The following is a 144,179-nucleotide window of genomic DNA, read 5'->3' on the forward strand; positions in this document are numbered from 1 at the left end:
CAGAAGGTCCTCAGCTCTCACAAGCTCTCCTGCAAATTCAGCGGCACTGAGGAGCTCCTCAGGTCATGACGGCCCTCCAGTCTTGTCTCCAGTTTCAGGACACTGAGCTGTCTACAGAGCTCTACTACTCCCCTGTGTCCGGCCTTCGTTGGGTGCACCCACTGAAGTATCCCCATAATCGTTAATAAGTCAAGACATTATCAATGGATGGTCGAAGGCCCATGCAGCAGTTGTCCTGTGCTGTCCTACTCCTCATTTCAACATTTTTGACTGTCTGAATGTTTTCTACTACGGAGGAGTTTAGGGCTCTGGTGAACATGATCCATTTTTATTGTTATTTTTTAGTAGCGTTAGGTTAATTGGTAACCTTGAATGTTTTGCTGACTGTGCTCTTGATGACATTTAGTTCATATCCAAATTTGCTTGAGGGGATTCCAAACTTAAGTGTAGTTTTCTGCAGTCAAACATCTGTTCCAGTCACGAACCAAAGGCAGAAGTTTAAAGAAACTTGAGGGGCCCCCTGTAAAGTACCTGAATGGGAGCCCCAACTCCTAGACGCAGTCAGGGGCCTGCTGTCCGTGCACCAAGCTGAGTGAGCCCCTGGAACTCGGTACCCCTCACCCCCAACACACCATTCTCCCCATGCCCCCGCGTGCACAGCGGAGGCTGCAGATGCCTTTGTTACGCCACTGATGAAAAGAGTGATGACGCAGAAAAAGAGGGTCCTACGTATATTCATGTGTGTTGTATAATCAAACCATATAATGAAGAGTGATGTTAGTGAAAGAAATAATGTACGAGGGAAAATGTGCCCTTGTGGTAGTTCGCCATCATTGTAAACAAGCTTTATTAATCATGAAGTATTGAAAATGTAGTAATCCGTCATAATTGCAAATGTATGCCATGATTTCGTGTTTAAAATTGGCTTGCTTAGCTTAAATTTAGTAGAGGCTTTGGCCTAGTTGCCTGGTTTTAATTTCTAACTGCGTGGCTTTTCCTTGAACTAATAAAACATATATTCTTGCTTGAAGTTGTATTTTTCCAGTGGAGACGAGTAATGCACTTACCTTCAAGGTTTCGTACTAGGCCGGTTTCATCCCCTTTGATACAAGGTCAGTCTCTGCAGGTGCGGACAATGAAGGTACAGATGGTAAAAATAATTGGCAAACCATGTTTCAACTTGTGTTCCGAGGCTCCAAGGACAGTGTATGCATAAATGAGCGCTAGTAAAAGACAATTTCCATTGGTCATTTTGAAGCCAACCTATGAACCCTCCAATGGAAGAACCTGCAGAATTTGGAATGTTTCTTACTTAAACCTACTGAACAAAGAGAAGTCAGCCATTTTCCTCGATGCCAATTTGAAGCCAGATGCAAGACTCCATTTTGGACGACACTCTGATGCCCTCTTCTCTATCTGAGAGAAAGAGACTTTGAGAATTCTCACCCTAGATACTTTAACTTTGATTTGCCCCGTCTTGCCCATGCAGTAACTTTGCCCCATTCTCCTTGCTGCTGCAAGGAAACTTGCCCTTAGTTTTGCCCCTTTTAACCTGCCCATGCTGATCGAACCGGTACCTGAGGGACGAAGACATTCTTGAATGCTGTTTGTATTTGGTAAATATGAAAGGATAAATGTATTATGCATAGTGTTTTTCCTTTTAGGTACCAACTGCTATTTTGATAGGGCCCAAGCTAGGAGTTTTCCAAATTTGTGTTGACTAAATTCGTTTTGCATGAAGCCCCACATGCCAATGCTAATTAGAGGTTAGTTGAGGTATTCATTCGATGCACCATGTCAATTTGAGATCTTGTTATGCTGACCAACGTATGAAATCAGTCAAATACAATTAGTCCTATTAGTGATTTGCATTGCCATAACTGAATGTATTATTGTTCAGATTTTGCGTAGATTGCGTTTCTTTCGCCGTTATGGACAGCTAGTAATGTTCATATACATGTATCATTTGGTTTTGAGACAAATATATATCGTGCTAGCTTTGTTAATATAGAAAATAAATTCACAAACTTTTAATAAACTGGTGTGGTTATTCATGACTGAAAGGTCATGGTGCGCCGAAATACCAACTGTTATTGATTTCTGATGTACTACATTGATCTAATATTGAGTATTGATTACTGATTACGATAGTTATTGATTATTGATTTGAGTGACTCGACTATTCTAGGATGGGGAGAGCCCGACTCGGTTAAAAGATTCACCGACCTCCAACGTGTCCAGGTACAGGTAATTTATAAGGGCTGGACGCGTTATCAAGAGAAAAGGCATAAAACCGGTTTGTTGAGATGCTGTCTCTGTAACGATGCAGCCCGTGACGGGGATTGTTTGGAAACATCCTTGGCTGGTGTTACGTCTGCCTTTGCCAGCGTCATCCTTCCGCCTCTTCGCCCTGTGTTGTGCTATAAATCCTAGTCAGGAGAGCAGCAGAAATTCACATTTTGCTGCCCAGCCATGATGAAGACTTCAGTCACCATCTTGCTCCTTGCCGCCCTCCTTGGGCTCTGCGAGACGCTTCCAGTGGAGGGAGGGGGCTCTCCTGCAGGTGAGTGCACAGGGTTCAGGCCCTCAGTATCTCACTGCTCAATGTGTCTGAGGGGTTGAGTTTCTGTCTCCTTGTGCAGAAATAAGTGAATTTGCCTCTATTTTGTAAGAGACACACTATGAAGTCAGTAAAGTCTGCATAAAGTTGGTCAGGGTCTTTTATTTTTTAATGGTGGGAGGTGTTTTTGTTGGGAGAGTGGGTGTCAACTGCATCCATTAATGTGTTTTGTGCCATCGATGTTAAGTAGGTCCCTGGAATCCTTGAGATACAGGGGAGAAGGCTTTCACCTAAGGTCTTTGTATGTCAGTAATTTGCCAGGTCTCAGAGGGTCCTCATTCCATTTTGCAGTAGGCGAAGAGGGGCCACTGCTTTCCATTGTGCCACTGATGTGTGTATTGCTACTTAAAACACTGCAATGCTGCCTTGCATAAGTCTACGTCTGGCAGGCGTTAGTTAGTTGGAGCAAGGGTGTTCCCCTGCATCCACCCATGGTTTTTGAGTTCAGGTTTTTGATTTCAGTCCAGATTTACTAACACCTGTAAACTTGAGTTTGTACCCACACTTGCTGGACACCTGACAATTTCTTCCTGGAGTTCCTAGCAGTGTGTGGTGCAACTCTGTAGGGTCAAATACATTTTTTCAACCCAACCTCGCTGGGATATGTTAAGTGTCGATGTGTTTCAGCCCCTTCAGTCTGGGCCTCATCAGGACGACACGCCTTTTATTTAAGTAGATTTTGAACTGGCGTTAGCTACGCTCGTGACGCCGATTTACTCAGAAGGAACTCTGCCATATGAAGGGGGTGCACGCCGAACGCGGATTCCCAACGCAGATCGGCTCATGGTCCATTTGTGGACTTCCTCTGTTAAATCAAGACTTTGGTAGCACGTGGATTTCTCAGACTCAGACCTAAGTACATACCTATTAAGAGGCAGTTTTGTCCCTCAATAGTCCTGATGAGCCCAGACTGAAGGGGCCGAAATGTGTCGACACTTAACATGTCCTGGCGAGGTTGGGTTGAAAAATGTATTCGACTCTACAGAGGTGTCCAGCAAGTGTGGGTGCAAGAACCTACAACCATAGCATTTAAGTCGATTACAACTAGAAACGTTCCCCGTAACCACTACCTCTCTCAGAGGAGATTAAGTTGGGGACAACCCACAGTTGACAGATTGCTTGCTCTCAAGTCTTCATTATGTATTTTAAATTTTATTATGTTGTGTAACACGTAGTTGTTGTATTTTTTGTGATCTGTGTTTATATAATTGAGACATTTTGTCACAAATTGAATCATTTATGAGTCATTCTTCGCCCTGCTGAATCCGATCCAAATAAATACTGTAAAGAAATTAGACTACGAAGAAAGTATTGATCACTCTTTCTTCTGAATTTAGAGAAATTATCCTGGCCTTTTGACCAACTTTGTTCCACACTTCAGTACTTTTAGGCATGTAAAAACCCAAGTTTACCTACTGTTACATGGCCATTCACTGTCTCCTCCGTCTCTCACTCCTGGGTGTGGAGGAAGGTGTTGCAGAGTCCAGCTTTGTCAATGTCTGACGTTTGAGACCTATGTAGGAAAGCATTCTGGCATATGGGGTTTGTTAGCACACACCAAAGACCCTGGCAGCTGTTCTGCGGCAGCGCATACAGGGGACAATGTAGAAATATCTTTCCTGTCCTGGGCAAACTGGAACCCCCTGAACGTAAAAGGAAGGATATTTTTTAGGGGTGCAGAGCTAGAAACGAGGGACAAAGAAGGGATCTGAGCAGACAAAAGCGAAGGCATCATGCAAGGTTTGAGCCAGGAAAAAGAAACAAAATGAAGGTAAACCTTTACAGTGTTACAAAATTCTAATAGAAACGTCAGGACTATTTGAACCCTGTAGTGTGCCAAGATGAAACTAGTCTAAAGGTCTCCAAAGTTAAAAAAAAGAGGGCAAGTGTGCAAAACCTGGGTAAAGAAAGCTAAAATAAATCCAGCAAATAATCTAAAGCATGACAGAATATTACTGTGGATGGAATTGAGGACATTTAAAAATAATTTCAGAATTTGAAGAAAACTAATTGAACTGTGGATGAAGTATAAAAAAAAAGTTCCAAAAAGTATTGGCTTTTGATAAATCATGTCCACAAACAGACAGAGCTATACCTAGAAGAATCTAGTGTAACTGAGTAAAAGAATTGAGGGCCAGATGTACTACAAACACCAAACTGAGATTTTACAGTATCATAATTTGGGTTTGCGATTCGGTACCTGTAAGAGGTGTGCTTAAGGCATCCCTTCCAAGTACTGAATCACAGTTGTATGTAGTAATATTTTGAGACTGAATTCCAGTTGCAAAACATTAATATCTTACAACCTCTTCAAAGGAGGTAGTAACTCATTCACAAATAGGACCCTTTCCCTTTTGAGAATGTTAAAAAACAAAAGAGCAGTCATTGCCCACATACTTAGAGAGTTTACAGCTGTTTCCAAACTAGGTCAACTGTCTAAAGCATTGAATATTTCCGCTATTTCCCAACATCACGCCAGCACAAATTGATATACATGACAATTGCCTTAAAGGGGTAAACAGTCTCTTTTCCCTACTCAGGCATCCATGTATCCCACTTTAAAAAAGACCTGCTACATAGGAAGCTCACAAAGACAATTACTTACCTCTAAGTACAAATATCTTTTTGAAAAGCAGTCTCACTCTTGTTTTTTGTGCATGTCGCCCTGTTGAAAAAGGTGATGCAATCTAGACTCCTTTATTATTTCACTAGTAAAACCAGTTATGCTCCCCCAAAAATCCTTTTGAGACACAATATTTAAGGAGCTTATCTGGTGTAATAGATGCTATAGGGAAGTACTAGACAAGCTATGAATCCCAAAGGAGCGGGGTAGGTGAGGGGCCCCAAACTTTGACTACTGACTTCTAGCTACAAAGCTCTAGTGGCTCGCTCATTGGCTGGAATGCCTCTCTCTAGAGGAGACTCTAGCATACTGCTATACCAAGAAAGTCTCCATAGACTTTTTCTCCCAACTGTTAGACTCTGGTGGGGGTCACTCTTATTTAGTACCTACTGCATTCAGATGCTGCATTCTGCACCTATCTGTCACCAAACACATTGTCCTCTTTGCCCCAGCTTTCCCTCTATTTGACCTTCTCAGATGAGGTAGGTGATATTCTGCAGAAGATCTCCAAATCTAGGAAGTTGCAGGTGGCACAACCTTACATGCTGGCCATTTTTTGCCCTTTGCTTCCCTAATAGAAAATGTTAACATCCATAGGTGAGAGTTTGTGATATGCCGAGCTCTGGTTCACATTTTATGGATAACAGGGAATATCAATGAGGTAGACCCACACACACTCCCTAATTCAAATGATAGATAGGTATATATGTCAGGATTCTGACATCCTGCCACTAGATGTCATTCACAAGGAACCTTTGAGAATCAGGCTTCACATCAGTATAGAACAGCATATATACCAACACTTTCCACACTTAGGGCCTCATTATGAGTTTGGCGGAGGGGATTACTCTGTCACAAACATGACAGATATCCTATCCGCCGTATTACAAGTTTCATACGATATAATGGAACTTGGAATACGGCGGGCGTGATATCTGTCACATTTGTGGTGAAGTAATCCCCTCCTCTATACTCGTAATGAGGCCCTTAGTTTGGTTTCCAGGTTTCTGATGCACTGTGTTCCTTGTAGTTTACTCTGTCCTAGATCACATCCTAGTAGTGGTTTCCTGTTCACTAGATTTGTTCTTAAATCATAGGTTTTTCTGACCCTTTTATGTTTGAATTCTGGACCCCTTTATACTAGCATTCTAGATCCTTCTCTTTATTTGTTCCAATCGATACTCTGTTCCAGGTTTTCCTATTCACTGTCTTGTGTCTCCAAGCTCCTCTGGTCTTATTTTCTCCATTGCCTTTCCCAACCTGCGTCAATCCTCATCTTTTCTCCTCCTTCCCTTCCAGGCTGCAAGTACTCTCTTGTTTATATTACACATCAGTCATCCAGTCTTATCCCAGTCTCACCCCAGCTAGTTCCCTAATGGATCATCTGCTAATTCCCTGACAATATAGTGCTTTCCAATATCACACAGATATATCCCTACAGCCTCTTTGTGACTTATGAGAGTCTGAAATAGGACAGGTAGTCCATGACAAGGAATGGCATAATATAGTTGCATACCCTCATGCTTTCTCATGAAACGCTGAAATCATCTTATTTGATTCCACATCTTCCAGAGGGATACACCAATTCCTGCAAAAATGTACAAAATGTATCCTCGTGCTAATGTCTCCTGTGAATACTATGTCGTAGTATCAGCCAACCTCCGCCACATGCTCTGGAGAAGCCAGAAATGAATGGTCCAAAACTCTGAGTATACTGACAGACATTACCAGGCTGGCGAAGACAGCATCCAGGGTAGCCTGATCTTAGGGTTCATGTAAGAAGTCAAAAAACATAGAGTCGTTGCCTGCTTACTAGAACTTGCCCATTTCACGGTTTCATAAATGCTCTCTTACAGAAGCTTGTAGAGCAATTAAAGCCCACCCTCTGAATGGATCCTCTCATGAGGTTAAGACTCCTGTAAATCCCTCAGCAATATCCTATCCGATAAACTCAACATTATGCTAAATTGTTAAATATGCTGTTTGTCTGAATATCATAATGCCAATAAAGTTGTCGAAAACAGCAAAATGTAAGAGTTAGACAGTTACTCGAAGATACTAGGAACTTTTACATGATTTTAAACATCGTAATGACCGTGTATTAGAAAAAAGAAAACAATGACAAACCGAATCCAAAGGAGGAAACCAAGTATAGTTAATGAGAGCCATATATAGTTCCATGGACAAATAAAATAGTTACTTTTGAACCAAAATATCAGCTTGCGTGCTCTTGATAGTTCTGTTGCAGTAGAGGAAGATGAGTCAGTAAATGTGTCATCAACGTTGACAAAATAACCAGAATCAGTTTGTACAAAAACTGGACCTGTGTTTTGAAGAGGAGAACTTGCATAAAGCCCCGTTGGTGGCTCATAGTAGACTATGAAATCCGTTTGTGTAGAATTTGAAAAAAAGTGCTCATTATCACCAGTAATTATTGTAGAAATAGTTGTTAGTGGAACCAACAAAAGCTCATTTTCCAACCTCCCCGAGCTCGGAGAGGTGTCATCATTGTCATTGAAGACTTATAGGGGAACATCCTGGTCTGTAGTGGGACGGATTCAGGTACTGCCCAGAAGTCCCCTAGGTCGGCTGTGCAGGATCAGCCATATGGTGTAGCTTGACATTGTCGATGGAGACAAAGCAATTTTCTTTAGAACCAGGCAGCAGTGGTAGAATGATAGTGTTGGTACAGTGTATTCCCAGGACTGGAACCTCTGCACAATAAGCAGGACCAAACTAATTTTTCACATCAATCTTTTCACGCACTAGATCCCCAAGTTTCGGAATCCAGCCGGTAGATGTTACTGGTACATCCCGAATTCCAGAGGAGGAAGCGCTGGCAGATTTATTATCATCATGGAATTGTTGTAAAACCTGCAAGACAGTGACACGTTCATTTATGTCAAAGGATGTATATGCCCCATCCATGCCAGGACCATCAAGATCTGGAACATACATGCGGGTTCCAAACAGGCATTCGTATGAAGTACTCCCCCCAGGGACCTTCTGGACAGATTGTTAAGTGCTCTCTGAACTCCATTCAGGTGTGTAAGCCACTTACGACTTGTGCCTAATACTCTGGTGGTTAAGGATTGCTTTAAATCTCCATTTCATCGCTCCACAACACTATTTACCCCGGGATGAAATGGAGACGAGTCATGCAGTTTGACCTCTAACGAAGCCATGGCGTCCCTGACAGCCCTTGAGGCAAAAACAGGGCCCTGGTCCGAGTGGAAAGCCGCAATAGCATATGTGCCAATAAAGACTTGCAAATCTTTAATAACAGTTCGAGTGTCAGCCGAGCGTTGTGGCCAATCCCATAGAAATCTGGAGCATGAGTGAACAGCGACTAGGATGTATTTGTATGCACTGTCTGGTGTCAGGGGACCACAATTCTCCAAGTACACACATTGTAATGGTTTGTTGGAAATTAAGAGGGCTGTTTGTGGTAGGCGTTTGACTGTGGATACTTTAAGTTGCTGTCAGATGTCACAACAAAGGACATACTGTTTGGTCTGCTTGTAGACCTGGCCACCAATAACATGTTTATGAGAGTGAAATTGTAACCACCGCAATAGCATGGGCAGAAGAAACTCCCTCATGCGCTGCTTTTATTAACTCAGGTCTTAGGTCTTTATTGGGAATCACACAATATCCCACACCTGGTATTGTAAGTTGTGCTGCAAAAATGTCTGCCATACGACAGGAATATTTAGCAGGATATGCTTCCAGTAAGGGTGTGCCGTCACCCGAAGCTTTCATAGCTGCCATTATTTCATCATCCACTTTCAATTTAGAACGAGTTACTGCAGCAACAGAAGCCAGAGCTGATTTGGCTGCTTCATCAGCCAAAGTGTTGCCTTCAACGTGTATTCCAACACGCTAATGTCCTAGTGTCTACAACATGGACATTAGGTAGTGTTTCTTTCAGATCCGCTACTTTCCCCTACAGAAGTCTGTGTTTAGTGGTGTTGCCTTTAGAATCTCTGAACCCATTTTGGCGCCAGTAATGGAGATATTCATTGAAGGACTGGACACAATAGTACCAATCACAACAATCAACGTCATCTTCTCAGGATCCGTATGTTCCAGTGCAATCACCAGAGCCTTGAACGCTACAAGTTGTGCAGTGCAGTCCCCTAGAGTCTGCGTGTAAGTATTTTGAAGATGAAACTTGCCATTCTTCATGTATCCACTCACGACTGCGCAAGCGGCGGAGTATTGATGTTTGGTGCCTAATGCTGGTTGGGCTGAACCATCAGTGTACAAGGTTGTCCGATATTGTTCAATAGGCAATGTATTTGCTGGAACTGGATACTCAAGTTCATATTTTAGGAATTCTTTGGTCTGTAATTTGGATTCAAAAACATAATCAACATCATTGGCCATCAGAGACGTTGCCCATTGAATCCAACGTGAATGTAATGCTTTAGGGTTTGGAACACTCGCTTTGGTAGCAGCTTCAAGCGCTAGAATGGGGGACACAACAAAAATGCTCTTCCCCTGGGCCAGAGGTCTCTCTTTTTTAAGGACCGGCATCTGGACAGCAGTGAGAATCTTCTCAGTGGGAGCAATGCGTTGTTCAGCTATGGAGTATAAGTGTGATTTATATGCAATCGGGACAGTCTCACCCTCATTGAATGTCACATAGGTGAAATCAATGCCACAAGCAATTACTCTGATGAACACATGTTTTTTATGTCCCTTGTATGTAAGTGTTTTGCTTCAAGCATTTCTTTTTGCACTGCTCCAAGGAGGCGTGTATATTCGCCTGTCTATTATTTGCTGGTAAAGTCAGGACATATTAAGTCATATAATGGTTTAATGTGTTGTGCATAATCTGGCATATATATTCTGCCAAAATGTAAAAAGCCCAATACTGACTGTAGCTTTTTTATTTCGTTCAGTGGTTGTAATTGTGAGCATTTTTCAAAAAATTGGGGTGCAAGGCTCTTGCCTTCATCCAACAGTTCGTATCCCAGAAACAGGACACTAAGGAAGGCTATTTTCATTTTTTTAAAGTTGAATTTGTATCCAATTTTGGCAAATCCTACAATAATGCCGGCTACCCGTCTTAAATTTTGCATGAGGTCATCATCTGTGAGATAGATGTCATCCACAAATGACAACGCTTCAGGGTCTATGTTGTGTAAAATAGATGTTACACTAGCTGAGAACAGTTCTAGACTGTTCTAGTAGCCTTGTGGGAGTTGGCAGAATTTGTTTTAGCATCTAGAGTGCTAAAACATGTTAAGTCCCTACTTTCAGGCGCTATGCTTTGGCAGAAAAACCCATTGGAACCAGGGTCGTCTTATATTTTTTGTGCCCTACGTTGATCATGAGTTCTGTGCTGTGTGCATTTTGTATTGAAAATGAGCGTGTGTGACTGTTTGAAGGTCTGTAGTCCAAGACTATGCTATATGAGTGGTGACCAGAAATATTGGATTATTCATTGATAAATTTGAGGGTTCAAGCACGCCCTGCTACTCTAATTGGTTGAGGATTTCCCTCATAGGTGCTTTTGCATCATATTTTATTGGATATTGAGGTTGAGGTTGGGGTCGGATTTTTATTGGTACTAAGTGATGGGGGAATTTTTCTCCCAACCTACATGACTGAGATATAACGCAGGTGCTTGGTCCACTGCCAAATCAATGGTGTACATTTCAACAAGCTTTCTGGGAACAAGGGGCAAGAAGGACTTTTAAATAACGTCCACTCCATAAGGGAGATCGCGGACAAATTCTGGCAGCCAATATTTTCCAGCAAGTAAAATATCATAATTAGAAACAAGGCGGTCCCAAAAGATAGCGCCTATCATACGTTCAATGTCTCCCTCTAGCTGGATAGTTACTTTATACACCCTGTCCGGTGTGAAGACACTCATGTCTGCCGTCTCAACTTGCAAGAAGTCATCAGTTGCTTTCATCTCCAGATGTTCTTGAAGATCCTGGTGAACTATTGTGACCTCTACCACACTGTCTAACAGTGCTAGTCCCCTATCCTGTTCTTTAGTAAAGCACTCTTCTTGAGTGGCATGTCAGATTGTAACTGCTGCCACCTTGTTCTTTTTAAATTGCGGTTTTTGTTCTTAACTCAAACTTCAGACATGCATTGTGAGTCCTTTCTCGGTTTCACATACTCAGTTCGCTGCTCTGACCGGTAACATCTCTCACTGCGTTTTTCCAGTGAGACCTGAAAGGAACAAGATAGGCAAGATAGGCGTGCATCAGTATATTGATATCTGTCATGCGTTTTTATGTTATCTCTAGTCCTAAGATTATATCTGTTTGGTGGGATCTCCGCACGCTGAGATTCTCCTCTTTCTTTTTTAGAGGTTTGTTGTTTTTCATCCCAGCGTTTTTGGAACCTTCAGGCACTTGCTTGGTAGTGTCTTTATTAGATCCACCTTGAAATTGTGGTGTGGTTGGTCTGGCCCCCAGACTATCTCGACTACTACTAGAGTAGGTCTCAGTGATAATCTTGGGCAGCTCATGTTCTTGAGCCTGTACAAGAACATACCAGAGCTGCATGCACACTGCTAGTGCAACTGCTTCCCCTTAAAGGTTACCTGATATAATTGAAGATACAGTGGCAAAATTGGCATTTTTTGCATCCCAGAATCCAGGCATCTTGAATTTGTTTTAATACCTCTAGTAGATTGGCAAGTGTTGGTGAACCGTATGCGGTGGTATAGAGCATGGCAAATACCATGCTCCATGTATTGGAGTTATCAACTGTGGGAACCATCCTAAATGGCAAGCACATACTGAGAAATCTATATTTATCCCGAGGTCCCGTATGTGGAAAAACTGATTCAAGCGCATTTATTTTTTGTGCTAGCCAAAACGGAATTTCGTCCCACATGGTGGGTTCCTTACCCATGATCAAATGTACAGTAGCAGGGTTGATGCCTTGCGTAACTGCATGTGGTTGCGCTGGGGCAGCACCTTCTGGGTTAGTATTTAATGTTTGCATAACAACCTGTACTAACAGTCTGTATATTGTCGTGAGCTCTATATATAAAGGCAGCGGACCTCAGCCTCCACTAAGGTTGCTGAATCAGGGTGTGGTGTATATGTGGCTAATAAAGACCATTTCAGGCTATCACTATAATTGCTCACAGGACATAACCTAATGTGTAATATTGTATGTGGTAGGGCATCATCAAGCCAATTATTATGGTCTTGATAAGATAAAGGTATTTCTAAATATGCATAAGCTCTGTATTGTGCAGGAGCATTTGCACGTGTGCAGTGATTAAATGTATTTGTGTTCCCATCGGCTGCTGGAAAGGTGGCTCAAGAATAAAATAATTCTGTTCTGTAGGCTGGATGAGCCTCGGTAACAAATGTGACTGGATACCCCTGGGCCGTCAGGCCATTTGCCAATAAATATGCAGTAAGGGGAGGTTGCATATTTACTGCAATTGTCACACGTTGTGGGTTAGCCATATTAATGGTAGTTGTATGTTCAGAGATAAGGACACCAACTAGGGATTGGTTTTTTTAAGGCTCAAGCTTGAACAACGTACAGCTCAAGATAGGTACTACCTATTTAGCTGAGGAGGAAATCCTCATTACCATGGACGTCTCCATATATAGTTTTGAGGTGTCTTTAGCCTTTAGTGAGACAGAGATACTTAGGAGGATCCAAATATTAGTGCCTGAGCAAATGTTGGTGTCGCCATGTCACGTAGGTTCTCATTATGCTAAAGAGGCTACTGGATTTGAGAGGCAAACATGGATTGTGGGTACTGAGTACGATTCCACACCATATGACACCTGCCGGCCTAATCTGGGTTCCCCGGCTAACTAGTAGCACCTCATCTATGGGTGAGATGATTGTGCAACCAGGCTCATGACCAGAAAGACTCCCCAGGGGAATCGTGGTCAATCCGATCTCATCCCTTTCTCTCAGTTACAGAAGTCTCATATAGGCATGGTTCTGGTGAAAAGTGTACAAGTGATACAAATTGCACCATCTGAATATGAGTTACCAAGAGACTGAATACCATTGTCACCTCTGTATTTTTAGACACCTTAAAATTCCAAACAAGCACAAGTGTAGTCTCTGAGGTTCACCCAGTAGTAATTGTTGTACATCCATTCACTGTCTCCTCTGACTCAGTACTAGGTGTAGAGGAATATGCTATATCAGAGGTTTGTACTGTAGTTATTGTTCCATTTCCATTCACAGCCTTCTCTGATGCACTGCCAGGTGTGTAGGAAGGTGATGAAGCATCCAGCTTTGCCCACACCTGTCGTTTGATACCTATGCAGGAAACAACTCCGGCATAGTGCGTTAACACACTGCCAAAGACACTCTCTGCTATTCTGAGGCAAGGGATGAAGTCAAAATTAAGGTTAATCTTACTTAATGTTTCAAAATTCTAATAGAGAAATGTAAGTCATTTAAACCCTGCGGAGACCAGCAAGAAGCTAGTCTATGGGCCCCCAAAGGAGACAAAAGAGTACATGTGAGAATAACTAAGGTGAATAAGATCAGAAAGTACTATGTAAGTCCAGCAACTATTCTAAATCCTGAACGAATGCTACTGAGGATGGAACTGAGGACACATCAGATAGACTGTAACATCATTTCAAAATACAAAGAAATAAATAGCACTTTACAGGAAGTACAAAAACAAAAAAAGGTCTTAAAGGAAAGGGTAACGGATAGCATGTAAATTGGGAACAAAACCTGGAATCTGGTGCAATATTGTGAAGTAACCATGTGTAACAAGAGTCAGCCTAGAACACTTCCTACTGTGTTCAATGCCATGCCATGCCTACACTGGACACTATAGTTACACTGACCAATGTTCTTACACACACTAGGATACTTTGTTTTGACAGCAGAATATTATTGTGCTTATCAGAGTTAAATCTCTTAACCAGACACCCATGTTAAAGACCCCTGTGCTCACCAGCATAGCCTTAAGAACCTGGTGCCATGACATCACCTCATGATGTGCACCTTTGGATCGCCATACCTACCCTGGGCACAATTGTACCTCTACCAGCTGTGCCCACCTCTATTGCCACACTCCACCACAGCTCAGTGCTGATGCTGCCCCCTGTGTGTGCCAGTACTGCCATTCCTAAGGAGGGCACTGCAATACACAGTGCTGTTTGCATGCTAGTAAGGTTTAACTTAACCCAGGTACCATTGCGTATTGCTATTGGTAGTTGGGGCCCGCTGTCCTCTCTGCTCATATGTAATGCCACGTGTGACCTTGTGCAGTATCATCATCTTGCTGATGTGATCTCCAGAACTCATATCAAGACAGAGACTGAAATCCAGTGGCTCTCCAGGAGGAGTTTCTGCCCAATCTGTGTTCAGTAGCATAGCTTGGATGACTCCTGGTGCCCCCTGAAATGGAGATAAAATCTCACACCTCACAGCAGTGTCTGATTCCTGATATACTTCTTACGATTGAAGGTGACTATTAGTGCACTGGCGTTGTGATGAGTCTTTTGTTCTTATGGTTTTATTAAAGAATCTAATAGGTTCAAATTTTTTTTTACAGTCAATCCAAAGCCAGGAAGGTGTCAAAATATCACTCCAGTACTGTGTTTTGCTCCAGACTTGAATAACTGTGAGAGTGATGGGGACTGCCCCAGGGATCAGAAGTGCTGCAACTTGCCGTGTGGATACGGGTGCACAGATCCACAGACAGGTACTTGTGTGAGGATGGTGAGCTGTATGATGTTGATATAAATCATAACTTCAAGTCACACAAGCTCTATTCGGTCGAATTAAACCATCAAAGCAATAACTTACAACAGTAAAACCATGGTCTATACATAATAAATATATAATAACAAAGTTTAAAAGTAAATAATGAGGATAAAATGCGGATTAAATGAGAGATCTGCGAGTATACAAAAAAATGTTGATATAAATCTTCACATGTCTCCCATCCTATATATGAGGGGGAAACGTCAAAGTTTCTTTTTATTAGCTGCCTTTAATTCCCGCATCAATAATTTTGTAAAAAATTCATTGAGTTAAGGCTATCGTATAAACAGTAATTGAATTAAATAAATTTAAAATCAGGGTTTAATTAATAACAAATCACTGTGATTTTTTAAGAAATCATAACTTGTATTTCAAGCTGAGTCTGACCCGGAGGAGGCAGTATCATCCTACATGTGTGAGAAAGTGCTACTTGTAATGTTCAGGACACCGTCCTGTCTCTTCTAACAGGAACATGGAATCGACTGAACAGAATGTACATCTGCCAAGAAGCTCCTACATTTGTACTATATTCGTATTATACAAGTGGCCACAGGAACAATCCCAGATTTAGGAGTTATGTTAAACTCCACTTCCACGTAGCGTGGTCACTGAGATTGGTGAGGGGGGTGCGCTTCAGATTTTCTGACGATCACAATGGCATATATGGTAATCATTATAGGAGCAAAAGAGCATGAGGAGGGCTTAAGTGCCAGTGGAAAGGGAAATATGCGTGGATTGTGAGGGGCACTTATAACACAGAATTTTGTAAACTAACCATTTTTTAAGACCTTCAACACAAAGATGAAAGAGAGAGAGTGTGTGTGTTTTTGTGTGTTTGTTTTTGTGTGTGTGTGCTTGTGTGTGTATTTTAAAATCTCAGTTGATATCCGACAGATAGCTTATCATGCCAGACAGAAAGCTCCTATACTCAACTGTCTGTAGAATAATTTATACATTAGCTAGGTATAACACCCCAAACATCCCCCCTGAACCTACGCCTCTGTTGGTCCTGTTTGCAGATACATTTCTGTGCAATATTGTGACTTATCCTGGAGTGTTCCCTGGCATTGGGAACAGCTCCCTGAATCCCATCAGACAGGTGCAGGTGGCTCAGTGAGAAGCTCTCGAGGACACCTGATTGACTATTTTGTTCCTCAAGCATCCACACAGATGGTCCAGATAACTCTTGCACTATTTTATTTCAACCCCTTTGACACCATCTACTTTGCCAGTTACCTGCACGTCCCTTTCCTAGAAGGGTTCATAAGATGTCTGGTGTGTGATGGTGGATAGCAATAATTATTGACTCTACCCCTAGAGCAGATGTATTAATTACGTGTTTAATGTTATTTTTTTATGTTTAAGGTAACATTAGCAGGCTGCTAAGCAGAACTGCCAGGCCTTTCGCGCTTTTCAGTGAGAGCCGCTGACAACATGTTTCACTACAGGGCCTTCTTTTTTTACAAAACAGCCAAAATGGGATCTCTTTTGGAGTGCTGTGCTGAAACTAAATGTAATTATTTGTAGCATCCTATGCGGCTGTTCCCAGGATCCCTTCAGGATCACCCCAATTTAATCTCCTAACCTGGAGGTTGTCAGGGATGTAGCTAGATCATGTTCCACTGTCTCAGCTCTGCAAACCATGTGTGTGGGTTGTGCAGTTGCAGAAGCATTAGCACTTAGATCTTGTGTACTTAAAATTTCATAACCGTGCATGGAAAATGTATCTGCTATCAGCTGATGAGAAGAGATCAGCACATGATGCCTGAGCATGGATCCTGATGGGCATTAGCCAGCGTCAGAATTCCACTGCTGTGCAGACTGTTCATTCCAACAACTGATCCTTGCCCTGTCTGCACCGCGCTTTCTATTGGAACTGTTTGCCAGGGTTCTCGTTCGGTTCATCTTCCCACGGTTAGATGGGCTTTGATTTGGGCCTGAATGGTCGGTGCGTACAAGTGCAGAGACCCTGAAATGACCTTTAGCCTTTAAAGCTATCCTCAACCCTGTTGACAGTGACCTCCTGTGAGTGAAACAGACTGATACCGCCACTGTGAGGCCCACCTAAAATTATAAGTGCAATAACACATTAAGAAATGAACAAGTGGTTAGAATGGAGCTGGCATAGTCCGGTTTTGATTTGATGAGTACTGTTTACTGCTGTGTGTAATGAAATAATTTTCTTCCTACTAAAAGTAAAGCAAAGGCTACCCAGTGACTTAAAAAAAGGGTGTTTGGATCCCTACTGGGTCATAAGTGTTTCACCCTCATTAGCTTCCCAAGGAAGCATTGGGCTGCTCCTGATCACTCTCTTGAGGGTCATTGTGAGAAACTGGGGCTGATTGCAGAGGCCCCCTAACTTTTTGCCCCCATTTTCCACTTTATGCTGGTGTTTTCCTGACTCTGATGGTGCCCTGGGTACTGCTAACCAGTCCCAGGGCCTGTGCTCTGTGTAAAATGGATATGCAAATTAGGCTAATTATAATTGGCTAAGTTAACCTACCTATAAGTCCCTAGTATATGGTAGGGCATGTAGGTTTAGGGACCACAGCATAGATGGTGCACACCTAGGTGCATTGCTGAGGTGCCCAGTGTCATTTTAAAAGCAAGCCTGCCTTGCTGGCTGCTTTTAAATTAAAGTTATATGCAAATTCGACTTTGGAATTAAAGGTACTTCCAAAGTCTTAAATTACCTTATTTTTACATATAAGTCACCCCTAAGGTGTGCCCTATGTGCCCCTAGGGCTGGGTGCCATGTAACTATAAGCAGGGACTTTATAAAAATAGATTTATAAGCCCTGGTGAGGTAAAAACAGCCAAATTCGTTTTTCCCTCATTGAAGTAAATGGCCTTCATAGGCTAGAATGGGCAGACTTTATTTTAAATTTTAAAGTCTCCTTAAATGTTACATACCAAGAATTTGGTATCAAATTGATTGTTATAATAAATCCCACAACTTCCAGTTGTTGGATTTAATATAACTAGTGCAGGTAAAAAGTTTAGACTTTACCTAAAAAGTTGCCAATTTCAGCTCTGCATTGTTTTTGCTGCTGTGCTCTGATTGGCCAGCCTGCAGCAGCTTCTGCCAGGCTACTTTGATGAGGTGTGAAGTGGCCTGACTTCACACAAAGGAATGTGCTTGGGGGAGAGAATCTCCCCTCAGCAGATGGTGAGGCAGGAAGGGGGAGGGCTGCCAAACTGGTCTTCAAAGGCAGAGAAGGACATCTGGAGCACCCAGCAACACCCCCACATCCTGCAACCCCAGACAGCTAGGTGCCCCCTTGATTAGATTAGGAGAGGGCAGGAGAGGGGTGTGTTTATGATTTTTAGCCACACCAGTGGGTGGGCTCAGCCAGATCTCTCCTCTAAAAATCAGATTCATCCATTTTGGATTTTTAGAGACTGTTGCCTTCTGGGATGGATTTTTGCCACACTTCCCAGGAAGTGGTCATCACAGGGGGACGACCCTGTCCCTGATTGGAGAACCAGGGCCCCCCTGCTTTTCACCCAGGAGCAAGGATAAAACTGGCAGACCTGCACCCACGCCTCAGATCCCCACCAAATTTCAAGAAGAAAGATCTACAAGGAGAAGAAGGACTGCCCTGCTGGACCCCTGGCCTGCACCTGGACCCTGCACTCAGAAAGACTGCACCAGCTGCACACTTGGGCTTCACCACAAGAAGGACTTTGCCTGGCTTCCACTGGTTCAAGGAGGGACTCCCTGTTTGCTACAGGTGAAAAATTGCTAACCAGAGTCCCCTGCACCAACTCCTGAAAAAGTGACCAGCTGACCACTGTCCAGTGGCCAAAAAGGAGTTTGCGCCAGGTGCATTCTGAGAGTTGAAGTCCGTACTTCCCAAGGACCATCACAGAACTTCTGGACCCTTGGGGTGAGCTGTGGACCCCAAAAGAACCTTAAAAGAACATCTGGGTGAAGCCCCAGAAGTTTGGAAAAGATTGGAGAAATTTTGGAAAAAAGCTCCATAAAGTGACCGACCCGACGCGGAAATTCTAGCCGGCTTGCCTCAACCGCGACCCGGCCTGACTTCGTGGTTCGTCCCGGTAAAGAAAAACATCCAAAAAAGAGACTAAGTCCGAACGTAAAAAGTTGACCGGGACCTCCCAGCCATCGTATCCGAGAAGGGCTCCATGGACGTCGGATCAAGATCCAGGTTTACCCCGGTCGAAGGATTTTCATCTCGAAAAAACGACTAAGTCCGAAGGTAAAAATCACCACCGAGGAAACCGACTTCGCGTATCCGGACAAGGGCTCCAGGAGGTCGGATTCAACTGGCAGGTTCGTCCCGGTGAAGAAAAACTTCAAAATAAAGACTAAGTCAGAAGGTAACTTTTTAACCGAGGCCTCCCGCGACTTGTAGCCGAGCAGGGCTCCATCGCGGTCGGCCTGAAAGTTTGACTTTGCCCCGGTCCTGGTGCAACCAGATGACCCGATTGGCGCTTTTTGTTTCTAAGCGCTAGAAAATAATAATACTTTAAAAATTCATATCTCCGGTTCCCCTGAACCGATTTTAATCGTTTTTGTGTCATTTTAAAGATAAAAATATAAGCTATTTTTATAAATTGGTTTTGGATTTTTAAACTGTTTCCTGTGTTTTATTTAATTACTGTTTTGTGATATTTGAATGCTTTACACTTTGTCTCCTAAGTTAAGCCTTGACGCTCGATGCCAAGCTACCAAGGGTAGAGCTGGGATTAATTTACTGAGACCTAACTGTACTTACGTGGAGGTTTGTGGCTTGTTGCTAGGTGTAGGTACCTACCTGCCCTACCAATAACCCATTTTCCAACATAATTGGAAGCAGCGACGGGATCCTGTACTTGTGTTCAATATCACGTTACAGTTTTAGATAAAACAAATTAAAAATCCTTTAAATTGTCCTAGTGCAAAAATTGTTTTTAATTTTTAATTTTAATTTTTTTTTTTTAATTAATTTGGATTAATTTCAATTATTGAATTTTTGTAATTTTTCTAAATTCTTGTTACCAATTTTTGCAAAAAGTTTTTGTTGACACAAAACTAGGGAACCATGGAGCTTGATCTGGCTAGCCTACCCACACTGACAGTAGTCCAGCTTAGGGGGTTGTGTATTGAGAGGGGGTTGCCTGCAACCCCTGATCTCAGGAAGCAAATCCTGATTAAATCCCTGACAGCATGGGCTGAGGCACAAGAGGTAGAGACAGAGGAAGCTCCAGAGGAGGAAGAAAAAGAGGAAGATGCTAACTCTAACCACTCAGGGGAGGGAAGGCATCAGACCCCAAGTGAGGAAGAGGAGGAACGGACCTCAATGGATACAGTCACTAGGGGCAGACCCAAAGCTAGTGGTAGGAAGAGGGTCCTTTCAGGAGGAGAGAACCCATCCATCAGGGAAAGAGAGCTGGAAGCCCAGCTAGCCTACATAGCTTTGGAAGCAGAGAAGCTGGCCCTAGAGAAGAAAAAGTGGGCATACAAAGAAAAAAGAGATGGAAGCAGCGATAAAGAAGCTGAGGTGTCCATGGGTGGGGGAGTTTTCCCCAGATTACCCAAGGGGGTGGTCCCTGCTTATGTAGAGGGGGATGACATAGATAAGTGGCTGGAGGCCTTTGAGAGGGCACTCCAAATGAGAAGGGTTAGGCCTCAATACTGGGGTTCCCTTTTGTGGGAGTTGGTCCCCAACTCAGGGAGGGATAGGCTTCTGACCTTAAGGGGGGAGGAGGCAGATTCATACCCTAGTATGAAAAGGTGCTTAGCCAAGAAGTTTGGTCTGACCCCAGAGCAATATAGAATGAAGTTCAGGGACACCCAGAAGGTCAGTACCCAGTCTTGGGTTGACTTTGTAGACACCTCACTAAAAGCACTGGAGGGCTGGATTATTGGCAACAAAGTAAATACTTATGAGGGGTTATACAATCTGATCATGAGAGAGCACATCTTGACCAATTGTATCCAAGAAAGGTTACGCCAGCATCTAGTGGACTCTAAGCTGATCAACCCTAGAGAGCTAGGGGAGGCAGCTGATGAGTGGTTGAGAACCAGGGTGGTTGTCAAGTCCCAGGGGGGAGACTCCAAGAAGGGGGGGACAGGTCCCCAAAAACCTAAGGAGGGAGGTGGTAAGCCCACCACAGAGACTCCCTCTGTACCCCAGAACCCTAAGAAGGAGGAAAGTAAATCCCACTCCCACTCTGACATGCAGAGACAGGGAGATCCAGGGTTAAAAAAGCTCTTGGACAGTAGGGCTTGCTTTGACTGTCAGCAGACAGGTCACTTCAGAGGAGATGCAGCCTGTCCAAAGAAAGTGGTTAGCACTGGGCTGTCCAGTGTAGCCATAGAGGAGGATTCCTCAGATGATGAAGTCCTCCTAGCATTGTGCTGGGAGACAGGACCAGATGGTAAGCTGGTGATCCCTGAGGGTGGGAGTAGGCACTTCCACCACATTCAAGTGAATGGGATCCCTACCACTGGCCTGAGAGACACCTGTGCCAGTCACACTGTAGTGAGTGACCGGTTAGTGACCCCAGACATGTATGTCCCAGGAAAGACAAAGAAAGTCAGGATAGCCACAGGGGAGGTCACCTCCAAACCTGTAGCCATAGTGCCCCTAGAGAGGGAGGGTATCCTTGACTGGATTAGGGTGGTAGTCAGTGCTGACCTTCCCCTAGATTTTATCCTGGGCAATGACCTCCCAGAGGTGAGTCTGGTCACAGATAGGGTGGTCGCCCAGGGCGCCCCCCCCAACCCAAAGTCCTGGGGAGTCAGTCCCTACAGTTAGGAGACAGGGGTCCCCAAGAAAAGGAAAGAAGAAAAGGAAGGGTAGGCCACTCTTAAAGAGAGTTCCAAGGAGCCAAAGGCCTTCTGCCCCAGTAGGGGGGGAGCCCAGAGTTGGCACTGGTGAGGCCTCACCTGACCCCAAGGAAGTCCTGAGTAGTCAGGCAGCTGTCCAGATGCAAGGTGTTGCCCCTGCACTGACAGAAGGGAGAGTGGAAGGAGGGTGTCTGCCACAGGAGGTGGTAGCCCCCCACTCTAGACAGCAAGAGGGGTGCCAGGACCCCAAAGATGCCCCTAAAGCAGCTCAGCCACCTGTCAGTGGAGAGCTTAGGGTGTGGTTCTGGGTACTGACAGCTGTCAGTAGCCTCTGCTGGGTGCTAGCCTTCCTGGCAGCACTGTACTTGGCCTGGGAGGCAGACCCCAAGGCCAATAGCAAAGTAGGCCCCCTGACCCTGTTGGTCATGGTGGGGTTGCTCAAGTGTTGGGTGACCTCTTTGGGTAAACTAGGTCTTGCCCTAGCAAAGTTAGGAGTAGGGGAGGTGGGCACCTCACTACCCAAGTTGGCAGAGAGAGAGGAGGAAGACCCCCCTAGAGGGAAGTTTCAGTTTGGGTTGGGTCCTTTTACTGTTGGGATGGCTTCACTACCCAGAGGGAGTGACCCTGACAGGAGGATATAAGGCAGAGTAGGCCCTGCAAAGGGACAGCCAGTTTTCTTCACTGTCTTCCTCGCCTAACAAGCCAGGAAGACTCTCCCAGGATTGGGCTGAGTCTCCTGGGCGTGTGGGCTGGGGGGGGGTTGTGTGAGAAACTGGGGCTGATTGCAGAGGCCCCCTAACTTTTTGCCCCCATTTTCCACTTTATGCTGGTGTTTTCCTGACTCTGATGGTGCCCTGGGTACTGCTAACCAGTCCCAGGGCCTGTGCTCTGTGTAAAATGCATATGCAAATTAGGCTAATTATAATTGGCTAAGTTAACCTACCTATAAGTCCCTAGTATATGGTAGGGCATGTAGGTTTAGGGACCACAGCATAGGTGGTGCACACCTAGGTGCATTGCTGAGGTGCCCAGTGTCATTTTAAAAGCAAGCCTGCCTTGCTGGCTGCTTTTAAATTAAAGTTATATGCAAATTCGACTTTGGAATTAAAGGTACTTCCAAAGTCTTAAATTACCTTATTTTTACATATAAGTCACCCCTAAGGTGTGCCCTATGTGCCCCTAGGGCTGGGTGCCATGTAACTATAAGCAGGGACTTTATAAAAATAGATTTATAAGCCCTGGTGAGGTAAAAACAGCCAAATTCGTTTTTCCCTCATTGAAGTAAATGGCCTTCATAGGCTAGAATGGGCAGACTTTATTTTAAATTTTAAAGTCTCCTTAAATGTTACATACCAAGAATTTGGTATCAAATTGATTGTTATAATAAATCCCACAACTTCCAGTTGTTGGATTTAATATAACTAGTGCAGGTAAAAAGTTTAGACTTTACCTAAAAAGTTGCCAATTTCAGCTCTGCATTGTTTTTGCTGCTGTGCTCTGATTGGCCAGCCTGCAGCAGCTTCTGCCAGGCTACTTTGATGAGGTGTGAAGTGGCCTGACTTCACACAAAGGAATGTGCTTGGGGGAGAGAATCTCCCCTCAGCAGATGGTGAGGCAGGAAGGGGGAGGGCTGACAAACTGGTCTTCAAAGGCAGAGAAGGACATCTGGAGCACCCAGCAACACCCCCACATCCTGCAACCCCAGACAGCTAGGTGCCCCCTTGATTAGATTAGGAGAGGGCAGGAGAGGGGTGTGTTTATGATTTTTAGCCACACCAGTGGGTGGGCTCAGCCAGATCTCTCCTCTAAAAATCAGATTCATCCATTTTGGATTTTTAGAGACTGTTGCCTTCTGGGATGGATTTTTGCCACACTTCCCAGGAAGTGGTCATCACAGGGGGACGACCCTGTCCCTGATTGGAGAACCAGGGCCCCCCTGCTTTTCACCCAGGAGCAAGGATAAAACTGGCAGACCTGCACCCACGCCTCAGATCCCCACCAAATTTCAAGAAGAAAGAACTACATGGAGAAGAAGGACTGCCCTGCTGGACCCCTGGCCTGCACCTGGACCCTGCACTCAGAAAGACTGCACCAGCTGCACACTTGGGCTTCACCACAAGAAGGACTTTGCCTGGCTTCCACTGGTTCAAGGAGGGACTCCCTGTTTGCTACAGGTGAAAAATTGCTAACCAGAGTCCCCTGCACCAACTCCTGAAAAAGTGACCAGCTGACCACTGTCCAGTGGCCAAAAAGGAGTTTGCGCCAGGTGCATTCTGGGAGTTGAAGTCCACACTTCCCAAGGACCATCACAGAACTTCTGGACCCTTGGGGTGAGCTGTGGACCCCAAAAGAACCTTAAAAGAACATCTGGGTGAAGCCCCAGAAGTTTGGAAAAGATTGGAGAAATTTTGGAAAAAAGCTCCATAAAGTGACCGACCCGACGCGGAAATTCTAGCCGGCTTGCCTCAACCGCGACCCGGCCTGACTTCGTGGTTCGTCCCGGTAAAGAAAAACATCCAAAAAAGAGACTAAGTCCGAACGTAAAAAGTTGACCGGGACCTCCCAGCCATCGTATCCGAGAAGGGCTCCATGGACGTCGGATCAAGATCCAGGTTTACCCCGGTCGAAGGATTTTCATCTCGAAAAAACGACTAAGTCCGAAGGTAAAAATCACCACCGAGGAAACCGACTTTGCGTATCCGGACAAGGGCTCCAGGAGGTCGGATTCAACTGGCAGGTTCGTCCCGGTGAAGAAAAACTTCAAAATAAAGACTAAGTCAGAAGGTAACTTTTTAACCGAGGCCTCCCGCGACTTGTAGCCGAGCAGGGCTCCATCGCGGTCGGCCTGAAAGTTTGACTTTGCCCCGGTCCTGGTGCAACCAGATGACCCGATTGGCGCTTTTTGTTTCTAAGCGCTAGAAAATAATAATACTTTAAAAATTCATATCTCCGGTTCCCCTGAACCGATTTTAATCGTTTTTGTGTCATTTTAAAGATAAAAATATAAGCTATTTTTATAAATTGGTTTTGGATTTTTAAACTGTTTCCTGTGTTTTATTTAATTACTGTTTTGTGATATTTGAATGCTTTACACTTTGTCTCCTAAGTTAAGCCTTGACGCTCGATGCCAAGCTACCAAGGGTAGAGCTGGGATTAATTTACTGAGACCTAACTGTACTTACGTGGAGGTTTGTGGCTTGTTGCTAGGTGTAGGTACCTACCTGCCCTACCAATAACCCATTTTCCAACAGTCATGATATAGAAGGGTGTACATGGCATTCAGTTCAAAGTCCACTTCAAGGGCCCCAAGGCAAAATAACTCCAAATGTTAAAATGAAGTCTAGTAACCCCTGACTGCCTGTAATTCCCTCCCCAAATGCAGAATTAGTGAAGGAACCATGCCTGATCCATTCTGCTTCTGTTGAAATGTTTAAAACAACATAAATCACTAGAAAAGTTATATTTTATCCTCAGATAAATGTGATAAGTGAACTCCTCATTGTCTAATAAAGTTTGCCTGAGTCAAGAAAGGCATTTGTTTGAAATATTAACCTGTAGAATGCATATTGTTGCTCATTGTTAGCATAGAAGACGAGGTAAAAACAGCAATTCATACTGAATAGCTCATCGATTGTTCACCTATAAAAGTGGTACTCAAAGAATTCCAAGGGCTTCATTTGTGGGAGCAAGGTTGAATATCCCGAAGGACTGAACAACAGAGCATTGGGGTATGTGGGATATGAAGTAGGTCCATGTAAAACCATGCAAGGCTTTTCAGCCGGTTTAGCATCTCCTTTAAGAATCAGAGGGTTAGATTTAAGAAGTCCCTAGCACCACCTTGTGCCACATTAGCATAATTTATTTGACGCTAATGTGGCGTTAGGTTGGCAAAAACACTGCACCATATTTACAAAGTGGCGCAGTGCACGTGTTGCACCACTTATTGTAAACCCTTGCGCCACATTATGCCTGTGCCAGGCATAATATATGCAAGGCATTCTGGCAAGAAAAATGCCGCGATGGAATCTATGAGATTCTACTGCACATCTCTAGCATAATTTCTAATGCCTGCCTAAGGGAGGCTTTAAAATGAGGTTCCTGTGAGAAGGTAGCCTCTTAGTTTGTGGCCTAAATGTGTATGCGTGTGTAGTGCCTAACTGTGTCACTGAGGCTCTGCTATTCAGAACCTCAGTGCTTATGCTCTCTCTGCCTTTAAATTTGTCAGTATAGGCTAGTGACAACTTTTACCAATTTCACCTGGCACACTGGAACACCCTTATAATTCCCCAGTATATGGTACCTAGGTACCCAGGGTATTGGGGTTCCAGGAGATCCCTATGGGCTGCAGCATTTATTTTGCCACCCATAGGGAGCTCAGACAAACCTTTACACAGGACTGTCACTGCAGCCTGAGTGAAATAATGCACATGTTATTTCACAGCCATTTTCACTGCACTTAAGTAACTTATAAGTCACCTATATGTCTAACCCTCACTTAGTGAAATTTAGGTGCAAAGTTACTAAGTGTGAGGGCACCCTTGCACTAGTGATCACAGACCGTGTCGAAGGCTGCGGAGAGGTCCAGGAGGATGAGTCTCGGTGCTGTGGTGTTTGCGGAATCCAGATTGGGAGGTGTCTAGTGCCTTGCTGTCTTCCAGGAATCAGGATAGTTGGCTGTTCACAATTTTTTTTATTACTTTGGCTGGGAACGGGAGGAGGGAGATTGGTCGGTAGTTCTTCGGGTCGTCTGGGTCTTCCTTGGGTTTTTTCAGCAGGGCGTTGACTTCTGCGTGCTTCCAGCTTTCTGGGAAGGTGGCTGACTTGAAGGAGCTGTTGATGGTGTTGCAGAGGTGGGGAGCGATGATGACATTTGCATTATTGAAGAAATGGTGTGGGCAGGGGTCGTTGGCGGGGGTCCAGGTGTGGAGGAGGTGGATGTCGCTTGGGGGATTGGGTTCATGGGTGTTTGTAGTCAGCTGGTGGGTCTGGGGGTTGAAGTTATTTTGTATTTCTTCTATCTTTCGATGGAATTGGTTTGCAAGTGAGTTGCAGAACTCCTGTTATGGCGGGGGTTTGGTGGAGCAAGTCTTGGGAGCGGAGAACTCTTTGATGATGCCGAAGAGCTCTTTACTGTTGTGAGCGCTGGTGTCAATGCGGTTTTTGAAGTGGGTCCTTTTGGTGGTGCGGATCAGTTGGTGATGTTTGCGAATGGCATCCTTGAATGCGATGTGGTTGGAGTTGGTAGGTTCGCGGTGCCAGGTTTTCTCCAGTCTGCGGCATAGCCGTTTGGATTCCTGTAGGTCTGGGGTGAACCACCTGGCCTTGATTCTGTGGAGAGTGTTATTTTTTTTGAGCAGTGCAAGTGTGTTGGCGCAGTCCTCTATCCAGCGGTTCAGGTTGGTAGTGGCTGTGTTGGGGTCCATGGTCTCGGGTGGTGGGTCCTGGGCGAGTGTGAGAATCAGTTGATCCGTCAATATTTTTCTCCACTTGCGTCGGGGGGGTTGTGTGCGGTGGTGGTGGGTGACTGGCTTCTGGTATGAGAAGTGGATGCATCGGTGGTCTGTCCAGCTGTGTTCATGGTGTGGCTGATATAGATGTGGTTACTGGCTGCGAAGACGGGGTCGAATGTGTGAGGCCTGCGGAGTGGGTGGGTAAGCTTACGAGTTGTCTGAGGCCGAGGTTGTCCAGCAGGTTGGTGGTGTTGGCGTCGTTGTTGTTTTATAGGTGAAAGTTCAGATCGCCGCGGAGGATGTACTCTGTGGAGTCGAGGGCGTTTTTGCTGACGATGTCGGCGATGGCTTCGCAGAAATGAGAGCAGGGACCTGGGGGTCTGTAGATCAGAGTTCCTTTGAGGGTGGTGTTGGCGTTGATGTGGATTCTGAAGTGGAGGTGCTCGGCGAGGTTGAGAGAGTCATGGGTGCTGGTCGAGACTCTGATGGTGCTTTTGTGGACTATGGCGATTCCTCCTCCTGGTTGGTTCGTGCGGTCTCTTCTGGTGATTTTGTAGCCTTCAGGGATGGCTATGGCTATGTCGGGTTCAGAGGCAGAGTGTGTCCAGGTTTCGATTAGGAAGGCGATGTCCGGCGAGGTCGAGGTCAGTAGGTCCCAGAGTTCAACTGCGTGTTTATGGATGGAACGGGTGTTGAGTAGGAGGCAGCTGAGGTGGTTGTCAGCAGGTCTGTTGTGGTGCTTTAGGGTGCAGGTGAAGCAGCAGGCTTGACAGGAGAAAGGTCCCTTGGTGTTCTTTGGGGAGGATAGGAAGCAGGTGGAGGGGCGTCCTGGATTGAGGGCGTGGAGATCGCTGGCAGTATAGTGGCGTGGGGAGGTGTGGGGGCCTTGCAGGCCAGGGGGAGTGGCGCTGGGCGTGGTCGAGGCGCGGAGAGCCACAGACGGGCTTGCCTTTGGCGCACCAGCGGTGTGTCTGCACCGCGGCTGCCATAAATGGGGAGGTGGGAGGGAGTGGCAGCTGGGAGGAGGGAGGGCTGGACGAATTGGAAGGCTGGGGGGGTGGGGCCGCATGGGATCAGCGACGGCGGGAAAAAAGGCGAAGGAGAAGAGGTGGTGGGAGGAGGGAGAGGCCGTGGAGACGCAGTGGCAGGGGTTTGGAGAAAAAAAAAAAAGGAACGGACGGATGCTAAGAAAGAGCAAAGGTACAGACCAGTAAAGTGGAGGCGGCGCTGGCGTGAGGAACGACCTGCCTGCTGGAGCAGGGTCAAGGGTCGCTCCAGTTACCGTGCCGCGGCTGCCATAAATGGGGAGGTGGGAGGGAGTGCCAGCTGGGAGGAAGGAGGGCTGGACTAATGGGAAGGCTGGGGGGATGGGGCCGCAGGGATCAGTGGCAGCGGAAAAAACGGCGAAGGAGAAGAGGTGGGGGAGGGGTGAGGGGCTGCGGGGACGCAGCGGCAGGGGTTTGGAGAAAAAAAAAAAGAAACAGACAGAGGCTAAGAAAGAGCGAAGGTACAGACCAGTAAAGTTGAGGCGGCGCTGGGCGGCGGCGCGAGGAGTGACCTGCCTGCTGGAGCAGGGTAAAGGGTCACTCCAGTTACCGTGCCGCAGCTGCCATAAATGGGGAGGTGGGAGGGAGTGGCAGCTGGGAGGAGGGAGGGCTGGACAAATGGGAAGGCTGGGGGGGGTGGTGCCACAGGGATCAGCGGCGGCGGGAAAAAAGATGAAGGAGAAGAGGTGGGGGGAGGGGGGAGGGGCCACGGGGACGCAGCGGCAGGGGTTTGAAGAAAAGAAATAATAAACGGACGGAGGCTAAGAAAGAGCAAAGGTACATACCAGTAAAGTGGAGGCAGCGCTGGGCGGCGGCACGAGGAGCGACCTGCCTGCTGGAGCAGGGTCAAGGTTCGCTCCAGTTACCGCGCCGAGGCTGCCATAAATGGGGAAGTGGGAGGGAGTGGCAGCTGGGAGGTGGGAGGGCTGGCCGAATGGGAAGGCTGGTGGGGTGGGGCTACAGGGATCAGTGGCGCCGGGAAAAAAGGCGAAGGAGAAGAGGTGGGGGGGGGAGGGGCCGTGGGGATGCAGCGGCAGGGGTTTGGAGAAAAAAATCACTTTAGGAGGCAAGGACACCATATTACATTTCTTGCTATTGTGCACAAAAACAGCCACCCCAAGACGGAACTGGCTTTGCTCTCCCTTTTAGTAAGTTTGGAATAACATCCTACTGTGATGCCTTATTACTGTGCTATAGGATAGTGGATATTGATATAATTTGCACTGCTGCCTCTTATGGATCATCTTAACAGACCCTTCTACCCTCCCAAAATGAATCAGTGAATTCCCTATCAGGCCCATAACTCCCAGCAACAGAAATATCATAATGTAGGGCCCTCAGAAAAACAACAAGCCCCTTATCAACTCCCATAGATTACAATTTCGGCCACAAATTGGAAAGGGACATAAATGCTATAGAAATGGGTCCCCGCTTTGCTATAGCATATTTGCCAATTAAGAGGATCAATTTGAGGCATCGCTCTATTGTACCCATCTTGGCTCTGAACCATATTCAAGCTTACAGAGAACATCTTTATCTCCAAACACAAAAATTACTTTTTGAGAGTGATCCTTCCAGCTATCTTTGTCATAGAATCTAAGAGTTATTGGTTGATAGCAGTTGGGTTACTATGGGCCCCCTTTTAAAAAATTGGGATAATGGTCAGTCTCCAAGACTGGGGTAGACCAGTTTTACATGCCAGATTAACACAATTGTTGATGGGAGGGGCTGACAAGTCCATATTCCATTTATATAGGTACATAGGAATCCTATAGGGCCCAGGTGCTTTGTTTGAGGGACTTAAATTGATTAAATTGAGTTCTCCAATTACCTCTTCCAACATAAACTTGGTCTTCATGGAATAACTAGGCAGAGGTTGGTCCATATCCTCCTTGCTTACATCTCCAAGGCTGCAAAATGGATTAAAGTGGTCAATCCATTAGTCAGGGCTTCCATACAGAGCCACTGAAGTATGCGATTGTGCGCCGCTGAGATTTTCACATAATTATAGCAGGTGTGTGCAACATAATATATTGTCACATCTCCAGCCAATGACGTGTACCACGACTGAATTGTTCCCTCTCTGACATTATGGACTGGACCATACATAAGCAAATCTGACTTGAATACACACTTATGAAGGTTATGATACACATGAACTTTTAGACCACTTCCAGTCTGAATGAGAGTACAAGCAAGCCTGTGCTGTGTAGGTGGCACTGCCTGGGTGGGAGGGATATGCTCAACATGATTTCCATAGGTCGGTGTGCACAGAACTTTATCTGCACCTTACTGAAAAGGCACAACAACGTGGAATAAGTTTGGGGTTGCTTGCTTTTCCAGTTCAGAAGGGCTTGTCTTAACAGTTTGGACTGGATTGTGGAAAATGAAGCAGGGCAAACAGTGTTTTTTTAATTGCTCTGCCCCCACCCGCACTGACACAGTCATCATAAAATAATGGAGAGGAATGTTACCTAAAGTAATCACCCACTTGGCAAGGATTGTTGTGCCCTAGCATGGTCCATGCTGGTACTTTTTCCATTGGACGTATGTTACACCTCACTGATGGGGCTCAACAAGCTAAAACAGTTTGGGATTGAGTATGCTTCTATTCAGAGAGGACCTGGTCTTAGATGGGCAGGACCTAGGAAGCGTTGCTTATGTTTTGTCTCTGTTTGCAGGGCCACATTAAACAATAAAGCATTAAAATAGAAAGTTTGCCATTGGAGTTATCAGTGGATAAGATTAACTCAAGGGTTCCATCTCAAGCTGGTGGGAAGTGTATTCCAAGATTCAGCTCCCGTACTCACTGTGCCATAAATTTCATTAATGTGAACTGACAAGACCAAAACTGTTCTGGGCCTGTAAGTTTCAATTCAAAGGGGTCCTGATGTAGTTCAGACTCTTCCCAATGTGGTAGGACCAAGACTCAATTGCATACAGTTCATCTTCCTCTGAGGTGCGCCTACATAAAGATGATCTTAAAGGAAGCTCAGAGTACTTATCAATGGAAGAGGTTTGTTCAAACATTCAAAACCATTATGTTTTCCTTCTACTCCAAATGCCATTGCCTAAATGTCTCCAAAATTAAATAAATCTAGTGCTTTCAGAAGTAGGCCAAGAGCCTGAGGAACATTTAGGCTGCAGTTGGCCCTCTAAGGTGTATAGGATCTCCTGATGTTAAGTAGATTTTAATTTTAATAATTGTAGATTTGTTTTATTGTATATCTAAGCATACTCCTTCAGAAACATATAGCTTACTTGACAATTACTTTTATTGGTCTATGTTTCCTATGAGTTCCAAATCTCATCACCTCATAAAAAGGGCTGGATTCGTGGAGGTACAGAGCACAAAAAGGTATGCCTTTAAGTGCAGCTCTGAGAAGTTTCCAGGGTTGAAGTTAATTAAATCATTCCATCCATCTCTTTTTCCCCCACTCTATAGACTCAAATTCATGATTACATATATTACTTTGAGAAGTTAGCCCCAGAATCCGATTTGTGTCACAGTTGGCCCCAGAAGATATCTAGGATCTCCTGATGTTGTGTAGATCATAGTTTTCTTGACTCTACTTTTTATATATGATATATTCATGCATATGCATTATGAAACATATAGCAGACTCAATAGATTGACACTAAGATAAGATAAGATAAGATAAGATAAAAAAATTATAGATCATAGCTCTATCCGAAGGCATTAAGGCACTGAGTGTGATGTCCAAGAGAGGCTAGGACATTCAAGAGAGCCTAAATACATCTATTGTTATGGTTATAAAGAGAAAAGCCAGGACTTTAATGCTTTCCTAAAAGGAAGGTGCAGTTGAATTTTGGTGAAGTTGGGGGGGAGAGAGTTCCAAAATTGTGTCAACACCACTGAAAATGCTTTTCCTCCCCATTTCTTCTTACACTCTTTGGGGATGGCAACAAAATTCGGAGATGCTGATCTGAGAGACCTAGTCGATATATAACATAGGACCATAGTTTTTATCACTTCAGGGGTATCCACATCAAGGGCCAGATGTAGCAAACGGTTTGCGAGTCGCAAACGGCGAAAATCGCCATTTGCGAGTCGCAAACCTGAGTTTGCTATGCAGAAATGCGTTTTGCGAGTTGGGACCGACTTGCAAAATGCATTTCAGAGTCGCAAATAGGGAGGGGTGTTCCCTTCCTATTTGCGAGTCGCAGTGGTATGCAACTCCATTTGCGACCGCGTACGCGGTCGCAAATGGAGTCGCAGTTACCATCCACTTGAAGTGGATGGTAACCCACTCGCAAACAGGAAGGGGTCCCCATGGGACCCCTTCCCCTTTGTGACTGGACCCCAAATTATTTTTTCAGGGCAGGTAGTGGTCCAGGGGACCACTACCTGCCCTGAAAAAATCCGAAACTAAAGGTTTCAGTATTTTTTTTTAAGTGCAGCTCGTTTTCCTTTAAGGAAAACAGGCTACACTTGAAAAAAAAAAAAAACTGCTTTATTTAAAAGCAGTCACGGACATGGAGGTCTGCTGACTACAGCAAGCCTCCATATCAGTGAGTGCCCATAGTCGCTATGGGGCCGCAATTTGCGACCCACCTCATTAATATTAATGAGGTGGGTCTTTGCGACCCCATAGCGACTCGCAAATTGCAAGTCGCAATTTGCAAAGTTGCTACATCTGGCCCTTAGTGCTTTGTGCACGATATACATAGCTTTGAAGACGACCCGTTTCAGAATCTAGTACTAGCTTTGCCGTTGCATTTTGTACCAGTTGGAGTTTGGCCAGAGAGGTGTTTCTTATTTCTAAAAGGGGGACATTAAAGTAATCCATTCTGGATGAGATTAAGTTAAAAGCTATCTTTTTTTGGGCTGTTAAGGGGATATAAGGAAATATCTTCCGCAGAGATTGGATGATACAGAAGTGGGTGGATACAATTTGGTTAATATGAAGATCAAAGGATAGCACACTGTCCAGGATAACTCTAAGATTTTTTGCTGACTTTTCAGGGCTGGAAAATGTCCCTAAGCCTTCAGGCCCCAACTCTGGCTTAAAATAGGTGAGGTACTTCCAAAAATCAACAGCTCAGTTTTTTTAGTTTAAGGCAGTTTTTATTCATTCATGAGGGCACAGCTACCATAAAGTTCCTAAAATTGCTTGATGTGGCATCAGTATCCTTTGAAATAGAAACAATAATTTGAATGTTGTCAGTGTATGACACTGCCTGTTACCAGTTACATTTATTGAGTAGTATTACCTTATTCTAAATATCCTATAACCTCCAACCCTAGCCCACCCCACAACTATCTATGGACTGCTTGGTGCTAATGACAGAGAGTCACACCAAGGTGTCCATCTTCCCCTCTTTGCTCGAGGACATGGAGAAAAGGTCAAGAACATGTTTCCAATTCCTCCATGGCCTCAACTCTAGATTGCCCTGATGAATCTGGTGTAAATTGCAGAATACACAAAAAATAGACCAGGTTGTGATGTTCTAAATCTGGGTTGTAAGGTCGCTGGACACTGGAGTGTCATGAGGAATCCTGCTGGCTTATTGGGTGTTTCCTTAACACCCACCTATTGTCATGGATAGGGCATAGAAGCCCCCCTCTTCATGGTAGGATAACACATGAGTCTTGCATTCCAGCAGTTACTGCTCAGCCTCCCCTCATATAGAGAAGAATTAGTTACCTTGTCTTCGCAGATTGCAAGTAGCTCCGATCACTGGGAAAAGCTAGCAGTTTATCACCCGAGAGAGAGCCTGCACCTGCCAGGTGCTGCCATATGTACTACAAGCAGCCCCACTTCTCCAAACAGTATCAGGGTTTGTGGGCACCCACGTAGAAGGCACTTACTGCACCGCTGAAACCTTCCATACTACAGGAGTTGGTTTGACTTGAACTGGGTCTGTTCCTCCCCTGGGGACTCTCTGCTGACTGTGTTTTTGACTAATTATTAAAGAGTCGACTCCTGATTATGGCCCACTAGTGAGCACTCATTCGATGCGGCCAAGAGTGAAAGGGGAATAACCTCATCAACATTGCATGAAGAAGCAGGGACCTTGCTTGATGAATTCTAGAGCTCCAACCTCAAGGGGATTGTGTTACTGCTTCTTAGTGCCGTCATTCCCTTGAATGCATAGAATTAGAAATAAAATACTTACTTTTCTTATAAAAGTAAGTACTTGACTGGACACTGATTTATTGATAGTACTGTGCGCACTTTGAGTAATGAGTAGTGTCCACTTACCTGAATCTATACTGCCCCCAGGGTTCATTTGACTGTCTTCCAAAACTACCATTAAGAGTCAGGTGCAGAAGGGCTACTTGGCCCAGTTGCTCAGGATTCGTAGGAGGTCGGTCCCTGGGACATCAGAATTAAAAGGCTTCAACCACCATGGTTAAGCCCAGTAGCTCCTGCTTGCCACATGACCATCTGAAAAGCATTCTGACAGGAGACTTGTAAAGAAAAGGAGAATGAGTATAGATCTCATGATTTGAGAAAAAAGTTAGTGGGGTGTTCTTAGTGAAATAAAGTATGTGATGAACCTCCAGCAAAAATAATCAAGCGTACAAATGAGACAAATGAGACATGGCTCACCACAGAAAACGGTGTGCCATTGCTGAGCGTACCTGGAAACTGGCACACAGAGCAAAGTAATTGAGTGTGCTATGGTCTAGTAGTGAGACAGCTGTTAATCCTGAGCCTTGAGCCCTGTGCCTTGGCATATGCTTATACCTTATACTGAATGCAATCTAGCCAATAGGTTGGTCCTTGATAATAAAATCAGAGAGGTGGGGATGGACATGGTCGCTCAGTGTCATGATCCCTGGAATGCTGTGGACAGGGTGTTCAATTCAGGGAACCAAATATCTGAATTGAAAGACTCCATTTAACAAAACTCAGAAAAATGCCATAGCTTTGGAATCCTGCAACCCTCATCCATCCTTCCTCAGAACCCTTTCTGGACCTGTGGAAGATCAGGTGAAGACTGGATTTGATCTCTGTGACCCGAGAGGCACCTTGAAGAACTGGAACTGCTCCCTCTTGTACCCATGATAAATAAGTAGGCTCCAAGGGTCGGTTGGCTGACCTCTGTGGCTATAGGGAAACAAGCTGAAAGAGGCCTTTTACCAGTTCACCAGTGGCAACTGGGCCTGGACTGGTCCCTGCTGTTGACCTCTGCATGACAACCTGTGGTTCTATGGAGCCTTCCCTGAGGTCTTGGTGGCCTTTGATACGTACTTCTTTGGTTGGTGGGGACTTTAAACATTAAGTACGAAGGTAAAATATTTGACCCGGATGAAGCCTGAATGATGTATCCGACCAGAGCTCCATCGCGATCAGCCTCCAATTACGCCTGGGTCACAGCCTACCATGACCATTGACTATCATTGGCATTTTGTGGTTTTTGGCTCTATTATTACTTAAACATTTAAAAAATCACATCCGTGGTCAACCTTATTGGATTGTTGATGTCATTCTGTTTATCTAATTTTATTTAACTTTTCCAAACTGGTTTAGGATATTTATTGCTTGGTGTTTTAACTTTATTGCAGTTTTGGTGCTGCAAACATACTGTGTCTTGCAGTGCAGTGTCTTAACTTAAACCTCTCTGCTCTTCACAGTAACTAACAGGGTTTCAGGTCAAACTAATGTAGTGACTTTAACAACAGTTCTGATCATTTCTTGAGGCAGGAAGCCGTCCACCCCAAATAATGATCCAAATTCTTACAAGTGTGCTAGTGCCAGAAGTTTGCCACAACTGGCACCAAAACATAAAATTACATCCAATATGTCAGCATTTTGCCCTGGGTACCCCATTTTCCAAGAATTATGTTCAGTACGATGGACCAGCATTTTGCTAAGAATTACCATCAATATGCGAGTGCCAACATTTTGCCATGGCTGATAAGTCTGATATGAATTAGCAGCAGCATGCCATGATCAGTGGCAGACTTGCAAGACTACTCACTGTTTCACAAACACATGCTCACTCCCTCATGCTTACTTACATTGGCTTGCTGACACTCATTATAACTCACTCAAACTTACTCTGTCACTTACTGTCACTCCCTAACACTCCACAATGCACATTCACTCTCACTGCCACTCAGTTACACTCACTCTCAAAGTGTCAGGCTATCATTCCTACTCAGTATCACTTATTCGCATTCACTCTCACTTATCCTCACTCAAAGTTACACTCTGTCACTCGCTCTCAAGTATTGTCACTAAACCGGTGTCACTCACTTTCACTCACTCAATTTCACTCACATAGACACACATTTCTGTAGTCTCTCTCTCTCGCATACACACAAACTGCCTCTCTTTGTCACCCAGAAGCATCCCTTGACAGATCTTTGTCACTTCCCTTCAGCTGCTAATGTTCAATGGGCCCCAGGCATGGACGTCATTTAGGGGGTCTCCAGGGGTCTCCAGCGACCCCTAGCTTGCCCCTTGCAAACCCCTGGCACTGCCTTTGCAACCCTTGGACTCAGAGGGGGCACAAACATTGCCTGGAAGACAGAGGCAGTTCCTTCTCTTGGACATCGGCTGAGGCTCGAATCTCCTTGTATTTTGTCATTTTTAGGTCGAGCGTTAGCATTCGGCCTGCTGTATACTAAAGTATACAATAGAGTGAGTTCCAGCATTCTGATTTGTTAGTTGCAGTGTCTTTCAAAAATCCTTGCTTGCTAGTGGTCAGTTCTGCCTCTTTGTCCTTCCTTTTTTCACTTTGGGAGCAGCACAAAGTACTATGTAATTATGTTATGTCATGTTTATCTCTTCTGAAGGGGACTTTTTCTTTCAGTATTGCCCTGTTTGCCTTGCACTGTGGGTGTGTGTTCAGTCCCTCCTCCCCAACAGCTCCCTCTGTTAACATAAACCAACACCAGAGAGTGGCTTTTCCAGGGCAAGCTCACCCTCGCTCTTGCTCTCTTCCTCTTGTTATTTAGGCACAGGTGACGCCTAGCCTCGAAGCCTCGGCTCGTGCTCGCTTTACTTTCTCTTCACTTGTTTGCAGTTTCCATTTCACCAGTGTTTTTTTTTAACAACTGTAAGGTATGTCATTTTTTGATTTAGGCACCAGTGTCGCCGGGACTCAAACCTAGCTCCCCAGTTCCAAAGTGAGCAGCTCAGCATGTTACGCTACATCCTCTCTCTATGTATTTCTGCTTTTGGAAAACATCACACTGCCAGCTTGTACTGACTGGGGGCTGGCTTTCACATGGCTCTCGCCCTCCATTAACCCCTGAGAATGAGTGTAAAAAAACTGGCTCCGAACCACACATGTCTCTCATCAATGTGCTTTAAGATATGTCACGAACCCGGTATCTGAAGCAACAACACACTGCTTATTGCCACTGTTCGATTACTGGATTGCCCGTTAAATACATCAGGTTTTTATAGAATACTGGATTAGAAATATATTGAAATTGCCCCGATTTATTTTACATGTAAAATTTCTTGGAAACATATTCATGAGAACGTTTCAGTGATGACAGTGTAAAATCCTTCTGTCGTCCATTTCCTCTCCCCACAGCAGTGCTCGTATCTGTGGCAAAACACTTCCTTTGTTGTTATATATCCTGAATAAATATCATAAATTTTTATTCCTACTTGTGATGTGCGTACAGCATCATATATTTGGAATAATCAGTTGTAAACGCCAGTACTTTTGTTCTTCATGTCTGGTATACAGAAAACACTGCTTAAATAACAAAACACAACATATCTCCTTTGGCTTGAATAGGATCATCCCCTGTCATGGGCTGAAAAGCGTAAGACTTATTCACGCTTCAGACCAATGTGCAGTTACTTCAAAGACACACAGCCATGCCCAAGCGCTCACCCCTCGCTCCCCTTCCCGCTATTTCAAGAACCCTAAAAACATCTTTGAGGGGACAGCCGAGGGGAGTGAAAGCAGATGCCAGCTCTTGTCGGAAGATGTGTGCTTGCTCTGAACGTTTCCAGACAATTGTCTGTGGAAGGTGTTGGGTGTCAGTGCTGCACTCAGCATGCGGATAGCTGTGCAAACTTAAGTGTGTATGAACAAATCATAGGCGGCTTGTATGTGCTATTACAGCAGAAAGCACAAGCTTGCAACGGCACAGTGATGATGTCTGACATGCAAGTTTTGCTCATTACTCTTAAAACCCATCATTAGTGAAAAATCGAGCACTTGATAAAGTTGCTCAGTGAAGTAATATGTTCTTTTAACACCTCTGTGTGTGACCTAGAGGTAACTTGTACTAATCTCACTGGGTCTGTTCAACTTTTCATCCTTCCGAGGTGATAAAATTAGTATCCTTGAGTTGTGTTCGCTTTACTTTCTCTGCGCTTGTTTGCAGTTTCCGTTTCGCAATTGTTAACAATTGTAATGTATTATTTTTTTATTTAGGCACTGGGGACCCAGAGACTTGAACCTGGCTCCCCAGTTCCACATCCTCATTCTACAATTTGCTGGTTTTGGAAAAAATCACTTTGCCAGCTTGTACTGGCTGGGGGCTGGCTTTCACATGGCTCTCACCCGCCATCAATCACTGAGACAGAGTGCACAGCACACTGCCCCTGCAGCCTTTTCCAGCCGGCTGTTACTATACCACACTGGTAGTATTTGTATTAAAATTAGTATCTTCGCCCTTCACGTGTATCAACTATGACAAATTAGCAAAACCCTTTCTCTGTTGACTTGAAGGGAATCACGCCTCTGAAAACAGACCTCTCAATCAATAAGATTTTTAACATTGGGCCTTTAAGTGGCTTGGCCCACAACAACTCTATCTCCACACTTCAAAGGCTAAGTGTTATTTAAGTGGGGTTTGTTTTGTTTTGGCTTTGTGTAAAACTTCACATTCTTGCATCCATAATTGGTCACTTTAAGTACGTGGCCTACTACATTCTAAAAGGTGGTCTGGGGGAAGGACTTTTTAAAAGCAACACCAATAGCTCTAACTCTTCAAATGTGAGACCTATTGCATTGCAAATGCTTGTTTTATTTTCTATTAGTGAATCACACTGCATTATTCACTATAAGTATAGTAAAAACATACAGTCATATTAGCTATAATATAACCCTCCAAGGCAAGCTGAGGAAAGAAATAAACATTATTTTAAATGTGTGTTGTGTGCATGCATGCAGGGGAGAGTGTGTATGATTGTGTATTAATGTGTACGCATCTATGCATGAGTGAATGTACCAGTCTAAGGGGCGTGATCTCACTTCCGCTACCCCTGGCCTTTGGTGAATTGACGTTCATGGCCCCAGGACCCGTAGAGCCACCACGTGTGGCCCCCATTGCTAAACAGATCAGTGTAATGCAGATACCAGTACATATTACCTAACAGGCCTCTCTCCCTGGAGTCTCTCTTCGAACCTCAGTGCTGTCAGAGCAATCAGGGTCGGTGCTTCTGGGACTCAAGAATCCATCAGTTGTAGCAAGATGTGTGATGGGGACTGAGATCCCCTTGATTGCTTAGTGGTTCTGGGTGCTGGTCATGAAGTCTGCCGGTGGAGTAGATGTTTATTTCCGTTTTTTTCCCAGTGTTGCAGAAGGTCCTCAGCTCTCACAAGCTCTCCTGTGAATTCTGCGGCACTGAGGAGCTCCTCTGGTCACGACGGCCCTCCAGTCATGTCTCCTGTTTCAGGACACCGAGCTGACTACTGCGCTTTACTACTCCCCTGTGTCTGGCCTTCTGTGGGTGCACCCCCCAAAGTATCCCCATAATCGTTAATAAGTGAAGACATTATCCATGGATGGTCAAAGGCCCATGCAGCAGTTGTCCTGTGCTGTCCTACTCCTCATTTCAACATTTTTGACTGTCTGAATGTTTTCTATTACCCAGGAGTTTAGGGCTCTGGTGAACATGATCCGTTTTTATTGTTATTTTTTAGTAGCGTTAGGTTAATTGGTACCCTTGAATGTTTTGCTGACTGTGCTCTCAATGACATTTAGTTCATATCCAAATTCGCTTGAGGGGATTCCAAACTTAAGTGTAGTTTTCTGAAGTCAAACATCTGTTCCAGTCACAAACCAAAGGCAGAAGCATAAAAAAACTTGAGGGCCCCCTGTAAAGTACCTGGATGGGGGCCCCAACTCCCAGACGCAGTCGGGGCCTGCTGTCTGTGCACCAGGCTGTGTGGGCCCCTGGAACTCGGTAACCCTCACCCCCCAACACACCATTCCCCCCATGCCCCTGCACGCACCGCAGAGGCTGCTGATGCCTTTGCTACGCCACTGACTAAAAGAGAAAAGGCATAAAACCGGTTTGTTGAGACGCTGTCTCTGTAACGCTGCAGCCCGTGACGGGGATGGTTTGGAAACATCCTTGGCTGGTGTTCCATCTGCCTTTGCCAGCATCATCCTCCTGCCTCCTCTCCCTGTGTTTATACTATAAATCCTAGTCAGGAGAGCAGTAGAAATTCTCATTTTGCTGCCCAGCCATGATGAAGACTTCAGTCACCATCTTGCTCCTTGCCGCCCTCCTTGGGCTCTGCGAGACGCTTCCAGTGGAGGGAGGGGGCTCTCCTGCAGGTGAGTGCGTGGGGATCAGGCCCTCAGCATCTCACTGCACAATGTATCTGAGGGGATGAGTTTCTGTCTCCTTGTGCAGAAATAAGTGAAGATGCCTCTATTTTGTAAGAGACACACTATGTAGTCAGTAAAGTCTGCATAAAGTTGGTCAGGGTCATTTATTTTTTAATGGTGGGAGGTGTTTTTGTTGGGAGAGTGGCTGTCAACTGCATCCATAAACGTGTTTTGTGCCATCGATGTAAAGTAGGTCCGTGGAGTCCTTGAGGTACAGGGGGAGGATGTTCTCACCTAAGGTCTTTGTATGTCAGTAATTTGCCAGGTCTCAGAGGGTCCTCATTCCATTTTGCAGTAGGCGAAGAGGGGCCACTGCTTTCCATTGTGCCACTGATGTGTGTATTGCTACTTAAAACATTGCAATGCTGGCTTGCATAACTCAGCGTCTGGCAGGCGTTAGCTAGTTGGAGCATGGGTGTTCCCCTGCATCCACCCATGGTTTTTGATTTCAGTCCAGATTTACTAACACTTGTAAACTTGAGTTTGTACCCACACTTGCTGGACACCTGTCAATTTCTTCTTGGGGTTCCTAGCAGTGTGTGGTGCAACTCTGTAGGGTTGAATACATTTTTTCAACCGAACCTCGCCGGGATATGTTAAGTGTCGATGCGTTTCAGCCCCTTCAGTCCGGGCCTCATCAGGACGACGCGCCTGTTGTTTAACGAGTAGCTTTTGAACTGGCGTCAGCCACACTCGTGACGGCGATTTACTCGGAAGGAACTCTGCCATGTGAAGGGGGTGCACGCCGAACACGGATTCCCGCCGCAGATCGGCTCATTGTCCATTTGTGGACTTCCTCTGTTAAATCAAGACTTTGGTAGCACATGGATTTCTCGGACTCAGACCTAAGTACATACCTATCAGGAGGCAGTGTTGTCCCTCGATAGTAGTGATGATTTCGAAAATCGTAATGACCATGTGTATAAGAAAAAAGAAAACAATGACATACCCAATCCAAAGGAGGAAACCAAGTATAGTTAATGAGAGCCATAGATAGTTCCATGGACGAATTGAATAGTTATTTTTGAACCAAAATATCATCTTACGTACTCTTGATAGTTCTGTTGCAGTAGAGGAAGATGAGTCAGTAAATGTGTCATTAACGTTGACAAAATACCAGAATCAGTTTGTGCAAAAACTGGACCTGTGTTTTGCATAAGGCCCTGTTGGTGGCTCATAGTAGACTATGAAATCCGTTTGTGTGGAATTTGAAAAAAGTGCTCATTATCACCAGTAATTATTGTAGAAATAGTTGTTAGTGGAACCAACAAAAGCTCATTTTCAACCCTCCCCGAGCTCGGAGAGATGTCATCGTTGTCATTAAAGAACATCCTGGTCTGTAGTGGGAGGGATTCAGGTACTGCCCAGAAGTCCCCTAGGTCGTCTGTGCACGATCAGCCATATGGTGTAGCTTGACATTGTCGATGGAAACAAAGCAATTTTCTTTAGAACCAGGCAGCAGTGGTAGAATGATAGTTTTGGTACTGTGTATTCCCATGACTAAAACAAGTGAACAATAAGCAGGACCAAACTCCTTTTTCACAGCAATCTTTTCTCGCACTAGATCCCCAAGTTTTGGAATCAAGCCGGTAGATGTTACTGGTACATCCCGAATTCCAGAGGAGAAAGCACTGGCAGATGCTTTCTCATTTTGGAATTGTTGTAAAACCTGCAAGACAGTGACACGTTCATTTATGTCAAAGGATGTATCTGCCCCCTCCATGCCAGGACCATCAAGATCTGGAACATACATTTGGGTTCCAAACAGGGACTTTCTGGGCAGATTGGTAAGTGCTCTCTGAACTCCATTCAGGTGTGTAAGCCACCTATGACCTGTGCCTAATACTCTGGAGGTTAAGGATTGCCTAATCTCTGTTTCGTCGCTCCACAACACTATTACCCCCGGGATGAAATGGAGACGAGTAATGCAGTTTGACCCCTAACGAAGCCATGGCGTCACTGACAGCCCTTGAAGCAAAAACAGGGCCCTGGTCTGAGTGGAAAGCCGCAATAGCAGATGTGCCAATAAAGACTTGCAAATCTTTAATAACAGTTTGAGCGTCAGCCAAGCGTTGTGACCAAACCCATAGAAATCTGGAGCATGAGTCAACAGCGACTAGGATGTATTTGTATGCACTGTCTGGTGTCAGGGGACCACAATTGTCCAAGTACACACATTGTAATGGTTTGTTGGAAATTAAGAGGGGTGTTTGTGGTAGGCGTTTGACTGTGGATACTTTAATTTGCTGTCAGATGTCACAACAAAGGACATACTGTTTGGTCTGCTTGTAGAGACCTGGCCACCAATAACGTGCTTATAAGAGTAAAATTGTAACCGCCACAAGAGCATGGGCAGAAGAAACTCCCTCATGTGCTGTTTTTATTAACTCAGGTCTTAGGTCTTTATTGTGAATCACACAATATCCCACATCTGGTATTGTAACTTGTGCTGTAAAAATGCCTGCCATACGATAGGAATATTTAGCAGGATATGCTTTCAGTAAGGGTGTGCCGTCACCCAAAGCTTTCATAGCTGCCATTATTTCATCATCCACTTTCAATTGAGAACGAGTTACTGCAGCAACAGTAGCCAGAGCTGATTAGGCTGCTTCATCAGCCAAAGTGTTGCCTTCAACATGTATTCCAACACCCTAATGTCCTAGTGTGTGTACAACATGGACATTAGGTAGTGTTTCTTTCAGATCCACTACTTTACCCCACAGAAGTCTGTGTTTAGTGGTGTTGCCTTTTGAATCTCTGAACCCATTTTGGCGCCAGTAATGGAGATATTCATGGAAGGACTGGACACAATAGTACCAATCACAGACAATCAACGTCATCTTCTCAGGATCCGTATGTTCCAGTGCAATCACCAGAGCCTTGAACTCTACAAGTTGTGCAGTGCAGGCCCCTAGAGTCTGCATGTAAGTATTTGGAAGATGAAACTTGCCATCCTTAATGTATCCACTCACGACTGCGCAAGCAGTGGAGTACTGATGTTTGGTGCCTATTGCTGGTTGGGCTGAACCATCAGTGTACAAGGTTGTCCGATATTGTTCAATAGACAATGTATTTGCTGGAACTGGATACTCAAGTTCATATTTTAAGAATTCTTTGGTCTGTGATTTGGAGTCAAAAACATAATCAACATCAGTGGCCATCAGAGACGTTGCCCATTGAATCTAACGTGAATGTAATGCTTTAGGGTTTGGAACGCTTGCTGTGGTAGCAGCTTCAAGGGCTAGAATGGGGGACACAACAAAAATGCTCTTCCCCTGGGCCAGAGGTCTCTTTTTAAGGACCGGCATCTGGACAGCAGTGAGAATCTTCTCAGTGGGAGCAATGCGTTGTTCAGCTATGGAGTATAAGTGTGATTTATATGCAATTGGGACAGTCTCATCCTCATTGAATGTCACATAGGTGAAACCAATGCCACAAGCAATTACTCTAAGGAACAGATGTTTTTTATTGGCCCTTGTATGTCAGTGTTTTGCTTCAAGCATTTCTTTTTGCAATGCTCTAAGGAGTCGTGTATATTCGCCTGTCCAGAATGTGCTGGTAAAGTCAGGACATATTAAGTCATATAATGGTTTCATTTGTTGTGCATAATATGGGATATATATTCTGCCAAAATGTAAAAAGCCCAATACTGACTGTAGCTTTTTTATTTTGTTCAGTGATTTTAATTGTGAGTATTTTTCTAAAAATTGTGGTGCAAGGCTCTTGCCTTCATCCAACAGTTTGTATCCCAGAAACAGGACACTAAGGAAGGCTATTTTCATTTTTTGAAGTTGAATTTGTATCCAATTTTGGCAAATCCTACAATAATGCGGGCTACCCGTCTTAAATGTTGCATGATGTCGTCGTCTGTGAGATAGATATCATCCACATAGGACAACGCCTCAGGGTCTATGTTGTGTAAATAGATGTTACCTAGACTGTTCTTGTAGCCTTGTGGGGGTCGGCAGAATTTGTTTTAGAGTCTAGAGTGCTGAAACATGCTAAATCCCTACTTTCAGGCGCTATGCTTTGGCAGAAAAACCCATTGGAACCAGGGTCATCTTATATTTTTTGTGTCCTATGTTGTTCATGATGTCTGTGCTGTGTGCATTTTGTATTGAAAATGTGTGTGTGTGACTGTTTAAAGGTCAGTATTCCAAAACTATGCTATATGAGTGGTGACCAGAAATAGTGGATTATTCATTGATAAATTTGAGGGTTCAAGCACGCTCTGCTACTCTAATTGGTTGAGGATTTCCCTCACAGGTGCTTTTGCATCATATTGTATTGGATATTGAGGTTGAGGTTGGGGTTGGAATTTTATTGGTACTAAGTGGTAGGGGGAATCTTTCTCCCAACCTACATGACTGCGATATAACGCAGGTGCTTGCTCCACTGCCAAATCAATGGTGTACATTTCAACAAGCTTTCTGGGAACAAGGGGAAAGAAGGACTTTTAAATAACGTCCTCTCCATAAGGGAGATTGCGGACATATTCTGGCGGCCAATATTTTCCAGCCAGCAAAATATCATAAATAGAAACAAGGCGGTCTCAAAAGATAGCACCTATCATACGTTCAATGTCTCCCTCTAGCTGGATAGTTACTTTATACACCCTGTCCGGTGTGGAGACACTCATGTCTGCAGTCTCAACTTGCAAGAAGTCATCAGTTGATTCACCTCCAGATGTTCTTGATGATCCTGTTGAACTATTGTGACCTCTACCACACTGTCTAACAGTGCTAGTGCCCACTTCCTGTTCTTTAGTAAAGCACTCCTCTTGAGTGGCATGTCGGATTGTAACTGCTGCCACTTTGTTCTTTTTAAATTGGGGTCTTTGTAGTAGAAGTTTCTCTTCTTTCTTAACTCAAACTTCAGAGAAGCGTTGTGAGTCCTTTCTCAGTTTCACATACTCAGTTTGCTGCTCTGACCAGTCACATCTCTCACTGCGTTTTTCCAGTGAGTCCTGAAAGGAACAAGATAGGCGTGTATCAGTATATTGATATCTGTCAGGCGTTTTTATGTTATCTCTATTCCTAAGATTATATCTGTTTTGTGGGATCTCCGCGCGCGGAGATTCTCCCCTTTCTTTTTTAGGCGTTTGTTGTTTTTCATCCCAGCATTTTTTGGAACCTTCAGGCACTTGCTTGGTAGTGCCTTTATTAGATCTACCTTGAAATTGTGGTGTGGTTGGTCTGGCCCCCAGACTATCTCGACCAATACTAGAGTAGGTCTCAGTGATAATCTTGGGCAGCTCACGTTCTTGATCTTGTACAAGAACATCCCAGAGCTGCATGCACACTGCTAGTGTATCTGCTTCCCCTTTAAGGTTACTTAATATAATTGAAGATACTGTGGCAAAATTGGCATTAAGTGTATCCCAGAATCCAGGCATCTTGAATTTGTTTTAATACCTCCGGTAGATTGGCAAGTGTTGGTATATCGTGTGCAGTAGTATAGAGTGTGGCAAATACCGTGCTCCATGTATTGAAGTTATCAACTGTGGGAACCATCCCAAATGGCAAGCACATACTGAGAATTCTATATTTATCCCGAGCTCCCGTATGTGGAAAAACTGCTTCCAGGACATTTATTTTTTGTACTAGCCAAAACGGAATTTCGTTCCGCTTGGCGGGTGCCTTACCCATGATCAAATGTACAGTAGCAGGGTTGATGCCTGGCGTAACTGCATGTGGTTGCGCTGGGGCAGCACCTTCTGGGTTAGTATTTAATGTTTGCATAACAACCTGTACTAACAGTCTGTATATTGTCATGAGCTCTATATAAAGGCAGCGGACCTCAGCCTCCGCTAAGGTTGCTGAATCAGGCTTTGGTGTAAATGTGGCTAATAAAGGCCGTTTCAGGCCATCATTGCTCAGAGGACCTAACCTAATGTGTAATATTGTATGTGGTAGGGCATCATCAAGCCAATTATTATGGTCTTGATAAGATAAAGGTATTTCTAAATATGCATAAGCTCTGTATTGTGCAGGAGCATTTGCACGTGTGCAGTGATGAAATGTATTTGTGTTCCCATCGGCTGCTGGAAAGGTGACTCAAGAATAAAAAAAGTTCTGTTCTGTAGGCTGGATGAGCCTCGGCAACAAATGTGACTGGACCCCCCTGGGCCGTCAGGCCATTTGCCAATAAATGTGCAGTAAGGGGAGGTTGCATATTTACTGCAATTGTCACACGTTGTGGGTTAGCCATATTAATGGTAGATGTATGTTCAGAGATAAGGACACCAACTAGGGATTGGTCCTTTTAAGGCTCAAGCTGGAACAACGTACAGCTCAAGATAGGTACCACCTATTTAGCTGAGGAGGAAATCCTCAATACCATGGACGTCTCCATATATAGTTTTGAGGTGTCTTTAGCCTTTAGTGAGACAGAGATACTTAGGAGGATCCAAATATTAGTGCCTGACCAAACGTTGGTGTCGCCATGTCGCGTAGTCTCATTATGCTAAAGAGACTACGGGATTTGGGAGGCAGGATCACATGGATTGTAGGTACTGAGTACGATTCCACACCATATGACACCTGCCGGCCTAATCTGGGTTCTCCGGCTAACTAGCAGCACCTCATCTCTGGGTGAGATGATTGTGCAACCAGGCTCATGACCAGAAAGACTCCTCAGGGGAATCGTGGTCAATCAGATCTCATCCCTTTCTCTCAGTTACAGAAGTCTCACATAGGCAAGGACAATAGAGGAAGAATGCAGTTCAATAAGAATTTATTGAAGTAATTACATCTTAGATAAAATAACATGTATTGCAATAACTAGGATGATAAAACACAATAAAAACAAACACGTGACTAAAAGAGTGAACACACAAAAACAGTCCTACCATACAGTCTAATAGGGGTGATCTATAGTCCTCCTGCTTATGCTATGTTTGAGCACAGCATCATAAGCCTAATCCACCCTTCATGTTTCCCCGGGGGGAGAACATCATCCCTCATACGTGGAGAAACAAAACTGTAGTCTAGAGAGACACTATCCCCATTTGGATCAGGGATTCGGCCGTCTAAGGAAGCAGCTTTAGCAAACCAATCAGCATACAGTCGTGGTCATCTGGCTTGAATCTCCCTCTAACGTGTTTGGGACAAAGGGTTTTTTTTTATAATAAAACATATGAGTGTGTGTTTTCTATAAATGTTGGAGACACAGCATACCACGTTTGTCAGCAACCCTATCTGACTGTAGCATTTGGGAAAGCACAGAGTGAAATAAATGTCCTACTAAGAACCTAAGAACTACCTTTCTTAGGCGAAAGCACAATGAGATAGAGAAAATAAAACAGCACTGCAAATGTGGCTATTGCTAGAAAAATAAGGTAATGCTGAATAAACTGGGTTAAATTGCAGAGTGGCAGGCCTAGTTAACTAAAATAACGTGTCTAAAATATGGCTAAAGTAGATATAGGGGGTCATTCTGACCTCGGCGGTAAAAGGCGCTTACCGCCGGTCAGAAGACCGCCATAACACCGCCGCGGTCGCGGAAAGCCGCCACGGTCATTCTGACCCACAACGGCCAAACCTCCAAAAATCCGACCTCCACTGCAGTCCACCACATCAGCGGGCAGCGATAAACTGGAGATGACCAAACCTCCACCGTCACGCCAACAGAAATACGCCCATGCCATTCTGACCCACGAATCCACACGGCGGTCTTTCAAACGCGGTATTCCATTGGCGCTACACACCGCCGCTGTCAAAATACACACACAGCACCAAAACACAGCCACATTGGACAATTCAAAATACACACACCTGATACACATACACACACCACTCCCACACAATCAATCAACTATAAAACACACACCCACATCACCCACAAACCCCTGCGACCACAATTATTGAGAGAAGGAGAGAAAGACACAGCAGACAAACCATAGCAAGACACACTGAGGCACACTACACCATCACACACACCACATAGTAGCACAAAGCACCACACACCAACATACTCATCATCACATACACCACCCCACACCTCACCCACACCACCCCATGGCACCCCAAAGGCACCCACGGTTTTCGGACCACGAACTCCGGGTCATGGTGGAGGAAATCCTAAGAGTGGAACCCCAGCTCTTCGGCTCGCAGGTGCAGCACACCAGTATAGCTAGGAAGGCGGAGCTATGGCAGCGGATCGTGGACAGGGTCAACGCGGTGGGACAGCATCCCAGGAATAGGGAGGACATCCGCAAAAGATGGAACGACCTACGGGGGAAGGTCCGATCGATGGTCTCCAGGCACAACATCGCGGTCCAGAAGACTGGCGGCGGACCCCCACCCACCCCTCCCGAATTTACATCGTGGGAGCAAGACGTCTTGAACATCCTGCATCCTCAGGGCCTCGCTGGAGTAGCCGGAGGAATGGACTCTGGTAAGTGCAATCTCAACTACTATATCCCCCCCACCCCACCAGCATGCCAACCCACACCCCCACCCTCACCCCCAACCCCCCAGCACACATCCTCCCTGACAATGTCTCACCAGCACAACCCACCCATCCCAACACCAAACCCTGAATGCCAACACAAATCATGGACACCCATAACCTAAGCATGACCACTGCACTAACCCCCCCCCTCCACTAACTACCCTCACAACACCTCCCTCAAGGGAATGCCTGCACTGGGGGACAAGGGCACCCATAACACGCACGCTATTGCACACACAGAAACAATAACCAAACTCTCTTACCCCATGCAGGATCCGAACGCCAACACACCAGCCAATAGGGTCCAGAAATGTCCATCCCACCCCCGGAACAGGCCCACAGTGAGGATAGCAGCTCTGTCGACAGTGAACCTGATGACCAGCCCGGACCATCTGGGACCTCTGGGCAGTCGGTTCCCCTCAGGCAGCCACAGGCCACACCAGACCCGACCCCCTCTGCCAACACCAGCACAGCTCCCACCCAGCGGGCCCATGCCTCTGTCTCTAGGACAGCTCAATCAGCAGTGTGTCTGCCACTACAGGGCATCCAGGCTAACCCAACACCCCAACAACAACAGGGACCTGGGGGCAGTGTTAGCGGGCACACCGTCCAGGGGACAGAGGCCGGGGGAAACCGGGCAGCTCGGAGAGCTGCTGTGCGACAGGGGGGGGAGGAGAGGCCCAGGGAACCCACTCTCCAAGAGGCCCTCACCACCATCATGGGGGCCTACCACCACTCCCAAGAAACGATGGCGACGGTACTGGCCAGGTTCACTGAGATCCAGGCACAGCAGGAGGAACGCTACATGGGGTTCAGGGAGGAGCTGAGAATCATCGGGACCGCAATGGGGACCATCGTCCTGGCCCTCAACAGGATAGAAGACGCGTTGCGGGACCATGTTGCACCACACAGGGCCCCTGTTACTAGCCCGGACCAGGAACAGCCTACCACCTCCGCCGGCGCTAGTGGACAGGAGGCCCCAACACCACGACAGCCCACCAGAACCCCACCTCCTGCTGAATAACAACCACCCCGCAAGAGGAGCCTGAGATAAAAAAAAAAGACAGAGTAGGATGTCAAGACCCCCGCCAGCAGGACATACCCCCTCAAGTCTTCCCACTGTCCCACATTGTCACCCTGTCCAACCATGAACTGCCTATGCTCCATCCTTCCACAGGCAAAAGGACAATGCACCTGTGAGACTGAGAACTGGACTCTGCCATGGATATTCCTCCACCCCCACCCATCACCCTTAGAATCACATGTACCGATATCTAGCACTGTAAATAAATCACATATTGCACACAAATCAGTTTTGAGTCATGCTGTATTATTAACAAATGTATTACATATTACTGTTCAATATCTGTTCTGTCAATTAGTCATGACAACATACCAATGTCAATACGGTGTAGTTCATGGGCAAACCAAGCAGAAGTCAGGCACTGAGTCAGACAGCACTGAGAAGGAAAGGGAAAGGCAAAAGTTAACCTGTTAGGTGCGGGCGTCGACCAAACAGTTTGAGAAGGCCTCGTAAGAAAGGGGGAGAGTCTCCCCTTTCTTACGAGGCCTTCTCAAAGTGTTTCCTGGCACCCGATCGCAGCACAGCTGCGATCGGGGGCCAGGAAACACCACTAGACGCCAGGGATTTCACTTTGGGGGGGCGGCCCCCTCGGAAAACGGGCCGCCCCCCCCCCCCCCGGGGGCATAATTAAAAAAAAAAAAAAGGTAGGTGCCCCCTGGGGGGTGGGGGGGCGCGATCGCGCCCCCCCCCCCCCCCCCCCCCCCCAGGGGATTTTTTTTTTTTTTTTTTTTAAATAATAAAAAAAAATAAAAAAATGACAGGGGGTCGCCCGTGGGCAGGGTGACCCCCTGTGGGGGCATTTTTTTTTTTAGATGTTGTAGGGTTTCCCTGGGGGCCATTTTGGCCCCCAAGGAAACCATACAACAACTAAAAAAAATAGATCTATATATAGATCTATATTTATATATCTATGTAGATAGATATATCTATGTACATGGATATATCTATAGATATATCTATGTACATAGATATATATATATATATATATATAGAGGTAGATCTAGATATACGAAAGAGATTTATAAAGTGTGCTACTCACCTGTGAGGGTCTCAAGGCGCTTGGGGGGGGGGGGCGGGGGGAGGGAAAGGGGCTGGGAGGTTCACTGTTCGAAAAGCCAGGTTTTGAGGCCCTTCCTGAAAAGAAGTAGGTTTTGGGTCTTGCGAAGGTGGGTTGTGAGGGCGTTCCAGGTTTTGGGTGCAAGGTAGGAGAAGGATCTGCCCCCGGTGGTGGTGTGTTTGATGCGGGGGACAGAGGCGAGAGAGAGGTCAGCTGAGCGGACGTTTCGTGTGGGGGTGTGGAAGGTGACTCTCGTTGAGGTAGGCAGGGCCTGTGTTGTGGAGTGATTTGTGTGCGAGGATGAGGATCTTGAAGGTGATCCTTTTGTCAATGGGGAGCCAGTGGAGGGATTTGAGGTGTGGAGAGATGTGTTCGTGTCGGCGGAGGTCGAGGATGAGTCGTGCTGCTGAGTTCTAGATGCGTGTAGTTTGCGCTTGCGTTTTAGAGTGGTGCCGGCGTAGAGGGCGTTTCCGTAATCAAGCCTGCTGCTGATGTGTGCGTGAGTGACAGTTTTTCTGGTCTCTGTGGGGATCCATTTGAATGTTTTTCAGTATACGGAGTGTGTTGAAGCATGAGGAGGTGAGAGCGTTGATTTGTTGGGTCATCGAGAGGGAGGAGTCTAGGATGATGCTGAGGTTGCGTGCGTGGTTGGCGGGGGTGGGTGCAGGGCCTAGCGTGGTGGGCCATCATGAGGGGTCCCAGGTGTTTTTGTGTGGGCCAAAGAGGATTATTTCGGTTTTGCTTGAGTTGAGTTTCAGGTGATTGGCTGTCATATATATATCACTTTTGTCAATATGTGTGTGGTTTCCCTGGGGGGAAAAGGGTCCGACTTGTCTAGTGGCAGTTTTAGTGCCATAAAGAAGCGCAGAAGGTTTATATGCCTACTGCAAAGAGCAAATCTGTATTTTATGTAAATAGCTGAGTACATTAGCAAAGTCTATGGAGAGATGAAGGGCACTTTTGCTGGGTGGTAATGAGGGAATCCGAGGAGGAGGGAGTGGGAGCACCAATAATTGTTGGACTGGGCGCAGGAGGTGCTAAAGACTGTGACGAATGGTATGTGACAAGGTGTTTTTTGAGTGTCTTGAAAGTACGTGCTGATTGAGGGAAGAAGCGCAGGTAAGGTGGCCTCTACTGTTGCACGTATCTCACACACCATCGATTTTGTGACTGTCTACGTAGGCTAGTGTTTTAGAGCAACAGTTTAGCCAATAGCAGAGATGGCATCTTGATGGATGACTGCTGCCTACACTCGGGTTATAGAGGACCGCTCTGACATAGGATCAGAGACTGAGACATCAGATACTGAGACAGCATCTGAGGGATAGGACAATGGCGCAGACTCTGGGAGTGATTTTTCAGTCAGAGGAGTCTCATTCGATAACTCCTCTTCCAGTACATTATGAGGGAGGTGATGAGGACAGTCCTGCTGTCCCTTCGCAAGCTGTTTGTGCAACTGGGTAATAGTGGGTTAGGTCAACCCAGAGAGCAGGTGAATGCGGCGGCAAGCAGAGAGAGAGTGCTCTCTTGGGAGCTCCCCAATTTAGTTCAGCCCCAAATTCCACCACCCAAATCATATTGTGGAGACATCAAAATTATCCATGGCAAAACAAACTGGTTTTGTAAGGCAGGCACCTGTGTTTTTGGTCCTGGATTCGGCGGCCATATAGAGAAACACACTAAACCCAAACATTTCTGGAAACTAGACATTCGGGGGAGTCCACAGAGGTGTGACTTGTGTGGCTTCCCCAAAGTTTTCTTACCCAGAATACCCTGCAAAGCTGAAATGTTGAAAAAAAACTCAATTTTTCTCGCATTTCTGTCACACAAACTACAGGAATATGCTGGGATCCACAATATTCCTACCACCCAGTGACTCCTCACCTGTCCTGATAAAAACACTACCCCACTTGAGTGCCTACACCTAGTGTCTGTGTCAGGAATGGATCACCCCAGGGTCAACAGCTGCCTCACGTAAGGACCAACATTGACCGTTGTGTGATCTATTCCTGTCGCAGGCACCAGGCCTAACCACACAAGTGAGGTATCATTTTTATCGGGAGGCTTGGGGGAACGCTGGGTGGAAGGAAATTTGTGGCTCCTCTCAGATTCCAGAACTTTCTGTCACCGAAATGTGAGGAAAACTTGTTTTTTTAGCCACTTTTTGAGGTTTGCAAAGGATTCTGGGTAACAGAACCTGGTCCGAGCCCCACAAGTCACCCCTCCTTGCATTCCCCTAGGTCTCTAGTTTTCAGAAATGCACAGGTTTGGTAGGTTTCCCTAGGTGCCGGCTGAGCTAGAGGCCAAAATCTACAGGTAGGCACTTTGCAAAAAACAGCTCTGTTTTCTGTGATGTGTCCACGTTGTGTTTTGGGGCATTTCCTGTCGCGGGCGCTAGGCCTACCCACACAAGTGAGGTATCATTTTTTATCGGGAGACTTGGGGGGACGCTGGGTGGAAGGAAATTTGAGGCTCCTCTCAGATTCCAGAACTTTCTGTCACCGAAATGTGAGGAAAACTTGTTTTTTTAGCCACTTTTTGAGGTTTGCAAAGGATTCTGGGTAACAGAACCTGGTCCGAGCCCCGCAAGTCACCCCTCCTTGGATTCCCCTAGGTCTCTAGTTTTCAGAAATGCACAGGTTTGGTAGGTTTCCCTAGGTGCCGGCTGAGCTAGAGGCCAAAATCTACAGGTAGGCACTTTGCAAAAAACAGCTCTGTTTTCTGTGATGTGTCCACGTTGTGTTTTGGGGCATTTCCTGTCGCGGGCGCTAGGCCTACCCACACAAGTGAGGTATCATTTTTATCGGGAGACTTGGGGGGACGCTGGGTGGAAGGAAATTTGAGGCTCCTCTCAGATTCCAGAACTTTCTGTCACCGAAATGTGAGGAAAACTTGTTTTTTTAGCCACTTTTTGAGGTTTGCAAAGGATTCTGGGTAACAGAACCTGGTCCGAGCCCCGCAAGTCACCCCTCCTTGGATTCCCCTAGGTCTCTAGTTTTCAGAAATGCACAGGTTTGGTAGGTTTCCCTAGGTGCCGGCTGAGCTAGAGGCCAAAATCTACAGGTAGGCACTTTGCAAAAAACAGCTCTGTTTTCTGTGATGTGTCCACGTTGTGTTTTGGGGCATTTCCTGTCGCGGGCGCTAGGCCTACCCACACAAGTGAGGTATCATTTTTATCGGGAGACTTGGGGGGACGCTGGGTGGAAGGAAATTTGAGGCTCCTCTCAGATTCCAGAACTTTCTGTCACCGAAATGTGAGGAAAACTTGTTTTTTTAGCCACTTTTTGAGGTTTGCAAAGGATTCTGGGTAACAGAACCTGGTCCGAGCCCCGCGAGTCACCCCATCTTGTATTCCCCTAGGTCTCTAGTTTTCAGAAATGTACAGGTTTGGTAGGTTTCCCTAGGTGCCGGCTGAGCTAGAGGCCAAAATCTACAGGTAGGCACTTTGCAAAAAACAGCTCTGTTTTCTGTGATGTGTCCACGTTGTGTTTTGGGGCATTTCCTTTTCGCGGGCGCTAGGCCTACCCACACAAGTGAGGTATCATTTTTATCGGGAGACTTGGGGGGACGCTGGGTGGAAGGAAATTTGAGGCTCCTCTCAGATTCCAGAACTTTCTGTCACCGAAATGTGAGGAAAACTTGTTTTTTTAGCCACTTTTTGAGGTTTGCAAAGGATTCTGGGTAACAGAACCTGGTCCGAGCCCCGCAAGTCACCCCTCCTTGGATTCCCCTAGGTCTCTAGTTTTCAGAAATGCACAGGTTTGGTAGGTTTCCCTAGGTGCCGGCTGAGCTAGAGGCCAAAATCTACAGGTAGGCACTTTGCAAAAAACAGCTCTGTTTTCTGTGATGTGTCCACGTTGTGTTTTGGGGCATTTCCTGTCGCGGGCGCTAGGCCTACCCACACAAGTGAGGTATCATTTTTATCGGGAGACTTGGGGGGACGCTGGGTGGAAGGAAATTTGAGGCTCCTCTCAGATTCCAGAACTTTCTGTCACCGAAATGTGAGGAAAACTTGTTTTTTTAGCCACTTTTTGAGGTTTGCAAAGGATTCTGGGTAACAGAACCTGGTCCGAGCCCCGCAAGTCACCCCTCCTTGGATTCCCCTAGGTCTCTAGTTTTCAGAAATGCACAGGTTTGGTAGGTTTCCCTAGGTGCCGGCTGAGCTAGAGGCCAAAATCTACAGGTAGGCACTTTGCAAAAAACAGCTCTGTTTTCTGTGATGTGTCCACGTTGTGTTTTGGGGCATTTCCTGTCGCGGGCGCTAGGCCTACCCACACAAGTGAGGTATCATTTTTATCGGGAGACTTGGGGGGACGCTGGGTGGAAGGAAATTTGAGGCTCCTCTCAGATTCCAGAACTTTCTGTCACCGAAATGTGAGGAAAACTTGTTTTTTTAGCCACTTTTTGAGGTTTGCAAAGGATTCTGGGTAACAGAACCTGGTCCGAGCCCCGCGAGTCACCCCATCTTGTATTCCCCTAGGTCTCTAGTTTTCAGAAATGTACAGGTTTGGTAGGTTTCCCTAGGTGCCGGCTGAGCTAGAGGCCAAAATCTACAGGTAGGCACTTTGCAAAAAACAGCTCTGTTTTCTGTGATGTGTCCACGTTGTGTTTTGGGGCATTTCCTTTTCGCGGGCGCTAGGCCTACCCACACAAGTGAGGTATCATTTTTATCGGGAGACTTGGGGGGACGCTGGGTGGAAGGAAATTTGAGGCTCCTCTCCGATTCCAGAACTTTCTGTCACCGAAATGTGAGGAAAACTTGTTTTTTTAGCCACTTTTTGAGGTTTGCAAAGGATTCTGGGTAACAGAATCTGGTCAGAGCCCCGCAAGTCACCCCATCTTGGATTCCCCTAGGTCTCTAGTTTTCAAAAATGTACAGGTTTGGTAGGTTTCCCTAGGTGCCGGCTGAGCTAGAGGCCAAAATCTACAGGTAGGCACTTTGCAAAAAACAGCTCTGTTTTCTGTGATGTGTCCACGTTGTGTTTTGGGGCATTTCATGTCGCGGGCGCTAGGCCTACCCACACAAGTGAGGTATCATTTTTATCGGGAGACTTGGGGGGACGCTGGGTGGAAGGAAATTTGAGGCTCCTCTCCGATTCCAGAACTTTCTGTCACCGAAATGTGAGGAAAACTTGTTTTTTTAGCCACTTTTTGAGGTTTGCAAAGGATTCTGGGTAACAGAACCTGGTCAGAGCCCCGCGAGTCACCCCATCTTGGATTCCCCTAGGTCTCTAGTTTTCAAAAATGTACAGGTTTGGTAGGTTTCCCTAGGTGCCGGCTGAGCTAGAGGCCAAAATCTACAGGTAGGCACTTTGCAAAAAACAGCTCTGTTTTCTGTGATGTGTCCACGTTGTGTTTTGGGGCATTTCCTGTCGCGGGCGCTAGGCCTACCCACACAAGTGAGGTATCATTTTTATCGGGAGGCTTGGGGAGACGCTGGGTGGAAGGAAATTTGAGGCTCCTCTCAGATTCCAGAACTTTCTGTCACCGAAATGTGAGGAAAACTTGTTTTTTTAGCCACTTTTTGAGGTTTGCAAAGGATTCTGGGTAACAGAACCTGGTCAGAGCCCCGCGAGTCACCCCATCTTGGATTCCCCTAGGTCTCTAGTTTTCAAAAATGTACAGGTTTGGTAGGTTTCCCTATGTGCCGGCTGAGCTAGAGGCCATAATCCACAGGTAGGCACTTTGCAAAAAAACAGCTCTGTATTTTGTGAAAAAATGGGATGTGTCCACGTTGTGTTTTGGGGCATTTCCTGTCGCGGGCGCTAGGCCTACCCACACAAGTGAGGTATCATTTTTTTCGGGAGACTTGGGGGAACATAGAATAGCAAAACAAGTGTTATTGCCCCTTATCTTTCTCTACATTTTTTCCTTCCAAATATAAGAGAGTGTGTAAAAAAGACGTCTATTTGAGAAATGCCCTGCAATTCACATGCTAGTATGGGCACCTCGGAATTCAAAGATGTGCAAATAACCACTGCTCCTCAAAACCTTATCTTGATCCCATTTTGGAAATGCATAGGTTTTCTTGATACCTCTTTTTCACTCCTCATATTTCAGCAAATGAATTGCTGTATACCCAGTATAGAATGAAAACCAACTGCAGGGTGCACCTCATTTATTGGCTCTGGGTACCTAGGGTTCTTGATGAACCTATAAGCCCTTTATATCCCCGCAACCAGAAGAGTCCAGCAGACAAAACGGTATATTGCTTTCAGAAATCTGACATCGCAGGAAAAAGTTACAGAGTAAAACATAAAGAAAAATGGCTGTTGTTTTCAGCTCAATTTCAATATTTTTTTATTTCAGCTGTTATTTTCTGTAGGAAAACCTTGTAGGATCTACACAAATGACCCCTTGCTGAATTCAGAATGTTGTCTAGTTTTCAGAAATGTTTAGCTTTCCGGGATCCAGCATTGGTTTCACACCCATTCCTGTCACTAACTGGAAGGAGGTTGAAAGCACCAAAAATAGTAAAAATGGGGTATGTCCCAGTAAAATGCCAAATTTGTGTTGGAAAATGTGGTTTTCTGATTCAAGTCTGCCCGTTCCTGAAAGGTGGGGAGATAGTGATTTCAGCACCAGAAACCCTTTGTTGATGGCATTTTCAGGGAAAAAACCACAAGCCTTCTTCGGCGGCCCTTTTTTCCCATTTTTTTGGAAAAAACTAAATTTTCACTGTATTTTGGCTATTTTCTTGGTCTCCTCCAGGGTAAACCACAAACTCTGGGTACCATTAGAATCCCTAGGATGTTGGAAAAAAAGGACGCAAATTTGGCGTGGTTAGCTTATGTGGACAAAAAGTTATGAAGCCCTAAGCGCGAACTACCCCAAATAGCCAAAAAAGGGCTCAGCACTGGGGGGGAAAAGGCCCAGCAGCTAAGGGGTTAATGAAAAAGATCTGGGGGAACTACAGAAAGTACAGATGCAGGAGGCTATAAGCAATTGTGAAATGGCGTGGGTGATTCTTACCTGTGTGTTACTGGAAATACTGTTGTATCACTCTGTCCCTATTGTCTGTGTCGTCCTCTGAGTCTTCCTCCTCTTCACTCTCCACAGGCTCCAAGGCTTCTACAACACCACCATCTGGACCATCCTCCTGCAGGAAAGGCACCTGGCGTCGCAAAGCCAGGTTGTGAAGCATACAGCACGCCACGATGATATGGCACACCTTCTTTGGTGAGTACATTAGGGATCCACCAGTCATATGCAGGCACCTAAATCTGGCCTTCAGGAGCCCAAAGGTTCGCTCAATCACCCTCCTAGTACGCCCATGGGCCTCATTGTACCGTTCCTCTGCCCTGGTCCTGGGATTCCTCACTGGGGTCAGTAGCCACGGCAGGTTGGGGTAACCAGAGTCACCTATTAGCCACACACGCTGTCTCTGTAGCTGTTCCATCACATGAGAATGCTGCTATTTCGCATAACATACGCGTCATGCACTGACCCTGGGAACTTGGCATTTACATGGGAGATGTACTGGTCAGCCAAACAGACCACCTGCACATTCATAGAATGGTAATTCTTCCTGTTCCTGTACACCTGTTCATCGTCATTTGGGGGGACTAAAGCCACATGGGTTCCATCAATTGCACCAATGATGTTGGGGATGTGTCCAAGGGCATAGAAATCAGCTTTCACTGTAGGCAAATCACCCTCCTCTGGGAAAATGATGTAGCTCCGCATGAGTTTCATCAGGGCAGACAACACTCTGGACAAGATCTTGGAAAACATAGGCTGAGACATCCCAGATGACATGGCCACAGTTGTCTGGAATGAGCCAGTTGCAAAAAAATGGAGGACAGACAGAACCTGCACTAGAGGGGGAATTCCTGTGGGTTGGCGGATGGGGGACATCAGGGCTGGCTCCAGCTGGGCACACAGTTCATGGATGGTGGCTCGGTCAAGTCGGTATCGTAGTATTATATGGCGTTCTTCCATTGTCGACAGGTCCACCAGCGGCCGGTACACGCGAGGATTCCTCCTTCTCATCGCAAGTCCCAGCGGACGGTGCCTAGGAAGGAGAATATGGAGTACAGAGTCAATCCACTCACAGGTACGTACAACACAGCTTGCACAGTACAGGTAAATGTATGGGTTGCTATGTTTGTATGTGTGCCATAGCAAGGCCTAGGCCTGTGTGACGCAGTAGAAATTAAGCCATGTGGGCCCTTGAAATGGCGGCTGCCTGACCTGTGAAGTGGGACAATGGGATGTGAGGTCACTGCGCTGGCGGGGCACACTGTGGCGGTAGGCGGTCGAAGACCGCTGTGCGAAGACGCATTGGTTAACATTGAAGCCTATGGGTTTCATGAGCCAATGACGATGTGCGCCGGCGGTCGCGGTACGCACCGCCGCGGTACGCACCGCCGCGGGCGTGACCGCCATTTCCTATCTGCTTAATCACTCGAGACCTGATCATCCACAGGAGAGGACCTATACTGCAAGTGCTGCTGTGAACTCGGTCTGGAAGTGACAATGGCTGCTGCTACTGGTGAAAGGGCCCCCGCCTTCAGTTCAGAAGAGTTGGAGAAGCTTGTGGACGGGGTCCTCCCCCAGTATGCTCTACTCTACGGTCCTCCAGACCAACAGGTGAGTACACTGAGTGCACATTGAATGGGTTATGCCTGTGTGGTGTGGGGGGGATGCAAGTTGGTGGGGTGGGGAGGAAATGAGGAGTGCAACGCACGACAGATGAGAGAATGGGACCCATGGCAAGGTTGGGGAGGGGGGGGCATGTACTCCAAACAAACAGATATGTGACGTTTTCTCTTTCCCACCCTGTACATGTCAAACAGGTGAGCGCCCATCAGAAAATCGATATTTGGCGTGCCATCGCCAAGGAAGTCTGGAACTTGGGGGTCCACAACAGACGGGGCACCCACTGCCGCAAGAGGTGGGAGGACATCCGCCGCGGAACGAGGAAGACCGCAGAAACACTGCTGGGGATGGCCTCCCGACCTAGGAGGGGTGCCAGTCGCACCATGACCCCCCTGATGTCCCGGATCCTGGCGGTGGCCTACCCTGATTTGGATGGGCGCTTGAGGACAGCACAGCAGACACAAGGGGGTGAGTATCTGCACATTCTCCTATTTGTATGCGCAGTGGAGGCGTCTGGGTGGGGGAGGAGGGCTGTGGGTGACATTAGGCCAGGGCGCTTTCTGTAGTGTAGTCCTCTCCCTTAGGCATGGCCCTGTGCCCCCACCCCCCACCTCTGTAGGGTGCCAGGCGCAGCTACCCTGTGCCCCCCGCAACAACAGGTACAGCTGCCACCCAGCGCACCAGCACCGCCCTCCCAGCAGACCCTCACTCTTCGCTCCGTGGCCGCTCGGCCAGGAAGGCGCGCCTCTCCTTCGCCCCAGGCACCTCAGCCCCTGCCTCTGTTACCCCTGCTGCCCTCAGTGCGGAGCTCATTGACCTGGTGAGGACGGTCATTGTTGGGCAGACTACCCTTCTGAATGCCATCCAGGGGGTGGAAAGGGAGGTGCATCGGAGCAATGCCTACCTGGAGGGCATTCATTCGGGTCAGGCTGCCCATCAACAAGCGTTCACTGCTCTGGCCTCAGCACTGACGGCAGCCATTGTCCCTGTCTCCAGTCTCCCTCTTCTATCTGCCTCCACCCTTTCTCTGTCTCCTGTACCTCAACCTATCCCATCCACACCATCAGACCAGCCTGCACACACCTCAACACCCAAGGCCAGCTCATCCAAACATAAGCACCACAGAAAACACAAGCATTCACCCAAGCAACACACAGATGCAGACATATCAACAGTCACTACCACCTCTGTGTCCCCGTCCTCCTCGTCTCCCTCCTCCCTCCCTGTGACGTCTACACTCACACCTGCATGCACACCAACATCAGCCAGTTCTTCCACCACCAGCACACCCTCCACTACAGTCCGCACACCTGCAGTCACCACCCCCACTGGCATTTACACGTCCCCTGTGTCCTCTCCCACTGTGTCTGTCACCCCCTCTTCCAAGACACATAAACGCAGGCAGACACCCAAACAACAGCCAACCACCTCACAACAGCCTACGTCCCAGTCACCTGCACCCAAGGACAGCACACCTGACTCTCATACAACCACATCCTCTTCCTCCACTTCTCTCACCACTACTCCTACCCCTTACCTTGGTCCCAAGAAATATTACCTCTCCAATCTTGACCTCTTTCCCTCCCCTGACCCACCCCCTCCAACTGGGAAAAGTCCCAAGGTCACCTCAGCCACCACCAGCCCAGCTTCTAAAGTGCAAGTGGTGCATGGCATGTGGAGTCCACCCTTTGGCGGCAGTGACACTTCGGTGAGCAGCAAGGGGACAGCCAGCCCCCCCCAGGCAAGAGGACCCGGAAAGTGAAGGGCCGCCGTGAGCGGACAGAGACGGCTGCCCCCAAGGAGGTAACTCCGGCCACTTCACCTGCCACAACAGCCAGGGGAGGCAAGGGCCCGAGAGCCCCATCTAAGGAGCGGAAGGACAGCAGGGCGGAGAGGACAGCCACCAGAAGCGCGGAGCAGGAGGGCCCCACAAGCCCCATCCCGGCTGCAAGGGACGACACCAAAGGGCCCAGGACTCCGTCCCCGAAGGGCCTGACAATGCACGGTCGGAGGGCGAGTGAGCAGGGTGTCCAGGCCAGGTCTGACTCCCTTGACATACTGCAAGAGCACCGCTGAAGAGGGCCCCGCCGTGAAGACAGGTACCGCTGAACAGGGCCCCGCCGTGCAGAAGAGCACCGCTGAACAGGGCCCCGCCGTGAAGACAGGTACCGCTGAACAGGGCCCCGCCGTGCAGAAGAGCACCGATGAAGTGGGCCCCGCCGTGAAGACAGGTACCGCTGAACAGGGCCCCGCCGTGCAGAAGAGCACCGCTGAACAGGGCCCGCCGTGCAGAAGAGCACCGCTGAAGAGGGCCCCGCCGTGAAGACAGGTACCGCTGAACAGGGCCCGCCGTGAAGACAGGTACCGCTGAACAGGGCCCGCCGTGCAGAAGAGCACCGCTGAAGAGGGCCCCGCCGTGAAGACAGGTACCGCTGAACAGGGCCCGCCGTGAAGACAGGTACCGCTGAACAGGGCCCCGCCGTGTCAAGCACCGCTCCGCTGGGCCCTTCCTGCAAGCACCGCTCCACTGGGCCCTTCCTCTCAAGCACCGCTCCGCTGGGCCCTTCATCTCAAGCACCGCTCCGCTGGGCCCTTCCTCTCAAGCACCGCTCCGCTGGGCCCTTCCTCTCAAGCACCGCTCCGCTGGGCCCTTCCTGTCAAGCACCGCTCCGCTGGGCCCTTCCTCTCAAGCACCGCCCCGCTTGGCCCTTCCTGCAAGCACCGCTCCGCTGGGCCCTTCCTCTCAAGCACCGCTCCGCTGGGCCCTTCCTCTCAAGCACCGCTCCGCTGGGCCCTTCCTCTCAAGCACCGCTCCGCTGGGCCCTTCCTCTCAAGCACCGCTCCGCTTGGCCCTTCATCTCAAGCACCGCTCCGCTGGGCCCTTCCTGCAAGCACCGCTCCGCTGGGCCCTTCCTCTCAAGCACCGCTCCGCTGGGCCCTTCCTCTCAAGCACCGCTCCGCTGGGCCCTTCCTCTCAAGCACCGCTCCGCTTGGCCCTTCATCTCAAGCACCGCTCCGCTGGGCCCTTCATCTCATGCACCGCTCCGCTGGGAACCGCCGTCTCAGGCACTGTTTATGGTTCACTGTGCCCACCATGCCTCCTCCTTGACCAGTGGAGACTGTCATCCACCGGATGGACTGTGGCTTTGCACTCCCCAGGATGGTACAGTGGGCAAGCCACCCACTGTAGAGACATTGAGAGACTGTGGCTTTGCACTCCCCAGGATGGTACAGTGGGCAAGCCACCCACTGTAGAGACATTGAGAGACTGTGGCTTTGCACTCCCCAGGATGGTACAGTGGGCAGCCCACCCACTGTAGAGACATTGAGAGACTGTGGCTTTGCACTCCCCAGGATGGTACAGTGGGCAAGCCACCCACTGTAGAGACATTGAGAGACTGTGGCTTTGCACTCCCCAGGATGGTACAGTGGGCAAGCCACCCACTGTAGAGACATTGAGAGACTGTGGCTTTGCACTCCCCAGGATGGTACAGTGGGCAAGCCACCCACTGTAGAGACATTGAGAGACTGTGGCTTTGCACTCCCCAGGATGGTACAGTGGGCAGCCCACCCACTGTAGAGACATTGAGAGACTGTGGCTTTGCACTCCCCAGGATGGTACAGTGGGCAGCCCACCCACTGTAGAGACATTGAGAGACTGTGGCTTTGCACTCCCCAGGATGGTGCAGTGGGCATGGTGGCTCCTCGTGGATCTGGCGTCGTGGACTCATGTGGCTGTGGTGGCCCCCCCTTCCCTTCCCCCTGAGGTGCCTGTAGTTTTAACATCAGATGCCCCTGCAGTGTTCTCTCCAAAGGACTCAGGTCTCGTGTGTGGGCTTTGCCCTTGTTTCGCAGAACATTGGCCCACGGACATGTTAGATTAGTAGGATGTGCAGGACTTGTTACTTCAGTTATACACTGATGTGTATATATTTTTTATTTTTGTAAATATTTATCACGGTTGGTCAATAATTTCCAGGAGCTTTTTTTGTACATAAATATTTATTCTAAATTTGGTTGTGTCATTGTATTTTTTACGGGTGTTTGGGTGGTGTCACTGTGACTTGTTGCTCTGCATTGGTGTGTACATATTGGGGGGGTTGCATATGTGTGTGCCCGTAACCTTTCGTCCTGCCCCCTCCCTTGTGTCGTAGGTGCAGTACTCACCGTTGACATCTGCGCCGGAGTTCGTACTCGTGGTAGATGAGCAGGTAGACGAGAGCAGGTATGAGGTTAAATTCGGGTTCCATGCTGTCCGGATTCCGCGTGGAGTGTCTCGAGGTGAGCGTTTTCCATTGAAAATGTCTGTTTCCGCCGTGTTTTTATCGGCGGGGCTCCCGCCCCGGAAAAGGTGGCGGATTGGTGGGTCGTGATAGGGTGGGCGGTACATTGTCTGCCGCCTGCCTGTTGGCGGTGACCGCCGCGCTGTTTGTTTGTTCCGCCGTGGCGGTCGGAGTGTTAAAGCGGCGGGCTGTGTTGGCGGTTCCCGCCAGGGTCAGAATTGCATTTTTTTGACCGCCGGCCTGTTGGCGGGTTGGCCGCCGCTTTATCACCGACCGCCAGGGTTAGAATCACCCCCATAGTCTCTGAGTACCAAGCATGAACTTTCCTAAAAAGCCCAGAACAGGCACTAAGAGCCTGATTTAGAGTTTGTCAGATCAGGTTACTCTGTCACAATGTGATGGATATCCCGTCCACCATAATACAATTCCATTATATTCTATGGAAATCGTAATATGACAGATGGAATAACCTTCACGTTTGTGACAGAGTAACCGGTCCACCAAGATCTTAACCAGACCCATAGCCTCCAAGAGTAATATTTCTTCAGAGCAGCACATCATGTGTCAAAAGACAGAAAATAATTGGCATACAGCAGAAACACTGGCAACAATATTAACCTGATAAAACACGACCATTTAATGACTAGCTGAGGCAGGTGGAATCTTGTGCTATTAGCATTTGTATAGCTCTCATTCTGCGAATGGCATGCTCTTGTAGCACTTTCAGCAGTATGGAGACCTTCCAACTGCTTCTTGGGTTACCATCATAGACTGGACTCTAATGCAGCCTATGATCTTGTGGTTTGGGGTTGAGTTCTGGTCAGGTACTCTGAAGTACTCTGTTTAAGGGTTATGCATCTTCTAGGTTGATGGATATGTCTACTGGTGATGTGTGTGTGTGTATGTAGCTCTCATTCTGCAAATGGCATGCCGTTGTAGCACTTTCAGCAGTATGGAGACCTTCCAACTGCTTCTTTGGTTACCATCATACACTGGACTCTAATGCAGCCTGTGATCTTGAGATTTGGGGTTGAGTTCTGGTCAGGTACTCTGAAGTACTCTGTTTAAGTGTTATGCATCTTCTAGGTTGACGGATATGTCTACTGGTGATGTGTGTATGTGGCATTTCTTGGGAATGTAGAGTTTTTGCTGGTGCTGCATTCTACTGGATCCTGTAGTAGTGAGTACGTCCAATGTACTCTGCCAGATGCTTGTGTATAAACTATTGTAGTGAGACATAACACATTGATAGCCAACTGTTGCATACCTGTGCTGTGCTGCAAACATGATGCTCCTTCTAATATGTTCTGGTGAAAAGTGTGCAAGTGACACAAATTGCACCACCTGAATATGAGGTACCAAGAGACTGAATGCCATTGTCACCTCTGTATTTTTAGACACGTTAAAATTCCAAACAAGCACAAGTGTAGTTTCTGAGGTTCACCCATTCACTGTCTCCTCTGACTCACTACTAGGTGCAGAGGAATATGCTATCTCTGAGGTTTTTACGGTAGTTATTGTTCCATTTCCATTCACAGCCTCCTCTGATATACTGCTAGGTGTGTAGGAAGGATTGAAGCGTCCAGCTTTTCCCACACCTGTCTTTTGATACCTATGCAGGAAACAACTCCGGCATAGGGCGTTAACACAGTGCCAAAGACACTCTCTGCTATTCTGAGGCAAGGGGTGAAGTCAAAATTAAGGTTAATCTGACCTAATGTTTCAAAATTCTAATAGAAAAATGTAAGTCATTTAAACCCTGTGGAGATCAGCAAGAAGCTAGTCTATGGGCCCCCAAAAGAGACAAAAGAGGACATGTGAGAAAAACTCAGGTGAAAGAGATCAGAAAGTACTATGTAAATTCAGCAACTATTCTAAATCCTGAAAGAATGCTACTGAGGATAGAACTGAGGACACAGCAGATAGACTGTAACATCATTTCAAAATATGAAGAGAGAAATAGCACTTTACAGGAAGTACAAAAACAAAAAAGGTCTTAAAGGAAAGGGTAACTGATAGCATGTAAATTGGGAACAAAACCTGGAATCTGGTGCAATATTGTGAAGTAACCATGTGTAACAAGAGTCAGCCTAGAACACTTCCTACTGTGTTCAATGCCATGCATACACTGGACACTATAGTTACACTGACCAATGTTCTTTCACACACTAGGATCCTTTTTTTGACATCAGAATATTATTGTGCTTATCAGAGTTATCTCTCTTAACCAGACACCCATGTTAAAGACCCCTGTGCTCACCAGCATAGCCTTAAGAACCTGGTGCCATGACATCACCTCATGCTGTGCACCCTTGGATGGCCATACCTACCCTGGGCACCATTGTACCTCTACCAGCTGTGCCCACCTCTATTGCCACACTCCACCACAGCTCAGTGCTGATGCTGCCCCCTGTGTGTGCCAGTACTGCCATTCCTAAGGAGGGCACTGCAATACACAGTGCTGTTTGCATGCTAGTAAGGTTTTACTTAACCCAGGTACCATTGAGTATTGCTATTGGTAGTTGGGGCTCGCTGTCCTCTCTGCTCACATGTAACGCCACGTCTGACCTTGTGCAGTATCATCATCTTGCTGGTGTGATCTCCAGAACTCATATCATGACCGAGACTGGAATCCAGTGGCTCTCCAGGAGGAGTTTCTGCCCAATCTGTGTTCAGTGGCATAGCCTGGATGACTCCTGGTGCCTCCTGAAATGGAGATATTCTCTCACACCTCACAGCAGTGTCTGATTCCTGATATACTTCTTACTATTGAAGGTGACTATTAGTGCACTGGCGTTGTGATGAGTCTTTTGTTCTTATGGTTTTATTTAAGAATCTAATAGGTTTGAAACATTTTTTTACAGTCAATTCAAAGCCAGGAAGGTGTCCAAAAATCACTCCAGGACCGTGTTTTGCTCCACACTTGAATTACTGTGAGAGTGATGAGGAGTGCCCCAGGGATCAGAAGTGCTGCATCTTGCTGTGTGGATACAGGTGCACGGCTCTACAGACAGGTACTTGTGTGGGATGGTGAGCTGGATGATGTTGATATAAATCATAACTTCTATTTCAAGGTGATCCTGACCCGGAGGAGGCAGCATCATCCTACATGCATGAGAAAGTGCTACTTGTAATGTTCACGACACCGCCCTGTCTCTTCTAACAGGAACATGGAAGCGACTGCACAGAATGAACATCTGCCAAGAAGCTCCTACATTTGTGCTATATTCGTATTATACAAGTGGCCACAGGAACAATCCCAGATTTAGGAGTTATGTTAAACTCAACTTCCATGTAGCTTGGTCACTGAGATTGGTGAGGGAAGGGTGAGCTTTAGATTTTCTGACGATCACAGTGGCATTTATGGTAATCATTATATGAGCAAAAGAGCATGAGGAGGGCTTAAGTGCCAGTGGAAAGGGAAAGATGTGTGGATTGTGAGGGGCACTTATAACACAGAATTCTGTAAACTAACCATGTTTTAAGACCTTCAAAACAAAGATGAAAGAGAGAGAGTGTGTGTGTGTTTTTGTGTGTGTGCTTGTGTGTGTATTTTAAAATCTCAGTTGAAATCTGACAGATAGCTTATCATGCAAGAGACAAAGCTCCTATACTCAACTGGCTGTAGAATAATTTATACATTAGCTAGGTATAACACCCCAAACATCCCAGCTGAACCTATGTCTCTGTTGGTCTTGTTTGCAGATACATTTCTGTGCAATATTGTGTCTTATCCTGGAGTGTTCCCTGGCATCGGGAACAGCTCCCTGAATCCCATCTGACAGGTGCAGGTGGCTCAATGAGAAGCTCTCGAGGACACCTGATTGACTATTTTGTACCTCAAGCATCCACACAGATGGTCCTGACAACTCTTGCACTATTTTATTTCAACCCCTTTGACACCATCTACTTTGCCAGTTACCTGCACGTCCCTTTCCTAGAAGGGTTCATAACATGTCTGGTGTGTGATGGTGGATAGCAATAATTATTGACTCTACCCCTAGAGCAGATGTATTAATTACGTTTTTAATGTTAATTTTTTATGTTTAAGGTAACATTAGCAGGCTGCTAAGCAGAACTGCCAGACCTTTCTTGCTTTTCAGTGAGAGCTGCTGACAACATGTTTCTCTGCAGGGCCTTCTTTTTTACAAAACAGCCAAAATGGGATCTCTTTTGGAGTGCTGTGCTGAAACTAAATGTAATTTGTTGTAGCATCCTCTGCGGCTGTTCCCAGGATACCTTCAGGATCACCTCAGTTTCATCTCCTAACCCGGAGGTTGTCAGGGATGTAGCTAGGTCATGTTCCACTGTCTCAGCTCTGCAAACCATGTGTGTGGATTGTGCAGTTGCAGAAGTATCAGCACTTAGATCTTGTGTACTTAAAATGTCATAACTGCTCTCAGCTGATGAGAAGAGATCAGCACATGATGCCTGAGCATGGATCCTGATGGGCATTAGCCAGCCAGCGTGAGAATTCCATTGCTGTGCAGACTGTTCATTCCAACAACTGGTCCTTGCCCTGTCTACACCGCGCTTTCTATTGGAACTGTTTGCCTGGGTTCTAGTTCAGCTCATTTTCCCACGGTTAGATGGGCTTTGATTTGGGCCTGAATGGTCGGTGTGTACATGTGCAAATACCCTGAAACGACCTTTAGCCTTTAAAGCTGTCCTCAACCCTTGTGACAGTGATATTCTGTGAGTGAAACAGACTGATACTTCCACTGTGAAGTCCACCTAAAATGACACGTGCGATAAACACATTAAGAAATGAACACGAGGTTAGAATGGAGCTGGCATGGTCCGGTTTTGATTTGATGTGTGCTGTTTACTACTGTGTGTAATGGAATAATGTTCTTCTTAATAAAAGTAAAGCAAAGGCTACCCAGTGACTTAATAAAGGGTTTTTGGATCCCTTACTGGGTCATAGATGTTTCACCTGAGGAAACATTGGGCTGCTCCTCATCACTCTCTTTAGGGTTATGATACAGAAGGGTATACATGGCATTCAGTTCAAAGTCCACTGCAAGGGTACCTAGGCAAAATAACTCCAAATGTTAAAATGAAAGTCTAGGAACCCCTGACTGTCCTGTAATTCCCTCGCCATATGCAGAAGTAGTGAAGGAACCATCCCTGAACCATTCTGCTTTTGTTAAAATGTGAAATAAAACCTTAAATCACTAGAAAAGTTATATTTCATCCTCCGATAAATGTGACAAGTTAACACCTCATTGTCTGATAAAGTTTGCCTGAGTCAAGAAAGGAATTTGTTCAACATATTAACCTGTAGAATGCATATTGTTGGTCGTTGTTAGCAAAGAAAGAGAGGTAAAATACTGAATAGCTCATCAATTCTTCACCTATAAAAGTGGAACTCAAAGAATTCCAAGCACTGCCTTTGTGGGAGCAAGGTTGAATATCCTGAAGGAATGGACAACAGATCATTGGGGTATGTGGGATATGAGGTAGGTCCATGTAAAACCATGCAAGGCTTATCAGCCGGTTTAGCATCTCCTTTAAGAATCAGAGGGCCAGATTTAAGAAGCCCTTAGCACCACCTTGTGCCACGTTAGCATCATTTATTTGACGCTAATGTGGCGTTAGGTTGGCAAAAACACTGCACCATATTTACAAAGTAGTGCAATGGACGTGTTGCCCCACTTATTGTAAACCCCCTGCGCCAGGCATAATGTATGCAAGGCGTTCTGGCATTAAGAGGCCAAGAAAAATGGTGCAGTGGAATCTCTGCGCTTCCACTGCGCCTTTTCTAGCATCATCTTTAATGCCTTCCTACCGCAGGCATTAAAATGAGGCTCCTGTTTTTTTCAATAGGCCATCCGTCACTTTGCATGACTAACGTCAAGATTTTTGGTGCTAATCCTGCCAGGCACCAACCTAGAGTCAAAATTTATGATGCTAGTTCTCTAACGTGCAACAAGGTGCACAGTATCATAAATACAGCGCACACATGGGGGTGCTGGGGGGCACAAGAAGAGTGGTGCATCATGATATGATGCGCCACATTTCTTAAATTTGCCCCAGAGTATTTAAAGCTTTAGCACTGTTCACTAATTGGGAAGTGGGATCCAGGGTGCTTGGACCAAAGATAAAATTGGGCTTGCTGTACTCTCAAGCTGGGTCTTCATCAGTCTTCGGAGCAGGGAGGCTTTGTTTAATACCCACTGATTCTGAATCTGGACTTTAAACACAAGAAAGGACATAGTGGAAGGACCATGGGTCAAAAGGTTTAGGGAGGTGGGAGAAAGAACCTACTTAGTATAAAGGCAGGTGATTCTATGTGCCTACTCTGTTCTACAAAACAGGAACTGTGCTCCATGCATGCTGCAGCCACCTGAAACCAAACCAAACTGAAAAGTATTTTTGAGAGTATGATACAAGCGTGGGGAACTGTCACTGTGGCCCTTCTGTAAATCTAAACAATGACCTGTTTTTGACACTGTACTGAACTGCAACTAACTAAATAACTAGTATGCATGCCATGGTAGCCTGACCTCACTGTCAACACAGCTAATAATCTAAAGAGACATGGCGTGGTGCGTCTTGCACAGAACAACTATTAATACAACTACTTACACACATTTGGATAGTGACATTCAAGTACACAGAGGAACCGTAGATTAAATGAGGGATCAATGTTTCAATTGTTTGATTCTTTGGTTCTGTAGCAGGTCTGTGTGGATGCATCAGCCTTCTGACAAGTGTTCCAGAAACAAACAAACATGAGAACTCTCATCTCAATAGGGTACATAAGCCTGGGCTAGAACTGTGCATTGGTGAGTACAGCACCCTAAGGATGGAACACAAAAACCACTGAGTATACTGATGAAGTCAGAGCCCCAGGTTACCTGGACAACCACAATTGTAGTTGCAATTTCTTCTGACATCTGCACACTGCCTTTGGAAGAAAGCGGTCCACTGGTCCCTGAAGGAATCTGACTCTTAATATGATATATTAGAATGAGATATACCGTGAAAAGAGTCCAGGGGTTCCCTTGGTAGTGGACACTGGTTTTCTCTAGCCACCCCAAGGTGCTCTATTATGGGGGTTGTGTGGTTGAGCAGCCTCAGGCTTATCAGAGTGTAGTGCTAAACAAGTAAGGCACACACTCATAAAATAGGTGTGACACACACTCAACAAACCACCTCTGCAATTTATAAAAAAACACACATACTTTGATGTATTTTTAGATACCAGGATTGCTGTAATCAGCTGACTACTCCAGTAGATATGGATTTTTAGAATTTTTCTAAATTAGACAGTGTATTTTCTGAAGTTGCAATGCTACTCTATGAGAGAGAAAACATACACAGCATACACATTTTTCACGCAACAGGATCGGTCTTCTGGGCATAAGGTGAGTACAGGTCAGGATCCTATGCCATACTAACTGGAAACTACAGTAGCGCAGTTCAGCATCAGGTGGCCTGTGTAAGTCTATGGGGACCGGTTTGGTCACAAAGTTACCACAGTAGTGAACAGAGGGAACTGTCCGGGTGAACCAACAAGTGGGGTCAAATCTTGCAGCAGTCCTGTTCTCATTGCTCTTGGTCAGCTGGGTGCAGAGGTGGTTTTGACTGTCAAATTTCCGTCACTGATAGTGGTCATGGTCGAGGAGGCTGCAGAAACAGTCTGCAAGCGTGGACTGGGAGACCAGTCCAACTGAACCAACAAGTGGGCTTGGGTCTCATGAGCCTGGGAGACATAGGGACACCAGTGGTTCTCTTCTCCTCAGCCCAGAGCATCCAGGTTCAGAACTGAAGTGGACCATCTGGTGGTCGTCAACAGAGGCGGTCATTGTGAAATGGGGGTCTGCAGAAACAAACTGCTGATGCCACCGACAAGCCTACGCTGGGGGAACTCAAAGTGGGCTTCACCTTTGCAGGGTCCAGGGTGGCCCAGTTGATACCGTTGGCCCACTTCAGCTGGGGGTAGGCAGCTCATATGCAATGGTAAAGTCCGCTTTGGGTTTTGCTCATCCCGGTCCTCGCAGTTCTTTCTTTGGTTTCCTGCAGATTCAGGGAAGCAGCTCTTTTACTCCAAGGGGGTTCTTCTTGGTAATTTGTGAAACACTGGCTCTCAGTTTCTTAGATGCTGCATTGGCAGGACAAGTAAGCTGGTCCTCATGGGCCGTGTGCAGCAGGCAGGCTGGCAGGTTTGGCACCAAGTCAGTTGTGTTCCCGGGTCATTAGGTTTCTTGTCCACTCCTTCTTTGTGTCCATCAAAGATCTGTTTCCCTGGTATCAGGGGGTACCCTAAATACTCAATTTAGGGGGTGTTAAGGTGAGTGAATGGTAGTAGCCAATCAGCTACTTACCCTTGGGTTCACTAATCCCCCAAGATGACCACTTTCTGTGGGAAGTGGGCATCACCCTGTTGAAGAGTTCCTAATTCCACCACACAAAATGCCGGAATTGCTGAGGCTGTGTTCACTCCAGTCTGGTCACCCCATAGGTGTGTCCAGTCTGTAAATGCATCACACCTCCTGCATAGCTCATTTTCCCATGTGTCCAGGAGCCAAATGGGCCCTGTGGCAGGGAATTTGGCATCTTCCTCTAAGGAGAGCCAGATCTGCATACCAAAGGTTGTGGGCTTCTTAGAAGCCTCTTGTCTTGGAATGCAGATTTACAGGTCATCCTGTCGGAAGGGTATAGAAGAGAGCAGGCTTTTGTTCCTGACCTCCTGAGAGCAAAGGCATTCACCCGTGGGGGGTCAGAAACTCATCTGTTGGTGAAAGGCTGGCTAGAACTAGTCAGTGAGCCCACCAGCATGTGGTAGGTTTTCAGGTGGCTCCTCTAAGCTGGGTGCATGTATTAATAAATGAATCACTTGAATCAGTGAGCATATATAGCTTCACCTGTAATATAATGTGCCCTGCCCCAGAGCTGTAAGGTCTGGTTTAGAGGTGATTTACAAATATAACAGGCAGTGTCCGAAGACATGACACACCGGTGTGTATGTCGTGTTTTTACTCTTTTACACCTTGTCATGAAGCCTGCAGTGGCAGTCTGCATGAGTTTGGTTCTGGGTCCCTCAGAGTGGCACAAGTAATGCTGCAGCACCTCCTTAGTATCTAGGCCCCAGGTACCAGAGGCACCATTTACTAGGGGGCGCACAGAGGAGTTAAAGGGTCTGGCCAGTTGGGGATCAAGTGAACAGGTGTCTTTGTTTTGGGGAGGGAACACTGGCACTGGGGACCTGGTTAGCCAGAACCCAGTGCAACTCAGTCATAGTTGCATCAAGAACCAGGCAAAAAGTTGGGGGGGGGCTTCTGCAACCAGAACCCAGCTTCCTACAGTTCCCCAAAGTTCAGTTCATTGACCAAACAATGGATAGTGGGAGTGACAGCACCTTAACATAGGCGGTCAGCCATTCAGAATTTCAAGTAGATTTTCTCCTGGAGCGGACTGGAAAATCAGCTAGAAATGCATTTTCAAGTTGAAATTTTACTTCAAACCAAAAACTCAAAGCACCTAATGATCAATGTATTTTTTGGGTTCTGCAGACCAAAATGTCTACTTAAGTTCTAGAACACAAAGGTCATGGTGATAAAAACAAGTTTGCACTTAAGGAGGTCTTTTAAGATAGTCCAGGAATTGCTAGCAAAGGTTGATTTGTTTGACTATTGTGCTGTGTTTTCACTGCTCACTCACTGCTCACTGGCTGCCACCTGTAGCAAAATTCTCAGTTATGTTGAGAGCATGCTGCAATGCTGTTTATCACATCTGCAAAAGGATGGGTAGCTAGCCCTTAACTGCTGTTTTGACGATGCAGAGGCATAAATCTGCTGTGGCAGTGTTCTATAGTGCAGAGATTTTGGGTTATAACAAAGCCAAGGTCTTGCAAGTAGTGGGAAATAATTTCCTGTGTACGTTGTTAAAATTAGGCCCTGCCACTCTGCCACTCCCCCTGTTTGCAGAGCTGGAAGCATGACCCGTATCAGATATAGCTGCATTGAGGCCTGTTCTATATTGAATCCACTTGAACAGAAAGCACTTGTCAGGTCTGTTTTTGTTTTGTGCTATGGAAGCACTAGCTATAGAATGTATAAAAGGTCATATCTGGAGGGAACATGTAAGTAAAGTACTCAATGATATCAGCCTGGACCATCTTTGTTGAATAAATTGTGAGAGCACTGCAGCTGTCAAGGAGACATACTGGCATTTACTGTCCCTAGTAACTATATGAACCTTCTAACTGCAAACCATTTTGAGCATTATTTCTTCAGACATTTCGCATATTTAGAACTATTACATCTGAAACTCAAATGTACATTATACGCTAAGATCAGGATTGAACATTTTCCATCTAGATTTTATGTGGCGAATGGGTTGCACACTTGTCTCAAGATTGCACATGCACTTTAGGAGGCAAGCACACAATATTACATTTCTTGCTGTTGTGCACAAAAACAGCCAAAAACAGAACTGGCTTTGCTCTCCCTTTTAGTAAGTTTGGAATAACATGCTATTGTGATGCCGTATTACTGTGCTATAGGATAGTGGATATTGATATAATTTGCACTGCTTCCTCTTATAGATCATCTGCCTGGTTTATCTTGAGAAAAGAAGGATAAATCCAGTACTTGTTTGTTAAACCGCTTTTATTTGAACAGATACATTGAAGGGCAGATTTATGAAAAGTGGCGCTGCACATAGTGCCCCCTAATCCCACCATATTTAAAATATGGCACACCATGGCGGTAGTCAGGGGTACTAGAGGCATAATTTTCTACCCTAGTCCGGCACTCGCAAAAATGATGATGCAAATCCTGCAAAGCACCTAGAGGCCCATTAAAAACAATGGGAGCCTCCCTTTAATGCCTGCTCTTAGCAGGCATTGAAAATGCAGATAAAAATTAAGCAACAAATCTCTTAGATTTCTTTGCGCCATTGTTTCCCCCTTCCCCCTAGCACTGGAACACCCCCCTTGCATATACCATGCCTGGCGCAGGTATAATGTGGCGAAAGGTATTACAAAGTGACACAATGCAAATGTTTTTAGGCTTCGAATGCCACATTAGCGTAAAAAAAAGATACATTTGTGGAGTTGGAATAGCGCTAGGCTCTCTTAAATCCGGGCCTAAGTTTTTAAAGGATTATGAACTTTTTGTGTATTTTTATTGTTCTTACTGTGATTCTACCACAGAGGTACTATTATTATTTGGTCCTCATTTCTGAATTTTACTTGTATATTTCCACTAGTCACACCTTTTGACGTCTGATTTTTATGTTGTGTTTGTATGTTATGGCTGTAGGGTGAAACATTCATAACAAACTAACTACCCTCAGTGAAAATGTGCTCAAGCTGAGTGCCGGAGGGCAGTATTCATCCAGAATGGCACTGCCAGAAAGTCGTGGCCCAGTTTAACTCTATGCCACTTTCAAAAAACCCACAAACCACAGCTGACGATGGTGGGTTGTTTTGGGGCCTCATGCACTTAAAAGAGGAGGAAACACCATATAAACACAACAAAGTGGATTGAGGTACCATAGTTTAAAGCTGTTACTGGGCTTTGTAGGGGAGAAGATGTGGTGTTGTTGCATAGCCATTTTAGTAATGTCTCTGGGCCCATTATTTAAGCAACTAGACCTGTTGCTTGTTCTCTTTAGCCTAGTTACATTTTATTCTGCTTCATTTTATTATTTTAGAATTGGTCACATTCGTGGTGCTGTTTTATTTTCTTCATCTAGTTGCCCTTTCACCTAGAAAAGCATTGCATTTATTATCGCAACACTCTTTCACCCAGTTCGTTCCTCAAGGCTGCTTCAAATGTAGACTTTCGGTACAAGTGGTACATTGTGTCTCTAACATAGACAGAAACACACATATTTTGATGTGAGAACATTTTCTTAGAACACCAGATTTTTTATTATAAAAACATTCCCTTGTCCCATGCCCATTAGAGGGAGGTTCCAGCCAGCTGACCACAAACCCATGCTGATTGACTTCGCCACAGCTGCTTGATGAGATTAGTGGTTCCCTGACCTGCTTGGGAATAGTGTCCCTATAAACAACAGGCACATTCATGTATGGATGATGCTGTCTTCCCAAGGGGTAATTCTCATGGGTGGATTAGGGTTTAGTATGTTGTGCTACAGTTTAGGTAGGAACCACATATATATATATCTATAGTGCTTAGTAAGAGTATGGTCAGACTTTTACTGTGTTTCACTTTTCTTGTCACAATTTTGCTTTTAGCATGTTTCATTATTTTTATATTGCATTTCATGCCATTCTATCTAAGATGCAGCTGATTCAACAAATCTTATTAAAACATCTTCTGCCTCTGTTTGTCTTTGAATGTGTGAGACTAATATAAATGAGGGAAAAAGGATGACATCTGATTCTCCACAATTTCCCTAAGAAGTCGTCCTTTTCATTAGCCTGGTAGCCACAAATCATACCTGGTCTTGGGTGGTGATGAGGTGTTGTTAACTGGCTGAAAATGGATTGGGCGGACAGTTGACACATGGTGTAGGATTAGAATCAATCCCCCACGATTCAGGTGATACTGCCGCCCAAATCCAGCAGCCTCATTAGGTTATTGAGAGCCAACGTGACATGGTGCCACCAACATTTGGTCAGGCACTAATTCTCGGATCCTCCTGAGTATCTCTGTCTCACTACCTGCTAAAGATACCTCAATAATATATACATAGATGTCCATTGTATTGAGGATTTCCTCCTCAGCTAGGTAGGTAGTACACTGTAGGCTGTTCAAGCTTGAACCTTAAGAGGATCAATGCCCATTTTTGGTGTCCTTATTCCTGAACAAATACATTTACCATAGCGAGCCCTCAATGGGTAGCAATTCCGGTAAATATGCAAACTCCCCTTACAGCTCATTTGTTAGCTCATGGCCTCAAAGCCCAGAGGACTCCAGTATCATTTGTAATCAAGGCTCATCCAGCCTATAGAACAGAAATATTTTGACCCTCATTATATCTTTGGAGGTAACTGCCGCCTACCACCACGGCGACGGCCGTCAACATGCCGCCGCCGTGGCTACCAGCCGTCTACGCATATTATGACTGTCAACGGTATTCCGCCAGAAGGCTGGCAGAATACCGCCGACGGTCATGGTAGTGGACGGCAGTAAGCTGGCGCTGCTGACAGCAGCACCGCCATGACAGCAAAACACCGCCGACCGTATCATGATAAATGATACGGCCTGGCGGTGTTTTGCTGCAGATGCTGCAGCTGACAGCAGGTAAGTTGGGTTCCCCAACAGAAGAGGGGGATGTGTGTGTATGTGAGTGGCGTGTATGTTTTGGTATGCGTGCATGCGGGTGTGAGTTGTGTTGAATGAATGTGTGAGAATGACTAAATGTGAGTGTAAGTTGTGTGTTGTGAATGGGTGTGTGTGCGACAAAGTATGTTGGTGTGTTTTGCAGTGTGTGGGTATGTATGTGGGCATGCGTAGGTGGATGTGGGTATGCGTGTGTGCATGTGTGGGTGTGTACATATGCGGGGCGGGAGAGGGAGGGGGAGGGTGGGTGAGTACTCTGGGGAGGGAGAGGGGATGGGGAGACCCCTATCAGTGCCAGGGAAGGGATTCCCTGGCACTGATAGTGCCTACCGCCATGATTTTTGATTGGCACAAAAACCATAGCGGTAGGCTGGGTCGTAATCCCGAGGGTGGGATTGTGATGGCCCCCAGGCTGGAGACGGAAGTCTCCAGCCCAGCAGCTGTTACCACCCTTTTTTTTTTTTACCACCGGCCTGTTGGCGGTATTAACGCCGCTCTAACACCGACTGCCAGGGTCATAATGAGGGCCTTTATTCTTGGATCACTTTTCCAGCAGTTGTTGGGACACTAACACATTTCATCACTACTCTCCTGCGAGCATACCTGCACAATATAGAGCACATGCATATTTAGACATACCTCTATCATATCATGACTATAACAACTGGCTTGATGGCGCCCTATTACACACAATACTACAAGCTCGGTTAGGTCCTTTGAGTAATGATGTTCCTACCTGGCCTTTATTGGCCACATATACACCGAATCCTGATGCAGCCACCTGAGCGGTAGCTGAGGTTACTACTTGTATGTTGAGCTTACAATGATACATTGACTCTTAGTGCAGTTTGCAATGCAAACATCAAGGCCCATATTTATGAATGGTTAGTGTCACCTTAGCACCATTTAATTTGGTGCTAAAGCTGCGCCAACCTAATTCTATATTAATATTTTGATGTTAGAGCTGCCTAATGTCAAAATATAGGAGTTAGCTCCATGTTTAGGATGCGTGAAACCACCTTGTGCCAATGAGATGCAAGGTAGGCATTCCCGTCCTAAACACAACACTAACCCCGCATCATATTTATAGTGTGGAAACAACATGAAAGGAGGAGGGTCTTAATAATGGTGCTAAGCCCGCTTATCGCCATTATTTAATGCATGGGTCAGATCAGGCATTAAGGTGCAGGTAAGACAATTTCCATGACTAAACACCATGGAATGGGAGAAAAGATGCCCACCCCAACCCCCAAAAACACCACCACCCACACCACAGGGACACTACAGAGGGGGACTCCCTCCTAGGTAAGTTAGGTAAGTATGATTTTTGCATGGGTCCCCTGCCTAGCACTGGGTATTGTGGGCTTACCCAGGGGACACTAGTCTCCTGTGATAGGCATGACTCCTGACTACACTTACACAGTAGTACTTTTTTGGCTTCCTGGGTGTCAAAAAATGACGCTTGGCTGGTTAGCTGCATAATATTTGCCGCTAGCCAGCCTAATGTCACTTCAGACTCACTAGTGCCACTTTCCTTTACTCTATCCCTAACCAGCTAGTGTCTTTTTTTTTAGATGCTATCCATTTTTTAGCACCATCTTGCGACATTTAATAAATATGACGCAAAGATGGCATTAAGGAATGGCGTTAAGAAAAATGACGCAAAACTGCATTTTCACAAATATGGGCCTAAATACTAATCCAGCACAAGCTGCTCCAGTGCAACAACATGCAGTTATACCAGGCATTAACCCTGCAACTGTCCATTTGAATATGGGCAAAGTCCCCGCCAAACAAGAAGATGAACACGCTGGAAGCAGTCTTTTCGCATACGGGTCCTCAGGATAAACATATAATACTCACTATGTGCTTGCCAGTTGGGGAGGTTCCCGCAGTGGAGAACTGCAGTACATGGGGTACAGCATTTGCCACGTCTATACCATCACACAGTACACCAACACTTGCCAACAAATTCAAGATCAATACAGGGCTGGCCTGGCCCTGGATTTAGGGATATCATTGATGGGCAATTTTGCCACTGTGTCTTCAATAATTTTGAGTAATCTTTAAGGGGAAGGAGGAGCACTAGCAGTGCGCATGTGGGTCCGGGATGTTCAGCTACAGGATGAAGAACGCGAGCTGCCAAAGATCATCGCCGAGACATACTCTAGCATCAGTCAGGATAGTCTAGGAGCCAGACCTAGTAAAACACAATTGCATGGTACATCCAATAAGGATTCTACCAAGCAAGCACATGAGGGTTCTAAAAAACGGTGGGATAAACAAAAACAAACACCTAAAAAAGAAAGGGGAGACCCTCCGCATTCGGAGACACCTCAGAATCGCTCTAATCTTAGAAATAAAGATTATATATAAACTCCAGATAGATATCAATATAATGATACAAATCAATCTTGTTCCTTTTGGAAATCACCTGATAAACGCAATGAGAGAGGTGGGCTGTCCGACCAGTGAGTACTTGAAGCTGAAAAATGACTCACAGCGCTCATCAGATGTTTCCGTTAAAAAAAAAGGGAAACTTCCCCAACAAAAACCCCAATTCAAAAAGAAAAAGTGGCAGCAGTTTCTATATGAAAAGCCGCTCAGGGTGACAGCTTTACTGAATAACAGGACATGGGCACTGGCCCTGCTAGACAGTGAGGAAGAGGTCACAATAGTTTGCTGGAATCTTCAAGAGCATCCGGAGGTGAAAGCAACTGATGACTTTTACAAGTCAAGAATGTGGACATGCGTGCCTCCAAACCCGATAGGGTGTATAAAGTAACAATACACTTACAAGGGGACATTGAGCGCATAATAGAAGCTATCTTTTGTGTAGGAGGGTGGCCTGGTTTGTAGTGGGTACCTAAGGTACTTACACCTTATACCAGGTCTGTCTCCTACATTGCTGGAAGCAGTGGGATCAAGGGGGAATCTTCAGTGGAGGGAGGGATAGTGGATAGCTTCTTACCCTTACTACCCCCTATTGTTCCAGGATACAAGTTTCCCTTTCCTCTTTGCTTCTTGGCCTGAGCCCTTGTCAAAGCAAAGATATGCCCAGGAATGCCCAGCATGGCAGCATGGGCCTCCAACTCCATTTCAGCCCAAGCTGAAGTCTTCAAGTTTTTTCCTAGTAGACATTCTACAGGTAGGTCTGTGGAGGCTACAACTTTCTTTGGACCAGTAACCCCACCGCAGTTTAAATTATAAACAGCCATAGGGTGGCTTGCAGTGTTGTTATGGGAGTCTGTCACTTAGTACTGATGACCAAGTAGGTGTTGCTCAGGGGCCACCAGTTTTTCAGTCACCATGGTGACACTGGCACCTGTGCCCCTGTAGGCCTCAACCTGAACACCATTTATTAGGTGCTGTTGCTTGTACTCATCCATAGTAAGGGGACAAGTAACACGAATGGCAAGGTCAATGCCACCATCAGAGACTAAAGCAGCCTCAGTAGTTTCCCTAACAAAATCAACCCCCAATACACTTCCCAGAGTGAGTCCCGCCACACCCTTCAATTGACTATTGTAGTATTATTCTTCTCACCACCACTGTGATTGCTAGGGGCACTAGTTGAAGCAGTGGGGGTTGTGCTGGTGGGAGTCTTGGTGCTTTTCTTTGGACAAGTCCTATTAATTGCCCAATGGCCTTTATTCTTACAGATATAGCACCAAGGCATTATATTCTGATGGTTTGAAGAGGATTTAGACCCATTCCCAGAAGGTTTTTGTGGGCCGTATGAAGACTGTTTGTTTTTATCTTTGTCCCCACTCTTGTCATGAGACTTTTACCATCCTTCTCTTGTCCTTGTTACCCCCGTATGAGCCGTTCTGTTTGCCATTGTTCTGACTCATTTGTCTGCCTTTTTTCCCAATTCTTAGGGAGAGGTCAGATTTGAGTCTACCAAGTACTGGTTTAACAAGTCAGACACACAGTTATTCAAAAATATGCTCTCTCAAAAGAAGATTGTATAAGCCCTCATAATCAGACACTTTGCTGACATGTAACCAGCCTTCTAAAGCCTTAACAGAACAGTCCACAAAGTCTACCCAATCTTGTGAGGACTCTTTTCTGGTTTCTCTCAACTTAATCCTGTATTGTTCAGTTGTTAACCCAAAACCATCCAAGAGTGCAGTCTTGAGAATGCTATCCCTCCCCTTGTCAGAAAATGTCAACCACAGAATAGCAGACTACTGCCTTTGAGGGACCCTCTGAACTCTGCAGGCCCTCTCAAATGCAGCAGACCCCTTGTCTATGTCATCCTGCACCTTGTATGGGGGAACAATTTTATGCAGGTTTCTAGAATCAATAGTCCTCTCTGACCCCATAACTTCAGAAACTGCACCTGCTGCCACCATGGGGAACTAACCCCAACCCCTGCCTTTCCCTTTCCACAGCCAAGGCCTCCCTATCCAGAGCTAGCTGTTGCTGCTGCTGCCTTATCCTGGCCTCCTCCAGGCTCAGTTTCCTGAGTTCTCTATCTTTGGAGTCATCACCTGAAGTTGAACCATGGAATCTCTCAGACACTGAGGTGATATGGGAATGGGCAGAGGTAGATCTTTCCCTAGCTTTATTGATCCTAGTGACCTGACCTCTGGGTGTGAAGGGAGCCCTACCTGTGTGACTACCCCTCCCACTACCAGCTACACTACAGGGTCTGCTAGGTGTAGGAACCTTGGGAGAGCCCTCCCCTGAACCTGAAGGATGATTCTCTGATTTTAAGGTGTTAGATTCTCCCTCTGCCCCCTTTTCCTCCTGGCTATCAACATGCTCCTGATCATCCTGAAGGAGATGGCTCAAAAGGAAATTCTTGTTGGGGTTCTTCCTCACATCTAGTTTTCTGTCTGAGCAAAGCTCCTTCAAGTCCTTGAAGGTCATGCCCTCATAGGGAGTACCAATGACCTCAGAGCTAGGCCCAGCAGTCGACATGATGTGTGTGTGTTAGTGTAGTGTAGAAAAAACCTAATGATGATGTCCCACGGTGGATGGATGATTGCAGTCTGGTTTGCATTGCTGGATTCTGCCAACAAGCCTTGGCACATGCAAAGCTCGATGTTAGCGGAAAATGGCGCTACCCAGGACCAACAGGGCCCTGATGGATTTAACCCAGGAGGGGGAGTCAGCGGGTGCTCTCAGCAACTCAGAGAGCCCTCGGAAGACCAGGCAGTGCACACAGGAGTCCCACAGCATGGGGACAAAGAAGGTGCAAAAGGAGGCCCACGCAGCACTACAACAAAAGGGATCCCACAGCCCCGGAAAACCACCCAGGAAGTTGGGTGTCACAGGAAGGAGTGCTGGGGGCCAGAGCTGCACGGTGCATGAAGAACTTCATGGAAGGATGCCACCAAGCCTTGGTAACTGCAAAACACATGGTGCACGGGGGTTCTGTCTTGCGTTGGGAGGCAAGCTCTTACCTCCACCAACGTTGGACAGCTAGACATCAGGACCGTCGGGACAACTTTAGTCCACCACCTGTGATGCAGGATCCACGAAGCTCATCAGGAGAGGGGTTCCACACAACCGGTCATCATTGCAGAGAGGTGGCTGCTGAGGTAGGGGAGTAACTCCTTCACTCCAAGGGAGATTTCTTCATTCTTCTGGTGCAGGCTGAAGACAGGCTGTCCTCTGAGGATGTACAACTGGGAAACAGTTGCAGTTGCTGGCAGGAGCTGAAGATGCATTGTTGCAGAAGTTGTATTTGCTCCTTTGTTGTAGTTGTAAATTTCCTGGAGGGTCCAGATGCAGTTTCTTCAGTAAGAAGGTGAAGTAAAAGATGCTGAGGATTCCTGCTGGAGTCTTGCAATCCGAATCTGAAGAATCACCCATGAGAGAGACACTAAATAGCCCTGGAAGGGGGGATTGGTCCACTAAATAGGTAATCACCTATCAGGGGAAGGCTCTGACGTCATCTGCTGGCACTAGCCACTCAGATGCTCCCAGAGTTCCCTGCCAACTTGGAATCCAAGATGGCAAAACCCAGGGCGATCTGGAGGAGCTCTCAACACCACCCTTGGAGTGGTGATGGACAGGGGAGTGGTCACTCCCCTTTCCTTTGTCCAGTCTCATGCCAGAGCACGGACTGGGGGTCCCTGAGCCGGTGCAGACTGGATCATGCAAGGCTGGTACCATCTGTGACCTTCAAAGCATTTCCAGAGGCTTGGGGAGGCTACCCCTCCCAAGTCTGTAACACCGATTTCCAAAGGGAGAGCATGTAACACCCCTCTCCCAAAGGAATTCCTTTGTTCTGCCTTCCTGGGCTTGAGCTGCTCAAGCAACAGGAGGGTAAAACCCTGTCTGAGAGGTGGCAGCAGGTGGGGCTGCCTTGAAAACCTCAGAAGGCTGGAATGGCAATACAGGGGGTCCTATAAGGAGCCCCCAGAGTGCATGAATCATAGAGCCAGTGCTTGTGAAAGCATTGAGGTATGATTCCAAAATGTTTGTTACCAAAAATGCCTATGTTCAGAGTTACCATTATGTAGCTGGACATAGGTAGTGACCCGTGTAAAATGGTACCCCGCACTCCCGAATTCTGGGAAAATGGTCCCAGAGGTTGTGGGGGTACCTGAGAGAGCATAATCCCTGGGGTCCCGGTTAGCAGGATCCCAGAGAACACAGTCAAGCAGGTTGACATCTAGCAGAAAAGTTAGGGTAACCATCACAAAAAGAGGGCACTTTCCTACATTTTGGGATCACTTTGTTGACATTTATGATGTCTTACTGGCCAAAAAGGATTGGCCACCTTAATTTGTCCGTAATCTCCCACACGGGGAAGATATAATTGAAGTGTCTTTCTTTCCCCTTGTTTCCAGAGAGCTCTGAGAGACTTACACAATTGATTAAGCGAAGGTGCAGGCCCCCGTGTTATACCACATTCTTCTATGGTGCGACAAAGGTTCTTTCTACCATATCAGAGCAATTAAATCCCAACCTCAATCCCAATGCCCAATAAAGCATGAAGCTAGAGCTAAATCCTCACACAGCAGGAGTATCAGGGTGTAATTGAGCCCTTTGTCCCACCAATGAATAACTCTTTGTTCCCTATAACTAAACCAGACCATTCATATAGAGTAGTCTTAGACTATAGACATTTAAATAGTTATACACGTACATTTACCATTCAAAATGCACATAGCACAGCACTCATTAACAATATAGTACGCAAAACATACAAAATAACCTTGGATATTTCCAATGGTTTTTCCTTTCAAAATATAGCGCCTGAGAGTAGGGGCTTAATAGGTTTCAGCACCATAGGCTCCCAAAAAAAGGTTTTGCCTGCTCCCCAGAACTGTTTTCAGCAACACACAATATTGACCATGAAGCATTGTTCTATGTAGATGACATCACCTTATAAATGATGGTCTTGTTTAGCATGTAAGACGGGTGGGCTGCATTGTTGTGGGATTTGCCAAATTGGGCTACAAATTTAATTGAAAAAAATGAAAATAGCTTTCCTTAGTGTCCTATTTTTAGGATATGAATTGTCTGATGAAGGCAATAGGCTAGCACCCCCATTTTTAGAGAAATGTACATAATTACAACCACCAAATACTATCAAAAAACTCCAGTCACTGTTGGGCTTTTTAAATGCTGGCAGAACATCCATACCAGATTGTGCACAACGCATCAAACAATTATATGATTTCATATGCCCTTACGTTTCAAGCAAATATTGAACTGTCAAACACACATCCATTCTCAGAGCTGCTAAACACTTACACACAAGAAACAACAAAACACATTTGGTCATCAGAGTAATTGCTAGTGCCATTGGTTTCACCTAGGTAACATGCAATGAAGGTGATACCGTCCTGATTGGATACAAATCACACTTGTACTCTACAGCGGGAACAAAGCTTTGGTCCCACAGAAAAATCTCTGACTGCTGTTCAGATGGCTGTCATTAAAGAGAGACCGCTCACCCAGGGGAAATGTACTATTGTCGTATCTCCAATTTCAGCCATTGAGGCTGTTACCAAAGGCAGGGTTCTTAAAACTAAGGCATTACATCCACATTGGATTCAAAGGGCAACGACTCTGATGGCCACTGATGTTGATTATGTTTTCGACCCAAAATTAGAAACTCAAGAATTCCTACAATATGAACTTGAGTATCCAGTTCCAGCAAACACATTGCCTATTGAAGTTAACCCCTTCGCTGCCAGACCTTTTCCCCCTCCTGTGCCGAGCCTTTTTTTGGCTATTTGGGGCAGTTCGGGCTTAGGCCCTCATAACGTTTTGCTCACATAAGCTACCCACGCCAAATTTGCGTCCTTGTTTTCCAACATCCTAGGGATTCTAGAGGTACCCAGACTTTGTGAGTTCCCCCGAAGGAGACCAAGAAATTAGCCAAAATACAGTGAAAATTTTGTTTTTTTCAAACAAATGGGAAAAAAGGGCTGCAGAAGGCAGCTTGTGGTTTGTTCCCTGAAAATGGCATCAACAAAGGGTTTGCGGTGGCAAGATCACCATCTTCCCAGCTTTCAGGAACAGGCAGACTTGAATTAGAAAACCCAATTTTTTAATAGAATTTTGACATTTTACTGGGACATTCCCCATTTTTACTATTTTTTGTGCTTTCAGCCTCCTTCCAGTTGGTGACCACAATAGATGAGAAACCAATGCTGGATCCCAGAAAGCTAAACATTTCTGAGAAGTAGACAAAATTCTGAATTCAGCAAGGGGTGATTTGTGTAGATCCTACACGTGTTTCCTACAGAAAATAACAGCTGAAATTAAAAAATATTGAAATCGAGGCCATTTTTCTCCACGTTTGACTCTGTAACTTTTTTCTGCGATGTCAGATTTTTTAAAGCAATATACCGTTACGTCAGCTGGACTCTTCTGGTTGCGGGACATATATAGGGCTTGTAGGTTCATGAAGAACCCTAGGTACCCAGAGCCAATAAATGAGCTGCACCTTGCAATGGGTTTTTATTCTATACCGGGTATACAGCAATTCATTTGCTGAAATATAAAAAGTGAAAAATAGGTATCAAGAAAACCTTTGTATTTCCAAAATGGCCACACGATAAGGTGTTGAGAAGCAGTGGTTATTTGCACATCTCTGAATTCCGGGGTGCCCGTACTAGCATGTGAATTATAGGGCATTTCTCAAATAAATGTCTTTTTTACACACTGCCTTACATTTCGAAGGAAAAAATGTAAAGAAAGACAAGGGGCAATAACACTTGTTTTGCTATTCTGTATTCCCCCAAGTATCCCAATAAAAATGGTACCTCACTTGTGTGGGTAGGCCTAGCGCCCACGAAAGGAAATGGTCCAAAACACAACGTGGACACATCACATTTTTTCACAGAAAACAGAGGTGTTTTTTACGAAGTGCCTACCTTTGGATTTTGGCCTCTAGCTCAGCCGGCACCTGGGAAAACCTAGCAAACCAGTGCATTTTTTAAAACTAGACACCTAGGGGAATCCAAGATGGGGTGACTTGTGTGGCTCTGACCAGGTTCTGTTACCCAGAATCCTTTGCAAACCTCAAAATTTGACCAAAAAAACACTTTGTCCTCTCATTTCAGTGACAGAAAGTTCTGGAATCTGAGAGGAGCCACAAATGTCCTTCCACCCAGCAGTCCCCCAAGTCTCCTAATAAAAATGGTACCTCACTTGTGTGGGTAGGCCGAGCGCCCACGAAAGGAAATGGCCCAAAACACAAAGTGGACAAATCACATTTTTTCACAGAAAACAGAGGTGTTTGTTACAAAGTGCCTACGTGTGGATTTTGGCCTCTAGCTCAGCCGGCACCTGGGGAAACCTAGCAAACCAGTGCATTTTTGAAAACTAGACACCTAGGGGAATCCAAGATGGCGTGACTTGTGGGGCTCTGACTAGGTTCTGTTACCCAGAATCCTTTGCAAACTTCAGACTTTGGCCAAAAAACACTTTTTCCTCTCATTTCGGTGACTGAAAGTTCTGGAATCTGAGAGGAGCCACACATTTTCTTCTACCCAGTATTCCCCCAAGTCTCCTGATAAAAATGGTACCTCACTTGTGTGGGTAGGCCTAGCGCCCACGAAAGGAAATGGCCCAAAACACAACGTGGACACATCACATTTTTTCACAGAAAACAGAGGTGTTTTTTACAAAGTGCCTACCTCTGGATTTTGGCCTCTAGCTCAGCCAGCAGCTGGGGAAACCTAGCAAACCAGCGCATTTATGAAAACTAGACACATAGGAAAATCCAAGATGGGGTGACTTGTGGGGCTCTAACCAGGTTCAGTTACCCAGAATCCTTTGCAAACATCAAAATTTGGCCAAAAAAACACTTTTTTCTCTCATTTCGGTGACAGAAAGTTCTGGATTCTGAGAGGAGCCACACATTTCCTTCCACCCAGCACTCCCCCAAGTCCCCCGATAAAAATGGTACCTCACTTGTGTGGGAAGGTCTAGCACCCACAAAAGGAAAGGGCCCAAAACACAACGTGGACACATCACATTTTTTCACAGAAAACAGAGGTGTTTTTTACAAAGTGCCTACCTGTGGATTTTGGCCTCTAGCTCAGCCGGCACCTAGAGAAACCTAGCAAACCAGCACAGTTTTTATTAACTAGACACCTAGGGGAATCCAAGATGGGGTGACTTGTGGGGCTCTCACCAGGTTCTGTTACCCAGAATCCTTCACAAACCTCAAAATTTGGCTAAAAAAACACTTTTTCCTCACATTTTGGTGTCAGAAAATTCTGGAATCTGAGAGGAGCCACAAATTTCCTTCCACCCAGCGTTCCCCCAAGTCTCCAGATAAAAATGATACCTCACTTGTGTGGGTGGGCCAGGTGCCTGCAACAGAATAAGGCCAAAAACTTGTAGAGATTGAGGGGATAGCACAGCGAGTTGATGAGCACATATTTTTCTTTTATACATCTTTTAGGCCGACTCTGCTTTGGGGTCCTAGGCAAGTGAGGTATCATTTTACTTGGGGGACTGAGGGGAACGCTGAGTGGTAGGACATTTGAGCCGCAGCGGTGATCCTACAAAGAAAAGTGAGGAAAATATGTTTTTTTATGCAAATTTTGAGGTTTGCCAAGGAGTCAGGGTAGGAAAATGATGGGGGATCCAGGCAAGCCACACCTCCTTGGACTCCTTTGAGTATCTATTTTTAAAACATGTCTGGGTTTGGTAGGTTTCCCTAGATGAAGGCCGCACCCAGGACCAACACCATAGGTGCCCCCGCCTCCCAACACAGGTAGTTTTGCAATAGATCATTTTGATGTGTCCACATACTTATGTGATGTTCCAACCACTCAAATTGTGAAAAGAAATTCACTTAGGTTATGTTAAAAAGACCCCTCACCCAACAACTAAGTTGGTGGCATGCTTCATCATCGGGTTCCCACCCGAGGCACCTAGCGTGTCACAGGTGTGCTGCGACACCTGATTACAGACGGAGCAGGTTTTGTCATTTTTACCACACATACTGGTTGGATTTGGCACGAGGGTGAGTGATGGTTCAGTGGATCAAATTTTATTAACAATAGATTTCACAAAAATGAAAAGCACTGTTAATAACTGAAAGGCCAAAAAACTGAACCAATGACTCACAGCTTGTGAGTTGCAAAGCCACTGCAAGGCACCAAGCCCCGTATTTATACTCCGTTTGCGCCGAATTTGCGTTGTTTATTTCGACGCAAATTCGGCGCAAAACTAACGCCATATTTATACTTTGGCGTTAGACGCATCTAGCGCCAAAGTATGAAGAAAGAGCGTCATTTTTTTGCGTGAACGCCTTCCTTGCGTTAATGAGATGCAAGGAAGGCGTTCCCGTCTAAAAAAATGACGGCGACGCAAATGCGTCGTATTTATACTCCCGGGCAAAAATCACGCCCGGGAGGTGGCGGGTCAAAAAACCCCGCATTTGCGCCACTATTTAACGCCTGGGTCAGGGTAGGCGTTAAGGGGCCTGTGGGCTCAAAATGAGCCCACAGGTGCCCTCCCCTGCCCCCAGGGAACCCCCTGCCACCCCTGCCCACCCCAGGAGGACACCCAAGGATGGAGGGACCCATCCCAGTGAAGTACAGGTAAGTTCAGGTAAGTATAATTGTTTTTATTTTTTTATTTTTTTTGTGGCATAGGGGGGCCTTATTTGTGCCCCCCTACATGCCACTATGCCCAATGACCATGCCCAGGGGACACAAGTCCCCTGGGCATGGCCATTGGGCAAGGGGGCATGACTCCTGTCTTTACTAAGACAGGAGTCATGAAATGGCGTCTGGGCGTCGAAAAAATGGCGCAAATCGGGTTAAGACGATTTTTTAGCGTCAACCTGACTTGCGCCATTTTAAGACGCCCTAACGTCATTTTTTCCCAACGCCGGCGCTGCCTGGTCTACGTGGTTTTTTTCCACGCACACCAGGCAGCGCCGGTCTGATTGCGCCGTCTAACGCCATTCCATAAATACGGCGCCCGCATGGCGCTTCAGAATGGCGTTAGACGGCGCAAATATTTTTGACGCTAAACTGCGTTAGCGCAGTTTAGCGTCAAAAAGTATAAATATGGGCCCAACCGCTTTACAGTCCATTCACACACCTTTCATGCATGACACGCACAAGACCATTCACGCCGCCAGCCACGGGCCCAGCACATTACAACACTCTCATCGACAGAAAGCACCACTCAAGGGCCCATCACTTACATACGCCCACATGACTGATACAGCAATCATACCAGCTGATGGGAGTGTGTGGACTGGTGTTTGGCTGGCAGTGTGTTGCAGTAGCCAACAGCAAGTCAATACGTACACTATGTACACCCTCAGCCAAGCGCCACTCCACACTCAATGGCATCACTTTTCTTTTTTTTTTTTAAACAAAGAAACCACTAACTAATTAGAAATAATTACAAAACTACAACCACAAAAGCTCTAACTAAGTACATGACAGAAATGACAACCATGAAACTGAACTCATGAAAATACAAAACAGACAGTTTACACTCATGGTTGTTCCCAGTAATTCTTCTGGGTGTGGTAATTCTTAAAACAACCACCCACACACAGCCCAGGCTTTGAAGGACAATCTGGGCAGTACATTCGAGTCTCCCTCCGGATACCTCTTCGAAAACACACTCTACATTTCTTAGCTTGAAAGTCTTTTTTGGGTGTGGGAGGAATGTGCTCAACAAAGTGGCGATCTTTCAATCTAGCCACATCCTCCACCACTTCTTCTCTAGGAACTCTGGCCTGTTCCAACACAATAAGGCTCTCTATCACTGACTCCTCAAATTTCACAAATGTCATCTTTGACTCTGGAGACCTATCCTTAAACACAACGAAAGCATTAAACGTTGCTAAGTGGAAGAGGTGAATTGCTAACTTCTTATACCAAACGTAAGACTTACGAATAGCAGTATAAGGTTCCAACCTTTGATCAACTCTATCTACACCTCCCATGTGCTTATTATAATCTAAAATGCACACAGGTTTGCGCACTTCAGCAACCTGGCCCCAAACAGTCATGGGGAAGTACTCTCATCATGGATGGTACTTAGCATGTAGACATCCCTCCTGTCTGAAAACTTCAAAGCTAGAAGCTCATCATTCCGCAAGGCACTGCACTGTCCCCTATCAACGTTTTTTACAGACAATCTCCCTTGGATAGCCTTTCCTGTTACAACGGAGTGTGCCACAAGCAACAGTGTCCACTCTAAACAATTCCTTGAACAAGTACACTCCAGTGTAAAACGTATCTACATACAAATGGTGACCTTTGTTGAACAGTCGTCTACCAAGTTCCCACACAATTTTCTCAGTAACTCCAAAAGTGGGAGGACAACAAGAGGGGGTCAATACTGGAATCCCTACCAGTGTAGACACAGAAATTATACACATATCCTGTACTACTTTCAGACAGCATATACAATTTAATTCCACATCGTGCCCTCTTGCTAGGAATGTACTGCCTGAAAACCAAACGACCATTGAAGAGGACCAAAGACTCGTCCACAGCTATTTCTTTGCCTGGAACATAGACCTCTGAAAACCGATCTACAAAATGATCAAGGACAGGCCTAATCTTAAAAAGACGGTCAGAATCAGGGTGATCGCGGGGCAAGGCTAATGCATTGTCAATAAAATGCAGCATTCTAAGAAGAAGCAAATACTGATTACGACTCATTGTTGCAGGAACTATAGCTGTTGCCATCAAGGGACTAGTAGACCAATAAGAAGCCAGTGACGGCTTCCTTATCAACTCCATCAAAAGAGTCAAACCTAAAAACCTTTTCATCTCCTCCAAATTTGTGGGAATCCACTGGGTAGCTCTAGAGTGTGGCCTAAGTCTAGCAGCGTTGTCCCCCATTACTGCTCCCCATACAAATTAGTCTGCTCAACAATCTCTTCCAAAAACACATCATCCACAAATAACTCAAAGAAATTCCCCTTCCATCCCTGCCTTAGGGGGGTGGGGGGAATCCCACGGAGGGAACGCTAGCACTCCCTCCGGGTGCAGGGCCGAGGACGTAATGGTTACGTCCTCGGCACAGGAGCACTGTGCTGCAGGACGTAACCACTACGTCCGCGGCACAGAAGGGGATAATCAAATAATTATGTACACTGATGGGTCAGGCTACAGTTGGCACTAAAAATCAATACTCCGGCGCATGCACAGTTATGAGTAGCTACATGAAGGATGGTGAATTCCATTCACAACACACTTACACACAGACCTTAGGGGACTGCACTGCACAACCAGCAGAGCTGAAGACTCTGTTGATGGCACTAGAACGCACAGATTCTGGACAGTTACATTAATCATCTGTGCTTTGTACTACTGCATCCAGTCCTTCAGTGAATATCTGTATTACTGGCACTAGAATGGGTTCAGAGATTTGAAAGGTAACACCATTACCATTAAACACAGACGTATGTGGGATAAAGTAACGGATCTGAAAGAAATGCTACCCAGTGTCCATGTAGTTCATACATTGCTACAGCAATGTGTTGGAATACACATTGCTGGCAATACTTTGGCCAATGAAGCAGCCAAGTCAGCAGTAGCTATGGCTTCTGTTGCTGTAATTACTCACTCACTGATGAGATTGGATGATGAAACCCTGACTGCTGTAAAAGATGCAGCTGAAGGCAAACCAATGCTGAAGGCATATCCTGCTAAATAGCCCTACCGCATATCTAGCCTCCATACTGACAATCGCGTGATCCCCAACAAATATCAAAGACCTGAATTGATGAAAGCATTGCATGAGGGGGTTGCTTCTGCCCATGCTGGTGTGGCAGATACTATTTCCTTGTTACAAGCCCATTACTAGTGGCCAGGTTTATACAAAGAGACCAAGAAGTATGTCCTTTGTTTTGACATCTGTCAACAAATAAAATAGTCCACCGTCAAAAGCCCACTGCAGACACCCCTCCTACTTTGTAACAAACCTTTACAATGTGTGTACCTGGACCATTGTGGTTCCTTGACACCTGATGGTGCATACAAATACATTTTAGTCTCTATTGACTCCTGCCTCAGATTTCTATGGGTATGGCCACAACGCTTGGCTGATGCTCGAACTGTAAAGATTTGCAAGTCTTCATTGGCACATATGCAATTGTGGCTTTCCACTCGAACCAGGGCCCTGCTTTTTTCTCAAGGGCTTTCAGGGATGCCATGGCTTCATTAGGGGTCCAACTGTATTATTCATCTCCATTTCATCCCGAGGCAAATAGTGTCGTGGAGCCAAGAAACCGGGATTTAAAGCAATCCCACAGCAGAGTATTAGGCATAGGTCATTGTTGGCTTAATCACCTGTATGGAGTCCAGAGAGCACTTAGTAATCTACCCAGTAGGTCCCTGGGGGGTTGTACCTCATAGAAATGCCTGTTCGGAACACACATGTATGTTCCGCATCTTGATGGTCCTGGCGCGGTGGCAGCTGAAACACCTTTTGACATAAATGAATGTGCCACTGTCTTGAAGGACAGTTCCGTGACGACAACGCATCTGTCAGTGCTGCCTCCTTGGGAATAGGGGATGCACCAATAACACCAACATTCCTAGAGTTGGAGATCGAGTGCATGAAAACATTGCTGTGAAAAAAGGAGTTTGGTCCTCCTTTTCGTGCACTGGTTCTAGTCCTGGGAATACACAATACCAGAACTGTCATACTACCACTGCTGCCTGGTTCTAAATAAAACCACTTTGTCTCCATCAACAAAGTCAAGTTACACCATATGGCCGATCCTGCACAGCAGACCTAGTGGATTCCTGGGTAGTAACTGACTTCCTCTCACTACAGACCAGAATGTTCCACTATAAGTTTTAACCAGCAACTCTGATACCCCTCCGAGCTTGAGGAGGGTGGAAAATTATCTTTCATTAGTACCATTAACTTCTTCTGCAACAAGTAACTCAAATTTGACACAAACTGATGGAATCATCTGCTATGAGCCATCAAGAGAGACTTCTGCCATTTCTCCTCTTACAAACACAGCTCCAGTTTTTGCACAAATTTCTTCTGAATACTTTGCCGACATCAATGATACCTTCACTGACTCATTGCCTTTTCTGCATCAAGACTGTCAAGAGCATGTAAGCTGATAAATTGGCTTACAACTAACTATTTCATTCTACCATGGAACTATCTGGGGCTTTTATGAACTGTACTTGCCTTTCTTCTTTGGATTGGGTGTGTGTTTGTCTTTTTCTTGCTGAAATATGGTCATTACCTTCCTGCCATACTGTCTGTAGAGACTGTTGTCTGTAAACAGTGGTTAATTTGTAAATAAAAATGTGCCAGTGCCCAAAGCCCTCCTGTTATACATGCAGCTGCTGCAATTAAATGTGCAAACACCGAATACCGAGGTAGCATAATCCTGAAGCCATCTTGGTCCTATTCAATCCATTTAAAGCCACTCCCTGACCCTTCAGATCACTTTTGCAGCTTTCTGCCATTGTGACGCTTTTTCATTTTTCTCTCCCTCCGTCTTTCCTATATGTGTCTTTTGCTCGCATTAAGGGGCATATTTATACTCCGTTTGCGCTGAATTTGCGTCGTTTTTTTAGGCGCAAATTCGACGCAAAACTAACTCCATATTTATACTTTGGCGTTAGACGTGTCTAGCGCCAAAGTTCATGGAGTTAGCGTCATTTTTTTGCGTGAACACCTTCCTTGCGTTAATGATATGCAAGGTAGGCGTTCCCGTCTAAAAAAATGACTCCGATGCATATGCGTCGTATTTATACTCCCGGGCAAAAATGACGCCCGGGAGTGGGCGGGTCAAAAAAACCCGCATTGCGCCGGATTTTAACGCCTGGGTCAGGGCAGGCGTTAAGGGACCTATGGGCTCAGAATGAGCCCAGAGGTGCCCTCCCATGCCCCCAGGGACACCCCCTGCCACCCTTGCCCACCCCAGGAGGACACCTAAGGATGGAGGGACCCACCCCAGGGACATTAAGGTAAGTTCAGGTAAGTATTTTTTTTTTTTTGTTGTTGTGGCATAGGGGGGCCTGATTTGTGCCCCCCTACATGCCACTATGCCCAATGACCATGCCCAGGGGACATAAGTCCCCTGGGCATGGCCATTGGGCAAGGGGGCATGACTCCTGTCTTTGATAAGACAGGAGTCATTTCAATGGGGGTTGAGCGTCGTAAAAAAAATGGCGCAAATCAGGTTGAGGCGATATTTTTGCCTCAGCCTGACTTGCCCCATTTTTGGACGCCCAAACGCCATTTTCCCCTACGCCGGCGCTGCCTGGTGTACGTCGTTTTTTTTCACACACACCAGGCAGCGCCGGCGACTAACGCCGGCTAACGTCATTGAATAAATACGGCGCCCGCATGGTGCTTCAAAATGGCGTTAGCCGGCGCAAATTTTTTTGACGCAAAACTGCGTTAGCGCAGTTTTGCGTCAAAAAGTATAAATACGGGCCTCAATGCTTGGGGCAGAAAAATATGTGCCGGCACTCAAAAAAATAAGTGCCGGTGCTCTGCACTGGAAAGAGCAAGCACAAATTAAGCACTGCCTGTAAAACCTCTTGCTAAAAAGACCACATAGACATTCATGAAAATGACATGGACATAAAATTAGGTGTATTGAAATGAAATGTAATTTAGTTATAAAGATTAGTAAGAATTATGGGGGGCATTTTCAAAAAGACTGCATATTAGCTACTTTCAAAAGCAATCCATAGTAAAAGCTATTAGAAGAGAAATGCAGGATGATCTGAAGTGTATGGTATTAAATGTGGTGACTGAAAAGGGTGTTGGAGAATTAATGGGGATAGTCCACATTAAAAGAGCTATGAGGGAGCTAGGTATTATACAAGGTTTTCATGAGCAGCTGCATATGACTGTTTCTAAACAGATACATATTTATTAATAGGTCCTTTATAGAAAAGTGATGAGTCACATTTCTGTTTTCACATCAAAACGGATCTCAATTACTGTAAATTTTACATACTCAAGAAAACTACTATATAGTTTTGTTTTATTTTTGATATGTGAAAAGCTTATACGGCTTGTGACACATCTTACATAAACATATAAATAACCACCTATTGCATCCTGTTTTCAGAATTGCTAATTATACAACGTTTGTATCTCTTTTCACAAAGTGCGGTGCCAGTGTCCTGTTGATACTATTGATACTAACCGAGCTTATGTGTACGAAGAGCTTCTCAGTGTATGTTGTCAGTGCACATATGGTGATTTCTTTCTTACTCACTGTGTCCTTGTTTGCTTCCAGATTAGCCCACAGCAGTCTGAATCCAGCCACACATGAAGCTCAGGCTCTACCCTTGGTACCAGATTGATTGTGGTCCCTCGCATCCTTCGCCTCCATCCCTCCAATAAGAAAGTCTACATTCTAAGTTTGCCGCCAGTGTGTTTGTGGGATATTGATTCTCTGCTCACTACTTGTACTGCTTCACAGCTTAGAATAATGATGGGATAATGCTTATTTAGTATCAAATGTTAGCCATGTGCTCACTGAATCAGATATATGGAGCACACCTTCAAGGATAATTATTCTGTTTTATTTAAAATAAAAAAAATCACTTTTGATAAATTATTGCCAAATTTCATTCAATTATTATTTGAAATTATTCATCTGTCAATTTTCTAACGAATCCTTGATCTGTTACACTGCCTTGTTTGCTTCTCTATATATTTCATAATGTAGGAGCTGTGCTTCCATGTAAGTGCTCACCTGGTAAAATAAAATGAATATAGTAAAGCATATGAAATAAAGCTCTTGAAAGATTACAGTTTTTATTATACTCAATTCATGAATTCCATTACACTTTGATTCACATTGTCCTCCAAACATTCTTTTTTACACTTACTGTCATCAATAATGTACAACAACCTCAGGTATAATTTTTCATTTGTCAAACATGTGCTTTGGGAAGAGAAACTCCAAAATGGAATGTATTAAAGTGCCCAAACACCACAAACTCAGCACAAATACTGAAACAATCTGCAGCACAGCCAGACACCTATTGGCAGCAGGAGAAGTGGTCTTTTGTGAACATGGAATAAACACAAGCAGGATAGCTAAAAAAGATGAGGTAAATTTGCAAAGTTTGGATAAAATAACGAGGACCATATTTCCTGCCCCTGCAGCAGAAAGTTTGTGCAGATTACACTGTAGGAATTCTGGATTAATTTATCAAACCCTTTTGTTCGCTGCTCTGTCCAGCAACACGATTCAAGGCTGAATATATAACCAGTGCATAATTTGTGATTGATGTTCCTGGTGCACCAGCACTTATTTTTGAGGGCCGGCGTTTATTTTTCTGCCTCAAGCATTTACTGCGAGCAAAAGACACATGGGAAAGATGGAGGAAGAGAAATGAAAAAGCGTCACAATAGGAGAAAGCAGAAAGCTGCAAGAGTGAGCTCTAGGTGCAGGGAGTGGCTGTAAATAGATTAAAGAGGCCTGAGATGGCTTCAGGATTACACTGTCTCAGTATTCCGTGTTAGCACATTTAATCATGTACTTGCAGCAGCCACATGGGTAAGAGGAGGGCTTTGGGCACCGGCAACTTTTTATTTACAACCTATGCACTGTATATAACTGAGAAATATTGGAGAGGTGCAGAGTGGAGATGTTGTCTGCTACAATCAACTCAAGAACACTGAGAGTTCCACTTGTCATTCCAGCTCAGTGCATTCATTACGAGTCTTTGTGAATTGAAAGACACAAGAGGCCGGCAAAAGACCGGTTTTCCATTCTCTTGCATCTCACGGAGCAATGTAGAGGGGAGAACAGGGCATATCTACAAGATGTGACCACTTTTTGCTGCCATGCACCAATGCAGACACCCTTCAACAATGGTGAAACGGTGCCTTGTGAACAGCACCATTCTTGTGGGGTCCCATCCTGCACTAAAACTATGCTGAATGGAAAGTCCTCTTTGTAAAATTGCTGGCTGCAAAATGGTAATATAACAAATATATAAAAATTACAATAAATATTTCTCCTTATTACGCCAGCCTCTGGGAAGTGTACGAGTTTGGCCCAAATCCATAGGTCTCATTCACAAAGTCAATCTTACACTTTAGTGTAAGTTTACTACTTTTAGGTACTAATAAAATACATCCACAGTTTCATGACTCAGCACTTCCTATACTGATATGTGTGGAGTTGGAGGCACCTGCAGACTCTGTAGTTGGGGCAGAAAATTCCTCACAGATAAATATAGGGTGTGTGGAGTCATAAACCTCTGAATGTAGCTTTCCAATATCTACAAGTATTAAACTTGCGCAAAAGTGTAGTGTTTCCCTTGTGAATGAGGCCCAATGTCTGCAGGTCTTTGTAGATATGAATTTGCGTCAAAATCCATGGGTGGATGCACATTTATTCCTGTGCACGACTCTAAACCAGGCCCAATGTGCAAAGTATTAAGTCAGCCCCAAAATAGACTTGCAGATTGAGGAGATATGGATGTGGTCCTGGTGTAGGGTGACACAAGTTTAAATATTGTTTTATTATTTGGGCACAGAAATGAAGCTCGGTGAGGAGAGGTATTATAAACCTGTTGGTTTCACTGTGATATTGGCACAAACAATATGTCACCAGTTTAGTCATTATGGGACATATGTACAAACACATTTTCTCATAGACACAGAATGGGCAAAACTGCTTGCTACATCTGGCCCTATATTACCAATTCGGCCACAATCATATTTAAGGCTCCTCGTAGTGGTACTTAGACAGCCTTTCTACTTCTGAACACTGGCTGATGTGCGAGAGGCTTTGACAGCTTGAGGGAGTGTTTTCCAAAGCATCTGATGTCCAATAGGTGAGCAAGAATGAGACTGCTTTGATTTTGAGTGCATTGCTGTTATGCCTTGTGGTAATGCAGGGGTTTGTAAAATGAACATGTATGGATGCCATTCCTGTATTAGGCATGAGCAGTATAGATGCTCAGCAGTTTTCCCTGTTTTTCTTGTGCTTTATTGGTAGGCGTTCACTCAGGGGCAATATGGTAAATATCCTCCTGAGCCATGTTCAAACATGGGTTACGGGAACTGTGTATGAGAAGTGAATCATTCACATATGTTATGTATGTCTGCCCCCTTTTCATTTCTTTTAAATGAAGGTCTGGTGCACATTTGGGTGAATTAATGGTCCTCGTGCCAAGATGAAATTGCCAGTAAGTAACAGATGGTACTGAAACACGTTGACCTGGTTGTTTAAAATGGTCTAAACATGATATGTGGTTTTAATCATGAGTGTGGCCAATGGAAAATTAAAGATGGATGGTATATGTCACACAACTCATTTTAGAGTTTTGTTATGTGGTGAGGAAGAGATTCTCCTCTCGGGGAGGATGTTTTTGTGAAATGTGCATGATACACAATAAGTTACAGAGACACAAACACACCTTTCGTCTGTTTTTATTTGGGAGCTGGTCCCTCCATCTGTATAGAAATGTTACCAATGATGATAAAATGAGCAATTTGGTGAGAACCTGCCAAGTGCTCAATGGTGGTTGCTTATGTGAGACATTTCCTACACATTTTCTATTTATATCTTTTGTTGGTAAAACGATTTTTATATATGGTGCCCCTTTGGCACAGGACCTGCATTTTCTGAATTATACTCACACACATTCTAGACATCATCATCCAAGATAGGAGTAGGTGGTCTCTATGGAGATAGAAAAAGAGTGATGTGAGGTATACCGAGGCTATTTTGTTTGACAACCAATTTGTTTGCAACAAGAGACTCACTATAATAGACAATGTGTTCTCTAAGATAACAGATAGACCTGGCATCCTTGGTGTGGTTTACCCTGACTTTTTGATTTTGCTTTCTGTACCTTTGACTGTGTGCTGGACTTTGTTTTTACTGGTTTTGGTACTCTGGGCACTTTAACATAGGGCAGGGATGTGGGGTTTACCTGGGGCACCAGGTGGGGAGTAATCAGATGGCACCCATACAACCTAAAATTCATACCATTCTGGCTAGGGAACCCCCAAGACCCAGACAGCGGTGAGAGCCTTCTTAGGCCTTACCAGGCTTACACAGGAAATTTGTCAAATGATTTGGCACCATTGTTGTACCCTTCACAGAGCTGACCTCCAAGAAGCAGCCCAAGAAAGTGATCTGGACTCCGGTTTGTCAGACTGTTTTTGATGCACTGAAGGTAGCAATGGAACGGCACCTATGCTGAAGGCATCCGACTTCTCCAAGGAATTAGTTGTACAGCCTGATGCTTCAGAGCATGGTGTGGGGGCAGTTATAGCACAGCTAAGTGAAGAGGGCCTAGACCAGCCTGTAGCCTTCATTAGTAGGAGGTTACTCCCTAGGAAACAGAAGTGGAGCACAATAGAGGGAGAAGCTTTTACTGTGGGCTGGGAACTGAAGAAGCTAACACCCTACATGTTTGGGACTCACTTCTGGGTTCTGACAGACCACAGGGGCCTCAAATGATCAACGCAGATGAGGGATGAGAACCCAAAACTGTTGAGGTGGTCCATCTCCCCACAGGGAAAGGACTTTACGGTGGAACACCACTCTGATACAGAACACACCAGTACTGATGTTCTGTCCAGGTTCTTCCACCTTAGTGATGAGAACTCTCAAAAGGTTTGGTATTTCTCCCCACGTTCAGCTGGAAGGGACACATGTTAGAGCTTGCATTCTTGGCTTGGTTTCCCTTGACTTTTTGCCTCTGCTTACTGAATTTTCTACTGTGTGCTGGACTTTGTTTTTGCTGATTTTGGTACTCTGGGCACTTTACCACTGTTGACCAGTGGTAATGTGCAAGTGCTCTGTCTAAATTGTATTGGTAATTGTCTTTTCCATGACTGACATATTTGATTTACTAGTAAGTCCATGGTAAAGTTCACTAGAGGTGCCCTGAGCCTGTAAATTAAATGATACTAGTGGGCCCACAGCACTGATTGTGCCACCCACATGAGCGGCACTGTAAACATATCTCAGACCTGCCACTGCAGTGTCTGTGTGTGCAGTTTTACACTGCCAATTCGACCAAGGCTGCTTGTCCAGAAACTGACGCATCCCTTCCCTGCAAGGAAAGAATCTACCCATTGCTTACCCGGTGGAAAAAGAATCAACGCACAGCTTCACTTGCAAATAAGGAATCGACACAACGCTTGCTTTTCCGATGCACGTTTGCCCCTGCAATTCATTTTTGATGCATACCAGGTACTTTGTGCTAAACTAACACATCCATTGATTCTTATGCATTAAGACTTTTTTTACTTTAAAAACTGATATCTTTTCTTGTGTATGTTGGATTTTTGTTGTATTGGTCTTGTTTGATTTAGCTAAATATTGTTTATTTCTCTAAACTGGTGTGGAGTCCTTTTGTGGTGTTTTCACTGTGTTAATGTGTGTGTTTGTGCAAATAATTTACATATTGCCTCTGAGATAAGCCTGACTGTTTGTGCCAAGCTACCAAGGGGGTGAGCAGGTGTTATCTGAGCTGTGTATCTCCCTTACCCTGACTAGACTGAGGGTCCATACTTGGACAGGGTGTAGACTGACTGCAACTAAATACCCCATTTCTAACAATAACTCTTTCATCTCACCTTACCTCATTGGCTAATACAGTCTCTGTTATACCTGTCCGGCATTTACCTTTGGCTCTCAAACACAATAGTAGAGCCCTGGATTATGACAAAGCATATAGCCGGGCAGATGCTGGATTGACAGAGCCCATTATCTGATGTGCACTTTTGCAAGATAAAGCCAGTGGTCATACAATAAAGGATTGTTGGTGCTGACATCTGGCAGCCATACTGTTAGGGGGGCTGACTCCCACATGTTTGGTGGGGGAATGTTCCTACTGTGATGTACCCTTAACGTATTGCCTGCAACAACCTTGTGTGTTGTTGTTCTAGCTACTGTTCTTTCTCTGAAAGTTGGGGTTAGGGAGCATTATTCAAAACTGAGGAATAAAGTTGTCTGTTAGGTTAAAGGGTGCCACGGTCACAAATCTTATTTGTACATTTGTATCAATACGGTCAGAAGGGTTTCATGGTTGGGCAAGCCCCTAAAGCACTAGCAGGTGACTATATAGTTGTGATTTTTAATAATACATATACTGCCAGCCAACTGTTAAGAAAACGTAAGGTCAACCAGAGACACTTCTGGTGTTACACACCTTCCTTCGCTTTTTTTATAGGCATTTTTTGACAAGTAAATCTGTAAGTCACTCAGTGCCAGTGCTAAAGATGATCAACCTTTAATGTCCCTATATGTAACAATTGCATGACCCTTCCAAAGCCTACCCATGTGAATAACTATAACGGGGTGGGATTTGACCATCACTGCTGGAACATCTTCCTCTCTAGACATTCTGTGTTGGAACATAGTGGATCTGGTGGGTAAAGGTCCGATTGCAGCTGGCCATTATTTTATAAAAAATGGAATATCATAAGCGTTCAAGAAACTTGGGAGGTTAGTAACAGCTCATTGTTAGATGGGAATAGTGGGTTATTTGTCCCGGCAATTAGCTCACATTCGGGGAGAACTTTAAGTCTTTAAGACTTAGGGGCATATTTATACTCCGTTTGCGCCGAATTTGCGTCGTTTTTTTCGACGCAAATTCGACGCAAAACTAACGCCATATTTATACTTTGGCGTTAGACGCATCTAGCGCCAAAGTGCACGGAGTTAGCGTCATTTTTTGGCGTGAACGCCTTCCTTGCGTTAATGAGATGCAAGGTAGGCGTTCTCGTCTTAAAAAATGACTCCGACGCATATGCGTCGTATTTATACTCCCGGGCAAAAATCACGCCCGGGAGTGGACGGGTGAAAAAACCCCGCATTTGCGCCTCTTTTTAACGCCTGGGTCAGGGCAGGCGTTAAGGGACCTGTGGGCTCAAAATGAGCCCACAGCTGCCCTCCCATGCCCCCAGGGACCCCACCTGCCACCCTTGCCCACCCCAGGAGGACACCCAAGGATGGAGGGACCCACCCCAGGGACATTCAGGTAAGTTCAGGTAAGTATATATATATATTTTTTTTATATTTTATTTTGGCATAGGGGGGCCTGATTTGTGCCCCCCTACATGCCACTATGCCCAATGACCATGCCCAGGGGACACAAGTCCCCTGGGCATGGCCATTGGGCAAGGGGGCATGACTCCTGTCTTTACTAAGACAGGAGTCATGTAAATGGCGCCTGGGCGTCGTAAAAAATGGCGCAAATCGGGTTGAGGCGATTTTTTTGCCTCACCCTGACTTGCCCCATTTTAAGACGCCCTAATGCCATTTTCCCCTACGCCGGCGCTGCCTGGTGTACGTGTTTTTTTTTTCGCACACACCAGGCAGCGCCGGTCTGCTAGCGCCGGCTAACGCCATTCAATAAATACGGTGCCCGCATGGTGCTTCAGAATGGCGTTAGCCGGCGCTAAATTTGTTGACGCTAAACTGCGTTAGCGCAGTTTAGCGTCAAAAAGTATAAATACGGGCCTTAGTTGCTTAAATTGCAAAATGCAACAGCTTGACACTGGTTTGCCTAACCAACTTGCAGTTTGATTGCCATTTTCCTCATTAAAAATGTTTATAATAAAAAACTATCCATAGTGTATCAGAGAACACTTACTTTTTACAAGAACGTCTGGATCAGCAAATTCACACTGAAGGGGAGCATACTCTGGATGTTCTGCTGGGTGACGTCTATCTACATTTTGTCATGATTTTTGTGACATCAACAACTTCCTGCTGAACGTCATTTTAACACTCTATACAGGGTGGATTAATGAGCTGAGTGCTTTATGACTTTAATTTCTGCTTTTTAGGTGAAGTTTGTGCAATCATAATCCAGTAAGTCTTCACTCTCTCAGGCATACAATTTGGCATCCTCTAGCTACATATCATGAAGGGTGGAGACTTAAATGAAAGAATGTCAGTGTTGACATATTCCATACCAATTTGTTCTATGCACGTTCTGATGCTGCTACAGCTTGCCTTGGTGGTAGGCTTCTTGAGAAGACTATAGTTAGCTCTCTTAAAGTAATTAATAATAAAGTTAAGACCCTTCTTATCACTATGATGCAGCCATTGTCTGCACCGCATGGATTGTTTAATAAATCATGTTCTAAGACCAGTTGTGATGTCATGATGACTCTAAAAGCAATCCCTAGGGACAGATCAAGAGCAGCCTTTTATTGTGTCACTCACAAACTTGCTGAAAAACAAAGGAAGCTTTCTCTGAAGCAGGATCCCTGAGAAAGATTGGCTGGTCCCAGCTGTTGTAGGGATAGTACTACATTCTGGGTCATTGATAATTGCCTGCTACTTAAACCTGAGGTTGGAGCTTCAGTAAAACAGAATATTCCTCCCAATGTATGTATGGGTACTTTGAGGGCATTTATGATGTCCCTGGGTTTAAACTCTCTGATACCGAGGGTCATTTTCTCCTGCCATCATTTTGTGGCTTTTCTTTAGCTTTTAATTTTGAAGGAGGTCAGAGATGGAATCCATTGAACTGGGGTTCCACTGGACTTACCAAGGTCTAATGTCCAACTATGGGCTCCACTTTCACAATCTATAATAATGTGGTTATAAGACATAGGGCCTGATTTAGAGTTTGGCGGATGGGTTACTGTCACAAACGTGACGATATCCTGTCTGCCGTATTATGATCTCCAGGGGGCTATTATGGGATTGTAATACAATAGGCAGGATATCTGTCATGTTTGTGATAGAGTGACCCCCTCTGCCAAACTCTAAAGCAGACCCATAGTTTTCCAACTCATTGAAAGATTCAGTTATTATTCGGGTTTTTAAAAATTGCTCCAGATATGACCCCTAGTGCCACTGTCCTATTTCTTTGATTCGCTCAGCAGTCAGAGTGCTGGAGAATACGATTCATGATAGGTTGAGGATGTGGTTCAGTGAACATTGAGCCCTTTTTGAGGTTTAGTATGGTTTTCGTCCTCGCAAAGGGACAGTGGACCAATGTTTGAATCTGTATTTATTAAAAGTTATAAATACACAGTGGCCAAACCAGGATCACTACATTTTGCCTTTGTGGACTTGAGTTCAGCATTTTCCGGGTTAATTGGTCCACGCTGTGGGCCATTATGTTGGCATTAGGGACTGATAAAAACATTGTCTACTTTTTCCATTTGACAGAATTGGTCAGATAAGGTGATGGAGTGAATGCACTGAGAACATTTCACTCAAAGGGAGTTTTTTAAATGTTTAATCCCTGCTGCTTTGTATTTAATTTATACATTAATAATTTGATGCAGATCTTGGTTGATGGGGGGGCGTGACTGGCCCATTGGTGTCAGGTGACCTGTACCAGTGTTTCTTTACAATGATAATGCTATTTTGGTCTTCACAATAGCAAGCAAGCATAAATGTGTGGCAGCCATGTGTGAGAGTTATAAGAGCGAATGTGGTCGCTTATGGGAGCAATCTGTGGGGGCAAGCTAACATCACTAGGCTATAAACTGTAGAGAATATGTTTTTAAAACATTTAGGGGCTGATTCTAACCCCGGCGGTCTTCGACCGCCGGGGCGAGGGTCGGCGGGAGCACCGCCGACAGGCCGGCGGTGCCCTGCAGGGCATTCTGACCGCGGCGCTTTGGCCGCGGTCAGAAAGGGTAAACCGGCGGTCTCCCGCCGGTTTACCGCTGCCCTCAGAATCCCCCATGGCGGCGCAGCTTGCTGCGCCGCCATGGGGGATTCTGACCCCCCCTACCGCCATCCTGTTCATGGCGGGAAAGCCGCCATGAACAGGATGGCGGTAGGGGGGGTCGCGGGGCCCCTGGGGGCCCCTGCCGTGCCCATGCCAACGGCATGGGCACGGCAGGGGCCCCCGTAAGAGGGCCCCGCAAGGTATTTCAGTGTCTACCTTGCAGACACTGAAATACGCGACGGGTGCTACTGCACCCGTCGCACCTTCCCACTCCGCCGGCTCGATTACGAGCCGGCATCCTCGTGGGAAGGGAGTTTTTCCCTGGGCTGGCGGGCGGTCTTTTGGAGACCGCCCGCCAGCCCAGGGAAAAACTCATAACCGCGGAGCGGTATTATGGGGGCGGAATTCTGGCGGGCGGCCTCCGCCGCCCGCCAGAATTAGAATCACCCCCTTACTCTGGTTTCCTAATAGATGCTGAAGAACTGGGCCAAGGGTTTGTGCCAGACATCATACAGCCATAGTCACTGACTTATTGGCTACCAGGCTGTTCAAAACTTGAGTTAGAATTTAACAGGATGACTGTTAAAGTTTACTTGGGTCCTGACCAAGCCCCTAGGATACAATGGCTTAGATATATCCAGGTATGTTTTCAAAACCTGGGTGAGTCCAATTAGTTCCACAAACCAGAGGGCATTGTCAAAGCAGATGCATTTTGGTTAAAAATTCCTTTATGCTTCAAAAATGCAATGAGAGAAAACCATGTGCTTTGTCATAATCATCTGTTAGATCAAATGCTTTGTTAAAGACTACTGTGTTAGTTGAACCATGACTCTTGTTTGACATGTCTACCACCTATTGCTTCCTCTTGAATAGCTACAGGATGAATATGTTGCTTCACCTGTTGTGTGTACCAAATGGATACTCAAGCCAAGCAGATTATGTTCGTTGTTTCTGTTATTCTAGCTTTAATCAGGATACTTTGCACTTGCATAAGTATTTTTTCAAACCTATTTTGGTGGAAAATAATTTTACACAGGCAACACCAGTGTTATTGTATTTACATTTGGTAAATGATGCTGGCATTTGTTTTCCTACTGCATGCTTTCTAAATTGTGCCATTAGATTAAGGAACTCTAATCTTAGAATGATGCAACAGGTTTATTTACTTTATTGGTTTTACTTTTTTTAAACCAGATAAAGTTATTATTGGTTGATTAATTGAGAAATTACATAACATATTATATAACATACTATAACATTTTGGTCAGGATTCATACTCCTGCTAGGAACAAATACATCCATCAAGGAAACGTTATTCCCAACACATGAATTTCAAAGTAAGAGGACACTGATATTGTTTTACTTATGGTACTACTGGGTATCAAGGAAATATCCAGTAAGAAGCAAGTGCAGTCACCCATAAAATATGAAGGAATATTCCCTCCCCTTGCAAAGGAGCAACAAGGGAAAATAGATCTTGGGACTTTGTTTATATATAACATGAGTGTGCATGGAAAATAAAGAAGTTGTTGAACCAAGACACCACTATGTAGTATTTTATTGAACTCCATCTTTTCCACTTCATAGTAGAAAATCAATCTACCCTGTCCAAATGGAAATCAGTCTCAGCTCATCACCTTTGTATGTAGTGAACGCAGCACCATGTACTGAGTGACTAATGCCTCTTGACAAAGTTCAGTCTGTTGTACCAGCAACCCAGCAACTTGCTCTGTCAGTACATTGTCAACTGACATACAGATGTCATGCACCACAGTGCCTGGCACATCCCCAGACTCATCATACCCTCACCAGCCTCATCACCACTGTCAGAAACCATGTTTCCAGCAAGCACAGGGTGATCATATGTGTGGCTTTCCAATACCTTTTATTTGATACTCGGGCCCACATTTAACAAAGTTTCTGGACATGGTTGTGCAAACCAACACGATGTAGATCTCCCCACGTGGTATTTCTAATTTTACTTGAATGAAGGCTAAATTGTTTCCAGGAAACAGACAAAAAAGAGCAGTACTATCACAGATATACTGCACACGTGAATGTCACAACATAGTAGACAGCAAGCTTCTATCCTGGTGGTCCAACCGCCACAGAACCCCCTCTGTAATTCAAGGATAAATACAGTGAAAAGGGGAGCACTCCAAGAGTCATAAAGAAATCCAAACGTTCCTAGTAACAATTGCTCAAATAGCACATTAAAGGACTCATTTAAGAGGCCTGTGGTGCAGGGCGGCACAGTAAGTGCCTTGCTGCTCCACCCTGCGCCACCAGAAAATGGCAGAAATGCACAGTATCTACAGGACACAGCACATTTCTGTCCTCTCCCCCTGTGCTGGCACACAAATTCTGCATAGTGCCAAAACAGGCACCCTTGCACAATGGTGCAAGGGTGTCTGCATTATGAGGATTGTTGTTTTTGTGCAGGAAGGGACATAAGGATCCTAAAGCCACTAATTTATACCAGCAATATCTAAAGAAAGTAAATAAAGAGATATTGCAAATCAAAAAGAATGTGTAACAGACTGCACAGTACATAGTTGTTAAAGAGTTGCTAAAACCAACGTGATAGTGTTATTTATTTATATTTTAAGTCTGTTTTATTGTGCATTTTGACTTATAACAACATGAAAAACACTAGAACACAACATTTAACATGTGTTGTGGCTTACCAATCAAACATTTCATTATTAGATCCCCATCAGCGTGAAGTGGTTCAACATCATGTCTGGAATTCACCTCCCACATCATTTGTGTCCATTCTGGATTTCTTCTGTCTAGTTGTCCATCAAAATTTTGCTCACTTGTGGTAACGCCGCCCTGTATGCTGGTGCCCTGGGTCATGTATCCACATTTCAGTCATCCTCCACACCCTCTTGGGGCACCCATAACTTGGTAAATTTGTATGGTTATCTCCTAGCCTGGAATATGCATCCTTCTGTCTGTTGACACTAGTCTATATTGATTGCTCACTGTCGGACATTTGCTCTCCCGCAGCCACGTATTACATTGCACCTGCCTATCGCCAGTGCTGTATTACACAGAAAGAGTGAATATCGATTAAGGGTTGATTCTCCCCATATTTCCAGCATTACCAGTTGGGGTGTAAGTGTTACGGACTCACTTACCACCAATATGAGTTTGCTCTGTACCCCTATCCAGCACTGGCTGATCTGCAGACATTGTCAGACTGTGCTTAGTAACATGCCTGTTGTTCATACTCTCTCAGACGTTCATCAATTGATATTCTGCCTATGGCGAATAGCCGAGTCCTAGTAAAGTAGGCTGTCTGAAGCAGTTTCAGCTGGATCAGCCAAACCCCTGCTCAGATTGTGACCTCGCTGGGATATCCACAGGCCACCCCCAGTCATGATGGCAGAAAGATACTTTATGGACTCATATGCCTGAGTGTTATCTGTATGACAGAGGGTAGTATGTAAGACTCCCAACCCCAGCTGCTATGTTTATTAATATGGCACAAGTCAGAAGTGCATGTGGGTGGATGGCGTCCACCCAATATTTTCACAGGGTGAATGCTACCTACCCTGTCAAGAAGAAGTTGGGCCCTATTGTAAATAGTTGAACATTTCCAGGTGTAATTTTCAGACACCGGGGCACATTCACCAGTGCCTGCATGTTGTCTGCTTTTGATCTGAACAATAACATACAGATGGCAATGGGGCTAATTCAAGCTCCAGCTGGGCCCATAACAAAGGTCAAATTTATGGGGCCATCAGTACTCCTTTAGTTGGAGTATCTTGCCTCGCACCTATCAGGAGCCTAACATCTAGATGTAAATGCAGTGGAGGGGAAAGAAAGGCTCACACCTTGTTAGCACTTCATAGTACTTAAGAGAGGCACAGTTATGACTTAGTTCAGTCCCTGTATATGAGAGATGTGCATGCACTGTAAGAATGTCAGATGTGTTGGACAGTCCTGGTACCGATTTAAATAGTGTTATTTATTTGTTTCTTCAAAATGCAAGGGATCAGAGTGTTTTAAATCAAAGATACTCATTACACTGACAATCAGTCATAAAGGTTTGCCCATCAATGTTCAGGAAATGTTATATAAGACAGTGAGGGTTACAAGGTGTAGAAGTCACATATCGTCGGTTATAGCTCACTGCACTACATTGGAAGGATTACAGTTTATTAACTCTAAGTAACAAAAGTATCTCTGTGTTAAAAGAGTTAACCCACTTACCTATCTACATCAAATACAAATCTGTCCTCTGCTTGTTACATGATGTGCTTTGCATGAGACACCTTAACACTCTATGTTACTTTGAGTCATAAAGGTTGCTAGGAAAAATACAGATCTTTCCATCAAATGTCATTTTACTGTTATTACAATCCTCTCTTATTTACTGTGATCCCAAAGATCTCTGCAGCAGATGCCTTAACCCCATAAGATATTTCAAAATTCAGACTTTGCAACCAATTAGGCAGAACAGATTTACTGTCCAGTTTCTCCTTGTTTCCAATTTCTTTGTGGCAAAGTTTTTTAAAACAAATGTATAAATTGAGGAGCAGATTATGTGTTACAATTGTTTATACTCCTCAACCATAGAGCAGATTCTTCTCGCCCCTAACATCTGACTAAATGGGATACTCCACTTTTATACCTTGGAGTGCCCACTATTAGCATGTAATATTGAATTTGTTGCACCAGGTTTTATTATGAATTCTAGTGCCTACATTTCAATTCAACACAATAAGCTCAACATCTAGAAAATGAGAATAAGATTTACTCCATGCACTGGCAAACTGAATATTATAGTGGTTACATATCAATCTCTCAATGAAATCATTAGCCTATGTCACACTGATCATCTATAAATCTCATCCACAATGCCACCTTTTGCATGTATTGATGATTGTCCTCACCCTAGGCCACCTCCTTCTCCCACCACCCAATGATTAAATTAATGTAGGTGGGGGTCAAGAAGGTGCCTATCGCTGTTCTCTGTTACTGCAAGTAATACTTGGTCTCACAATGAACACATTATGGGGGTTATTCTAACTTTGGAGGAGTGTTAATCCGTCCCAAAAGTGACGGTAAAGTGACGGATATACCACCAGCCTTATTACGAGTTCCATAGGATATAATGGACTCGTAATACGGCTGGTGGTAAATCCGTCACTTTTCCGTCACTTTTGGGACGGATTAACACCTCCTCCAAAGTTAGAATAACCCCCTATGTGTGAGACAGTAACTGAGCATATCAATGATCATCTGGGTGTGCTCTAGCTGTTCTAGGGGTCTACCCCTGAGAACATATGCACACACCTGCACTCAATGATCATGGTGTATCAATGTATATAAGAATTTGACATCCAATGTCACCATGATATATTCATCCCTCCATGAAATCTGATCCATCTTCTGTAAAAAGACATTCGAGTGTCTCAGGTAAAATTATAATCCAGTTGCATAGTGCTGAAGATGTAAATCTAAATATTGTGAGGTATTTTCCAGCAGTGACCAAATTGAGTTCACAATAGGTGTACGAGGTGGCACCCTCACATTCCTGTAGATTTTGGGCAGGAAATAAATAGTGAATATCCTTGCATGCGCTACCCTCAAATATCGGTACTCGTCCCACTCTTCGTTCATTCCATTGTTTTAATTTAAGGTCATATTCAATCTCCAATTCTTTAGAGGGACTCTGAGCAAGACATTTATAATGTGTCATATTACTCAATTGTCTCTCTTTGCTTCCATAAGGTATGCCTCTCTGTCCACAAGAACAATGTTACCCTCTGTGCCTGATGGTTTGATTGTTAATAATGGTTTATTCTTTAATACTGTAAGGTCCTTCCAGTCGTTCTGTGAAAAATTGCTTTTCTTTGCTCCTCCCCTTTTATCAGTCAACCTCCTCCGCAGGTTTTTCAATTCTTCAATCATCAACTCATGGAACATATCAACCCTATTGCCCGGTGGTAACTGTGGACAAAATTTAGATTTGGCTTTCAACCTACTGGTTATTGTACAATGTGTCTCAAAACCCACTGAATTAAGGGTCTCCTTCTGAGGCATAGATTCAAGGGCATCCTTCTCAACAGATCCACTGCCCAAGTTTCCCTATTGACAACTTCTTGCACTTCCAGTTCGCCGTTAGAAATTCCAGATTGCAGCTGAGAGTCAATATCTGGTAGTTCATAAATGTCCAATTTTCCTGGAATATGAGCTATCCTCAACTTGGAAGGAGCTACAACAGGTCCCCTTTCCAATATAATTTCCTTTGATTTTTTTAGACAGTATTTATGTAATTTCATCTTCCTAGTAATTTTATAAAGTTCCATTCTGATATCAGTAAAGTCTGGGTTTGTGGTGGGGCAGAAGGCCAAACCTAGATTCAGTATTCTCTCCTGGTTAGGTGTTAAAACTGTGAATGAAATATTCACAACCAGGTAGGGGCTAGCAACCAAATAAATTCCTCCAGAATTCTCTATTTTTGCCCCCTGTTTTGAATACATCATCTTCTCTTACCCTTCCTCATCCTGCATCGCTTTTTCCAGTTTCCTATTTTGCTCCGGCTCTCCCCACTTGTCGAGTGTTCATGTGCAAAACTGGAGTTCCTTCTGAAAATCCCCCTTAAGCACACTCGATCCTGGATGTGAGCACAATTCACTGTCACTCGGTGTTCCATTGGGTTATGATTCCATTCTCTCTTTCACCTGCAAGCTATCAAACATTCTAGCAAAAGTATATACTCTGCCATATTGATAATTGTTAGAAATGGGGTCTTTGGTTGGCAGTCAGGTTACCCCCTGTCCAAGCAAGGACCCTTATTCTAGTCAGGGTAAATTAGAATCAATCTCAGTTAACCCCCCCTCACCCCTTTGGTATTTTGGCACGAGCAGGCAGGCTTAACTTCAGATGCAATGTGTAAAGTATTTGTACCAACACACACAGTAATACAATGAACCACTACAAAATGACACGACATAGGTTTTATCTAAACAAAACAAGACCAAAACGACAAAAATCCAACATAAGCAAGTCAAGATATGAATTTTCAAAAGAATAAGGCTCTCATTACAACCCTGGTGGTCGGTGATAAAGTGGAGGTAATTCTGCCAACAGGCTGGCGGTACCTACCTCCAAATTATGACCATGGCGGTGAGAACTCAGATAGACAGCCACTGTACCACACTGCCCGCCAGGGCGGAAACAACAGCCACCACGGCGGTAGCCACTTTCAGCCTTGCGGAAGTCAGAGTTCCACCCAACATATTAAGACACATCAATCCGCCATCTTTTCCGGGGCGGTACCAAACACATCAAAAGCCTGGTGGAAACATTGCACAGAAGGGAAAGTATTCACCTTTGGAGACACAGGGAAGAACCATGCTGCCATGGAGCCCGAACTTTAAATATTCCCTATGATTTTCTATGTCCTGCTTCAGCACGAACACCAACGACGGCGAGGATGACCACTGTGAGTACAGCCGCCTAGCACACAGGGGAGGGAGGGAGGAAAAAGAGAGTGACACACACACGCACCACACACACAATCAGCTGCAGTAATAAAACATATTTACCCTGTACCCCTGAGGATTAATGCAAGGACTACAGGAATGTGCAAAAGTGAGCATAATAATAACAACACAGTAGAAATACGAAAATTCAATCTATGGCACGTACATATGTACAGTTCAAGGGACACTGCCCAGTCTTCATTGTGCGTGGGTCACAAGCCAAAGTCCAAGGCCTCACTTGTCACCTGCAACAACACAGAGAGAGCACTGTGGGGGCATGAGTTGGAAAATAGGCAGGCACCTGAGGGGGACAGGGAACGTGGGGGCACCTCAGCCAGCAGATGGAACAACACCACTGGTTCTGGAAGGGGCAACATGCCCTGTGCTTGGTCCTGGGGAGTGCAAGGCCACAGTCTCTCAAGTGGCTGACGTGCCCACATGCTCTGAAGGGGGCAACCTGCCCTGTGCTTCTGTTCCTGGGGAGTGCAAGGTCACAGTCTCTCAGCTGGGTGTCATACCCACAGGATTTGCAGGGGCCAGGCCACACAGCAGCCCATGGAGGCCGGACTACATACTGTCCGCCGGCATTGATGGCTGCTCAGTGGTGGTGGTGCTGCTGCTGGTGGTGGGGGAGGAGGCTTCAGCCTATCCCCTGCAGCCTCGGACGGCTGCCCATTGCTGGTGGTAGTGGCGTTGCTGCTGGTGGTGGTGGGGGGAAGCTCCAGCCCATCCCCTGCAGCCTCAGACAGCTGCCCACTGCTGGTGGTGTTGCTGCTGCTGCTGGTGGTGGGGGGGTGGCACCAGCCCATCCCTTCAGCCTCAGATGGCTGCACAACCATGGTTGGTGGTGGGGGCACTGTCTGAGTCCCTGCACCAGGTCCCTTATCCTTCCTGCCTGGTAGTGCAGGCCCCTTGACCTTCCTGGCAGCAGCTGGGGATGGCCCCTTGCCCTTTCTGGCAGCACTTGGGGCAGGCTCCTTGCCCTTACTGGCAGCACTTGGGGCAGGCTCCTTGCCCTCCCTGTCAGCACTTGGGGCAGGCTCCTTGCCCTTCCAGGCAGCAGCTGGGGCAGGCACCCTTTCTTTGAGGATCCTGGTGCCCTGGAACCTTTCCCACCACAAGTGGGTGTGGAGACTACTGGGCCCGAGGACTGGGTGGCTGAGGTGCTTGCCTGGGTTTTTGCCACCCTGGCCAGACGTGAAGTACGAGGGGAGGGGGAGGGAAGAGGTCAATGGTGGAGAGGAAAAGTCTCTTAGGCACATTGGGGTGGGAAGAGGGAGAAGGTTTGGGAGTAGAAGAAGAGGGAGTGGTTATGGGAGGTGTCTGTCTGCTGTGTTTGGGTACAGGTGCATGGGCTGGATGCTGTTGTGAGGTGGATAGCTGTTGGGCGTTTGTGTACCTTCGGATGAGGGTGGCTGGCACAGTGGGAGAGGACACATGGAATGTGTGCATGGCTGTTGTGGAGGTGTCTGCCATTGAGGTGTGTGTTCTGCTAGGTGTGGTGGTGATGCTGGTAGTGAATGAGGATGTAGTGCATGCAGGTGTGAGTGTAGACGGAACAGGAAGAGAGGTGGTGGAGGAGGAGGAGGGGGAGACAGTGGAAATTGTAGATGTTGGTATGTCTGCATCTGGATGTTGTTTGTGTGAGTTCCTGTGGGATGATGTGTGGTGCTTGAGTTTGCCTGTGCCACTCTTGTGTGTTGTCCTGTGTGCATGCTCGTCTGCATGTGTGCTTGGTATAGGTTGAGGGGAATGGGATTGGGAAGAGGAAGTTGGAGGGGGGAGGGGGGAAACAGGGACAATGGCTGCCATCAGAGAAGAGGCCAGAGCCTGGATTGATCTCTGTTGGGCCACCATGCCAGTGTGAATGCCCTCCAGGAATGCATTTGTCTGTTGCATTTGGGCTTCCAGCCCCTGGATGGCATTCACAATGATTGACTGCCCTACAGAGATGGATCTGGGGAGGTCACTAGCCTCCTCACATAGGGCAGCAGGGCTCCCTGAGGCAGGGCCTGAGGTGCCTGGAGCAAAGTAGATGCCCTCCTTCCTAGGTGAGCGGGCACGGGCAACTCGCTGAGGGGCTGCTGGGGGGGGTGCCGGTATGGGGGGTGGGTGCTGTACCTGTAGCTGGGGTGATCACAGAAGTGTCCAACACCACCAGGAAGCTTCCATCGGAGGAGGTATCTGTGTCCAAACTGTCCCCTCCAGTCTCCGCCATGGTGCTCCTCTCGCCCTCCATCCCACTGGTGCACTCATCGTTGGTGGACTCTGCCTTCTGGGTCCTGTGGGATGCAGCTCCCTCAGTCACCGGTGCCTCTGCTCCTCCACCAGATGATGTTATCGCACATAAGGAGAGGGTGACAAAGGGGGGGAGAGACAAATCAAATCAAATCAAATCAAATCATTAACATTTATAAAGCGCACTACTCACCCGTGCGGGTCTCAAGGCGCTAGGGGAAAGGGGGGGGGCTACTGCTGCTCGAAAAGCCAGGTCTTTAGGAGTCTCCGGAATGCGGAGTGGTCCTGGGTGGTCCTGAGGCTGGTGGGGAGGGAGTTCCAGGTCTTGGCTGCCAGGAAGGAGAAAGACCTCCCACATGCCGTGGAGCGTCGGATGCGAGGGACGGCAGCGAGCGCGAGGCCAGAGGAATGGAGGAGGCGGTGGGGACGTAGAAGCTGAGGCGTCGGTTGAGGTATTCCGGTCCCTTGTTGTGGAGGGCTTTGTGTGCGTGGGTGAGAAGTCGAAAGGTGATCCTTTTGCTGACTGGGAGCCAATGCAGGTGTCTCAGGTGTGCGGAGATGTGGCTGTTGCGGGGTACGTCGAGGATGAGGTGGGCCGAGGCATTTTGAATGCGTTGCAGGCGATTTTGGAGTTTGGCGGTGGTCCCAGCGTAGAGGGTGTTGCCGTAGTCCAGGCGGCTCGTGACGAGGGCGTGGGTCACTGTTTTTCTAGTGTCGGCGGGGATCCAGCGGAAGATCTTGCGGAGCATGCGGAGGGTGAGGAAGCAGGCGGAGGACACGGCATTGACTTGCTTGGTCATGGTGAGAAGAGGGTCCACGATGAAGCCGAGGTTGCGGGCGTGGTCTGTGGGGGTCGGCGCGGTGCCGAGGGCCGTGGGCCACCAGGAGTCGTCCCAGGCGGACGGGGTGTTGCCGAGGATGAGGAATTCCGTTTTGTCAGAGTTCAGCTTTAGGCGGCTGAGCCTCATCCAATCTGCGACGTCCTTCATACCTTCTTGTAGGTTGGTCTTGGCGCTGGCGGGGTCCTTGGTGAGGGAGAGTATAAGTTGGGTGTCGTCGGCGTAGGAGGTGATGATGATGTTGTGCTTGCGTACGATGTTGGCGAGGGGGCTCATGTAGACATTGAAGAGTGTCGGGCTGAGCGATGAGCCTTGAGGTACGCCGCAGATGATCTCGGTGGGGTCTGAGCGAAACAGGGGGAGGTAAACTCTTTGGGAGCGGTTTGAGAGGAAGGAGGCGATCCAGTCCAGGGCCTGGCCTTGGATCCCGGTGGAGCGGAGGCGGGTGATTAGGGTGCGATGACAGACGGTGTCAAAGGCAGCCGAGAGGTCGAGGAGGATGAGGGCGACTGTTTCACCGTTGTCCATCAGGGTTCTGATGTCGTCTGTGACTGAGATGAGGGCGGTTTCCGTGCTGTGGTTGCTTCGGAATCCGGTTTGTGAAGGGTCGAGCAGGTTGTTGTTTTCCAGGAAGGTGGTCAACTGTTTGTTGAAGGTCTTTTCTATTACCTTGGCTGGGAAAGGCAGGAGAGAGATGGGGCAGAAGTTTTTCAGGTCGCTCGGGTCAGCCGTAGGTTTCTTTAGTAGGGCGTTGACTTCTTCGTGTTTCCAGCATTCGGGGAAGGTAGCAGAAGAAAAAGAAGAGTTGATGACAGCCTGGAGGTGCGGGGCGATGAGGTCGTCAGCTTTATTAAAGATGAAGTGAGGGCAGGGGTCCGAAGGGGCGCCGGAGTGGATCGAGTGCATGGTGGATTTGGTTTCTTCAGTGTTGATGTGGGTCCAGTTGTTGAGGGTGATGGCCGGGGGTGCGGGTTCGGTGATGTTTGGTTGGGTCTGGTGTCCGAAGCTGTCGTGGAGGTCGCTGATCTTGCGATGGAAGAAGGTGGCGAGGGATTCGCACAAATCCTGTGAGGGCGTGACGGCGTTGGCGCTGGGTTTGGAGAACTCATAGACGATGCTGAAAAGTTCTCTGCTTATGTGGCTGTTTTTGTCCAGTCTGTCAGTGAAAAAGTTCCTTTTGGCAGCGCGGATCAGGTGGTGGTGTTCGCGGGTAGCATTCTTGAGGGCGGTCATGTTGTCAGCGGTGTGGTCCTTGCGCCAGGCCTTCTCGAGGGTACGACAAGTTTTCTTTGATTCTTTGAGGGTGTCAGAGAACCAGAGAGGTTTTTTGGTGTTGGTCTGTCGATGCGTGCGTTTGAGGGGAGCGAGGTTGTCTGCGCAGGTGGAGATCCAGTTTGTGAGGCTGAGGGCTGCGTCGTTGGGGTCGGTGGTGAGGGTGGGTTGGTTGGCGGCGAGTGCAGAGAAGAGTTGCTCTTCGGGGATCTTGTTCCACTGTCGCCGAGGGATGGGTTGAGTGCGGAGGTGGCGGGTCTCGCGTCGGAATGTGAAGTGGACACAGCTGTGGTCGGTCCAGTGTAGAGCGGAGGTGTGGCTGAAGAAGATGTGTTTGCTGGCGGAGAAGATAGGGTCAAGCGCGTGTCCGGCGATGTGGGTGGCGGTGTTCACCAGTTGCTTAAGGCCGAGGTTGGCGAGGTTGTCGAGCAGGGCAGTGGTGTTGGGGTCATTGTTCTGATCCAGATGGAAGTTGAGGTCGCCTAGGAGGATGTAGTCCGGCGAGGCGAGGGAGTGCGGGGAGATGAAGTCGGCGATGGCGTCGCTGAAAGGGGCGCGCGGTCAGGGGGGACGGTAGACGAGGGATCCTCTGAGGGTGGTCCTGGGGTCGATGCGAATTTGAAAATGCAGATGTTCAGCGGCGAGAGGGGTGTCTTCGGTGGAGGTGGTGACGCTGATGGAGTCTTTGACGACGATGGCGATACCTCCTCCTACTTTGTTGGTGCGGTCTTTTCTGGAGATCTTGTAGCCTTTGGGGATGGCAGTGGCGATGTCTGGAGCTGATGAGGCGTTCATCCAGGTTTCCGTGATGAAGGCGACGTCCGGAGCTGTGGAGTCCAGGAGGTCCCAGAGTTCAACGGCGTGCTTGTGGACAGAGCGAGCGTTGACCAGGATGCACTTGAGGTGGTTGATGGCGCGTGGGCTGGTGGTCGTGGTAGTTGCGTGGTGGAAGATGCGTTTGCAGGAGTTACAGGCGAAGGGTCCATGGGTGCGCTTGGGGTGGGCTTGGAAGCAGGTGTTGGAGCACCCGGGGTTGAGGGCGTGGAGGGTGGTGGGGTCGTAGCGGGTCAGCGGGGTACGGGAGAGCTGGGGACAAGGGGTCGTGGCGCTAGGCGCGGGCCAGGAGCAGACGGGCTTGCCTCTGGCGCAGTCGCACAGCGGCCGCCATAAGAGGGAGGAGGGGGGAGGGGTCAGCTGGGGGCGAATGGGATCTGGGGGGTGGGGGCGTGCAGGAGGTCGCGGCGGGAAAGCGCAAGGGGGGGGGGACAGGTAGAGTGAGAAGAGCTGGGGAGGGGGGTTTAAGGGTCGAGGGGCGTGAGTGTTAGAGTTTTAGGAGAATAGGGAGAATAGGGAGATAGATAAGAGTAGGGTTGAAAAGATAGGGGAGGGGGGTGGTAGAGGTGGGTGAGGGTGAGAGGTAGCGTGAGAGGATAGGAAGATAGGTAACAGAGGGGGTGTCGGGACGGTGGGAGAGATACGGAAATAGATAGATAGAGATAGGAGGAGAGATAGAAAAATAGGTAGATAGGAGGAGGGGGTCAGTGAGGGAGTTAGATGGAGAGATAGGTAGAGGAGCGAGGGAGGCAGGTAGCGAAAGGGTAGGTGTGGGTGATAGTGAGAGGTAGGTGGAGAGATAGAGGGGGGTGAGGCAGGAGCAGGAGGGCAGAGACAGGGGCGGGAGGAGACAGGGGTCGGAGAGGACCGAAGAACAGAAGAGAGGAGCACAGAAGACCGGAAGAACAGATGAGAAGAACACAGAAGACTGGAAGAACAGCAGAGAAGAACACAGAACACCGGAAGAAGACAGAAGAACAGAAGAGAAGAACACCGAGGAACAGAAGGAACACAGAAGAACAGCAGAGCAGAACACAGAAGAACAGAGGGACACAGAAGAACAGAAGAGAAGAACACCGAGGAACAGAAGAAGACAGAAGAACAGCAGAGAAGAACACAGAAGACCAGAAGAAGACAGAAGAACAGAAGAGAAGAACACAGAGGAACAGAAGAACACAGAAGAACAGAAGAGAAGAACACAGAAGACCGGAAGAAGACAGAAGAACAGCAGAGAAGAACACAGAAGAACAGAGGGACACAGAGGAAGATGAGGAAGAAGAGAGGCGATAGGAGAGGCTGAGGAGCACACAGAAGAAGAGAGAAGACGGGCTGCGTCGTTGGGGTCGGTGGTGAGGGTGGGTTGGTTGGTGGCGAGTGCGGAGAAGAGTTGCTCTTCGGGGATCTTGTTCCACTGTCGCCGAGGGATGGGTTGAGTGCGGAGGTGGCGGGTCTCGCGTCGGAATGTGAAGTGGACACAGCTGTGGTCGGTCCAGTGTAGAGCGGAGGTGTGGCTGAAGAAGATGTGTTTGCTGGCGGAGAAGATAGGGTCAAGCGTGTGTCCTGCGATGTGGGTGGCCGTGTTCACCAGTTGCTTAAGGCCGAGGTTGGCGAGGTTGTCGAGCAGGGCGGTGGTGTTGGGGTCATTGTTCTGATCCAGATGGAAGTTGAGGTCGCCTAGGAGGATGTAGTCCGGCGAGGCGAGGGCGTGCGGGGAGATGAAGTCGGCGATGGCGTCGCTGAAAGGGGCACGCGGTCAGGGGGGACGGTAGACGAGGGATCCTCTGAGGGTGGTCCTGGGGTCGATGCAAATTTGAAAATGCAGATGTTCAGCGGCGAGAGGGGTGTCTTCGGTGGAGGTGGTGACGCTGATGGAGTCTTTGACGACGATGGCGATACCTCCTCCTACTTTGTTGGTGCGGTCTTTTCTGGAGATCTTGTAGCCTTTGGGGATGGCAGTGGCGATGTCTGGAGCTGATGAGGCGTTCATCCAGGTTTCCGTGATGAAGGCGACGTCCGGAGCTGTGGAGTCCAGGAGGTCCCAGAGTTCAACGGCGTGCTTGTGGACAGAGCGAGCGTTGACCAGGATGCACTTGAGGTGGTTGATGGCGCGTGGGCTGGTGGTCGTGGTAGTTGCGTGGTGGAAGATGCGTTTGCAGGAGTTACAGGCGAAGGGTCCATGGGTGCGCTTGGGGTGGGCTTGGAAGCAGGTGTTGGAGCACCCAGGGTTGAGGGCGTGGAGGGTGGTGGGGTCGTAGCGGGTCAGCGGGGTACGGGAGAGCTGGGGACAAGGGGTCGTGGCGCTAGGCGCGGGCCAGGAGCAGACAGGCGCAGACGGGCTTGCCTCTGGCGCGGTCGCACAGCGGCCGCCATAAGAGGGAGGAGGGGGGAGGGGTCAGCTGGGGGCGAATGGGATCTGGGGGGTGGGGGCGTGCAGGAGGTCGCGGCGGGAAAGCGCAAGGGAGGGGGGGACAGGTAGAGTGAGATGAGCTGGGGGGGGGGGTTTAAGGGTCGAGGGGCGTGAGTGTTAGAGTTTTAGGAGAATAGGGAGATAGATAAGAGTAGGGTTGAAAAGATAGGGGAGGGGGGTGGTAGAGGTGGGTGAGGGTGAGAGGTAGCGTGAGAGGATAGGAAGATAGGTAACAGAGGGGGTGTCGGGACGGGGGGAGAGATATGGAAATAGATAGATAGAGATAGGAGGAGAGATAGAAAAATAGGTAGATAGGAGGAGGGGGTCAGTGAGGGAGTTAGATGGAGAGATAGGTAGAGGAGCGAGGGAGGCAGGTAGCGAAAGGGTAGGTGTGGGTGATAGTGAGAGGTAGGTGGAGAGATAGAGGGGGGTGAGGCAGGAGCAGGAGGGCAGAGACAGGGGCGGGAGGAGACAGGGGTCGGAGAGGACCGAAGAACAGAAGAGAGGAGCACAGAAGACCGGAAGAACAGATGAGAAGAACACAGAAGACTGGAAGAACAGCAGAGAAGAACACAGAACACCGAAGAAGACAGAAGAACAGAAGAGAAGAACACCGAGGAACAGAAGGAACACAGAAGAACAGCAGAGCAGAACACAGAAGAACAGAGGGACACAGAAGAACAGAAGAGAAGAACACCGAGGAACAGAAGAAGACAGAACAGCAGAGAAGAACACAGAAGACCAGAAGAAGACAGAAGAACAGAAGAGAAGAACACAGAGGAACAGAAGAACACAGAAGAACAGAAGAGAAGAACACAGAAGACCGGAAGAAGACAGAAGAACAGCAGAGAAGAACACAGAAGAACAGAGGGACACAGAGGAAGATGAGGAAGAAGAGAGGCGATAGGAGAGGCTGAGGAGCACACAGAAGAAGAGAGAAGACGGGGAAAAGAAGAGTACAGAAGAAGATTGCAGAGGAGGGGCGAGGAAGAAGAGAGGGAGGAGGAAAAGAAGCAGGAGCAGGAGAGAGGGTGAGTAGCACGGGGCAGGGCGAGGGGCTGGGAGGTGGGGGGTACTTACTGTGAGGTGGGTCTCAGGAACTCAGGAACCTGGAGGAGCTGGAGGAGCTGCAGCGGCAGGGGGAGCGACCTACCCTTGGGTCAAGGGTCGCTGCCACTGTCGCGCAGCGGCCGCCATACGAGGGAGGAGGGGGGGAGGGGTCAGCTGGGGGCGAATGGGAGCTGGGGGGCGGGGCGTGCAGGAGGTCGCAGCGGGAAAGCGCGAGGGAGGGGGGACAGGTAGAGTGAGAAGAGCTGGAGGAGGGGGGTTTAAGGGTGGAGGGGGGTGAGTGTTAGAGTTTTAGGAGAAAAGGGAGAATAGGGAGATAGATAGGAGTAGGGTTGAAAAGATAGGGGAGGGGGGGTGGTAGGGGTGGGTGAGGGTGAGAGGTAGCGTGAGAGGATAGGAAGATAGGTAACAGAGGGGGTGTCGGGACAGGGGAGAGATAGGGAAATAGATAGATGGAGATAGGTGGAGAGATAAAAAAATAGGTAGATAGGAGGAGGGGGTCAGTGAGGGAGTTAGATGGAGAGATAGGTAGAGGAGCGAGGGAGGCAGGTAGCGAAAGGGTAGATGTGGGTTATAGTGAGAGATAGGTGGAGAGATAGAGGGGGGTGAGGCAGGAGCAGGAGGGCAGAGACAGGGGCGGGAGGAGACAGGGGTCGGAGAGGACCGAAGAACAGAAGAGAGGCGCACAGAAGACTGGAAGAACAGCAGAGAAGAACACAGAAGACCGGAAGAACAGCAGAGAAGAACACAGAAGACCGGAAGAAGACAGAAGAACAGAAGAGAAGAACACCGAGGAACAGAAGGAACACAGAAGAACAGCAGAGAAGAACACAGAAGAACTGAGGGACATAGAAGAACAGAGGAGAAGAAAACAGAGGAACAGAAGAAGACAGAAGAACAGCAGAGAAGAACAGAGAAGACCGGAAGAAGACAGAAGAACAGAAGAGAAGAACACCGAGGAACAGAAGAACACAGAAGAACAGCAGAGAAGAACACAGAAGACCGGAAGAAAACAGAAGAACAGCAGAGAAGAACACAGAAGGACAGAGGGACACAGAGGAAGATGAGGAAGAAGAGAGGCGATAGGAGAGGCTGAGGAGCACACAGAAGAAGAGAGAAGACGGGGAAAAGAAGAGTACAGAAGAAGATTGCAGAGGAGGGGCGAGGAGGAAGAGACAGAGAGGAGGAAAAGAAGCAGGAGAGAGGGTGAGTAGCGCGGGGCAGGGCGAGGGGCTGGGAGGTGGGGGGTACTTACTGTGAGGTGGGTCTCAGGAACTCAGGAACCTGGAGGAGCTGGAGGAGCTGCAGTGGCAGGGGGAGCGACCTACCCTTGGGTCAAGGGTCGCTACCACTGTCGCGCAGCGGCCGCCATAAGAGGGAGGGGGTAGGAGGGGTCAGCTGGGGGCGAATGGGAGCTGGGGGGCGGGGCGTGCAGGAGGTCGCAGCGGGAAAGCGCGAGGGAGGGGGGACAGGTAGAGTGAGAAGAGCTGGAGGAGGGGGGTTTAAGGGTGGAGGGGGGTGAGTGTTAGAGTTTTAGGAGAATAGGGAGAATAGGGAGATAGATAGGAGTAGGGTTGAAAAGAGAGGGGAGGGGGGTGGTAGAGGTGGGTGAGGGTGAGAGGTAGCGTGAGAGGATAGGAAGATAGGTAACAGAGGGTGTGTCGGGACGGGGGGAGAGATAGGGAAATAGATAGATGGAGATAGTTGGAGAGATAGAAAAATAGGTAGATAGGAGGAGGGGGTCAGTGAGGGAGTTAGATGGAGAGATAGGTAGAGGAGCGAGGGAGGCAGGTAGCGAAAGGGTAGATGTGGGTGATAGTGAGAGATAGGTGGAGAGATAGAGGGGGGTGAGGCAGGAGCAGGAGGGCAGAGACAGGGGCAGGAGGAGACAGGGGTCGGAGAGGACCGAAGAACAGAAGAGAGGAGCACAGAAGACCGGAAGAACAGCAGAGAAGAACACAGAAGACCGGAAGAACAGCAGAGAAGAACACAGAAGACCGGAAGAAGAAAGAAGAACAGAAGAGAAGAACACCGAGGAACAGAAGGAACACAGAATAACAGCAGAGAAGAACACAGAAGAACAGAGGGACACAGAAGAACAGAAGAGAAGAACACCGAGGAACAGAAGAAGACAGAAGAACAGCAGAGAAGAACACAGAAGACCGGAAGAAGACAGAAGAACAGAAGAGAAGAACACCGAGGAATAGAAGAACACAGAAGAACAGCAGAGAAGAACACAGAAGACCGGAAGAAGACAGAAGAACAGCAGAGAAGAACACAGAAGAACAGAGGGACACAGAGGAAGATGAGGAAGAAGAGAGGCGATAGGAGAGGCTGAGGAGCACACAGAAGAAGAGAGAAGACGGGGAAAAGAAGAGTACAGAAGAAGATTGCAGAGGAGGGGCGAGGAAGAAGAGACAGAGAGGAGGAAAAGAAGCAGGAGAGAGGGTGAGTAGCGTGGAGCAGGGCGAGGGGCTGGGAGGTGGGGGATACTTACTGTGAGGTGGGTCTCAGGAACTCAGGAACCTGGAGGAGCTGGAGGAGCTGCAGCGGCAGGGGGAGCGACCTACCCTTGGGTCACACTTGGTCAAAGGATACACTTGGTCAATGGCTGCACCAACACCACCGTTGGCGTACACACCACTGTCACACACATGAAACAGGCCTACGCACTATGCAATGCACTACCAGTAATAATGCTAGCCACCAGGGCATGGGGAGGGGCACATACCGCCAAATGCAGCACACCTGGGACCACACAGCCCTGACCAGTTGTGGATGCCTGCAAGCTAGGTAAGCAGGATTATCACTTCAGAACCCTGCCCAACATGGACCTACTCTGCAATGTCAGGCAAGGCCTAGGGGCACCCACTGACAGACATCCCCCACCTGGGTATCCCCCTACCATGCGTAAGTCATGATGATGGCACTGTACTCACTTCCTTGTGGCTGCTGTGATGCGCTCAAGCGCCCATCCAGCTCCGGGTTGGTCACCGCCAGTATGTGGGCCATCAGGGGGTTCAGGATTCGACAGGCACCCCTTCCTCATTGGGAGGCCATCCCCAGCTGGGCCTCCGCAGTCTACCGTGCCCAGCGTCTCAGGTCCTCCCACCATTTTGGACAGTGGGTGCTCTGCCTGCCACAGATTCTCAGAGTCAGCACGTCCTTGGTGATCACACGCCATATACCTTTCTTTTGATGGGCGCTGACCTGCAGAGAAGTACACACAGGAAATGGTATCAGACCGAACTGCCTATTACACTTATGGCCCACCATACCCCTTCACTTCACCATTTGCACACACAGGGCCCAACACACAAACTGCATGCTGCCCAGAGGACAAGACACGAAGCCTTCACACACACACCATTCCAGGCATTCATGCCACATGCATTGTGCTCACATTGTACTCACCTGTTGGTCTGGAGGCCCATACAGCAGTCCGTACTGGGGTAGGACCCCATCCACCAGTCACTCCAACTCCACTGAGGTGAAGGCAGGGGCCCTTTCCCCAGTCACACGAGCCATGGTAGGTTCCAGGCACAGATCACAGCAGCACATGCACTGTAGGTGCTCTCCTGTTGAAGGTCAGGTAGCAAGTGAGTGATGAGATAGAAAATGTTGGTCACGTCCACGGCGGTGCATACCGTCACTGCCGGCGTACATCGCCATTGGCCACTGTAACCCATAGGGCCCAATAATAACCAATGAGGAGTTGCACGGTGGTTCCCGACCGCCACCCGAAATGGCGCACAACGTCAGTGGAATTACCTCACTTCCACCTGTCCCTCCACACAGGACAGGCGGACACCATTTCAAGGGGACACAGGCAGGCCCTGTATAATAACTGCGTCACAGTCCAAATGAGGACATGCAGGACAAATACCACTTATATATAACAAATTAACATCATGCATTGTACTGTTGTGGCTTTGATGTTCAGTTTGTGACTGGCTCCTTGCTCTTTTGTCCCTCAGACTGTAAACGCTGCGGATGAATAGGAGATGGAGACGTACCCCCATGTATAGACTCCTGGTGCACTTGGCAACAATAGAGGGCAAGGCACATTATCCTCACCTATAGACTTGACAGGGCCACAATCACAGAGCTGTGTTCCCAATTGGAGCCTGACCTGATATCTACTATCCGTCACCCCACTGGAATCCCCCCTCTTGTGCAAGTCCTATCTGTGCTCCATTTCTTGGCATCTGGTTCTTTCCAAGTAACAGTGGGCTTGGCAGCAGGATTGTCACAGCCAATGTTCTCAATAGTGCTGACAAGAGTGTTGTCTGCCCTGATTAAGCACATGTGCAGCTACATTGTTTTTGCCCCAGGTGGAAGATTTGGCCACAGAGAAGGCTGACTTCTATGCAATGGGACATATCCCCAACATCTTTGGGACAATTGATGGAACACATATTGCATTTGTCCCTCCCCGTCAAAATGAACAGGTGTTCAGAAATCGAAAGAGTTTTAATTCCATGAATGTCCAGATGGTGTGCCTGGCAGACCAGTACATTTCCCATGTGAATGCTAAGTATCCTGGGTCGGTGCATGATGCCTTTATCCTGAGGAATAGCAGCATCCCAAATGCGATGGCCCAACTACAGAGGCATCGGGTGTGGCTAATAGGTGAGCCCTGGTGTTGGTGTATTGGTATGATGTAAGTCATAAAGGATAGTGTGTGCCTAAATGTTGTCCCTCGATACTTGCAGGTGCCTCTGGTTACCCAAACCTATCATGGCTACTGACCCCTGTGAGGAATCCCAAAGCAAGGGCAGAAGAACATTACAATGAGGCACATGGGCGAACAAGAAGGATTATCGAACGTACCTTTGGCCTCCTGAAGGCCAGGTTCAGGTGTCTCCATCTAACAGGTGAATACCTGTGCTATTCACCCAAGAATGTCTGCTAGATAACCGTGGCATGCTGCATGTTGCACAACCTTGCCTTGAGATGCCATGTGCCTTTTCTGCAGGAGGATGGAGATGGCTGTGTGGCAGCAGTGGATCCTGTGGACAGTGAGGATGAGGAGGCAGAGGATGAGGATTGGGGCAACAGAACTGCAGTGATTTGCCAATACTTCCAATGACACACAGGTAAGACATTGTTACTTCACATTTCATTGTCACTATTTGGATTATTCTTTGGCACTGGCATGCTGTTATTTCCCACTTCTATGCCCACTCACTGTACCCTTTGGCAACTCATTGTGCAGATGTTGGTGCCCCACTATCGCTCCTGATGTGACAACTACAGGTTTTACCTATGTGAACATTACTGTACAGTTGAATTGCAATGTTTGAACCTGGTTACACAAATACATACTTAAATCATATGGCATACTCCAAACTCGTATTTTTTCAAAGGTTGTTTATTGAAGTGCTAAGAAGAAGAGGGGCATGTGCATTGGGATGGGGTGATATTGGAGGAAAGTCCAGGATATTGTTCTAGTCTGTTTGGTGCACAGGTGCATTGTCCAAGGGTACATAGGAAGTGGAGCAATTGCAGATCAAGGTGGACTGGGTGACCGAGTGGGCCACAAGGGTGACAATCAGGAGTATCTCATTTCCTGGCGGGGCTCTTGGCAATAGTCTCTGGCTTCTGCCTGGATCTCAGGGAACGTTTGCAGGGTGGTTCTCCTTTTGCAGGGGGAGGGGTGCTGGTGGCCTGTTGGTCCTGTGGCGGGGCATCCTGTCCACTAGCAGCAGCAGAGGTGGAAGGCAGTTCAGAAGTCTGGCTAGTGGCAGGGGCCCGCTGTTGTGAGACTGCCTCCCTCATAATGTTGGCCATGTCTGCCAGCACCCCTGCTATGGAGACCAGGGTGGTGTTGATGGCCTGCAAGTCCTCCCTGATCCCTGGTACTGTCCCTCCTGCAGCCACCTGGTCTCCTGCACGTTGTCCAGGATCTGGCCCAGCATATCCTGGGAATGTTGGTAGGCTCTCAGGACCTCTGCAAGTGCCTCCTAGAGAGTCGGTTCCCTGGGCCTGTCCTCTCCCTGGCGCACAACAGTCCTCCCAGTTTCCCTGTTGTCCTGTGCCTCTGTCCCCTGAACTGTGTGCCCACTGAAACTGTCCCCCGGTCTCTGATTGTCTTGGGTATAAGGTGTGCCCTGGGGTTCTGTAGTTGTGAACACACTGCAGACTGACATTTCCTGGTGACAGTTGTATGGGTACGCTGAGTGGGTGCTGTGGCAGTGTTTCCAGATTGGGGAGACCTTGTGGTGGTGTGTGACTGGGCCGGGGTAACCAGCTGTCCAGAGGTCCCTGATGGGCCAGGTTGGTCATCCAGATCCCGGTGACCAGAGTCGCTGTCATCACTGTGGGCCTCTTCATTTGGGGGACTGGATAGTGCTGGCACCTCTTCACAGCTAACATTGGCTGGGGTACCTGTGGGGATGTAAATGCAGTGCTATTGTTTCTGTGTGTGACACATTGTGCATCTGTGGGTTGCCCTCTTTGGTTGTATTTGCCCTGGCAGCTTTCACTTGTGTACGTTGGTGTATGGTGGGATGAATAGTTCTCTCTAGTGTGCATGCTTTAGTGATAGGTGTCTATGCAGGGCTGTGAGTGGTGTCCATGTATTGGTACGGCATGCAGGGCTTGGCATTGGGATGAGTAAGATTTGATAGTGGGGGGTGTGGGATGTGGTGGAGTGATGGAAGTGAGGGTGGGAGTGTGTGATGGCATGCAGGGTGGGGGGTGACAGTAGTAAAGAGTTGACTTACCAGAGTCCAGTCCTCCTGCTACTCCTGCCAAGCTCTCAGGATGCATGATTGCCAAGACTTGCTCCTCCGATGTTGTTAGTTGTGGGGAGGAGTTGGGGGTCCACCGCCAGTCTCTGTACAGCGAGTTGGTATCTTGCTGCAATGGAACATACCTTCCCCTGTAGGTCGTTCCACCTCTTGCTGATTTCGTCCCTTATTCTAGGGTGCTGTCCGCCGGCGTTGACCCTGTCCACAATCCTCCACCATAGCGCCATCTTCCTAGAAATGGATATCTGCTGCACCTGTGCTAAATATAGCTGAGGCGCTACCCTGATGATCTCATCCACCATGACCCTTAGCTCCTCCTCTGAGAATCTGGGGTGTCTTTGTGGTGCCATGGGTGTTGTGTGAGTTGTGTAGATGAGGGTGTGTAGGGTGACGTGTTGGGGTGTGTGATATGGGTTGTGTGGGTGGTGTATAGGTGTAGGTGGTGTGTAGCTCTGGTTTTGTCTGTCGTCATGGTGTCTATCTCGTCCCAATGTTTTGTATTCACAAGGGGCTGTTGGTAATGTGAGTGGGTGTTTTATAGTGGTGTGTGTGGGTGGGTGTGGTGTGTGTATGGGTGTCAAGTGTGTGTTCTTTAAATTTACCAATGTAGTGTGTTTTTCTATGTGTGTGTGTATTTTGAGCGCAGTTGTATGTACCGCCAATGGTTTACCGCCATTGAATGTCCACTGTGGTGATTCGTGGGTCATAATGTGATGGGTGTTGTTCTGTTGGCGTAACGATGTGGGTTTGGATACCGCCAGTTTATCACTGACCTTTGGTGTGGCAGACTTGTGTATGTTGCTGTATAGTTACGGATTGGTGTGTGTGTCATAATATAGTGAACGGATATCCTCCACAGCGGCGGTATGTTGGACGGCAGTCAGCATGTCGGTAAGTGGGATTTACCGCTAATCTCATAATGAGGGCCTAAGAGTCTTAGGGCCAGATGTAGCACGCCGTTAGCATGGCGCAAACTGCAAAAAAAGCAGTTTGCGCCATGCAAACGGCCTCACGCAATGCACATTCCCAAATTGCGAGCCGGTACCGACTCGCAATTTGGGAATGCGACTCACAAATAGGAAGGGGTGTTCCCTTCCTATTTGCGACTTGCATCGCAATTCAGAGTTGCTTTGTGACCGCGAATGCCCTAGGGTTCTGTAGTGGTGAACACACTGCGTACTGACATTTCCTGGGGACAGTTGTATGGGTACGCTGAGTGGGTGCTGTGGCATTTACTGTCATGGGCACTACATCTCGCCATGCAAATGAGGTATCATTTTTTTCGGGAGATGTGGGGGAATGCTGGGTGTAAGGAAGTCTGTGGCTCCCCTCAGATTCCAGAACTTTGCAGCAGGAAAATGTGAGGAAAACGTTTTTTTGCCAAATTTTGAGGTTTGCAAAGGATTCTGTGTAACATAACCTGATGAGAGCCCCACAAGTCACCCCATCCTGGATTCCCATAGGTGTGTAGTTTTTAAAAAAGCACAGATTTCATAATTTTTCCTAGGTACTGGCTGAGCTAGAGGCCAAAATCCACAGCTGGGCACTTTCCCAAAAATATGTCAGTTGTCAATGTAAAAAGTTGATGTGTCCAGGTTGCGTTTTGGGGTGTTTCCTGTCTCGGGCACTAGGCCTACCCACACAGGTGAGGTACCATTGTTATTGTGAGAATAGAAGAACAAGTGTTATTGCCACTGATAGCCGGTCAGAACCTTGATAAGTAAACTTACAAGGAGAGACGCCCAGGCTGATGAACCTTTTGACCACGTTCGGAGACTTCCCAGAACGAGATATCCTTTGGCATCACCAACCAATAAATCAATAACCCAATCAATCTCCTAGTAACTAATCAACAAGAAAATCAATAACATGTAACAAGAATCAATAACAAATTCACCATGACCTTTTGGTCAATGAATAAGCACACCAATTGGGTTAAGTGTTAGGATATTTATTTCCCTATTTGTTACAATCTAAAGTTATTTCCGTTAATCTCATTAGCAATCAATCTCATTAGTAAGTCTTCAAACTTTGTAATTAGAACACAATTTCAATGCATAGAGAATATTCATTAAGCAATAAAACATCACTAATAAGAAGCAGTTCAACAAAGTCTCGGAATACAAGCTTCAACAAAGCAGGAATTCAGTCATTTGTCTATTTGCGTCAGAATTTTAGTGAACACCTTAGCTAACCTCGAATTAGCATCAGCATGTTGGGCTTCATGCAAAACAATTTAGCAAACACAAATTTGGAAAACATCTAACTATGGCCTCTATCAAAAGAGCAGTTGGTACCTAGAAAGAAAGGCAAACAGACAATTACAATTTGCATCGGATAGTTACCCCTCCAATGAATCAGCAATCAGCGTCAGTCTTCGTCCTCAGGACATCAGTCGATTCACCATCAGCAAGAACAAGACAGGTTAAAGTCTCAATACGGCATAGCTAAGAATAAGACTCTTCCCTCATAAAGAGGAGAAGTAAGTATCAAGTAAGGATTCAGTAGAGGATGGTTAAGATATCAAAACAGCAAAGTCTCAAAGAATAATGGCAAAAGAATAGTTCGGTGGAATGTCCAGCAATGGCTCATAATAGGTGATTTCTTCTCGGGCCCTGCGGTTATATCAAAACAGTCGAACTAGCCCTAAATTCCCTATTGGATCAATTTTGGTGCATAATTATCTCTGTCCAATAATCCTCCATACACCTTACTAGAATTTTCCACAAAACACAGTTCTCATGCAGTCGATTAGCTCCTGTAATTGGTGTCTTCATTGGGTGGAATGTCAGGTAAGAAAGTTACACTTTACACTCCAGGCAGTAGTCCCATTGTCTTCTCCTCAACTAAACAACCTTGTACCTGTTACGAATTACACTGTTGCATTCGGCAAGAATGTCTCCTTGAGCAAGTCGGGTCCCATGAGAAAGAATTTACTACGGCTACACACACACATATCTCTAGCTTCTGGAAAAGTACAGCTTCGTGTCCTTCAGGAAAACAGCACATTGCACGTTAGAAAAACACAGTTAATATGAGACCAGGCAGCTAGGCCCAGACCCTCGCTAAGCTAAGGCCTAGTAATTTATTTTAGCAAACCCCTAATACATGACTCTAATTATAATATGCTAATACAAATTCATACATTAGTACATTATTAATTCATCTTTAATAAGTTTAATTAGTCCTCGTATACATTGGTGACCATTCCCCGTGGGCACATTTCAAACGTGTGTATTATTTTCTACATTAACAGATTTTCTATGCAGCTTCATTACACAATATATTGCAAGCTTTTCATGTCAATATAAATTTTAAAAGACACACTCCAACACCCCTTGTCTTTCTCTACATTTTTCCCTTCCAAATGTAAGACAGTGTGTAAAAAAGACATCTATTTGAGAAATGCCCTGTAATTCCCCTGCTAGTATGGGCCCCCTAAATTCAGAGATGTGCAAATAACCACTGCTCCTCAGCACTTTATCTTGTGGCCATTTTGGAAATACAAAGGTTTCCTAGATATCTATTTTTCACTCTTTATATTTCACCAAATGAATTGCTGTATACCTGGTATACAATGAAAACCCATTGCAAGGAGCAGCTCCTTTATTGGCTCTGGATAACTAGGGTTCTTGATGAACCTACAAGTTTAGGTAGCTTATGTGGACAAAATGTTATGTTAAGCACCAACTGCCCCAAATAGCCAAAAAGGCTCGGCACAGGAGGGGGAAAAGGCCTGGCAGTGAAGGGGTTAACTGAGCATTCCTCAGTACACTCACACCATTCAGTCATTAAATCTTCATCCACATCCACATAGGTGAGGAGCAACATTATCCTTAAACCTCTAGGTATTCTCTTCTGCTTCAAGAACTTAGTAAGTGAAGTCATGTCCCACTATTGTTTGACCTCAGTTTTCCTTGCCTTTTCCAATTCCTTAATCAACTGTGTGAGCATTCTCTCCCCACAAAATTATTTGTACTTCTCATTTTTTCCTATATACATATATGATATATATATATATATATGATATATATATATATATATATATATATGATATATATATATATATATATATATATGTATATATATATATATATATATATACATCCAAAACCAACAATTGTAAGACAATTGATTCGTTGCACTCCAGGAGAGTAAACTGTGATCAAGACCGAGCGGTCGAAACGCGTTGGTGGTGTCTTCTCTTTTTTATACTTATTTGGATAGAACCAATAAAACTCTCCTGGAGTGAAATGAATCAATTGTCTTACAATTGTTGGTTTTGGATATGTCAGAGGAATGGTCCCTTCCTCACGTTTGCACCCGTAAAATGTGCGCGCCACAAGGTGGACCTTGGATGGTATTATATATATATATATATATATATATATATATATATATATATCCATACTCCTATGCTCCTAATAGGCTCAAACGGCCCATAAGAGGTGGCGCAAAACCAGCAAGAGCAGACCAGTAATAGTCATTAATTCAAAGCGAAAACAATAAATAACGCGCACTCAGGACTTCAAAAAAGAAAAGCACAAGCTTTTAATCACAACGAGTTTCGGCTGTCAACATAGCCTTGAACACGTGAATTCCAGCACCAATTGAACAGCAATTAAATGTAACGTATTCCGTTGCATAAAAATAGGACTGAATAACAGGAGTGAAGCTCAAAACACAGGACAAAATTAATTACTTATGATAAAATCTCTAAGTAATCTAACATTGCACAGCTCACATTAAAAAGATAATCTGCAATAACTTATCAATACAAAATCATCCATATAATATATCACAAAATATATTTCAATTACTTTATCCAAATATTTAAAAGAGATCTATAAAATCATTTCAAGTGCTGTTACTTCAATTGCCCTAAAATCTGGAAAAGCGGGATAGAATACATAAAAATAAATCAAACTCAGTATATATAACCTTCATATAAATATAGATAAATTACCATCTTCTAAAAGTAAAAAAATACTGAATACAAAAATCCAAACAAATGTACCAGCCCCCTTCCCCATTCAACAATTATTCATATGAATGTTAAATTTGTTCCTACTTCCTCCAAGATAACACTAACCTAAAAGAAATACAACAGAATAGAGTTTTTATCCAGTTATTCGACCAGTTTTGAACAGAACAGAGAGACATAAAGATATACACAAATACATTTTCAAAAAATTCCTTATCTACGTCCATCACCCAAAACACTACGTGAAGTTCAAATATAGGTGAAATAGAAGGTAAGTGAATGGGATCCAATTATCATTCATCTGACCCCCAACTTACTGTAAAAAAAATATAAAATAAACTAATTATACACCCTAAAAAACCATACATATCTGCAACCTCAGTAATAAAGAAAAAGAAAGAAAAAACAGACCAATATTAGTTATAAAACACCAAAATTAAAAAATATACATATGTAACAAACTGCACCTATACATGTCATAATAACAACCAATCTTCTAATCCTCATAAAGGTGAGTAATCAATTCCTCATCAGAGTTCAAACCTTTAGGTATCTTAGTTTCCAAATCCAAAATACATCTCAATTCCTTTTTACGTAATATTTGTTCTCTGTTACCACCTCTATAATATGATGGCACATGTTCAATAGCAAAATATGACAGTAAAGAGCAGTCAGACTTACGTTGTTGTTCAAAATGTCTAGCTACAGGGTAATGTGTATCTTTGGATGTAATGGCTTGCATATGTTCCAGGACACGCTTCTTTACACTATGTTTTGTACTGCTCACATACCACCTTTGACAAGGGCATTCTAGTATATAAATTGTGAATGGAGTAGTGTAAGTCAAAAATTGAGAGATCTGGCGCATATTTTGTGGTTTACATGTAAAATATTCTTTCTGCATAATACTATTGCGTCAAGCCTTTCAAGGTCCACAGGGAAAAAATCCCTGTAGATTATGTTCTCTGATTTGAGGGATAGTAGTTATATCTTTAGAACATTGAAATTGAAGAAATCGTTTCATTTGAAACATCAAAACTATACTGGGCAGAGCTTTGAATGTCTTAATAGTTCTGAGAGTCAAGATGTGTTGTGTATTAGTGATGTTGATTCTCTTTTAACTCTTCATGAGTTAGAAAATAATGAGTTAATACAGGATGAAACAAAAGATTTGTACCAAAGCTTGGATAATTTAGGTGTTACATATGATCTTACTAGACCTTCAAGGTTTAAACCTAGATCTACATTTTTTCCCAATATGAATCATGATAATATTGATACTTTTCATGATATGGTTGTTCAAAATCTTGTTCAGTATCGACATAGAACATGGTTTAAACCTAGACAAAACCAGAATTTGACGTTAGATCAGAGAAACACTATTAAAGCACTGGCTGACAATAAAGATATTATTATATGTGCGGCCGATAAAGGTAGTAATATAGTGCTCATGCATAGACAGATGTACATTGATGAGGTTATGCGTCAATTAAATAACACTCAATTTTATATGACTTTCATCAAAGAGATATATGTGAATAATATAATAGGAATTTGGCATCTTTTGACAGATTGGAAGGATGAAGGCTTACTAATATGGGAGGAATATTGTTTTTTGAAGAAGGATTTCCCTAAATTACCTGTGTTATACATTCTTCCCAAGATCCATAAGAACAGGAATTGCCCTCCAGGTAGACCTATAGGGCCAGATGTATCAAAACGTTTTGCACTTGCAAACGGTGCGAATCGGTAAATTCGGCCGTTTGCGAGTGCAAAACAGTGGTCTGCGATGCATGAAATGCATTCGCAGACCACAAATAAGAGATCGCAAAATTTGCGATTTCTTGCGTTGCGACCTGGAAATTGTGAGTCGCAATTTGCGATTCGCAATTTCCAGGTCGCAAGGCTATGCTGGAAAAAATCGCAAATTGCGATTTTTCCAAAAATGGCATTTTGCACTTGCAAAATACCATGAAATGCAACCAGGTGGTAACCTGGTGCAAAATGTAAAAATGCAGTAAAACTGCATTTTTAAATTTAACATATAAAGCACACATGCCCTTTTGGCATGTGTGTACCTTTCATGTTGAAAAAAAAAATTGGGGTGCAGGAGAGGGGGCCTTAGGCCCCCAGCACTCTGGCCTTTTGCATTTCCAAAATTGCGATTTCTGGTTCAGAAATCGCAATTTTGAAAATGCAAAAAATGTGCAGCTTTGGGCCAACATGCCCATAGCTGCGAATGGGGCCGGTATCGCAATGTGCGATTCGGTAATAGCATTTGCGATTTTTAAGAAATCACTATTACCGATTCGCAAATGTGATACATGGCCCTTTGCGAGTCGGTAATAGCGATTTCTTAAAAATCGCTATTACCGAATCGCAATGGGATGTGATGATACATCTGGCCCATCCTGTGATAGTGCATTGGAGAATGTATCTAAGTATGTTGAATTTTTTCTGAGGGAATTTGCTGTTAACCTACCCTCATATGTTCGTGATACCAAAGATTTTTAGGGTAAATTGGAAGGAATTGGTTGGGAAGATGATTTTGTATTAATAACCTTGGATGTGAATTCCTTGTATACAATCATTGAACATGATAAAGGTATACAAGCTTGCAGACACTTTTTACATGAGAGATCACTAAAGTATTTGGCACATACTGATATGATCGTTGATATGATTTTATATTGTCTCACCAATAATATATTTTTGTTCATTGGAATATTATATAAACAAATCCTCGGGACTGAGGTGGATACCTACTTCGCTCCCAGTTTTGCCTGTCTTTTTTTAGGATGTGGAAAGAGGAGATTTTCAAGGATGAGGCCAATTATCCGGAAATTAAACAGGCTATTTTGTGGCTACGATAAATCGATGATTTATTCATTGTTGGGAAAGGAACTGAAGAAGCAGCTAAAAAGTTCATTGAAAAACTTAATAAGAATGATTTAAATATTATATTGGCATTCAATATGAGTAAATCATCAATTGAGTTTAAACATAAGAGAATTAATACAGAACTCTTCCGTAAAAGTATGGCTGTCAATAGTCTGTTACATGCTTCTAGTGGGCATCCGGAAAATTTGAAATAGAGTATTCCATATGGAGAGTTGTTGAGGGTTAATAGAATCTGAAGTGCTGAGGAGGTTTTTGAGAGGGAGAAAAAAGATATGATCTTGAGGTTTAAACAAACAAGGATATCCCAATTAGGTGATTAATAAGGCAATTGAAAAAATAAAAAGAGAGAAAAGAATGCAGACACTATTTGATAATACATCTAAGAAAAAGGATGATGATATGTAGAGTATTAGATTGATTATAACATACAATGAAGATACTCCTCATATTAATAAAATTGTATCCAAGAATTGGAATATTTTGAGAAGTGATCATATTATTGGGAACTCAATTAAAAATAGACCCAAGATCACATATAGAAGAGGATGGAGTCTTTGTGATATCTTAAGATCTAATGATATCACTACTATCCCTAAAATCAGAGAACATAATCTACAGGTTTTTTTTCCCGGTGGACATTGTAAGGCTTGCCGTAATAGTATTATGCGGAAAGAATATCTTACATGTAAGCCAGGAAATATGCGGCAAATCTCGCAATTTTTGACTTGCAGTATGTCATTACAATTTATATACTAGAATGCCCAAAATACACACACCTGATACACAGACACACACCACACCCACACACCCACAACACTATAAAACACACACCCACATTACCCACAAACCCTTACAATGAACACATTTGGAAGATGCCCAGAGAGAGAGATTAGCAAACACAACACCAGCATCCACAGACACACAACACCATCACCCATACAACATCCACACACCTCAAACAACGCACACCAACACATCCCCCCACACATCACAACAGACAGCACCTCACACATCACCCACACCACATCATGGCACCTCAAAGACACCCCAGGTTTTCAGAGGAGGAGCTCAGGGCCATGGTGGAGGAAATCATCCGGGTAGAGCAAGAGCTTTTCGGATCACAGGTGCAGCACACCTCCATTGCAAGGAAGATGGAGCTATGGCAGAGAATCGTGGACAGGGTCAACGCAGTGGGACAGCATCTAAGGAAAAGGTGGAATGACCTACGGGGGAAGGTGTGTTCCGTGGTATCAAGACACCAGATTGCTGTACAGAGGACTGGTGGCGGACCCCAACCTCCTCCCCCACAACTAACAACATTGGAGGAACAAGTCGTGGCAATCCTGCATCCTGAGGGCCTCGCAGGAGTAGCAGGAGGACTGGACTCTGGAAAGTCATATCTTTATTACCATATCCCCCACCCCACCTGCATGCCATCACATACCCCCACCCTTACCCTCACTATATCATCTCACACATGTCCCACTATCACAACCCACACATCTCAATACCAAGGCTCTGCATGCAACATCTATGCATGGACCACGTCACCAAAGCATGTCCAGTACAGATACCCACACAGACCCCAAACCAACTATCACAAAAGGGCAAACACAATGATAAAACCACAGGAGTAGAGGGTACCTCACGCAATGCACAAAAGGGCACACACAGATACTAAAACTATGCATTTACACCCCAACAGGACCCCTACCAAACGTCACCGGACAGGAGGTGCCCGACATATCCAGTCCCCCCACAGAAGAGGCCCACAGTGATGACAGCAGCTCTGCACGCCTGGATCAAGATGACCAGCCCGGCCCATCAGGGACCACTGGACAGTTGGTTCCCCTGCCACTGTCACAAGCCACCACAGACCCTCCCCCCCGAGGAAACACCAGCACAGCACCCACCCAGTGGGCCCATCCCTCTGTCCCTAGGGCACGTCAATCAGCAGTGTGTCCACCACTACAGGGAACGCAGGCAAACCCACCAACCCAAGAAAATCAGGGACCTGGGGTCAGTGGCAGTGGGCACACGGTTCAGGGGACAGAGGCACAGGATAACAGGGAAGCTGGGAGGACTGCTGTGCGACAGGGGGAGGACAGGCCCAGGGAACTGACACTCCACAAGGCACTCTCCAACATCATAGGAGAATACCACCATTCCCAGGAGACCATGAGCACTGTCCAAGTTTCAAGAGACCCAGTGGCTGCAGGAGGAACACTACCTGGGGATCAGGGAGGACTTGAAGTCCATTAACACCGCCCTGGTCACCATTGCAGGGGTGTTGGCAGACCTTGTCAACACCAGGAGGGACAAAGTGGGAAACAAACGGGCCCCTGACACTAGCCTGGATGATGAACAGCCCTCCACCTCCGCCTGCGCTAGTGGACAGGAGGCACCGCCACAGGACCAACAGGTCACCAGCACCCCACCCCCTGCAGAAGGAGAACCACCCCGCAAACGGTCCCTGAGATCCAGGAACAACACAGAGAACATTGCCAAGACCCCCGCCAGGAAATAAGACCCTCCTGAATGTCACCCTTCTGTCCCACTTTGTCACCCTGTCCACCTTAAACTGCCATTGCTCCCCTTCCTATGTCCCATTGGGCACTGCACCTGTGAGACCAAGAGACAGGACTCTGCCATGGACATTCCTCCACCATCACCCCAGCCCATTACACACACCCTCCACTTATTAGCACAGAAATAAACACCCTTGAATCATAAAACAATCTGGAGTCAGTCTGTGCTTTCACAAATGTGTAATTGCAACATCTCTGAAATATAGCAATGTCAATGTACTTGTTCGCATACCAATGTTACACAGCTGTAGGCCAGCAGTAAACATAGCAGAGGGCACAAATTGGGACTCAGATCTGTGAAATGGATAGCCAAAGTGACAAGTCAGGGTAGATACACAGAGGTAAAAAGGCAGATTTATGCTAGGTTCTACAATAGTATGAGATGTGGGAAGCAGTTCCATCCTCTTACCTGTGTCTCACTGGAAGTATTGCATGAGGATGTTGTTTCGATTGTCTACATCTTCTTCTTCTGCCTCCTCTTCTTCACTGTCCACAGGCTCCACAGCTGCCACAAGACCAGCATCAAGCCCATCCTCCTGCAGAAAAAGCACCTGGCGTCTCAAAGGCAGGTTGTGCAACATACAGCAGGCCACAATGATCTGGCACACCTTCTTCGGTGAGTAGCATACGGATCCACCTGTCAGATGGAGGCACCGGAATCTGGCCTTCATGAGTCCGAAGGTGTGCACTATTATCCTCCTAGTTCACCCATGTGCCTCATTGTAGCGTTCCTCTGCCCTTGTCCTGGGATTCTTCACTGGGGTCAGTAGCCATGACAGGTTGGGGTAACCAGAGTCACCTGCAAATATCGAGGGACAACTGTTAGACATCCTCCAAACATTAGGGAATCTCCCATACCCAGACAGCAAATTAAACTGTGTGGGGACTTTAGGCTCACCTATTAGCTACACACAGTGCCTCTGGAGTTGCCCCATCACATAGGGGATGCTGCTATTCCTCAAAATGTAGGTGTCATGCACAGAGCCAGGATACTTGGCATTCACATGGGAGATGTACTGGTCTGCCAAACACACCATCTGCACATTCATAGAATGGTAGCTTTTCCGGTTTCTGTACACCTGTTCATTCCTGCGGGGGGGGGGACAAATGCCACATGTGTACCATCAATGGCAACAATGATGTTGGGGATATGTCCCAGGGCATAAAAGTCACCTTTCACTGTGGCCAAATCCTCCACCTGAGGGAAAAACAATGTCGCTGCGCGTGTGTTTCAGCAGGGCAGATAACACTCTAGACAACAACTTAGAGAACATTGGCTGGGACATCCCTGATGCCATGGCTACTGTTGTTTGAAAAGACCTACAGGCCAGGAAATGGAGTGCTGACAGGACCTGCACCAGAGGGGGTATTCCCGTGGGATGGCTGATAGCTGACATCAGGTCAGACTCCAACTGGGCACACAGTTCCTGGATTGTTGCACAATCAAGTCTGTAAGTGATAATTATGTGCCTGTCTTCCATTGTCGACAGGTCCACCAGGGGTCTGTACACCGGAGGATGTGGCCATCTCATCACCTGCCCCAGCAGACGTGCCCTATGGAGGAGAACGGTTAGCAGAGGGTCATACAACACATCGGTTTCAGGCTGGTTAGCACATTAGTGAACTATTCTTTGTGTGCCTTTGTCTGTCCGTATTCATTGCCTAAATAGGTGTGACGCAGTTATTTGTCCTGCCATGTGGCCCCCTGAAATGGCAGCTCCCTGACCTGTAAGGTGGGGCAAGGGGAAATGAGGTAACTGCGCTGGCGTTGTACACCGTCGCGGTAGGCGGTCGAAGACCACAGCGCAATTCAGCATTGGTTATCATTGGGCCCTATGGGTTCCAGGAGCCAATGACGATGTACGCCGGCGGTGACGGTACGCAGCGCCGTGGACGTGACCGCCATTTTCTATCAGTTCCTTCTCTTGATACCTGACCTACAACAGGAGAGGACCTACACTGCAAGTGCTGCTGTGACCTGCGTCTGGAAGCGACAATGGCTACAGTGTCTGGGGAAAGGTCCCCTGCCTTCACTGCGGAGGAGTTGGAGAAACTGGTGGATGGGGTCCTCCTCCAGTACACGCAACTGTACGGTCCTCCAGACAAACAGGTGAGTGAACTGTGTGCATGGTGGATGGCACATGATTGTATGGAGTGTCCTGGATGGAAGAGACGGGGGGAACAGGCCAGCATGTGAGGATGGTGTGTGTATGTATGTCTGGGCCAGGGTGGGAGGTTTGTGGGCAATGTGTGAGAAGAACTGTACGGGAGAGTAACATCCATTATAACTTCACTTTTCCTCTAGGTCAGCGCCCACCAGAAGAAGGGAATTTGGCGTGCCATCGCCAAAGCAGTGCGGACCCTGGGGGACTACCATAGATGGAGCACCCACTGCCGGGAAAGATGGGAGGACCTGCGCCGCTGGACCAAGAAGACGGCGGAGGCCCAGCTGGGTATGGCCTCTCAACGCGGAAGGGGTGCCTGTCGTACCATGACCCCCCTGATGTACCAGATCCTGGCGGTGGCATATCCAGAGTTGGATGGGCACTTGAGCGCATCACAGCAGCCACAAGGGGGTGAGTACACTCTCATTCATCTGACTCAGCGCGCATTACGAGGTGTCTGGATGGGGGAGGTGGGCTGTGGGTTCCACTAGGCCAGGGCAGACGCGCAAAGGTGGATCCATTGATTTGAAGCCTCATTCCCTGTCCAACCCCAAATGTGGTATTTGCCCTCTACACCTAGTCAGGCTCCTATGGCTTCCAGCTGTGCATAATATGATTCTCGACAGAGTCCCCTATGGGCATGTACTTTTCCCCTGCCCTGTCAGTGCATGGCTTAATGCATAGGGCTGCTCCCTGTGTGTTGTGTCCGCCAACAGTGGTGGTGTTGCATGCATTGACCATATGTCTCTTCTGTCTTCCCCCCCCTTTTTGTTTTGTCACCCTGTCCTTGCGTGCATTAGCATCATCTGGTGGAGGAGCAGTGGCACCGGAGCAGGAGGGAGTTGCATCCCACATGGCCCTGGAGGGTAAAGTAACGGAGTCCGAAGACACCAGTGGGACGGAGGACGAGGGGAGCTCCACGACGGGGACAGGAGCAGACACCAGCGACAGCGACTCCTCCTCAATGGGATCTCCCTTGCGGTGACGGACACCTCAGTGCCCACCGCATCAACAGGTACAGCCGCCACCCCCCCTACCAGCACCGCCCTCCCAGCAGCCCCTCATCGAGTTTCCCGTGCCCGCTCACAAAGGAGGGTGGGCATCTCCTTTGCCCCAGGCACCTCAGCCCCTGCCCCAGTCAGCACTGCTGCCCTCAGTGAGGAGGTTATTGACCTCCTTAAGTCCCTCACTGTTGGGCAATCTACCATTTTGAATACCATCCAGGGTGTTGAGAGGCATTTGCAGCAAACAAATGCATACCTGAAGGGCATTCATTCTGGCCAGGCAGCCCAACAGAGAGCATTTCAGGCTCTGGCCTCAGCACTGATGGCAGCCATTGTCCCTGTGTCCAGCCTCCCCACTCCAAGTTCCTCCACCCAGACCCAGTCCCCTGTACCTCAGCCTATACCAAGAACACCATCAGACCAGCATGCACACTGATCAACACACAAGAGTGGACATGGCAAACATAAGCACCACACATCCCACGGTACTCAAACAAGCACCATCCCCATGCAGACACACCAACATCCACTGCCTCCACTGTGTCCCCCTCCTCCACGTCCTCCTCCTCCCTCCCTTTCTCGTCTCCACTCACACCTGCATGTACTACATCTTGATCCACTACCTCCATCACCAGCACGCCCATCACCACAAACCACTCATGTGCACTCACCTCCCCCACTACCATTCACACATCCCCTGTGTACTCTACCAGTGTGTCTGTGAGCCCTCCTCCCAAACTACACAAACGCAGGCAGCCAGCCAGCAGGCATCCACATCACAACAGCCTCTGGCCCATGCACCTTCACTCAAGTTCAACAAACGTACACCTCCTAGCCACTACCTCTTCCTCCACTCTCAAACCCCCTCCATCTTCCTGTCCCAGTGTGTCTAAGAAACTCTTCCTCGCCAACTTTGACCTCTTCCCTACACCTCCCCCCCGTCCTTCCCCTAGGGCCAGGCTGTCCAGGTCCCAGCCCAGCACCTCAGCCACCAAATCCTCCAGCTCAGTGGTCTCAGCATGTCTGGTCACATAGCGGGCGCCACCCATCAGGGCTCCCAGTGTGCCACCTAGCGAGGCCAAGGAGCAGGCCATTCTGCCACCTGCCAAGGTGAAGAAGGTGCCCACATGCCAGCAAGCAAGGGCTCCTCCAAGCCAAAAGGGGACAGTGGCAAGGCACCAGCAGTGACATCAAAGGTGGGAAAGGGACACAAGCCGAAGAGCAGGTCAGGACAGGGTACTGAGGCTCCGGCTGAGGGACCAGAGTTATACCCCTTCTGTCAACCACAACATCAACCAGTACGGCGGTGGACACCGCCACCTGCACCGCCACCTGCATCGTCACCAGCACCGCCACCAGCACCGCCACCTGCATGTCAGCTGCCTCACCAACAGTTCCCAGCATCATCCCCAGTGGGCAATCGTCTGAGGCTGCAGGAGATGTACTGCTGTGTCCCTCAACAGGTGCAGACACATGCACTACCGCCAGCGCCTCCGCCACAAACACCACCACAACCACCGCCACCAGCCCGCAACGTGCCACCACAGCTGACATGGCAATCATCCCCAGTGGCCAGCCGTCCGAGGCTGCAGGAGACGTCCTGGACCCTGCCCAGCGTACATGAGGCATGACTCCCAGCACTTTTTGTACCAGCAGGTGCCAGGCGAAGTCGCAGCAGGGTGGAGTGTGTCTCTGCCTCCATGGAGTATCATGCTACCTGTTCCCAGGTAATCTTGTGGCACACACACCCAGGTGAGGGAATGGGACCTGCCACACTGCATGTGAAGCACTCTGGGCACCAGGCCCCCTCCAGAACCAGTGGAGATTCACATCCACTACCTCAGTCCTTGGCAGGATGAAGCACTCTGGGCACCAAGCCCCTTCCAGAACCAGTGAGATTCACATCCACTACCTCACTTCTTGGCAGGATGAAG

At 46.5% G+C, this 144,179-nt stretch overlaps 1 protein-coding gene across 2 annotated transcripts; it reads left to right on the forward strand.

Moving 5' to 3' along the window:
- The first annotated feature begins 2,462 nt into the window (after positions 1 to 2,462).
- LOC138297208 (omwaprin-a-like) lies at positions 2,463 to 96,803 on the forward strand. 2 transcript variants are annotated; one of them, XM_069236698.1, is made up of 4 exons: positions 2,463 to 2,563; positions 14,776 to 14,925; positions 67,194 to 67,343; positions 96,301 to 96,803. In XM_069236698.1, the coding sequence occupies exons 1-4, from the start codon at positions 2,473 to 2,475 to the stop codon at positions 96,303 to 96,305; spliced, it is 396 nt and encodes a 131-aa protein (XP_069092799.1). In that variant the 5' UTR covers positions 2,463 to 2,472; the 3' UTR covers positions 96,306 to 96,803. The 2 variants fall into 2 exon arrangements, with proteins under 2 accessions (XP_069092799.1, XP_069092800.1); XM_069236699.1 differs by lacking the exon at positions 67,194 to 67,343.
- Positions 96,804 to 144,179: the final 47,376 nt, after the last annotated feature.

The sequence above is a fragment of the Pleurodeles waltl genome, chromosome 5, assembly GCF_031143425.1.
Source record: "Pleurodeles waltl isolate 20211129_DDA chromosome 5, aPleWal1.hap1.20221129, whole genome shotgun sequence".
In the NCBI taxonomy this organism is placed as follows: domain Eukaryota; kingdom Metazoa; phylum Chordata; class Amphibia; order Caudata; family Salamandridae; genus Pleurodeles; species Pleurodeles waltl.

What these genes read in the sequence shown, in the direction of transcription:
- LOC138297208 (XM_069236698.1), top strand. Translation starts at nt 2,473, where the DNA reads ATGATGAAGACTTCAGTCACCATCTTGCTCCTTGCCGCCCTCCTTGGG. An exon ending in GGGAGGGGGCTCTCCTGCAG is followed by an intron (nt 2,564 to 14,775) that starts GTGAGTGCACAG and finishes TTTTTTTTACAG; the next exon opens with TCAATCCAAAGCCAGGAAGG. An exon ending in GTGCACAGATCCACAGACAG is followed by an intron (nt 14,926 to 67,193) that starts GTACTTGTGTGA and finishes ATTTTTTTACAG; the next exon opens with TCAATTCAAAGCCAGGAAGG.